General features: G+C 45.9%; 1 protein-coding gene across 6 annotated transcripts; it reads left to right on the forward strand.

The window, feature by feature from the left end:
* Nucleotides 1-3,243: 3,243 nt before the first annotated feature.
* On the forward strand, nt 3,244-110,643 carry klc3 (kinesin light chain 3). Of its 6 annotated transcripts, XM_069909419.1 has the most exons (17): nt 3,244-3,326; nt 5,439-5,601; nt 37,716-37,965; nt 46,065-46,292; nt 51,196-51,268; nt 54,844-55,069; nt 59,654-59,741; nt 61,816-61,917; nt 71,182-71,355; nt 73,486-73,585; nt 74,612-74,664; nt 83,793-83,860; nt 91,036-91,141; nt 95,975-96,109; nt 99,787-99,917; nt 105,899-105,965; nt 108,718-110,643. In XM_069909419.1, exons 3-17 carry the CDS (start codon nt 37,729-37,731, stop codon nt 108,805-108,807), a joined length of 1,878 nt encoding a protein of 625 aa, XP_069765520.1. In that variant the 5' UTR covers nt 3,244-3,326; nt 5,439-5,601; nt 37,716-37,728; the 3' UTR covers nt 108,808-110,643. The 6 variants fall into 6 exon arrangements, with proteins under 6 accessions (XP_069765520.1, XP_069765519.1, XP_069765523.1 ...); XM_069909418.1 differs by lacking the exon at nt 5,439-5,601; XM_069909420.1 differs by lacking the exons at nt 3,244-3,326; nt 5,439-5,601 and adding an exon at nt 25,441-25,463.
* The last annotated feature ends 8,868 nt before the right edge of the window (nt 110,644-119,511 follow it).

Genomic DNA, 119,511 nt, shown 5'->3' on the forward strand with positions numbered 1-119,511 from the left:
TTCAGTGATCCCTGGAAAGTCACAGCACGAGTAGACGTTCTGTGGAAACAGAAAAGAGCATGCTCGCCGTCTGTGGGGCTCGTCACTAAATCCTGCAGCCAGATCCATGCAGACCCACCAAGAGAACAGCAGCATCACAAAGGAGGCGACCCCAACAACCAGTGGTGTTTCTACCACCAGAGATGGGTGCCAGAGCCCACCGGTGCAGGCCTCCATGCACATTCCAGAGAAACGCCGGGGCCAGCCGTCGCTAATGGCCATGGTGACTGGCCAACAAGACAGCCTCTATACATTTTGGACTGACAGCCCTTCCTCATGGACACAGGAGCAGAGGTCAGTGTCCTGCTCCCGTCGGGCCCCACGCTGAGGGCTGCCAACAACAGCGTGATCAGGGCCTACGGTACCCACAAGATCCAACTGCAGTTGGGAGGCAGCCTCTTCTCGTGGGTGTTTATGCTGGACGCAGTGGAACAGCCGCCCTCGGGGAAGGGCCACACAGCCTGCTCGTGGACCTCGGAGACTGGTCCACGCAAAGACATTCCAAACCTTCCCCATCAAGGACACCAAGCTTCCAGCACCACACCTGGACTCCATGCAGTTATCCACGGACAAGTATGCCAAGGTCCTGGCTGAATTCATGGCAGTGCTCACCCGCCCCCCCCCCCACCAATTCACCACGGCGATGCCCCGGCATGGAGTACAACATCACATCCTCACCAAGCCACACCACTCCACGCACAAGCTCCAGCTGGCAAAGGATGAATTCAAGAAACTGGAAGAGTTCGGCATCGTACAGTGGTCAGACAGCCCATGGGCTTCTCCCCTGTATAGAGTACCTAAAGCCACTGGGGGTTGGAGACCAACAAGGCTATAACACCAGATCAATACCCCGTGTCGGACATCCAGGACTTTGAGGCTAACCTGCATCGGGCAAAGATCTTCTCCAAAGAGGACCTCGTGCGGGGATATCATCAGATCCCAGTCCACCCAGCCAATATCCCCAAGACCGCCATCATCACTGCGTTCAGCTTGTTCGAATTCCTGCGCATGCCATATGGGTTGAAGAAGGCTGCACAGACCTTCCAGCGGCTGATGTACGTGGGTGGGCCAAGACCTGGATGGCACCTTTGTCTACTTGGACAACATCCTTGTGGCAAGCAGGAGCCAACAAGAACACTTCGTGTACCTCCGTAACCTCTACACCCGGCTGAGGGAATTCAGCCTGACAATCAACCCAGCCAAATGCCAGTTTGGGTTGGGGGCCATTAACATCCTGGGCCATAGGACAACCAAAGAAGGGCCACACAGGTGCCCGGATCATGTGGCCCTTGTTCACCTGGATGGAGGGCAAGGCAAAGGACATAACATGTGACAAGGAGTCAGCAGGGGCTTTTGTGAAGGCCAAGGAAGCCCTGCAGACGCTGCTCTTTTGGCACACCCCAAGTCAGATGCTCCAACGGCCCTAACGGTGGACACCTCAGGAACGGCAATCAGCGGAGTTCTGGAGCCGCAGACTGAAGGAAGTTGGCGGCCGCTGGCTTTTTTCAGCAAACTTCTGTGACCTCTGGAACTGAAGTACAGCGCTTTCAACAGAAAGCTACTGGCACTGTACTTAACCATCTGCTACTTCTGGTACTTCCTCAATGGCAGGACATTTATGACCTTCACAGACTTTCGCCTTGGCCAAGATCTCGGACCCCTGGTCAGCCCGACTGCAATGCCACCTGTCTTTCATCATCTTCGAGATCCACAGGTGCTAACGGGGTCCAGGCAGACAGCAGGACGACGTGGCAGCTCTCCTCCGTAAACTACAGGAACGAGTCGGAAACCTGGCCCTGATTCCACCTTGCAGGCACAGACACGTGAGGACCAACATACCCAGAGACCTCCAGGACTGTGAGCATGTTTTCATTCACACGGGTCCACGCTGTCCACTGCTTCAGAGGACATATGAGGGTCTGTTCCGTGTCATCCGCATCATGAGCTGGAGGTCAGAGGCAAGATGGAGGTCTTCATCACAGACAGGCTGAAGCTGGCACACCTAGACCCAGCGCACCCGGTCGAGACGCCAACACCATGCAAAAGAGGCAAGCCACCGAAATCTGCTTCGAGCACCAAGGACAGTTCTGCTGGATTGGGGGGTGGGGGGGGGGGGGGAGGGGGTCATGTAGCGGCCCGCCGTCGCAGCAATCGGGCTGGTGCTCTGGGCGGCAAGTGCAACTAAAAGCCAGCAGACCATGCAGTGGTGCTGGCCCCAGCAACCAAATTGGCAGATGAACGGCTAAGGCAGCATAAGGGCCAGCTACCCCAAAATGGCGCTGGCCCTACTATACAGCCAACTGACAGGGACAGCGCACAGGAAAGAAGGGATTGTTATGTGGGCTGTTACGTCAGCGAAAGGGGGGAAATGGCGGGAACATGAACTGTATAAAAGTCGGGCTTCATCCCCCGATAAAGCAATGTATACCTGGCTACACTTGTGTGTGTGCCTTAATTCACGTAGCGCACTACTTCACTAGGGGAGATTCGATAGACGTATTTAAAATTATGAGGGGTATAAACAGAATAAATGTAGGTGGGCTTTTTCAACTGAGGGTGGGTGAGATACAACCCAGAGGACATGGGTTAAGGGTGAAAGTGGAAACGTTGAGGGGGTACTTCTTCACACAGAGTGGTGGTGGGAGTGTGAAACGGGCTGCCAGTTGAAGTGGTGAATGTTAACATTTGAGAAGAATTTGAACAGGTACGTGGATGGAGAGGTCTGGAGGGCGAGGGGGGGACAAAATAGTCCAGCACAGACTAGATGGGCCGAAGGGCCCTGTTTCTGTGCTGTGATGTTCTATGTTTCTACGGGCTCAGCCCGAAACATCGTTTACCTCCTTGGCACACTGCCAGTGCAGCTGAGTTCCTCCAGCATTTACTGTGTGTTTTTCGAATAGATTTCAACTCATGTTTGAGAATAAAAACTTAATAAAAATGAAATTTAAAAACTGAAAATGTGAAGGGCAGCAACAGCTTGGAAAGGGATTAGAGCAAAGAAGCAGGAGCTCAAGTGCAGAAGATTGAGTGAACGTTTCAGAAAGTTGCCTTGGGAGCTTTGCAGTCACTACGTGAAGGTAGGTGGTTGTTGTTGTTGGTACTTGGCCGGAGGGGGCTCCTCGCCGATGACATCACCCCAGCCAGGTCACGTGGTTTAAAGCAGGCGGCCGCTGTTTGTCTCTCCCGGTTTCTCCCACAGGGTGACGTCATTGGGCGGGTCACCGTGAGGCGGAGGGCGGTGCCATAGCAACGGCCCTGGAGACGGAGGGACGGAGAGCCGAGCGCAGGTGGGCGGGGAATGAGGATGGGGAGGGAAGGGAGGAGAGATGAGGGAAGGAGGGAGTGGTAGTGGGAGGAGGGAGAGGAGGGAAGGGGAGAGGTGGAAGAAGATGGAGTTGGGAGGGGGGAGATGAGGGAGGGGGGAGATGAGGGAGGGGGGAGATGAGGGAGGGGGGAGATGAGGGAGGGGGGAGATGAGGGAGGGGGGAGATGAGGGAGGGGGGAGATGAGGGAGGGGGGAGATGAGGGAGGGGGGAGATGAGGGAGGGGGGAGATGAGGGAGGGGGGAGATGAGGGAGGGGGGAGATGAGGGAGGGGGGAGATGAGGGAGGGGGGAGATGAGGGAGGGGGGAGATGAGCGAGGGGGGAGATGAGGGAGGGGGGAGATGAGGGAGGGGGGAGATGAGCGAGGGGGGAGATGAGCGAGGGGGGAGATGAGCGAGGGGGGAGATGAGCGAGGGGGGAGATGAGCGAGGGGGGAGATGGGAGAGGGGGGAGATGAGCAAAGCAAGGGGAGAGGGGGGAGATGAGCAAAGCAAGGGGAGAGGGGGGAGATGAGCAAAGCAAGGGGAGAGGGGGGAGATGAGCAAAGCAAGGGGAGAGGGGGGAGATGAGCAAAGCAAGGGGAGAGGGGGGAGATGAGCAAAGCAAGGGGAGAGGGGGGAGATGAGCAAAGCAAGGGGAGAGGGGGGAGATGAGCAAAGCAAGGGGAGAGGGGGAGATGAGGGAGTTGGGGAGGAGGGAGGGGAAGATGAGGGATGAGGGAGGGTGAGTGGGGAAAGAAGGGAGATGGGGAGGGAGGGAGGAGGGAGATGAGGGAAGATGAGGTAGGGGAGAAGGGGAGGGGAGGGGGACACGAGGGAGGGGAGATGTATAGATGACACTTCCCTTATTCTAATATATCCTAATTTCAAAGTACCACCTTCCAAAGTGTGAGCTGCAATATCTCAAATTTCGATCTCTTTAATCCAACAAATCAAACTCTGTGGCTATTACTTTATGTAGTTTTAATTCTTTGATAAAACAGTTAAACATTTCAGTAACTTCACATTAAGACTTTCATAACAATGAATAAAGCATTTACTGTATAATGAAGATAATAAAATGCATATAAAGAAGCTCAAACTTTTAAAGAGATACATAACAATATTTAAAGAGATAAAAAAATTAAAAGAAAAATTTCTAATGCACACACCTTCTTCACATCCTGAAGAATAATGAGCAATCCATTAGTTTGGGTGGATATTACAGCACATGACATCATAGTCACTATGGTAACACCACAAACAATAGTTCTCTTAAAGAGACAGGCACAAAATAAACTAAGAATTAAAAAACAAGGTTTTAACCTTTACAGGGGGAGATGAGGGAGGAGGTTGAGGTAGGGAGGGGGTTGAGGGAAGGGGAGATGAGGGAGGGGGTTGGGGTAGGGAAGGGGAGGAGGGAGGGGAGGTGAAGGAGGGGGAGATTAGGGAGGCGGTGATGAGGTGAGATGAGGGAGGGGGACACAAGGGAGGACGAGATGAGGGTGGGATGATAAGGGAGAAGGAGATGAGTGAGGGGAAGTTGAGAGAGGGGAGGTGGAGGGAGGGGATGGGTGAAGAGATGAGAGGGGGAGATGGAGGGAGGGGATGGGTGAAGAGATGAGAGGGGACGATGGGTGGAGGAGGCCGTGGAAGGGGTTGGAGAGAGAAGTGGGGATGGAGGGAGTGGTTGGGGGATGTGGGGGGAGATGGAGGGAGAGGATGGGGTGAGGAGATGAGAGGAAGTCGATGGGTGGAGGGGACAGTGGGAGGGTTTGGGGAGAGGGAGGGAGTGGTTGGGGGATGTAGGAGGGGAGATGGAGGGAAGGAGGGAGGGGTTGGGAAGAGGAGATGGTGGGAGTGGGACACTAGATGGAGAGACAATGGGGTGGTAAGGTTGGGGAGAGTCGGGATGGGGAGACGGAGTGGGTGAAGATGAGGAAAGATGATGGACTCAGAGGAAGTAGACTGAAGGGCATGGTGAGGTTAGGACCGGAACAGGAGGGCAATGGGGAAGAAAGGTCATCCAGTTATCTTGTTGAAAGATTCGGATCTAAAACGTCAATTATTCTACTGATGCTGTTTGACTTGTTACAGGAGATTGTTGCTATAGAGAGTTGTAGCACAAAACAAGCTCTTCTAACCACACATCCTTGCTGATCTTTGTGCCCATTTGCACTCACCCCATTTGGAAAGTTGATGAGGGTGAGAAGACTTAGGCGTGGAAGAGAAAAGGGTTTGGTTAAGGCAGTGAATGGAGGTGAGGGCACCCTACCCTTCATCAATTCCATCCCTTTCCACTGTGGTCTGCTTTCACACCTCCCACAGCTTCACCCAACCCTGTGGTCTCCTGCTTCAAATGCCCTGACAATACCCCTCTCACCCTCTCCTCACCCAACACCCTGCCCAGACCCTCCACACCATGTCCTCTACATCCCAACACACTCCCGAAGCTCTCCACATTCCTTTGCTCATTTCTCTTTGAATTGGATGTCTATCAATGATCTCAGTTAATTTTAAAAATAACCAATATTTAGATTTTTTAAATTACCAATTGTGTATTTAGAACGTTGATGCCCATGAAATAGTGGGCAAGCGATGTAAATGGCGATAACTAATAATTTCCAAGAGTCCATAGGAGCAGAAATAGACTATTCAGCCCATCGAGTCTGCCCCACCATTCAATCATGAGCTGATGCATTTTCCCAGTCAGCCCCACTGCCCGGCCTTCTCCCCATCACCTGGCTAACTCTGCCTTAAATACACCCAATGACCCGACCTCCACAACAGCCTGTGGTAACAAATTCCACAGATTCACCCCCTCTCTGGCTAAAGAAATTCCTTCACACTTCTGTTCTAAGCAGACACTGTTTCCTGACTTTTTAAGTTTCTGTGCCCCAAAATGATGTATTTATTAATGTAACACAAATGTATTGGTTTTATTTAAATGTTCTGTCAGTTAAATGTTTCTTTGATGATTTTATATTAATCTCTTCACTCTTCTTCGATAGCAGAATTGTGAGAATCATGGTACAAAGGGAGACCAGATGGAATGGAAAGGGGGTGGGTGGATGGGGGAGTAAGAGAAGAGAAGTGGAAGCATCCAGTAGGGAGATAGGGATGGAGGGGAATGGAACTAGCGGAGGGGGGTAGGGTTAAGGGAGCGCTGGGACAAAAAGCGGGCAAAGGAAAGAGAAGAGCATAAGTGGTGTTGAAGAAGAGAGAGGGAACTCATTACCTGAAATCCAAACATTCTTTGATAATACCATTAATGTCTAATTACACAGTGGCCAAGGGTGAAATTTCACAACTTGGTGAGATTTTGGAAGTGGTGCAGTGAGAATAAATAGAATGTATTTTGGAGTGCATTCCAGATGGGGACCAATTTGTTTAATGGTCTGAGATAGGCTTTACTCTTGACCTCATATTCTGTTTGAAAGCCCAGTTACTGTAGAGCTTGCAAATGAACTTTTCAACACCAGTGGTGAAGTTTTCAGTAGTTAGCAAAAGGGCTAATATACATTGTTTGCATAGTGTGTTCTGCATATCAGATGGCAATTCTGACCGTTCTGTTTTGTGGCGTTTACAAGAAATCGGGATAGATATCGGACCACAGCGTCTGATTCTGGGAATGAAAGGGTAATCATATAAGAAGCGTTTGACAGCTCTTGGCCTGTACTCGGAATTTAGGAGAATGGGGGGGTGGGAAATCTCATTGAAATATTTCAAATGTTGAAAGGCATGGACAGAGTAGGTGGGAGAATTTAGGACAAGAGGGCACATCTTCAGGAATGAAGGGTATCTGCTTTGAACAGAGATGGGAGGAATTTGTTTAACCAGAAGATGGTAAATCTGTGGAGTTTGTTGCCACGGGTGGTTGTGAAGGACATTGGACAAATTTCAGGTTCTTGATTAGCCAGGGCATCAAAGAATATGGGGAGAAGGCCAGGCAGTAGGGCTGAGTGCGGAAAATGGATCAGCTCATTAAATGGCAGGGCAGACTCGATGTGCTGAATAGCCTATTTCTGAACTGATGCCTTATGGTCTTGTGGCCTTTTGAGCCAGCCTTGCTGGTCGTTTACAATCTAGCTCAAAAGTTTTAATGTCTGCCTGCATACCCTTGAATTTGTTATGCCCTCTACTTGTTCCCTTCTGTGTTCATCCCACCCGATCAGCATGTTTATCTTACTTACCTCTGTGTAACTGTCCAATTTGTCTCACTCTCTCCCTATTGTTGTACATTACCCAGTCTCTGCATTACAAAAAACAACTTTCTCCTTAATTCATTACTCAATTTTTCATTTAGTCTTGTATATAATTTCTTATCACTCCACGAGTGACTCATGCAGAACTCCAACCTCCTGTCTTTCCTGATGCATTTACCTTCTCCTTGCGTCACAGGCGGCACAGTTAGCGTAGTGGTCAGCACAATGTTGTTACACCGCCAGCGACGCTGGTTCAAACCCCACTCTGTCTGTAAGGAGTTTGTACGTTCTCCCTGTGCCTGCGTGGGTCTCCTCTGCGTGCTCTGGTTTTCCCCCCCACCCTTCAAAAACATGCAAAGGTTTTAGGTCAATTGGATGGCACAGGCTTGTGGGCTGGAGGGGCCTGTCACTGTTCTGTATGTCTAAAAAAAATCCATGTGATGGTTTGCTCTCAATAATGTCATCTTTTATGTAATTATTGTCTCTTTGGTTGTCACCTCCTTTGCCAACGTACAGCTCCCCGGCTAGGAAGCTATACATTCAAAAACTATGTCATTGCGAGATTCTTATCATTACAAAAGTGAATCCTATCATCGCTTGGCCCCTCCCCAGCCACTCCCCTCCCACTTTTTATGGTTGCTACATCCACTTCACTTTAGTCTCAATAAAGGGTCCAGACCCAAAGCGTTGACTCACCTCGGATGCTGCCTGACCCATTGAGTTCCTATGGCTTTCCATTGTGTCCTCAAGATTTCAGCCCCTGCAGTTCTTGGGTTTGTGTGTATTCCCAGTGTGTGCGCTAAATCAGTAAACTGAACTACAGACATATAGAAGAAGGTGCAAAGCCTTCCTAAACTAGTAAAACATTTAGGGTAAATTTCTAGTCAAGGCATGCCATTTTATTATTATTTGTACTTTTTCAATAGTGAGAGTATTGGGGAAGGCAAGGTTTAAAAGTTGCTACACCAAAAAAGATTAAATCGCTGTCTTTAACACTCCTCGTTAATATTCATTACACACGATTAATATTCCAGCCCTCATCAATGTAATATTGGCATTGCATGTTTCGTGGAGATGAAGCACTTTGGCATTTGGAAGCACCAGTGAAGGTCTCTGCTCTTGAAGTGTTTTGTTTCATTGATGAGGCTCTTGTAGTAAAAGGGCATCTCTTGAGAACAATGTCACATTGAAAGAAGTCGTGCATTGTTCAGTTGACTTAGCCAACCTTCCACCTTCAGTAAATGAGCTCAGCTACTCCTTTGTCCAAGTTCCATTCATTAACCACTATTGTGCTCATTGGCATATTACAACTCAAATTTAAAGCATTTATGTTGGGCATCAGATTCTATCAAGAACTTTTGGTTCCCTCGGCAAGAATTCCACAGCCCTCAAGGGCTCTCTGAACTTGTCCTCTTCTGGCCTCAGGCTCATCTGCTTTTATTTGCGAGTAATGTTGATGGATTTATTTCCACCTCTCTCCTTCCTTTCTTTCAACCTGTGGTAAATTGTTCTTGGGCTTTGACTTCCTACCTTTGTTCCGTTTCCAGTTCATGTACCAGTTGTGGCATATGGTCTTGTCAGTAGGGGCATCCTGTCTTCTTTCCATGGCCTTGAGTAAAGAACCAACATTACACATGTAGCACTCTTTATCAACGCTTGTGTGTTGAAATTTTAAGCATAAACATTTTGAGCGGTACAAGAGTATTGTCAAGAGTGCTGGAGACACACAGGAGACTGCAAATACTGGAAACTGAAACTAAACACGATGTGTTGGATCACCTCGAAAACAGCAACTCATACATATGGCTGCTCTTCATCGACTACAGCTCAGTCTTCAATTATTCCATCAGTGCTGGTCAAGAAGCTACAAACTCGAGGCCTCTGTACCCCACTCTGCAACTGGATCCTTGATTTTCTCATTGGAAGATCACAGACAGTACGAATTGGAAACAATGTCTCCTCCTCACTGATTATCAACACAGGCACACCCCAAGGATGTGTGCTTATCCCACTGCTCTCCTCCTTACACATCCATGACTGTGTGGCCAGGCACAACTCCAATGCCATCTACAAGTTTGCTGACGACACCACAGTTGTCAGAAGATTCACAAACAGCAATGAGGAAGCGAACAGGAGGGAGATAGATCAGCTCGTTGAATGGTGTCACAACAACAACCTTCCCCTCAACATCAGCGAAACCAAGGAGATGATTGTGGACTTCAGGAGGAAGTCAGGGGAACGCGACCCAGTCCTCATCAAGGGCTCAGTACTGGAGAGGGTCAAGAACTTCAAATTCCTGGGTGTCAGCATCTCTGAGGATCTGTCCTGGAGCCTCCATGTTAATGCAATCACAAAGAGGGCTCGCCAGCGGCTATACTTTGGGAGGTGTGTCAGGCGGTTTGGTATATCACCGAAGACTCTCATAAACTTCTACAGGTGTACAGTAGAGAGCATTCTGGCAGGTTCCATCCCTACCTGGTATGGAGGCGCCAACTCTCAGGGCAAAAATAAACCCAGAAGGTTGTTACCTTGGCCTGCGACATCACAGGCACCAGACTTCACTCCATTGAGGACTTATAGATGAGGTGGTGACTTAAAAAGCAGCCTTTATCCTCAAAGACCCCCACCACCCAGGCATGCCCTTCTCACTCTGCTGGCATTGGAGGGTAAAGACATGCACTCAGTGGCACAAAGATTGCTTTTTCCCCATTGCTATCAGATTCCTGAATAATCAATGAACCAAAGACGCCTCCTTACTTTTTGTGCCCTATTAATGTCATTATTATTTTTATATAATAATGTCACAAGATGGTTACAATATGTATGTTTGCACTATGGTGCTGTCACAAAACATGGAATTTCATGACTTGTTCGTGACAGTCAATCCTGATTCTGGTTCTGAACTCAACAGGTTGAGCAGTATCAGTGGGGAAAAAAGAATAGTTGGCGTTTTGAGCCAAAAATCCTTCATCAAGGCTCATTAAATGTAAAGCCAGTGTAAAAAGGAGGGGATGGGACAGAGCCCACATGGGATTGGTAGAGGAGAAACATGACAGACAGAGGCAAAAGTTTTGCAGGTGCCAGACAAAGGGAGAAAGATGTTATATAGGGTGAAGTGGGTGATTTGAAGACAAGGCTGCCTGTGCTGGAATCCGATAAGAGTTGCTGGAGGAGTTCAGCCGATATCGCAGGGTCCATAGGAGGTAAAGATACCGGATATTGCCAATGTTTCGGACCTGAAATGCTGGTAATATATCGTTACTGCCTATGGACACTGCGAGACCGGCAGAGCTCCTCCAGCATCTTGTGTGTGTGTGTGTGTGTGGTGTGTGTGTGTGTGTGTGTGTGTGTGTGTGTGTGTGTTTACTACACAGCATGTGCAGACTTTTATGTTTCACTCTTGAATCTGATAGCAGAATTGTGAGAATCATGGTACAAAGGGAGACCAGATGGAATGGAAAGGGGGTGGGTGGATGGGGGAGTAAGAGAAGAGAAGTGGAAGCATCCAGTAGGGAGATAGGGATGGAGGGAAATGGAACTAGTGGAGGGGGGTAGGGTTAAGGGAGTGCTGGGACAAAAAGCGGGTGAAGGAAAGAGAAGAGCAGAGTGGTATTGAAGAAGAGAGAGGGAACTCATTATCTGAAATCCAAACATTTTATGATAATACCATTATGCTGCAAACTGTCCAGGAGAATAAAAGGTATGGGTCTCACTTGTATTAGAGAAGGCCCCGGGCAGACAGGGCTGCCTGTTGGATTATACATGAAAGAGTGGCCCTTTCATGTGTCTTGGATGGTGGAAAAGATCAGGTCTTATGGCAACATTTAAAAAATTGGTTATCTAGTTATTATCAGATGATAATAAAAACACACTGAAATACTGGAGGAACTCAGCCAGTCGTTCATCATTTCAAGCCTGAGCCTTTCTTCAAGGAAGAAACAGAATAAGCAAAAACCAGGCAATCTCAGAATTCAGGTAATACTGGCTGGAGGAGGAATCCAGACCAACAGAAGGTGTTAATTGGATGTGATAAGGGGAGAAGTGAGAATTTATCATGTATGTGTGAAAGGAGGCAAAGAAAAGGGAGAGACAGATCTAGGGAAAGACGACAGGGGAGGGGGGTGGGGGGAGTGAGGTGGCATTTAATGAAAGCCAGATATTAATGCTATCCAGGTGGAGGCTGCCCAGTTGGAAGATGAGGTGTTCTTCTTCCAATTTGTGGTGGTTTCAGTCTGGCAGTGCATGAGACCATGGACAAACTGGGTGGCCACTGGGAGATCAATGCTATTACGGCGGATAGAGCTGAAGCAATCTCTTAGTCTGCGTCCAGTCTCTCCAAGGAAGAGGAGACCACAACTGGAGCACCGGATGCAGTAGACTACCCTGCAGATTCACGTGAAATATTGCTTCACTTAGAAGGACTGTTTGGGGCTCCAAATATTGGTGAGGGAAGATATGTGTCTGCAAGTGGAGCATCTCTTGAGATCACGGGCAAGTACCAAGGGAACGATTGGTGAGGAAGGAGGAGTGGACAAGGGAGTTATGGAGGGAGTGGTCCCTGTGGAAGGCAAAGGGGGAGGAGAAGGGAATATGTGTCTAGTGGTGGGCTCACGTAATAGGTGGTGAAAATGGCAGGGGAGGATATGTTGGATGTGGAAACGGGAGGGGTGGTAGGTGAGGACAAGTGGAATTCTGTAATTATTGTATGTTGGGGCGGAGGGGGCCAGGGTAGATGTGCAAGTAATGGAGTATGTGTGGGTGAGGGCTAAGTTAATGATGGTAGAGGGGAAGCCATGTTGTTTGAAGAAGGAGGATATCTCTGATTTGGCATGGAAGTCCTCATCCTGAGTGCCGATGTAACAGAGACAGAGGAATTGAGAGAAGGGAATAGAATCCTTACAGTAGACAGGGCGGGAAGAGGTGTAGTCAAAGTATCTGTGAGAGTTGGTGGGTTTGTAAAGGTGTCTGTCGAGAGTTTGTCTCCTGAGATGGAGACAGCAAGATCGAGGAAAGGGAGAGGGTGGCTAGAGATGGACCAGGTGAATTTGAGGTCAGAGTGCAAGTTGGCAGCAAAACAGATGAAATCAACGAACTCATCGTTGGTACATGGGGCAGCATCAAAGCAATTGTCGATGTAGGGGAGGAAGAGTTCTGGCAACTTGCCTGTAATCTTTCGTGTTTCACTCTATTATCAGATGATGTTCATGGAAGTTTGCTGTGCATAAACTATGTATTATGTTTCCTACATTAAAATAATAGCTGATGAGCAAAAATACCTTAGTGACTGTAAAATGTATTGCACAGATGTAAGATTATTTTGGGGGCCATCTAAGTTCTTAGTGTGGGACAGAATTGCTTGTGACACACTGCCAATCAGAAATACTCGTAAATTCCCTCATGTGGCCTCTTATTTGTTAATGAAGCAATTCCTATTGATTTTACCAAGTGTCAACTAATCACATTACACATGTTCATGGAATTAATGGTCTAAAAACAGTCAGTTTAATGCACTGCTGGACTCTGTGATGTGATGACCGAACACACAGTATGTTTACCCATGGAGGAGGAGCAGTTGCAAGGAAGGGCCATTAATTCTATAGTGTTTTTCACCATATCTGTGTGCCCCAAAGTATTTTACAAGCCACAAGTACCTTTTGAAGTGAAACACAAAAATTACAGAGACTGGAATCTTGAGCAAACCAAGAGAAGCTGGAGGAAACTAGCAGGTTAGGGCAGCAGCCCTGGATAGGAATAGTCAATAGCCCCTTTCACACTCGCATCTGACTCAATTGGTCATTCAGTGTCCCAGGATAGGAATAGGGGTTTGGCTTTTCACACTTGACCACTCCTAATTGGGACAGTGAACGCGTTCACACTTGCAAGAAGCCATCCCCAGGGTTAGGACTGTTCTACCTTCTACTGGTGATGTCATGATGCATCGAGCGATGGTGGACCTGCCCTAAATCTTGATCAATGTATTAGGATCTTATATTTGAATAAAATTAATCATACCTAATTCTAACATAATTAAGCTTTATGTACAGCATGGTATGAGCTTGTCAGCTCCTGTTGTTGTTGTGCCGACCTATATAAACCCTGATAAGGGACCGTGGTAAAGTTCTTGCAATAAATAGCAATAGCGGACTATTTTTAAACAAGCTGGGAAAGTGGTAACGCTTTAGCACTCAACTTACCTAGTGTGGGAAAGTTTGTAGCGCTATAGCACACAATTTATAAAGCGTGGGAAAATTGGTAGCACTATCGCATACAATTTATGAACTCTGTGGGGAAAAAAGCAATGACGGACCTGCCCTCCCAGAATGCCATGCGGCAGAGAAAGGGTTGTATGACCAGCTGCAGCAGCGGAGCATTTATGGAGGGGTTTCTCTGCTGCACGTTCTGGGAAATGAGGTCTGCCATTGCTTTTATAAATTACTACCAACTTCCCCACGCAGTTTAAAAATTATCCACTATTTATTGCTATGTATTTCCTCCCTGTCCCTCTCTCCCACTGCGACTTCCCCATACCTTCATTTACCTTTCTTCCTTCACGTATCTCCAGTCACACAAAAACTTGGGTCATTTCAATCCCACAATGCAATTACCCATTTTACAGTTGCCTGATTGCGATACCGGCTTATGCAGATGCCATGGATTGTACTAGAGGTCGAGGCCATCAATCCCCGGCATGAGATGATATCATCTGACACTGGTGTTGAGCTGATTTTGTTTTCTAAATGTCTTGCTATTTCATTCTTAATACCAGCTTCAAGCATTTTCCCCACTACAGACATTAAGCTAACTGGCCGATAGTTACCTGTCTTCTGCCTAGATCCCTTTTAAAAGTGGCATGACATTTGCTGTCTTCCAATTCGCCGGGACCTGTCCAGAATCCAGAGAATCTTGGTAAATGACTACCAACGCATCGACTATGACTCCCACCATTTCCCTCAGAACCCTGGGATGCATCCCATCAGGACCAGATTTGTTCACTCTCAGTCCCATTAGCTATCTCTTTTGTAACAATCATTTTATTGAGGCACTCACCTCCCTTCACATCCCTATCACCTCTCTTTGCCATGCTGGACATGTCTTCCGCCGTGAAGTCTGATGCAAAATATTTGTTCGAAGCCTTTGCCATTTCCTCATTACTCAATATCAATCTCCCTCTCTCATCTTCCAAGGAGCCTACGTTGTCTCCAACCACCCGTTTTATACATTTGCTTGAGATTGCATGTTGCCTGATTGGTGAACTGACTGCCGGGTGGAGGGGAGGATGGTACGCAGTTTTAAACTTTTATATTTTTTACCTATTTTCTTCATTTTATTTTCTTGCCGGTTGCTTGAATTCCAGATAATGGGGATGGTGGGGCCAGTACTGCGCACACTGCACTCCACCTAAAAGCTCCTTTGCGCAGGCCCGAGGACAGGTCCACGTCCTCCCCCTCCACGTCCTCTCCCTCAAAAGATGCTCACAAACTCAAGCTAGCATGCTGGAACATCAGAACCATGCTAGACAAGGCTGACAGCCACCGACCTGAACGTCGGTCTGCCCTCATTGCACATGAACTCCTCAGACTTGACATCGACATAGCCGCTCTCAGTGAAGTCCGCCTGGCAGATGTAGGCAGCCTCCAAGAACTCTACTGGTCTGGCAAGCCTTCGGATGAACGACGCCTATCTGGTGTAGGCTTCATGGTCAAGAACTTCATTGCCTCCAAACTCGAAAACCTCCCGACAGGCCACTCGGACCGAATCATGTCCATGCGACTCCCCCTTCAAAACAAGCGTTGCATCACCCTCATCAGTGTCTATGCTCCAACCCTCCAGGCGGAACCAGCAGAAAAGGACAAGTTCTACACTGATCTGCGCAACCTCATCCAACGCACCCCTACAGCCGACAAGGTTGTCATCCTTGGCGACTTCAACGCTCGCGTCGGCAAAGACTCAGAAACCTGGCCAGGAATCCTGGGCAAGCATGGCGTCGGCAAGTGCAACGACAATGGGCGCCTCCTGTTGGAGCTCTGCGCAGAACAGCGGCTTGTCATTACAAACACCCTTTTTCAGCAGAGGGACAGCCTTAAGACCACCTGGATGCATCCCCGATCCAAACACTGGCACCTCCTGGACTACATCCTGGTGTGAGAAAGTGACAAACGAGATGTGCTCCACACCAGAGTCATGCCCAGCGCGGAATGCCACACTGACCACCGGCTGGTTCGCTGCAAGCTCAACCTTCACTTCAAGCCAAAGCCCAGGAACAGTAAAGCCCCCAGAAAGAGGTTCAATGTTGGAAACCTGCAGTCAGACGAAGCGAGAGGAAACTTCCAGGCAAACCTCAAAGCAAAGCTCGACGATGCAACCCGCCTCACGGACCCATCCCCTGAAAACCTCTGGGATCAGTTGAAGACTACCATACTGCAATCCACTGAAGAGGTACTGGGCTTCTCCTCCAGGAAAAACAAGGACTGGTTCGACGAAAACAGCCAGGAAATCCAGGAGCTGCTGGCAAAGAAGCGAGCTGCCCACCAGGCTCACCTTACAAAGCCGTCCTGTCCAGAGAAGAAATAAGCCTTCCGTCGCGCATGCAGCCATCTTCAGCGCAAACTCCGGGAGATCCAAAATGAGTGGTGGACTAGCCTCGCCAAACGAACCCAGCTCAGCGCGGACATTGGCGACGTCCAAAGCCTGCTGCGCAGCTCAGATGGCAAAGTCCTCCTCAGTGACAAGATCTCCATCCTCAACCAATGGTCAGAACACTTCCAATCTCTTTTCAGTGCCAACCTCTCAGTCCAAGATTCCGCCCTGCTCCAGCTCCCTCAACAGCCCCTAAGGCTAGAGCTGGATGAGGTCCTCACCCAGGATGAGACATATAAGGCAATCGAACAATTGAAAAGTGGCAAAGCAGCAGGTATGGATGGAATCCCCCCAGAGGTCTGGAAGGCTGGCGGCAAAACCCTGCATGCCAAACTGCATGAGTTTTTCAAGCTTTGTTGGGACCAAGGAAAACTGCCTCAGGACCTTCGTGATGCCACCATCATCACCCTGTACAAAAACAAAGGCGAGAAATCAGACTGCTCAAACTACAGGGGAATCACGCTGCTCTCCATTGCAGGCAAAATCTTCGCTAGGATTCTACTAAATAGAATAATACCTAGTGTCGCCGAGAATATTCTCCCAGAATCACAGTGTGGCTTTCGCGCAAACAGAGGAACTACTGACATGGTCTTTGCCCTCAGACAGCTCCAAGAAAAGTGCAGAGAACAAAACAAAGGACTCTACATCACCTTTGTTGACCTCACCAAAGCCTTCGACACCGTGAGCAGGAAAGGGCTTTGGCAAATACTAGAGCGCCTCGGATGTCCCCCAAAGTTCCTCAACATGATTATCCAACTGCACGAAAACCAACAAGGTCGAGTCAGATACAGCAATGAGCTCTCTGAACCCTTCTCCATTAACAATGGCGTGAAGCAAGGCTGTGTTCTTGCACCAACCCTCTTTTAAATCTTCTTCAGCATGATGCTGAACCAAGCCATGAAAGACCTCAACAGTGAAGACGCTGTTTACATCCGGTACCGCACGGATGGCAGTCTGAGGCGCCTGCAAGCTCACACCAAGACACAAGAGAAACTTGCAGACGATGCCGCTTTAGTTGCCCATTCAGAGCCAGCTCTTCAGCGCTTGACGTCCTGCTTTGCGGAAACTGCCAAAATGTTTGGCCTGGAAGTCAGCGTGAAGAAAACTGAGGTCCTCCATCAGCCAGCTCCCCACCATGACTACCAGCCCCCCCACACCTCCATCGGGCACACAAAACTCAAAACGGTCAACCAGTTTACCTATCTCGGCTGCACCATTTCATCAGATGCAAGGATCGACAATGAGATAGACAACAGACTCGCCAAGGCAAATAGCGCCTTTGGAAGACTACACAAAAGAGTCTGGAAAAACAACCAACTGAAAAACCTCACAAAGATAAGCGTATACAGAGCCGTTGTCATACCCACACTCCTGTTCGGCTCCGAATCATGGGTCCTCTACCGGCATCACCTACGGCTCCTAGAACGCTTCCACCAGCGTTGTCTCTGCTCCATCCTCAACATCCATTGGAGCGCTTTCATCCCTAACGTCGAAGTACTCGAGATGGCAGAGGTCGACAGCATCGAGTCCACGCTGCTGAAGATCCAGCTGCACTGGGTGGGTCACGTCTCCAGAATGGAGGACCATCGCCTTCCCAAGATCGTGTTATATGGTGAGCTCTCCACTGGCCACCGTGACAGAGGTGCACCAAAGAAAAGGTACAAGGACTGCCTAAAGAAATCTCTTGGTGCCTGCCCCATTGACCACCGCCAGTGGGCTGATCTCGCCTCAAACCGTGCATCTTGGCGCCTCACAGTTCGGCGGGCAGCAACCTCCTTTGAAGAAGACCGCAGAGCCCACCTCACTGACAAAAGGCAAAGGAGGAAAAACCCAACACCCAACCCCAACCCACCAATTTTCCCCTGCAGCCGCTGCAACCGTGTCTGCCTGTCCCGCATCGGACTTGTCAGCCACAAACGAGCCTGCAGCTGACGTGGACTTTTACCCCCTCCATAAATCTTCGTCCGCGAAGCCGAGCCAAAGAAAAGAAAGTAACAAGGATTGCATTGTGTGTCAGTGTGGATCTTTCTAGCTTTTAGGGTGGCAAGGTTGGCGTAGCAGTTAGCACAATGCTGTTGCAGTGACAGTGATCAGGTCTTGGGTTCAAATCCCGCGCTGTCTTTAAGGAGTTTGTGCGTTCTCCCTGTGTCTGCATGGGGTTCCTTCCCACCATTCGAAACGTACTGGGGGGTTAGGATAATTGGGTGGCATGGGCTCATCGGCCAAAATGGCCTGTATGTCTTAATTTAAAATGTTAGTTTTGGTATGATTTTGAGCTGCAAGGTGTATTTATAAATTTTAATTCTTTCCTGCTTAATTTGTTTAAAGTCCTTAAAATATTTGTACTTCAGAATCCAAACAAAAGTGGCAAAGCAGAGACATCAAATCAATCTGCAATCATTGATACAGAGTTTAGTATTGAATGGGGGGGCGCAGCAGCAGTTGGTGCTGCCGTCTCCCAGCTCCTGGGATCAAGAGTTTATATTAACACTGGGTGCCGTTTGTGTTCTCCCACGTGACGATGTGAATCATCTCTTTATGGTATGCTGATAGGTTCATTGGCCACTATAAATTACTCCTTAGTAATAGTATGATAGAATAAAAGACTAATTGAAAGGTACATAAGAGAAAATGTTCCTTCTGAACCTCTCCCTTTCACCCTTAACCCATGTCCACTGGTTTGTATCTTACCTAACGTCAATGGAAAAGCCGACTTTCTTTTACAACATCATAATTATGTGCAGCTCAATCAGATCTTCCCTCATTCTTCTGCGCTATAGGGAATAAAGTCCTAACCTGTCTTAATGTAAAGTTAGATAAGGGGCAACATTTGAAGGCTGGAGTTGGAGGAAAAGATGAGCCAGTGATTTTGTTCACCAAATGGTCTTGTACCCTTGATGAAATTCATTGATTTGGTTGTATTTTGTCTGCTGATCAGCCATAAGTAAAGAGTGGTGGTGTTTCTTATCCAGCACGAGGGCCAACTTGTTCAAATCCCACCTGTCAGTTGATTGAAGTTTAGCCCAAGCTATGTGAGATTGAGAAAGGTGACAGAAAGGTTGGCTGTAAGAGTCCCTTTCGAGGAGAGGCTGAGATTGGGTGGGAATTCGAATCCAAGTTCCACAGGCTGAATGTACATGCCAAAAATAAAGATAGTAGTCGTATGCAGAAGGGCCGAGAGTCCTAAACATTCAGGAAGCGTGAGGAACTTGAAGGGAGTAAGTAGAGCACTTAGCATTGGTTGAACAGCCTCCAACAATCCCTTCTTTGAAAATATAACGATCCAGAATTGACCTAGAACATTTTTTTGCTGACCTATTTAGTTGGCAGGTTTAGGTGCGGGGAATTATTGGTTCTTGCACCCAGAAACTGGTCGAACTTGTGTGTGTTCTACTGCTTTAGAAACCAATTTTTACTCTATTGTGTTTTAGTAATGTTCGCTGAGTGTGACCTACTAAGTAAACATGGGATCACAGCCCCCTAATTTTGATCATACTTAGGTGATAATGTGGTAAATTGGATCAGTAAATTTGCAGATGAGATTAAAATTGTAAGGAGGGGGGGAGGGATGGACAGTGAGGAAGGATCTCAAAGCTTGTAGTGAGTTCTGGGCCACCTGAAAAAAATGGGCTGCATAAATTGAGCAGGCACGGTTAACGTATCGGTTAGCGGTTACAGTGCCAGCGATCCTAGTTTAAATCTGGCGCTGTCTGTAAGGAGTTTGTACGTTCTCCCTCTGGGTGCTCTGATGCACGGGGTTTTGTAGGTTAATTGGGTGGCACAGGCTTGTAGCATGGAAGAGCCTGTTACCGGGCTGTATTTTTAAAAAATTTAAATAGCAGATGAAAATTAATGTGGAGAAGTGTGAGATGTTGATGTTTGAGAAGTCCAACCAAGGTAGGGCTTGCCCAGTCACCGGCAGAGCACTGAGGAGTGCAGGCGAACAGAGGGATACTGAAATTTTGATGTGCACCCCCCCCCCCCCCAAGTGTTCTTGCCTAAAACAAACCCTGAATTAGTAATTGCTGCAGTAGTATCTGGGACTCCATCTGGAAATCCATTCTATAGAGATTTTAAATCTGTTCTTATTGCAGCCATTTTATCTTTGATCTGGGATCTGGAAAATCAGCCACAGAGATCCATGTTAAATATTTACTTCTGGTTAGTTTTGACAAAATTGGAGTTGTAATTTATCATGCTCTAATGCTGTTTGTTTTACTTGTAATATCTGAAAAGTTAGAAGTATTCCAAGGAGATTCATACGGTTGAAGAATATATATAGGGATACATTGATTGATTGTTAGCTTTGACTGAAAAAAGTTTTAAACTATGAACATATTTGGTATTGAGTTTAAGATAAAGATTGCACTATAACAAATGGAGAGAAAAGTAAATAAAAACAAAGAATTACTAAAAAGAGAAATCTGGGAATACAGATACATCATTCCTTGAAAGAATGGTCATAGGCAGGCTGGGTCCTGAAAGGAGCGTTTGGCATAATAGCCTTCATAAATCAAAGTATTAAGTACAGGAGTTGGGATGTCATGTTGAAGTTGTATGGGACATGAGAGAGGCCAGTGGAGAATTGTGCACAGTTTTGGCCACTAACTACAGGAAATATATCAATAAGATTGAAAGAATGCAGAGAAAATCTACAAGAATGTCGGCGGAACTAGAAGGAGCTAAGTTATAGAGGAAGGTTGAATAAGTTTGGATTTTATTCCCTGGAGCATTGGGGAATGAAGGAAAGTTTGGAATTATGAGGGGTGTAGAGAGGGTAAATGTGAGCAGGCTATTTGTGAGTCCACGCTGCTGAAGATCCAGCTGCGCTGGGTGGGTCACGTCTCCAGAATGGAGGACCATCGCCTTCCCAAGATCGTGTTATATGGTGAGCTCTCCACTGGCCACCGTGACAGAGGTGCATCAAAGAAGAGGTACAAGGACTGCCTAAAGAAATCTCTTGGTGCCTGCCACATTGACCACCGCCAGTGGGCTGATATCGCCTCAAACCGTGCATCTTGGCGCCTCACAGTTTGGCGGGCAGCAACCTCCTTTGAAGAAGACCGCAGAGCCCACCTCACTGACAAAAGGCAAAGGAGGAAAAACCCAACACCCAACCCCAACCCACCAATTTTCCCCTGCAGCCGCTGCAACCGTGTCTGCCTGTCCCGCATCGGACTTGTCAGCCACAAACGAGCCTGCAGCTGACGTGGACTTTTACCCCCTCCATAAATCTTCGTCCGCGAAGCCAAGTCAAAGAGATTTCCAGTGGGATTGGACGAGGCAGGAATGAGAGCCTACAAGATATAGGAGCTGAAGTAAGGAGCAATGTTTAAGGGGAATATTAGAGGGAATTTGTTCAATCAGAAGGCCCTTTGACATAGAACCCTCAAGCCAGCTTTCCTTTGGCTTTTATGCGCTTCACTTACCTGCATGAACGCAGAAAAGGTGGATGGGTGGGTCCATTTTGCTCCGTGTTTCCTCCGCCAAGGGACCTAGTGTCAGAGGTGGAGCCAATGTAGCGTGATCAATTAGACCTGACAGCCCAGAAGTTGAGATTACTAGGCTTTAATCGCTATAAACACAGTCATGTCTTACATGCTTTTGACCCAATTCCAAAGTAGTACTGAGGGAGGGGATTGGACGATACTACCTTTATTAGGAATCCTGGAGGAGGAGGAGGAGTTACAGTATCAGTGGAGGGCCAATCAGTACAATGATATAGTGTTCCCCCACAGTGAAGTCGGACCACCTCCTGCGTAAACTGACGAGTACTGAAACTGGCTCGAAAGGGGGATGGTTGATGACGTCCTCAGCCTGTGACCGAATTCTATGGTTCTACGTGGTAGTGTCAATGAGGGCTTAATGCATATTGAGTTCTCCTTTCAAAATTTTGTTTTAAACTGCTTACAATTGTCACAGCAGCTGCTTTGGAAAAGTATAATTGGAGGTATCTACACTGGAAAAAAAAATGGCAGCATTATTTATGGTAGCCCCTGACAATAGATCGATGATATAGAATGTATATTTGAGCTGTTTGCCTTTAGGGCCATCAGATTGGCAGTATGGATGCTCCTTTGAACACAGACATAATGTCCGTCAGACATAGTTAGAGTCCACTAATTTTACCTTTGTTACCTCAAAGGCAATCAGTGTCATAAAGTTACACCAGCAATCAAGAAACAGGCTGCTTGACGTTCAACAGCAAAGTTTGCAGATGCTCTTATTGGAGTGCAATATACAGAGAGTGCTGGAGACACTCAGCAGACGAGGTCACGCAAAAAGATATAACCAAGATTCGGGCCTTTGTTGGCAAAGGGCTCGGGTCCGAAATGTTGGTTATATCCCTCTTCTTCCTATAAACTCTAGGCCCTTTTATAGAGAAAGCAATTGTGACTGTAAAGACATATATTCTCCGCCCTCACATTGCTGAACATACTTCCGTAGATCCTCCGCGCGCAGCTGCAAGATGCCAAATCCGATCCTTCCTCGGGCTGGTTGCACAGGTGGAGTGGAGCGCTTCACCTCACTCCATAAATGTACTGCTGCTGCTTAAGCGGCTGGCTAGGGGCGGGCTGATGATATCGCGATGACACCATCAGCCCGTGACGCAGGACCCAGTCATTGTGACAGTAACACCGCATAAGTGCTGGAGGTCGGAGTCCCTCGGCACACTGGAGGGGCAGCGCCGGGCAGAAGAAGAATCAATGGCTGTCTTTGTTACCCATGATTCCCCACACAGCTGAAACCACTCTGGATTTCCCAGAACGGTTCCAGGTGCATGGGGGATTATGGTTAACGAAGACAGCCATTGCTCACCACATATGTATGCCGTCATGTTGACGGGCGGTGCTACAACACCAGTCACCCAGCCTCCATTGGTTCCAGAGGATGCAACGATGCTGTAGCAGGCTTTTAGACCTTCTCTATAAAAAACATAAGTGCACATTTTTCTCCACTGATGGAGCTGACCTCTGAGGCACCTCTCCATAAAAGCACCCTGTATGACCTTCTGAGTTCTCAAGGACTTTGGTGTATTGCAACCGGTAGCTTGAAACATATTCTCAAAGGATGAATAATAAGAAAGAAACTGGAACTATATTTTACATAGTAATGGATTGGCTCAGTCACTGAAAGTGAAATTGTAACTCGTAGTCAGCGGAGATGGAATTGAGTGCAGTGACTTGCTCAGAAAGTCCTAGTAACTTTCACTATATTGCACTCAACTTTGTATCAGATCGGGAGAGTTATGCTTGAGATGAAGACTTGGCAGCCATAAGATACTAGTGCTCCAATGGGCCCATAGTGCTGACAACTGAAATCAAACATGAGGAACAGCACAACGTAGAATATAACAGAACAATACAGGCCCTTGAGCCCTCGATGTTGTGCCGAGCCATTTATTCCTACAAAAAAAAACAACCCTTCCTACCTCATAACACTATTTTTATTTCATCCACGCGCCTGTCTAAGAATCTCTTGAATGCCCCTATTATTTCAGCCTTTACCACCATCCCTTGCAAGGCATTCCAAGACTTCCACAACTTTCTGTGTAAAAAAAACTTCCCCATATGTCTCCCCTAAACCTTCCTCCCTTCACTTTGCACGGATGTCATCTGACGTTTGCTACTCCTGTCCTGGGGAAAAGGCAATCAATGCTTTTCATAACCGTGTGGATCTTAGTTAAGTCACCTCTGATCCTTCTCTCCAAAGAGTAAAGTCCTAGTTAACCTGCCTCATGAGACTTATTTTCCATCCAGGCAACATCCTGGTAAATCTTTTCTGCATTCTCTCCAAAGTTTCCACATCCTTCCAAAAATGAGATGACTAGAACTGAACACAATACAGGTACTCCCTGACTTACAACCTTAAATGGGACCACAGGATTGGTTGTATCTTGAAATGGACGCAAGTCAGAATTTTGCCCGTGCATGTGGAGTACCAAAGTCTTAAAGCAAACTTTTTAATAAAATATTGTATTTGACAAACTATAACAGGGATATAGGACATGTAAGAGCCAAAATGTGCATACTTAGTTTGTTAGTCGGTGTCATGGGATCCATAAGCTGAGCGCGGCCATCTTGCTTCTTGTGCGCATGCACGAGTCTTCGGTTGGCACATGCGCAGCGGGGTTCGCGTATTGGAATTTGGTTGGCTCATGTGCGAGAGTTAAGTGCCTTGTTACGCTCTTAACTCTCGCACAAACACCAACTGAACTCCAATACGCAAACGCATCATGCATGCACCAAGCGAAGACTCGCGCATGTGCACAGGAAGCAAGATGGCCGTGCCCAGCTTATAGATCCCATTTTTCCATCCAACTCTGCGTCCTATCTCTATCTTTTTGTAACCTATGATAATCCTCAATGCTATCCACAACTCCTCCAATCTTTGTATCATCCGCAAACTTACTGACCCATCTTTCCATTTCTTCATCTAGGAAATTTTTAAAAATCGCATATTCCTCCTGGTCAGCCCACAACACGGATTTTTTTCTTCTAACTTTAGATAGCCCCATCTCTATCTGGTTCCATTTTTTCCATCTTTTTCTTGCCTGGTTCTTTTCTCTCTGAACTCCCACCCAGTGGTTTCTCCCTCCACCAATAGCCACTTTCCGTCCAAAACCCCTTCACCTCTTAATCCCTTCCCTGCTTCCACCCCTTTTCATATACTTAATATCACCCTGTCATACTTCAGTCTTGATTAAGGGCCTGACCCAAAATGTTGCCTGGCCATTTCTCTCCATGGATGCTGCCTGGCCCACTGTCTCACCTGTTTCTCATTGTCTGCTCAAGGTTCCAGCAGGAATAGTTTCTGAGCTTCTATCTTGAAATTAATTAGTTATTAATTTGGTATCCAACAGAAAAAAAAAGGTTAATTCTTCTCTCACAACTCAGTAGGATGATGGTACAGAATTTCCCAGCACTTTTGTCATCAGTTTCATCTGAAACCTAAGACATTTTCATTCCTTTTTCCACTTCAATAACCACAGCCCAGCTGCACTCCACATTTGTGGAACTTGTTTCAGGAGCTGTCAAGATCTCTTTCGTCCCAAAGTCACACGTGATGTAGTACTGGATAAACAGGAAGGAAGCAAAACATTAACACACAGTTTTAATGTTACCATCGACATCACCACTGTTGAAGCAGTTGTAATTCCTGTGCAAGATAGCGACTGGTAAATCCTGTATGTTTTTGTGCATGATATTCCTGATTATATTTGACATACTGTCATCTCCATTCTGAGCTTGATCCTCTGGCGAAGAATTCTGCCCACGGGGTAAGTTTTAAATGCACAGTCGTTGCAAAGTACATGAGACAGTTTTCATTTCTCTAAAGAATTTGACTGCAGGATGTGAATTGTGAAAGAGTTTGTTGTTCATATGTCCTTGCAAGGTTGTTGCCATGAGATAGAATTTCAGTCGGGAGTTGCAACCAAACTCTAACATATTTTCACAGTAGCTTCAGAACGGTGAGCAGTTGTTTCATGAGAAATAGCGCCCTGCCATTGGAATGTGATGTAATCAGTAAGGTCTGCTGTCTAATCTCCCCTGCCTGCACCCAAGCTCGGGATGAGGATGAAGACATCTCTATCTTTACACATTACGTCTGCCGAGCTATCCATTGAACTCAGTGAAGATTACAGCATATAAAACATGCCCTTTGGCCCTTCTCGTCTGTGCCAAATTATTATTCTGCCTTGACCCGCTGACCCTGTGCCCAACCCATAGCCCTCCATACCTCTCCTGTCCAAATTTTTCTTAAATTTGAAAATTGAGCCCACATTGAAATTTGAAAATTGAGCCTTCAGCTGGCAGCTCATTCCATACTCGCACTGCTCCAGATCTCTTATTTCCTGCCCTCATTTTCACATACCTTTCTCCTTTTGTTTAAAAGGCTCAGTTGTCTAAGTGTTGCTCACTCTCTTTGCTGTGTAGGTGAATTGCTGAAGATTTTGTTTCTGCTTCAGGTGCCTAATGCTCCCATTAAACTCTCAGGTATTTGCTCAATAAAAATCTGTTTACAGCCCATTGAGTGGACCTGCTCTTGTAGCAGCATGAATTTTTTTTTCCAATTTACGGTTCATTGTTTTCCCAGCATAAAGATGTTTTAAAAAACTGCACGAGGCAGAGCTGGATTTGAACTAGTTCATGGAGTTAAAAGCCAATGCATTGCCACTCACTATGCCATAGAATTCTCAACCTGATCTCATTATTAAATCATAGCCTTTTGTATGTGATACCTTGATATGCTTCCCTCACATGAAGGTTGCTGATCATTTCACGTTAAATAGGACGCTGATATTTAAATGGGAAATCGGCTGCCCTGGACTAAATAGGCAGCCTTTGCCCCTGTTCTGGACTGACTGTCCAACTTGCAGCTACTGAGTCCTGCAGTAGATCCAAAACTTAATGATGACAGCAGGCTTGTTCAACTGTAGCTGCAGGCAAGCACTGTTGACCCCAAGATAAATAGACACTTTCCCAAAATGATTCTCCCAAGTGGAACCGCATAGAGGAATCCTTCCTGGTGAAGCAGAATGAATCGCTCTCACGAAAGCTTTGGTACCTAATCTAACTGACTGTCCATGTTGTCAGCTATTGCCATTTAGACACTGCTGTGGAATGGCAGCAAGGCAAAGGGAGAGTGATGGAGGAGGAGTAGTTACAACAGTGAGAGCCTTTTCCTTACTTTTGAAACATGACAATGACAGTCCAGCTTCTAATCCAGGTATCACACTTGTCTATACTTCACATGTGTCAGTGGCATATGTGGCCAACAGTGGCAAACAGACGGTGCCTACTAGATTCCCTGAAAAGGCTGAGGACCCTGTGATATCTGTCTCTGAGGACGATGACAGAACATCATTCAAGAGGGTGAACCCTCCCTGACAAACGTACCTGGCAGGGCACTGAAAATCTGCACCAACCATTAGCCGGAGTGTTCACGGACATATTATTCAACCTCTCATTGCTGTGGTCAAAGGTTCCCAGCTACTTCAAAAGGGCATTAATCACCTAAGAAGATTCGAGTGAGCTGACTCAACGACTACTGCCCAGTTGCATTAACTTCTACTGTGATTAAATGGTTTTAGAGGCTGGTCATGGTCAGAGTTAACATGTACCTAAGCAAAGGTCTGGAGCCGCTTACAATTTGCCTATCGTCACAATCGCTTCACAGCAGGGGCAATATCACTGGATCTCCTCTCAGCTCTGGATCACCTCGAAAACAGCAACTCATACATACAGTTGCTTTTCATCGACCATTATTCGCTCAGTGCTGGTCAAAAAACTACAAACTTGAGGCCTCTGTACCCCCCTCTGCAACTAGATCCTTGACTTTCTCATCAGAAAACCACAGACAGTATGAATTAGAAACAACGTCTCCTCCTCACTGATTATCAACATAAATGCACCCCAAGGATGCATGCTTAACCCACTACTCTACTCATTATACACCCATGACTGTGTGGCCAAGCACAATTCCAATGCCATCTACAAGTTTATCAATGACACCGCAGTTGATGGCAGAATCACAAATAGCCATGAGGAATAAAACAGAGGGAGATAGATCAGGTCGTTGAATGGTGTAACAGCAACAACCTTGCACTCAACATCAGCAAAACCAAGGAGATGATTGTGGACCAGGAGGAAGTCAGGGGAACATGATCCAGTCCTCATCGAGGGCTCAGTAATGGAGAGGGTCAAGAACCTCAAATTCCTGGGTATCAACATTTCTGAGGATCTGTCTTGAAGCTTCCATGCTGATGCCAGCACAAAGAGGGCTCACCAGCAGCTATACTTTATGAGGTTTCTGATGAGATTCGGTACATCACCGAAGACCCTCATAAACTTCTACAGGTGTACCATGGAGAGCACTCTGGCAGGTTGCATCCCTGCCTGGTACAGAGGCGACAACACTCAGGACAAGAATAAACTCCTGAAGATTGTTAACTCTGCCTGTGACATAACAGGCACCAGACTTCACTCCATTGAGGACATCTATATGAGGCGGTCTTAAAAAAGCAGCCTCTTTCCTCAAAAACCCCCCACCACCCAAGGCCATTCCCTCTTCACTCTGCTACCATTGGGAAAAAAGTACCAGAGCCTAAAGACGAGCACCCAGTGGCACAAGGACAGCTTCTTCCCCGCTGCCATCAGATTCCTGAATAATCAATGAACCAAAGATACTGCCTTACTTTTCATGCCCTATTATTTTAATTTTTTCAATAGTAATGTTGTAAGATGGCCATAGCCGCAAAACACCAAATTTCATGGCTTGTTTGTGACAATAAATCCGGATTCTGTTTCTGATATCTGTTTAAATCCCAGTGGCTCACTTCATTAGTTGGGGACAAAGTTCAGATGTATTGTCAGAATACTGTTGCAGGCCCAGAGGACCCCAAAACCCAGCAGCAATAGAAATTCATCAAGACAAATGGTTACTTTGTAGTGGCGGCCACACTGCTAACTGAAGGATCGCACAACCAGACGGTTGAGTTCAGTGAGCAAAAACTGATTTATTGCAGGCTGCCTGGCTGGTCTTGTACTCCCAGCCCGGACCTGGCTGAGAACTGTGCTGGGGGGCCCTGACGTCACCGGGGCGCCCAATGTCGAGGTCAGGAGGAAACCCCTAACGGTGCCATTTTGGCTGGATGCCCTGCTGCGTGCGTGACAAGCAGGGCTGGTTCACCTGCCTAATGGCGTACTGCCACACAGCCCTCCCCCCCCCCAGAACCGGCGCAATGTCTTTTTTGCCAGGCGACCTCGCTTATTGGGTTGGGCCACAACTACTGGTTCAGTGGGATCGAGGTGATGAATTTATTGCAACATAGACCAGCTTGGCTGATGACACCTGTAGGTCTTCTTTGGGTGTCGAGCGGATGCCCAGGAGTACCCAAGGCAGCTCATCAACCCAGTTGGGGCCGGTGAGGTGGGTCATAAGTGCCAACTTAAGGTGGTGGTGCAATCGCTCGACTAGCCCATTGGCCTGTAGGTGATAGGCCGTGGTGTGATATAGCTTGATCCCCAGCCTGTTGGCGAGCTGTGCCCAGAGTGCAGAGGTGAACTGGGCGCCCCAATCACTGGTGCGGTGGTTCGGGATGCCGAATCGGGCAACCCAACTGTTCGAAAGCGCTCGGGAGCAGTAGTCTGTGGAAGCATCTGCCATCGGGATCGACTCGGGCCAACGAGTGGTGTGGTCTACCACTGTGAAAAGAAACGGTTACCTTGGGAAATGGGTAAGGGCCCGACGATGTCCACATGTATGTGGTTGAGCTGTTCCCGGACACATTCAAAATCTTGTACGAGCTCTCTGGTGTGCCTGTGTACCTTGGAAAGCTGGCAAAGGGTCCTGGTTCTGGCCCAGTCCGCAATCTGCTTCCGAAGCCCATGCCAGATGAAATGTTCTGCCACCATTCGGACCGTGGACGTGATGGAAGGATGGGAAAGGTCATGGAAATGGTGGAAGACTTGCCTGTGCCACTGCTGGGGAACCGCTGGTTGCGGGGTGCCCATGGAGACATCGTACAGGACAGTTCCCTCACCGTAAGGAATCGGGAGGTCCTGAAACCACAGGTCCATGATGGCAGTCCTGAAGGCCCGCGTCTCCTTGTCGGACTTCTGGTCCCAGGCAAGCTGGTCGAAGTCGAGGCCGGGTGTCAGTGCGCAAATGGCTGGTCGTGAGAGTGCATTGGCAACTACGTTGTCTGTCCCCGCCTTGTGCCGAATGTCGGTGGTGAACTCCGACATGAAGGAGAGGTGACACTGTTGGCAGGCCGACCAAGGATCTCTTGCCATAGTGACACCTGAGTGAGGGGCTTGTGTTTGGTAAAAATGGTGAAAGGCCTCCCCTCCAAGAAATAGCGGAAATGACGCACCGCCAGGTACATGCCCAGCAACTCATGATCCAAAGTGCTATACTTGCTCTCTGGCGGGCGAAGAAGTTGGCTAAAGAATGCCAATGGTTTCCACTGTCCATTCACCTGCTGCTCCAGATTGGCGCTGATGGCTGTGGCAGAGGCATCGACGGAGAGCACCATATGCAGGTCGGTGCGTGGGTGGACGAGCAAGGTTGCCTTCGCGAGGGGATCTTTCATGGCTTCGAATGCCCTATTGACCTCTGGAGTCCAGGCAAGTGTCTTGTCTTTGGTTGCGATAAGGGTGAAGAGCGGCTGCATGATGCGCGCAGCGCCTGGAATGAAGGGGTTATAGAAATTGACCATACCTGAGAACTCCTGTAAGCCCCTTGAGGTTGTCTGGGCATGGGAACTCCCTGATTGCAGCGACCTTCATAGTGGCAGGTGTGGCTCCTTCAGCTGTGAAGGTATGGCCTAGGAACTCCATGGACTCTTTCCTGAACTGGCACTTGGCTGGATTGATCATTAGGCCAAAGTTGGCCAGTTGGGAGAAGAGGGTGCGCAGGTGAGATTTGTGTTGTGCCCAGTCTCTGCTGGCACAAGAATGTCGTCCAGGTAAATGAATACAAAATTCAAATCCTTGCCCACTGTGTCCATAAGGCACTGTAAGGTCAGGGCGGCGTTCTTGAGCCAGAACGGCATGCGTAGGAGCTCAAACAAGCCGAAGGGGGTGATGATGGCCATTTTGGGTATGTACTCGGGGTGAACCAGGATTTGGTGATACCTGCGCACCAGGTCGACCTTGGAGAATACCCTCACGCCATGCAGGTTGGCCGTAAAGTCCTGGATGTGAGGGATCGGGTAACGGTCAGGTACCATTGCGTCATTAAGCCGTCGATAATCTCCGCAGGGGCGTCAGCGGCCGGAGGCTTTCTGGACCAGGTTGAGTGGTGAGGCCCAAGGACTGTCGGAGTGTCGAATGATCCCCAGCTCCTGCAGATGCGAGAACTCTTCCTTCGCTATCTGGAGCTTATCCGGCGGGAGCCGGCGTGCCTTGGCGAGGACCAGCGGGCCTTGGGTGGGGATGTAATGAAACACCCCATGGCATGGTGTGGTGGCAGAGAACTGCGGCTTGAGGAGGGACGGGAACTCATCCAGGATACGCCTTGGGGGTGCTGACGGTGGCCATCTGCGGCTGCTCTGTGCGGGAGGCGTTGAGGCGAACAGATTGAAAGGTACGGGCATCTGCCAGTCGCCTACCTCGAATGTCAACCTAGAATCCATGGGCGAGGAGGAAATCAACACCCAGGATGGCGGTTGGAAGGGACAAAATGGTGAACCTCCACGAGAACTTCCTCTGGCCGATCTGGAAGTGGACGGTCTTGTCTCCATACGTTTGGATCTCCATCAAATTGGCTGCATGGAGGGGAGGTCCTCAAGGCCGGTTTTGGGACTTGATGGCAGTGGCTGGGATGACACTGATCTGAGCCCCGGTGTTGACGAGGAAGCCTCAGCCACTGACTGAATCCTGCAGGTAGAGAAGGCTGAGTTCTTGGTCAGCCGCCGCAGCCATTAACAGCGCCTGGCCTGCTCGTTTCCCTGGAACGAGCAGGGCTGACGACACTTCCGAGCCTTGGTTCCCCAGCGCTGGTGGAAGAAGCAGAGGCCTGAAGTGGATGACTTGCTTCTGGCTCTTTGAGGCCCCTGCAGGGGCCGGATGTTCCACCGCAGCACTAGAGGAAGGCTTGGCGTGGTCATGCCGAAGACTTGTAACCTGCTGGACTGCTGAGCCCTCCAGGAATCGTTTGAGCCATAGCTCCTGAGCCCTTTGAATGACCTTCCTTGGGTCGACAAAGCTCTCCTGGGACAGTAACGGCCAGATGTCCTCAGGCAGATAGTCGAGGAAGATGCACTCAAAGAGTGGGCAGTTGGTGTGATCGCCCATGAGCACGAGCATCTCATCCATCAACTCAGTTGGAGTTCTGTCCCCCAAGGCATCGAGGCACAGCATCCGAGTGGCATGCTGGCGCCTGGAGAGGCCGAGGGAGCCAGTGAGCACCCGCTTGATGGTCCCGTACTTATCTTCTGCGGGTGGGTGCTGAACGAGGTGCAGTACTCGTTTGGCGGTGGCCTGGTCCAGGGTGGCGACCACATGGTAAAACTTGGTTGAATCCAATGAAATCTGGCAGAGGTAAAACTGAGCCTCTGCGTGGCTGAACCAGGTCTCCAGCTCCTGAACCCAGAAGTCAGGAAGCTTGATGGCTATAGCGTTGATCGAAGGATCGTTCATGTTGGGTTCAAAGAAGTTTGATCCTGTCGGGGTCACCAATTGTAGTGGCGGCTACACTGCCAACTGAAGGATCACACAACCAGACTGGTTGAGTTCAGTGAGCAAAAACTGATTTATTGCAGGCTGTCTGGTTGTTCTTATACTCCCAGCCCGGACCTGGCTGAGAACTGTGCTGTTGGTCTCCGACGTCACTGGGGTGTCACGTGGGTCCCCAAGCGCGGGCTTATGACCCCGGTGCCGAGGTCGGGAGGAAACCCCGACGGGGCCATTTTGGCTGGCTGTCCGTCGCATGCGTGACAAGTGGGACCGGTTTGCCTGCAATGGCGTACTGCCACAACTTAAACAAAAGTTGTTTTAATTTTCTTTAAACATAAAAAATGATCAAACTTTAATTTATTACTATTACCTTAACTTTATTCCCTTCTAATTCTAAGCGCACATGTATGCAATGTGAATAAGTTTAGAAAAGCCAATCTCACTTTTCACTCCTCCAAGTTCACCAGTATCGAGCAATTCTTATACTGTGCACAGAATTTAACATTTATGAATTTTCACCAAGCACTAGTGTTTAAAAGTAATTGGTTACTACTCAGGAAGGTTCTTGTTGGTTTCAGAGAGAGATTTGTTGCTTGGTGGGCACACACAAACTGATTCCCTCTGATTAGCCACTTCAGTGTCTTACCGAAGAAACATTTCCCATCAGGGTTTTCCAAATGATAACCTTTTCTTCTGCAGGTCACCACAGAGTTCCTTTTTGTTTCCCTTATTTCAGGTGAAACACTCTATCCAGCCATTTCCTCTTGTATGGACCACAAGGGTTTTGAACAGGCTGAACTCAGAACTCACAACCCATCTGTAAAATGGTGGTTTTAAACAAGCTCTTTAGAGAAAGCCTGTTTAGTCTCCTCTCTCTGTTTCTGCTTGCAAAACCATATGACCTTCTTAGAATAGCAAACTGCATCCAGGCAGATTGTGGCACTGGACCCAATCTTCTAAGTTCGTTCATCTGTTGCTTTCCAAAACAATAATCCATTACTCCACAACATGTCCAATTAACACCTACCTGTGAAATCTCACTCGGAGCCTGGACTGTCTGGCTTGAGCAGAGCTCTGGCATTTTAAATGAGATCTATTTTGTGAAGTGTGTTTGTTTGTGACCTACACTAAAACCCCCACAATCTCTCTCCTTCAAAAACATATCTATATATAATATAAAATATGATATAATCCATCACAGTGCCATACATCATCACATACAACCTTTTTCCTGTGGGCCAGGCAGAATGACCACTTATTGTTAGTGCTTCTAAAACTGTCCACAATGTTCACAGGTAAACAAAATAAAGAAATGAAATGAACTGTGCAATATAGAGAGAAAAAATCAATAGGCAAAAGTAAGAGTTGAAATGAGTTTGTTGCTGGTGGTAGGGTAGCAGCTGTTCCTGGATCTAGTGGTATGAGTCTTGTGGTGCCTACTTCCTTATGGTAGCAGCAAGAACAGAGCGTGTGCTGGGTGATTTGAATCCTTGATGATTGCTGCTCTTCTCCAACGGCATTGTTCCCTGTAGATATGGGGAGGCCTGTGATGTCCTGGGCTGTGTCCACTACCTTTCGCAGGGCTTTCTGCTCAGGAGCTAGCCTCTGATGCAGACGGTCAGCATACCTTCCACCGCACATCTGTAGAAATTTGCCAGGGTTTCTGGTGTCATACCAAACCTCCGCAAACTCCTGAGGAAACAGAGCCGGTGACATGCTTTCTTCACGATGCCATTGGTGTATTGGTTCCAGGAAATATCCTCCCAAGATAGTGATTCCAAGAACTTAGATTTTCTTGCTCACTCCATCTCTGATCCCCCAATGATCACTGGATCGTACACCTCTGGTTTTCCCTTCCTGAAGTCAACAATCAGTTCCTTGGTTTTGGTGACATTGAGTGAGAAGTTACCGTTGGTGCTCCACTCAGCCAAGTTTCCAATCTTCCTCCCTGTGTGCTGACTCATCGTCCCTTTTTATACAACTCACTACCATGGTATCATCGGCAAATTTGTAGATGGTGGTGTTCTTGTACTGAACCACACAGTCAGATGTGTAAAGCGAGTAGAGCAGGGGGCTAAGAACACAGCCCTGTGGTGCTCCAGTACTGATTGTGATTGTGGAGATGTTCTTACCAATCCTTCTCTGATGGGGAAGGTTTCTTCGTCAAGACACTGATGGATCCAAATGCAATCTTATCCTTTAGAGGAAGAGTACTAATTTTTGGCCGGCAGTCTGAAATTTGTTCACATTAAAACTTCAGTTTACAATTACCTTTAATAATCGAGTTTGTCACTTAGACGTCAAACAATAGGGCAGGTTGCCAACTAAATATCAAAATTATACTTCACTGTACCTGCTGTGAGAAAACAGCTGAACACCACTGCTCTTTCTGGCTGGGCCCTGGCAGTGAAGCAAGTATTTTCATAAGTTTAACATGTAAAGTTCTGACTGACTCAATAAATTTCATGTTTTAATCTGGACACTTTTCAATCAAAAGCTATGTTTGTATCAGATTTTTATGCTACAAGAGCTTTGTAAACATTGAAGAGTAAGTCAGGGTTTAGGTCAGTGCTGACAGAATAGAGTAGCTTGGAACATAAATGCAAGTGCAACCTTGCAGTATCCTTCTGTTATCCATGTAACAATATGATGGTATAATCCATCAGTAATTACACCACATTCAAAGGAGCTGCAAATGCCTTCAGAGAGGCATTGTCTGTCTTAACAGTGGGAAAAGAATGACAGCTAATGAAGCAGGATGAATTTGCGCTGTTTCTACGTGTTCCGTGCTTTAATTTTTTATGTTTTACCTATCACCTGCTCCAGATGAACTTTTAAAGTCAACGCCTGCAGCAACATTGTGAGTGAGTGCAAAAGGAGAATGTTTGTAATGATATTAAGTGGATCAGTCAAAATAATCCTGTTCCCTTCCCCCATACCTTACTCTTGCTGTCCTACCACAAGACCCTCCCCTTTTCTATATCCCCGAGGAACTCCTACTGTTCAGCTTCGAGTGTGACAGATGGTTTCCCAGTGTTCGACTTGGTAAATTCTGAGGTAAATGCAGTGCCAAAAAGCCGATACTTTTGTATCTTGAGTGACATATGACATTTTTAAATTAAAATGTATATGATATGTTTAATTTTGTACGGTTTACAGATAATATTGAATCACTACTTAATCCTATCTGTTTGAGAAACTGGAGACGGACTTCTCTCTTACTCACAGTGATCCTTAAGGAAAATGTGTAAAGATTAAATCAGATATGACCTGGCATTCATGTATTAATTTTGAAACATTTGCAGGATGTTTGCATGGCAGGTGAGGTTGGTGTTTATTGTTCATTCGAATTTGCCCTGGAGGTGGAAGATCTACAGTTCACGTGATGGAAAATCTGATGCTTCCTCTCTCCAAAGGGAGTTCGGCGAAGCTCTCTCCTACAGCTCACCCCTTCCTGCTATAGTGTTGATGAAGGGTCCCAAAACGTTGACTATACATTTCTCTCTATGAATGCTGCCAGTCCTACTGAGTTAAATCCAGCTTCTCGTTTTCTGCTGGAGATTCCAACTATCTGCAGTTTATAGGTATCTCTAGATGTGAAAGGTTTTGCATCAGATTTGTTGCATTTTGTAAATGCCGTATACTGTGCCCAATGTGGAATGGTGTTAATGGAGTTCCTTGGGAGTTTGTGGAGGTTTAGTATGACATTGGAAACCCTGGCAAATTCCTACAGATGTATGGTGAAAAGTGTGCTGACCAGTTTTATCATGATCTGGTCTGGGGACAACAATATCCCTGAGCATAAAGCCCTACATAAGGTTGTAGACCCAGCCCAGGACATCACAGACAAAACCATCCCCATCATCGAGAACAACGTCAGGAAACTCTGCTGTTGGAGAGCAGTAGCAATCATCTTTCCTGATGGCTCTTCTCTCGCTGCTGCCATCAGGAAAGATGTATTGGTGCCACAAGACTCGCACCACCAGGTTCAGGAACAGCTGCTCCCCCTCCACCAAACTCAATCATGGACTCGTTTAAAAACTCTTACTTTTGCACTTTATTGATTTTTTTAACTTCTCTGTATTATACAGTCAGTTTGTTTACATCTAAACATTAAGTACAATTTTTTTTGCACTACCACTTTGTGGTCATTCTGCCTGGCCCGCAGGAAAAAGGAATCTCAGGGTTGTATGTGATGTCATAAATCTGAAATCTGGATGGCAGGCAATCAACCAAGCTGCTTTATTATGGATAGTATAAAGTTTTGTTACTCATACAGGCAATGGAAACTATTCTAATAGTTACCTGACTACTGTCATGTGGATGGTGGTACGACCATATATTCTGTAAAACTAAACTAACCTACGTGGTCGGTCATTGCTATCCCTCAAGGTCGAGGATGATGGACTTCATTCCATTTTCCACAGAGCAAAGACGCCTGTGCATGTATTTGTTTAACGTGCACTTGATATTGCACTCCAAGAAGTACATCACAAATCAATCAACTACTTCCAGTGGCATGAAAACCATGATGATTAGAGCTGATGGATTTGTTGCAGCCCTCATCTGTCTTCACAGCCATTGAGTTCGAAGTATCTTTATCCGCCTATTCCACCGTCGAGATCTTGGTTGGATTGTTCTTTGTCAGGGACCTCACCCTCCTCTAAGAGCATAGTTCGAGATGGGATCACTCTCAGGATCTCAGGGCCACACAAGCTTCTCCACCACGACAAAGTGACAATCCACAGAGAAGACCTATGTGGTGTAGCATCAGTGAAACCAAGCGTAGAGACTGGAGGCACTATTCAAGGAAGTATATAAAATTGCCAGCTATCGTGGACAACACTGCTTCCCTCCAATACCCTGATTCTTAACAGGCTATTTTCTTAGTAAGTATTTTTAAGTTGAAAAATAAAAATCTTTCCAATAAATTGGATTCAAGTTCCTGAACGAGTCTCCCTGTTCTAATTTACTGATCTGCCATTCTTGAAGGAGTTCCTCACGCAGTGTTCAACAGGCAGTAAGTACATTGTTCGAAGGTTTTGCCCTTTTTTTTGAAATTACTTGGCTATGAAAGGTTCCTTTATTTTTGCCCTTTCTCATCTCTCTGTGGAAGAGTTCAAAGGTCAAACTTCATTTTGACCCCTGCCTCAGATCAATAGATTGAGCACATCCCTGAAGATTTTTTTAAAAATCTGGGTGTTCAGTTCTGTGCTAGCAAGTAATCAGTGGACATTTCTGTTCCAGTTCTTTTAACAAAAGTGCTTTATTTTCCATTGCTGGAAAATTTGAATCTATGTAAATGATGATTGAATCTAATGGATGGTCTGTTTGTCTCCTGCACACAGGTGTGAAAGCGACATGTCCACAATGGTGCAGTTGAATGAGATGATGAGTGCGGATGAGATCCTTACTGGCACCAAACAGGTCATCCAGGGGTTGGAAGCACTGAAAGATGAGAACAACACCATACTGCAGAACCTGCAGGAGACACTGAATGAATTAAAGGGAGATGAGGAAGTTCACCTGGTGCAAGAGAAAACCTGCCTCATCCGGAGGTCGCTGGAGATGATTGAGTTAGGACTGAGTGAGGCGCAGGTAGGATGAGCTATGATCACTTTTACAAGGGGACAGATTTTCAAATGTATGTATGCAGAGTGCTCTTTGCTGTTAAACAAGCAGACTAATTTTTTTTTAAATGGCAATAAAATTTGGTAAGGCCCTGGTGGCACTTCACAGAGTACATTGAGCAGTTTGGGCTCTTCATTTTCGAAAGGATGTGCTGATGTTGGAGAGGGTTCAAAGGAGATTCACTTGGATGATTCTGGGAATGAAAGGGCAACCCAGTTGGTGTAGCAACACCTTTATAGCACCAGCGATTGGGCCCGGGGTTCGAATCCCACACTATCTGTAAGGAGTGTATACGTTCTCCTTATGTCTGCTTGGGTTTTCTTCAGGGACTTCTTAATCATAATGTACCAGGGGGTGTAGGCTAATGGGACGTAAATTGGGCAGCATGGGCTGAAATGGCCTGTTACTGAGCTGTATGTCTAAATTAAAATTGAAAGGCTTATCATATTAGGAGCGTTTGACAGCTCTTGGCCCTGTATTCATTGGAATTTAGGAGAATGGGGGGGACCTCATTGAAACATTTTAAACGTTGAAAAGTGTAGAGAGTAGATGTGGAAAGGCTGTTTCCTATGGTGGGAGAGTCTGGGACAAGAGGGTACAACTTCAGGATTGAAGGGCATCTGATTAGAACAGAGATGTGTAAGAATTTCTTCACCCAGAGGGTGGTAATCTGCGGAATTTGTTGTATTTAAGGCAGAGATTGATAGGTTCTCGATTAGCCAGGGCATCAAAGATTATGGGAAGAAGGCTGGGTAGTGGGGTTGAGTGGGGAAATCGATAAGCTCATTAGTGAATGGCTGGTCAGACTCAATGGGCTCTATTAATGGAACGTCTTCTCTGTAACACTATGTACTCTATACTTTGAATTTGTACTACCTGTTGTACATAAGTATGGGCTGAGTTGTCTGGATTGCAAGCAAAAAAAAAATTTTCACTGTATCTTGGTGCACAGACAGTAAAACAATTCAATTCAATACCCCCACCCTGGGAAAGTTGGAAAGAGGCCGTGGCCTATTTCAGGGAAGGTTCTGAGATCCAACTCCTGTCTCCCAATACAATTTGACACCTGAAGGCCCTTGCCTGAATTCTGCAGTCAGTGGCCTGCCAGCATTTCACTGCATAGCTATATGCATCTTTGGGATGTCCATGAGAAACCATGTCCCAGTTTTGTAGCCATCTAAGGACATAAGAAGATAAGAATGAAAAACCAATGAAAACCAACTGGCCATTCGACCCCACTCTGTCAATTATTACAATCTTTCATCTCAACAATTTTTCTCTTGTATTCCCTAATATCAGAAACAGAATTTATTGTCAAAAACGTGAACGTTGTTGTTTTGCGGCAGCATTTTAGGTGCAAAATTGCTACAAATGGCATTTGAGTTGCGACAAATGAGTGCAAAAGAAGAGAAAATGAGGTAGTGTCTGTGGTTCATTGTCCATTAAGAATCTGATGGCAGAGGGGAAGAAGTTGTTTTTATGCCACTGGATATTTATCTTCAGGCTTCTGTACCTCCTTTCTGATGATAGCAGTAAGAAGAAGGCAGAGGACATGGCCTGGGTGGTGGAGGTCCTTGAGGATAGAGGCTGCTTTCTTGAGACACCGGCTTTTGTGGATGTCCTCGATGGAGTGAAGACTGATTCCTATGATGGCGCTGGCTGAGTTCACAAATCTCTGTAATCTTTTCCTGCCCTGTGCATTTGCAGACCTCCATACCAGACAGGAAGAATGGTCTCCACCTGTCAAAATTTGCAAGTCTTTGGTGAAATACCAAATCTCCTCAAACTCCTCACGAAGTATAGCATTGGTGAGCCAGCTTCGTGATTGCATCGACATGGAGGCCCCAGGACAGATCTTTAGAGATGTAGATATCCACGAATTTGAAGTTCTTGACCCATTCCACTGCAATGAGTCCTCAATGAGGACTGGTTCTCCTGATTTCTCACTCCTGAACTCCACAATCATTTCCTTCGTTTTCCTAACATTGAGTGCAGGGTTGTTGTCATGATACCACTCAACTAGCTGATCTACTTCACTACTTTTTTTTGAAAATAGCAGCACTCCCGCAGGTGCGAACCCACGTGGAGCAGAGATACAGTGCTCCCACGGGATCCAAATGCCCAGTCAACTGCTGTCAGCTCCTCACAGGCTTTGAATGGCCTGGTAAAGGAGCTGATGGTAGTTTTATTTAAAATCCCATGAGCCCAGGGTCTGCACTTAAGATGGCGGCGTCTATGATCAGCAGTAGCCACGAGGAGTTGCAGACTTCAGGGGAGTAGAGGACTGGTGCAGGGCACCAGAAAATGGAAAGGCCATCCCCCCATCTGAGAAGGAGAAGCAGAGGAGATGACCCACGGAGGCTATGGCTGCTGGAGACTGCTGTCGAGAGACTCGAGCCAGACTGCTGACTGCTGGACACTGGCTCGAAACTGGATGAAGGGGTACCATGTTTCTAGGCTGGGATGCGAGGGGGTGCTGAAGGCACTGAAAGGTTCCTGACCATTCAGAGGTTCAGATCTGGAGCTCAGGTTGCCAGTGGTTTGGACTGGACTCTGTGTGGCTGCAGAGGCTAACGGAGCACTGGAGGAAAATCTACAGACACTCGGTGACACTGGGGGGACCCTCCTTTGCTTCTCTTTCTCTGACTGTAAGAAGCACTTCAGGTCATTTCTGCCGATGGCGAGTGTGTTCTGCCTTATAGCAGGCAAAAGCAATTTCATGTAATATGACACGGTTTTATTTCAATGACAATAAATTGAATCTTGAATCTTGTAACATCCAGGTCTTTTGATCTTTGCTTTGAATGCAGTATCTGAGCCTATACAGCCCTTTGTCATGGAGATTCCCAAAACTTCACCACCCACTGAGTGAAGAAATTTCTCCCCATCTCAGACATGAATGGCATCATTTATTCTGATGTTGTGACCATGGTTCTACACTTCTGTGCCAGAGGAAATCTCCTCCTACCTCCAGCCTGTCAAGACCTTGTAGTTTGAATGAGATCACCTAGACGAAGTAGAGGGGATGGGTCAGTAAGTTTGCGGAGGTTGGAGAAGTGGTGGATAGTATTGAAGGCTGTCATGGGTTTCAACAGGATATGGACAGGATGCAGAGTTGGGCAGAGAAGTGGCAGATGGAGTTCATTCTGGGTATGTGTGAGCTGATGCATTTTGGAAGGTCAACTGAAGTCTATGTTCATGGTTAATCATAGGATACCATGTGGAAGAACAGAGGGACCTTGGGATCCAAATCCAGAGATCTCTTAAGGTCTCTGCACAGATTGATGGGACAGTTAAGAAGTTCTATGGTAATCTGGAGTCGAGAGGTAATATTGCAGCTCTATAAATCTCTGGTGAGACAACATTTGGAATGTTATGTCCAGTTTTGGTCACCTCATTGCAGGAAAGATGTGGAAGCTATGGAGAAGATGCAGAAAAGACTTAACAGGATGCTGCCTTAATTAGAAAATATGTTTTGTGAGGCAAGGTTAACAGAGCTCAGACTTTTCTCTTTGGAATGTAGAAGGATGGGAGGAAACTTGATAGAGGTCTGTAAGATTATGAGAGGCATAAATAAGGTGGACAACCAGTACCTTTTTCCCAAGGCAGGAATAGCAAACATCAGAGGACATCTGTACAAAGTGAAGGGAGGAAACTTTAGGGGAGACATCAGGGATAAAGTTTTTTGCATAAAATTGTGGGTACCTGGAAAGCATTGCTGGGGTGATGGTGGAAGGAGTCATTTCAGAGACTCTTAGACAGGCATGTGGATGAAAGAAAAATAGAGGGTTATGAGGTGGGAAGGGTTTTGTTTTTTTGGTAGATATATCTGGGTCAGCACCACATTGTGGGCTGAAGGGTCTATACTGTGCTGTAATGTTCCATGTTCTTTCACTTGATATTCTTCCAAATTCTACTTGTGCCCCTCAGTCATTAAACCATCATGCTCTTAGTTTGGCTCCAGCGAGGGGAGTGTGGTCAATTGCGATTTATATCTTGTGTTTCATTCCTTTCAGAAAAGTTTACAGTGCAGAATGTTTGCAGGAAGGCAAAAATAAAAAAAGTGACATTTCATCCCTGTAGCTTCATTTAAGGGCTTTTTAAATAATATGATCTCAAGGCATCTATCAAGCATGTATCTCCTTATTGCTATACTAGATTTGGGACATAGACTTTCACTGAACTATGGTGACCCCCACAGCAAAATAAAACGACAGCAATTTAATTTAATTTAAATTGAGACATACAACCCGATAACAGGCCCTTTCACCCCACAAGCCTATGCTTGTTTTGAAGGGTGGGAGGAAACCCACGCAGACACAGGGAGGTCATTACAAACTCCTTACGGACAGTGAATGCTTGATAATACCTTGAAGAGGGGCTCATGCCCAAATGTCAGTAATATATCTTTACCTTCTATGGTCGCTGAGTTCCTGCAGCATTTCTGTGTTTTTACTACAATCACAGCATCTGCAGACTTTCGTGTTTACTCCTTACAGACAGCGCCAGATTCGAACCCTAGTCACCGGCACTGTAACAGCATTGCACTCACCGCTGCACTAACTGTCCTGCCCAATCAACTTCGTGAGTTCAATATTTGGGAAATACAGGGCCCAAACCTTTATTTTAACCATTTCATTAAAGGTTTAGATAAAAGAGATCCCAGTGGACAAGATCTTGCTAACTGTGGCCTACCTTTATTGAGGCCACATTACGTCTGTAGCCCTAGGTTAGGGCAGTCTGGATTCCTGCTTGATGCAGCTGCTCCGTTAAGACAGAGATTGACAGGTTCTTGATTAGCCAGGGCAGGCTTGATGGGCTGAATGGCATATTTCTGCTCATGTGTCTTATGGTCTTCAAATAAACTTAAATAATGAAACAAACAAAGTCATGGAGACGTACTGCCCAGAAGCAAGCTCTTCCTTCTGCAGAGTCTGTGCAGGCCATCAACAATCACTTGCATTAATCCCATTTATTTTGATTTTGGCCACATTTTTCATCAACTCACCTCAAAATCTACCACTCATCTACACAGCAGGAACAATTTACAATGACCATTTATCATAAACACACATTCATCTTTTGGATGTGGGAGAAAAGTGGACCATCCACCAGTGACTCTTTTTTTTAATTTTTTTTTCACACCATAAACCACACTGACCAAGATACATACATTTTCCTTTTCAAATATATACAGTGCCATTTTCTCCCCCCCCCTCCTCCCATCCCACCCTCCCTACCTCCCCCCCCCATTCATTTAAAGTACAAAATCTAAGACACATTAAACCAGTCAAACAATGTTGTCATTCAATAAAAATAAACAAGAAACTCCACTGAGTCAATTCTTTTCATTTCCTTCTCCTTTCGTTAATTTAGGTAGTGAATGTCCCCGGTAGGTTTTCTCTATTGTGTTTCATGTAAGGCTCCCATATTTGTTCAAATATTTCAATATTATTTCTTAAACTATATGTTATTTTTTCTAATGGAATACATTTATTCATTTCTACATACCATTGTTGTATTCTCAAATTATCTTCCGATTTCTAGGCTGACATAATACATTTTTTTGCTACGGCTAGAGCTATCTTAACAAATCTTTTTTGTGCACCATCCAAATCAAGTCCAAATTCTTTATTTTTTATGTTACTTAGGAGGAAGATCTCTGGGTTTTTTGGTATATTGTTTTCTGTAATTTTATTTAATATCTGGTTTAGATCTTCCCAAAATTTTTCTACTTTCTCACATGTCCAGATTGCATGAATTGTTGTTCCCATTTCTTTTTTACAACGAAAACATCTGTCAGATACTGTTGGGTCCCATTTATTTAACTTTTGAGGTGTAATGTATAGCCTGTGTATCCAGTTATATTGTATCATACGTAACCTCGTATTTATTGTATTTCTCATCGTTTCAGAGCATATCTTCTCCCAAGTTTCCTTCTTTATCTTTATATTTAAATCTCGTTCCCATTTTTGTTTAGTTTTACCATTTGTTTCCTCATTCTCCTTTTCTTGCAGTTTAATATACATATTTGTTATAAATCTTTTGATTATCATTGTATCTGTAATCACATATTCAAAGTTACTTCCCTCTGGTAAACTCAAACTGCTTCCTAATTTGTCCTTCAAGTAGGATCTCAGTTGGTAATATGCCAGCACTGTATCTTGAGTTATATTTATCTTCCATTTGTTCAAAGGATAATAATCTATTTCCTGAAAAACAATTTTCTATTCTTTTGATCCCTTTTTTCTCCCTACTATTGACTCTTAACCTTTTTTGGTCTAAGGCCCACCTGGCTTCCAACCTAACATTCCATGGCCCACCAGTGACAGTGACTGAACAATATTTTCAAGTCAAAGGCAACTCTGTAAGAAACACATTTTTGTATTATTTAAAATATTTTATTTAACATTTTTAAAGACCCACATGGAAACACTGATCTAGAATTAATAAAATCCACACAGTCACTGGGAGGACATTTTAACTGCACACAAAGAGTACCAGAGGTCAGGACTACATCCCAGACTCTAGTGCTGTGAGATAGTGGCTCTACCAGCTGCCACTCTGCTATATTATATTTCCAATCATTTGTTGCTCAATAACATGCAAAACAATAAGCTATACAAAGCGAAGTAATCAAACCACTTCCTGATACTGGTTTAATCAAGGCCAGGCTATTACAGCACCAGCGAATCGGGTTCAAATCCGGCACTGTCTGAAAGGAGTTTGTACCTTCTCCCCATATCTGCTTGGGTTTTCCCCAGGTGCTCCAGTTTCCTCCCACCCTTCAAAACGTAGGTTAATTTGTGTGGAAGTGGGCAGGTGTTGTGTTCAGAATAGGTTGAACAGGTTCAAAGAGAATCAAAGCGAGACACATGATATTAACAAACAGTGATCTTTATTTATGCACAAGTCACACACTCACAGACTAACCTGGAATAATACACAAATAACTACACATCAGGTGCTAATAAATCAGTGCTAAACATTCTCAACTCTTAATTTTGGACGGAAGGGTTAAACACACAATACCCACCATCCATCTCTAACTCTAGCGATCACAACACATGAATAAACAGTAAATTAATTACAACTAACAAGTATATCAAATGAATTTGGCCTCTACCATTGCCCACAGCTCAGGATCTGAAGCAGGCCCATTGCAGTCGGCCCTTCAGAGCTCCCTGTGACCTACAGCCTAGAGTTCAGTGATGGTCTCCATGCAGCAGCAAAAACAGGGACCAGAAAGACTCCATTTTCAATGCAGGGCCCGTCCTTGTGACATGCGAGGACCAATCGTGCATCAGCCTCACTTGTGGGCAGATTTAACTATTGATTGGCACTTGGAAGACCAACCTCATGACAGCTGCAAGGGCCAATCACACGACAACCTCAGAGGTGGGCAGATCTAACCCTTGATTGGCAGGTGAGGTGACTTTCGGCTTGGTTCCAGCCCTCGCCATCCACATTCTGACCAGGTTCCAGACGAGGAGGTCACATGGCACTCCACAATCCACACCTCAAAGGGAAAGTTAATTTAAGATACCTTATTCAAGTGGATCACATTGCACTGCTTAAGGTATGACTTCTGCAGACCTGAGAGGACAAATGCAATGTGTATCCAAGCCTTCACGCCTCAACCACTTGAGGCCTTGAGGTAAAATATTTCAGGAGGGACCAGAAGCAAAGGGGGCGGCATGGTAAGCGTAGCAGTTAGTGCAACTCTGTTACAGCACCAGCGATCAGGACTGGGGTTCAAATCCCACACTGTCTGTAAGGAGTTTGTACGTTCTCCCTGTGCCTCACCTCCGGGTGCTCCAGTTTCCACTCACGTTCAAAACGTACCAGGGTTGTAGGTCAATTGGGTGTAATTGGGCTGCACAGGCTCGTGAGCTGAAATGGCCTGTTACTGTGATGCATGGCTAAATTTTAAATGATACAGATGCTGGTTAACTAAAATAACAGCACCAACATTAGCCCTTTTTCACCCTCCGCAGATGCTGTCCGACCTGCTGAGTAATTTCCAGCTCTTGATTTCATGGTTTTGTGGGGATGATGTATTTCAGGTGGTGACCGCTCTGTCCAACCATCTCAGCATGGTGGAGGCGGAGAAGCAGAAGCTGAAGGTGCATGTGCGACGGCTGTGCCAGGAGAACCAGTGGCTGTGGGAAGAGCTGGCCGGCACCCAGCACAGGCTGCAGAAGAGCGAGCAGACAGTAGCCCAGCTGGAAGAGGAAAAGAAGCACCTGGAGTTCATGAATGAAATCAAGAAGTATGACGATGAAGAAGCAGCGGTAAACACTCATGGAGGGCTTGGGAACAAGGGGCTTCATTAGCAACAAGGATCTCCTAGTGGCCAATCATTTTAGTTTTGTGCCCCACTCCCACACTGGCCTGTCTGTCCATGACCCCATGTATTGTCAAACTCAGACCACCCGTAAATTGGAGGAGGAACACTGAATATTCCACCTGGGCACTCTGCAACTGGATGGCATTTAATGTTGATTTCTCTAGTTTCTTCCATCCCACTCCCCATCCTCCCTCTCTTCCCTATCCCTCTGTCTCCTTCCCTCCAGCTCTCCACCCCCTTTCCTCTCCATTCACAGAGCCATTCCCCCTGGTGTGCTCTCCCTCCCTTATCCACCTATAAGGCCCTCCCTTTGCCTGTGCTCCTCCCCCTGCCCTTCTGCCCCACTATTTTGTTCAGGTGCCTGCCTACATTTTGCTTATACCTTGATGAAGTTATGTATCTACCCTTGCTGTATAAGTACACTGTTTGACCTGCTGAGTTTCTCCAGCATTGTGGTTTTACTTCAATCATTCCTGTCCACTGCAAAACTTTGCAAAATCTCTTGAGGGATGCCTACCCTGAAGAAGTTCTCCTTTTGGTTCAGGTGCTTCCTATATTTTGCTCACACCCTCCTGAAGAGCTCAAGCCCGAAACGTTGGTGGTGTATTTTTATCTTTATGCTCTGCCACAGAGGGTGGTAGAGGCGGATTCACTGACTATGTTCAAAAGAGAGTTAGATAAGACTCTTGTGGGTAACGGAGTTAAGGGTTATGGGGATAAGGTTGGAAAGGGGTACTGATCAGCCATGATCTAAAATGGCGGTGCTGGCCCGACAGGCCAAATGGCCTACTCCAGTTCCTATTGTCTATTGTCTATTGTCAAGTTCATTGTTAAACCTGCTGAATTTCTCCAGGGTTGGGCATCTTCTTTTAGAGGCCAGTTCGGTTGCCTTCTTTCACAATGTGGCAATTTTTGTTGCAGCTGTGTACAGATCCCAGATTGGTGAGGTATGGATGGCTCCTTCACTTTCCAACCAGTCCAGGACACACTGCTGGAATTGGCTGAGATATAATTTGTAATTATTTCCCACAGCAATTGCCTTGTTTCTATCGGGAAAAGATGATACTGGATGTTATATCTCAAACCAATTCAAAAGGGTTCAATTTTAACTATTTATTAATGACTATTAACAATGTAATGTCTTAACATAATTAACCCCACTATAGGTATCTATACCAAATATACAGATATCATATATTTATAAACAGTGTGTGTGAAAAACCCAGACCATTCCAGTCGGCCAATATTCAGAGAAAAAAAATCCCAAAAAGCCTCCCAAGTCAACCAGTCAAGTAGGTCAATCCACAAAATTCAATCTCAAAGTTCAATGTCCAAGTTCAGTTCTTTAACTGATAACAAAGGATGTCGTATTGAACGTTGGAGGGAGAAATGACTGATGTTGCGTGGCAGTAAACTTGCGAATCCTCACTCATGAGGCATGTGCATTTCACGCAGCCCTCTTCCCCCTCCCATTCTCACTCCAACAGCCGCTCTCTGCTTCACGGCTGGATTCTCCCTTTGTTCTCGAATGTTCCAAGCAATTGGTGAGTCAGATTGAGAATCACCATCAGAATGAGAGTTGTGAAAGTCGGTGTTTTACATCATCGTGCAAACACACATCTTAAAACCGTCTTACGACATTACTATAAAAAATAAAATAATAATAACAATTAAACGCGCACAAAAAGTGAGGCCGTGTTCTTGGTTCATTGATCATTCAGGAATCTGATGGCGGCAGGGAAGAAGCTGTCCTTGTGCTGCTGAGTGCTCGACTTTAGGCTCCTGTACCTTTTTCCCCAATGGTAGTAGAGTGAAAAGGGCACGGCCTGGGTAGTGGGGGCCTTTGAGGATAGAGGCTGCTTTTTATAAGACACATGTCGATGTCCTTGATGGAGTGAAGTCTGGTGCCTGTGATGTCGCAGGCTGAGTGAACAACCCTCTGGAGTTTATTCTTGTCCTGAGAGTTGGCACCTCCATACCAGGCAATGATGCAACCAGCCAGAATGCTCTCCACGGTACACCTGTAGAAGCTTATGAGAGTCTTTGACACATTGAACTGCCTCAGTCAAAGTACAGCCGCTGGCGAGCCTTCTTTGTGAATGCACCATTGTGGAGGCTCCAGGACAGATTTTCGAAGATGTTGGCACCCAGGAATTTGAAGTTCTTGACCCTCTCCACTACTGAGCCCTTGATGAGGACTGGGTCGTGTTCCCCTGACTTCACCTTGAAGTCCACAATTATCTCTTTGGTTTTGCTGACAATGAGCACAAGGTTGTTGTTGTTACACCATTCAATGAGCTGATCTATCTCCCAGCTATATGCTTCCTCATTGCCATTTGTGATTCTCCATTCAGCTGTACCACAAGTTGCACAGAGTTCTTAACAGAAATCTAAACTTTATAATCACAGTCCACAGTCCAAAAGGTTAGTCCATGGTCCCTGCTCACTTAAGATTTCAATATTATCTTAAGTCTCTTGTCATGCTCAGGTTGGGAGAGCTTGCTGCTCTACTCTGGAACCCCTGCAAGCTGGTAGCTTTCAGTGGGCATTACCTGTCCCCCTCCAGCCTTGTCCGTTGTGTTCTTCCATGATTTCCTGAGGCAAAAATCACCCACTTGGAATGGGGGCACATACATAACAACCCAGCAATGTGGTCAAACAGTGATACACGTTCAATTAGTTTGTGGAGAATTGAAGTTTATTATCATCAGATTGCACAAGTATAACCCAACGAAACAGCGATCTCCAGTCCACAATGCAAAACGTACAGACACACAACCAGTCATAACACACGTACAAACAATACATATGCAGGACAAAGTGACATTTATTAAAAAATAAATATTGTTTAGTAAATATTAGAGCCTCAGATGTACAGTTCCTTTGGTCGTTCAGCATTCTCACTGCCCGCAGGAAGTTGTTCCTCAGCTTGGTGGTGCTGGCTCTGACACCCTTATATCTCTTTCCTGATGGGAGTAGCCGAAAGATGCTCTGGGGTCCTCGACAATTTTGTGCACCTTCTTCAGGCAATGGTCCTGGTAGATCACGTTGGGGGGGGGGGGGGGGAGGGAGAGAGACTCCAGAGATTCTCTTTGCCCTCATGCTCCTATGGATTAATCTCCGATCCAGTTTTCTCCATCAACTGTACCATTCTGTAGTGGAAGCTCTCAATAGGGCTCCTGTAGAAGGTTGACATGATGGTGGCCAGTAGCCTTGCCCCCTTCAGTCTTCTCAGGAACTGCAGTCGCTGTTGCACCTTCCTGACAAGTGAGGAGATGTGTGTCCATGATAGGTCACTCGTTAAGTGAGCTATAAGGAACCTGGTGCTCTCTACAACTTCCATTACTGGATTATTGATGTTTAGTGAAGGCTGGTTATTCCTGGTCTTCCTGATGTCCACGATCATCTCTTTTGTCTTGTCCATGCTGAGATTCAAGTTGTTATACTCACACCATATTACAAGATTTTCCACCTCTTCTCTGTTGTGCGACTCATCGTTTTTGCTAATGAGGCCGACAACTGTTGTGTCAACTGCAAACCTGATAACTCTGTTGGAGCTGGAATCAGGGTCAGTAGTGTGAACAGGAACAGGCTGAGTGCACTGCCTTGAGGTGCCCCAATGTTCAGCATGAAGTTGCTCGAGGTTCTGCTACCGACTCAAAAAGACCGTGGTCTTTCCATTAGGAAGTCCAGAGTCCCAGTGAGGACAACTTCACCACCAGCCTCTTAAGAGACAACCTGACTTCAGCCGTGGATTGGGTAACAACGCTCTGAAATCCTGCGACCTATTCCCACTCTAACTCCGTTTTGACCACACAGTTGTCGATCCGCATCCCAACTTCTCCCAGTTTTCTTGCCTCCACGCACAAAGGTTCAGGTTTCCTGCTTCCACAGCCACCCTCTGATCCCATCCTCCCACAACATCCATGCAATCCTGTTGGCTGCTGTTCTTTTTGTGGTTGCTGAAGTTTCCAGTGCACTTCGAGTTCAAGTTTATGGTCACCTGTGCTGAGACTATTTGTTTTACAAGCAGTCAAACTCATCAACCTACATGTAGCACAGCAGTAAAACCCCAAGACAAAATGCAGTTACTGTGCAACATTCTTGGAAATGTTGGAATGGAGAGATAGGATAGTAGAGTCTCTGAGGAGAAGTGATGTGATGTTGAGGGTTTGTAAAGCTCTGGGGAGACCTCACTTGGAGTATTGTGAGCACTTTTTGCCCCCTCATTTAAGAAAAGATGTGCTAATATTGGAGAGGGTTCAAAGGAGGTTCACAAGGATGATTTTGGGAATGAAAGGTTATCATATGAGGAGCTCTTGGCCTGTACTCATTGGAATTTAGGAGAATGAAGGGGATCTGATTGAAACATTTTGAATGTGGAAAGGAATTGTCAGAATGTTGTTTCCCATAGCGGGGGAATCTAGGATCAGGGCACAACTTCAGGATTGAAGGGTATCGGCTTAGAACAGAGATGCTGAAGAACTTTTTTAGCCAGAGTGTGGTAAATCTGGAAGTTGATGCCATAGCCGGTTGAGAAGGCCAAGTCATTGGATGTATTTATGACAGAAATTGATGGGTTCTTCATTAGCCAGGGCATCAAAGATTATGGGGAGAGGGCTGGGAAGTGGGGCTGTGTGGGAAAATTAATCAGCTCATGATAAAATGGCAGGGCAGACTTGATGGGCTGAATAGCCTATTTCTGCAACTATGTCCTAAAGTCTGCTGGAAACAGTTCACAAAATGTCACCCCTCTCTAGCACCATCTTAACAGTCAGTTTCTAAATTGTGATGCATATCTGATCTCAAGTCCTTTTCCATCCTAATTTCCTTTCGTATTCTTACAGGAAGACAAAGACATTTTGTTATCAAAAGCACCACTGGATGATCTTTTCCCGAACCAGGATGAACGGAGTCAGTGTACGTATTTTCCAAGAGTTAAGAGAACCAATGTTTCTTTTTGAATTCATTAACATTTAGCATTTTAAAAAATTCATTCAGAGGGTTTGGGCATCATTGAAAATGCACTCATTTATTGCCCTTCCCTCATGGAGAATTAGATGGTGAGTTGTAGCCTGTGTGAAAGGTACTTACTTTGTATATGGTGTTTTTAGACCACTGAGATTCTGGCCAGGGCTACTTCTGTAAGCCTGAAAGTTGCTCGTATGGACTCGCATTTCGACCAGACCAAGTAAATACAATTGATTCCCTTCCAGAAAAAATTTTGTGAACTAGCAAAGGTTTTCCAACAGTCTGATTTAGGCTTCAGTTGCAATGAATTTGATTAGTCAGGACTTCTAAGGTCCAATCCAGTAACTTGAGCACCTTGCTACATACCTGATTTGAAAGGTTTCTGCTTCACACTTCGACTCCTGCTGCCTTAAAATCACGTACAGTTTCCTGGAAATGGAAGGTGATTTTTCAAAATTCAATTTATTGTCATGTAATAAAAACAGTCCAATATTATACGGAATTCGTTTTCATCTGTCATAAGGCAGACAGAGCCACTTCGGCAGAAATTGCCTGAAGTACCTCTTACAGTTCCCCCAGAGTTACCGAGTGTCCATGGATTCCCCTCCAGCATTCTGCAGTTTCTGCACTCACACCAAGTGTAGTCGATACCATCAGCAACCTGAGTTCCAAGGCTGAACCTCTGACATGACCAGGAACCCTTCCGCACCCTCGGCACCCTCTAACATCCCAGTTCCGACACCTGCTATCCCTTCAGCCAGTCTCCAACAGTCAGCAGCCAATGTGAATCCACTGACAGTGGACGCCATCAGCCCACAGCCTGCATGGATTCCTCTCCTCAAGTCACCAGCAGCCTGCTGCCCGTGTGTTTCTTCAACCACAGAGCCCCTCATTGGACCGGCGCCATGGTCACCATCCCATAGGTCATCTCCTCTGCTTCTCCTTCTCAAACGGGAGGTGGTCTCCCCATGGACTGGTGTCCTGCACCAGTCCTCCACTTCCACGGAGACTGTAACCCCTCGTGGCTGCTGTGGATCATGGGCACAGACCCTGAGTTTGCCATATTTTTTAAAGTAACACCACCGTTAGCTCCATTTACAGGCTGTTCAAAGCCTGTGCGGAGCTGATGGATGTCAGACTGGACGGTTAGACACCATGGGAGTGCGCAACTTCATTGCGGGTCCACACCAGCGGCATCACTGCCGTGACAGCAGCTCCAGCAGTGCCGCCATTTTGGTACTGCGAGCATCTGAAATTAGTCCTATAGTCAAATCAGGTAGAATTCATTCAGATGACACAGTCCGTTAAGAAGGCAAGAAACCATTTCTTGGAAAGGTTCTGAAAAAAAGAGAAGTTCCTGCTCTCTTATAAATTGTAGAGATATTTAATCATCTCATTTTATATTGTGGGTGCTGTGTAATGCATCAGAGGTGATTAGAGAGCTTAGAGAAAAGGAACAATTTGGGGGCAGTGATGATTGAGTTCAATTTGAGATTTAACAAGGAGAAACTAAAGTCTAATGTGTCGGTATTTCAGTGGAGTAAAGGGAATTACCGTGGCGTGAGAGAGGAACTGGCAAAAGTAGATTGGAAAGGAAACTAGTAGAGAAGACACCAGAGTTTCTGCAAGAAATGAGGAAGATGCAGGATAAATACTACATACCAAAAAAGAGGAAATGTCACAACTGTGGCTGAGAAGGGAAATCAAGCCAACATAAAACCAAAAGAGGGCATACAAGGAAGCAAAAATTTGTGAGAAGATTAGGAAGTTTTTAAAAACTTCAGGTGATTAAAGAATCTCAAAATGAGAGATAAGAAATAAGAAACTAGGCTTGCAAATAATATTAAAGAGGGTGAAAAAAAACTTCAAGTATATAAAGAGTAAAAGAGAGGTGAGAGTAGATATAGGAACATTAGAAATTGATGCTGGAGAAATAATTATGGGAGACAAGGCGATGGCAGAGGAATTAAATGAATATTTTGCATCAGTCTTCATGTGGATGGCATTAGCAATGTGGCAGATGTTGAAGGGTATCAGGGAAGGCAAGTTTAATTCAGTTAATATTTCAAGGGAGAAGGAGCTCTGAAAACTGAATAGTTTCAGCGAAAAAATATGGGGATGCTTGCCACTCGTGTGGATGTGGGAGAGCAGAGAGCTCAAACACAGCGCTGCTCCAAAAGGCTCAACCGCCTGGTCCTAAACCTGCTGGCTCCGTAAGGGTGTTAAACGACCTGTTAAAGGACCCGATGGTGTTTTTAAACTAAAATTCTGGTACCGCAGGTCTGTGCTCAAGATGGAGGTGCCTGTGCTTGGCAGCAGCCACAAGAGGTTGCAGATTATGGGTAGCAGTGGACTGGCACAGGGCATCAGTAATGGGGAGAACACCCTCCATAGAGAAGGAGAAGCAGAGGAGACAACCCTGCAGGACAGCGACCACGGCCACAGACTAGTGAGGGACTCAATGGCACAGACTCGTGGGCTGAAATGGCCCGTTACCGAGCTGTATGTCTAAATTTTAAAAAATTTATGGAAGGATGTGATGATGTTGGAGCAGGTTTAGAAGCAATTCATGAAGATGATTCCAGAAATGAATGGGTTAATCATATGAGGAGCATTTGAGAGTTCTTGGCTTGTACTCATTGGGATTTAGGTGAATGGGGGGATTTCATTAAAACATTTTGAATGTGGAAAGGAATGGACAGAATGATGTAGAAAGGTTGTTTCCCATAGTGGGAGAGTCTAGGATCAGGGCACATCTTCAGGATTATAGGGTGTCGGCTTAGAACAGAGATGCTGAAGAATTTCTTTAGTAAATCTGGAAGTTGATGCCACAGGAGGTTGTGGAGGCCAGTTCATTGGGTGTATTTATGACAGAGATTGATGGGTTCTTCATTAGCCAGGGCATCAAAGGTCATGGGGAGAAGGCCGGGCAGAAGGGCTATGTGGAAAAATGGGTCAGCTCATGATTGAATGGCGGGGCTGAATAACCTACTTCTGCTCCTATGACTTGTGGTCTTATCCATAGATCTCATAGAAACAAAAAAAGGATGAAACACAAAGTTATCATGTTCTTGTTAAATATGTGGTTGGCTTTGCTGAGATGAAGGATTATGGAAGGCTCACTCATTTAATATCAGGTTTATTTATTTTCTATCTTCCTTGAACAGTCTCAGGCATGGTCAAAATGCGAGTCCATACGAGCAACTTTCAGGCTTACCGAAGTAGCCCTGGCCAGAATCTCAGTGGTCTAAAAATACCATATAGAAAGTAAGTACCTTCAGCACAGGAGCAATCCAGAGAAGGTGGCCGTGAGATACCTTTCTTGGACAGCTGAGTATTTTTCTCAGCCATGAAGGGTATGAAGAGTCAGCTTAGTGGGGCAGAAATGGAAAGTGCCTGCCTTTGGAGCACTTAGCACCTGCTGGCACAGCTGGCATAAGTTAAAGCAATAGGTTTACCCAGCAGAAAAAAAAGATCTGGAGCCTGGAAGTAATTGATTTGTCATGCTGCTCTGTGCCTTGCAGTGAATGAGTCGCCCAGCAGTGCAGCTGTAGCAGCGCAGCAGGGAGGGTACGAGATCCCAGCAAGGCTGCGAACTCTCCACAATCTGGTCATACAGTATGCTTCACAGGGCCGCTATGAAGTGGCTGTCCCTCTATGTAAGCAAGCTCTAGAGGACCTGGAGAAAACATCGGGCCACAACCATCCTGATGTGGCGACCATGCTAAATATTCTGGCCTTGGTATACAGGTAGGATTCATTTTGTCAGTAAAGTGTGTTAATAACACTGATACCACTGGACAACAAAATTTTTTCAAAGGGTTTGCATCCTGAAAAGAAATTGGGGATTACAATAGATATGTGGGGCGCTGATGCTCTGTTGGCGCCAGTTTGTTAAGTTGAACACAAAGGTAATTTCGGATTTGCTGTATCACGTAGGAAGTTGGAGAAACATGAACTTTTATTGAATTTAGCGTGTTTAATCGCATAACGATGCTGACTCATCGCGTTAGTTCAACTGGCCAAAAATTTTTTGCGACTGATTTCTGTTTGTAATTGGCATCTGATGCCTCTCGTGTCAGTATCCAACAATTGTCGGGCACCACTGACGGATTCCAGTTGTCCTGATACCACTTTTCCGTGGTCGCAATAACCTGGTGATACCTTTCACCGTGTTCGTCACCGACGGCACCAAGATCAGCGGGGAAGGAGTCCAAGTGCGAATGCAGAAAATGAATTTTCAATGACACATCGTGCTTCATGGTTTTGTATGCTTGAAGTAGACTTAAAATATGACAGGAAGTCACGAAAATAGGATATATTTAAAAAATGGTACATATTAAGAAATTTTTTTAGGGTGATTTTTGATGATCAGCAGCCAAATCCATAAAATACACCCAAAGTGTTCAGGAAGCAGAATCTTTGTTGTCTAGAGTACAAGTTGTACCTCTTTAATCTGGCGACGTTGGGACTTGGCCATTGCCGGACCACACAAAATGCTGGAAAACAGAAATTGGCCCCTAAGGGAATACTCATTAGCTCTAGCACCATCTTCTGCACCTCTTCATCTCTTGGATGACATCCTGAAGGGCTAAAATACAGCCGACTGTAAGAAATTAACAGGAACTGTATTACCAAAACACTCAGCTACAGTGCGAACAGATTTTGGCATAGTAGGGTGGCTAACAGTGCCGCCCTGGTGACAGATCTACAAACTAAAGGCAGCAGATCCAAAACGTGCCCGACCACGGGAGTCGCTGTACCATAGATCGTCGGATTAGAGAGGTACAATCTGTACTATAGAAAGTCTTGAAACCATCAGGCTTGGGCCAATTAAATTCAGTGTTAAGTGAAACCCCGATTTTACGCACCCTGATTTAACACAAATTCGGATATAATGCGATGAGTGATTGGACTCGGGTGTCAGGCTCCTGGCAGGAGCGGGGACGTTGGGATGCCAGCAGGAGCGGGGACATCAGGCAAATCGCAAATACAGTGAAACCCTGATTTAGCACAACCCCGCTTTTTTCATGATGAGATTTTATGGACCTCAACGATCGTGCTATAATGGGGTTTCACTGTATTAACTAATTTGTTTCCCTGTGTTTACCTCAGCTGATCACTTCAAAATTGGTAAAACTACAGGTATTGGCTGTCTGTTAGCTTTCACCTACCTGTGTGTAGTCAAATCAGTTTATAAACCATCCTTGCCATAGAACTCTTCTACAGTATGTTTCTCCTTACCCAAATTTCTGAATACCGAAAAGATCCATTAACCTGTAGCGTTTGGGCTACACGAGCGTAGAGAAGAACACCTGAGATTGAGACTAGTTTATTGCACTGCCCATTGTGTTTATATGGGCTCCAGGCGCTGACGTCAGGTCCCTGCGTCATTGGAGCGCTGGCCTGGGATTGGTCAGCATTCCTGCCATGAGGGAGGTCACCTGGGATGATGGCTGGTGTTACCCCCAGGTCTGTGCAGTCACTGCGTTCATCAGCCATTTTGTGAGCCAGTCCATGTCTTTGTGAGCAGGCTGTTACGAACTGAACGTTTTTGCGGTGGCGACATGATGTTACAAGTTGAAAAAAAATTATCGCCCGACTTACCCATGTGGGGCTCTGATGTTTTGGTGCCAGTTTGGTAACAACAGAGCTCAAAACCAGCCGGGAAAGCAGACGCTGAACACCTGGATGTCAGCTCTGAGAAGCTGGCTGGAATCTTGAGCCAAGAGTGACTGGAGGAAATTGGCCGGTCAGGCAGCGCACAGGGAGAAATTAGAATGCCGATTGTCCTGGTTTCAGGGAACTCCCTCCCCTCTCTCTTTCAGTTTCTTCTTTACTCTCCACTGAACTTGGTTTATAAACTGTGTACCACTGTCTATCAGCCACAAGTGGTCAGAAGAATCCTTTGTCCTGGCATCAACAAGAAGAGTGGCCTCCAGGCAGGACCAGAGAACTCAGGCTCCCAGGCAGGAGTGGGAATCTCGGGCTCCTGGAGCAGGGATCATAGTCAGGACCATAGTCAGGTGGGGAGGTGTCGGAGATCGGCGGCGGCGCTGGGGAGGTGTTGGGAATTAGCAGTGGCAGTGGAGAGGTGTCGGGGACTGGCGACGGCAGTGGGTAAGTGTCGGAGATCGGCAGCAGAGGTAGGGAGGTGTCGGGGACTGGCGACGGCAGTGGGTAAATGTCGGAGATCGGCAGCAGAGGTGGGGAGGTGTCGGGGACTGGCGACGGCAGTGGGTAAGTGTCGGAGATCGGCAGCAGAGGTGGGGAGGTGTCGGGGACTGGCGACGGCAATGGCTAAGTGTCGGAGATCGGCAGCAGAGGTGGGGAGGTGTCGGGGACTGGCGACGGCAGTGCTGCTGTGCTGTTTTTGGGTTTTTCCAGTTTTGTTCCGATATCCAAAAAAAAACCCAGTAACCAAAAACCATCCAGTCCCAAGCATTTCAGATATGGGGAAAGGTATTGTATTAAGTTCTCTTTAATAGGCCATCTTTGAATTAATGGTTGAGATGTAAAAGTTTAATGAAACGATTTAGTGAAATCAGTGTTAATGTTTGGAAGTGATGGGACAGGAGATCCCACCCAGGAACAAGTTAGTATTTTTGTTAATGCATTGGATGTATTGATGTTCCATGAGATGTGTCAATATTCAGAGTGGACCAAGGGAGCACCTTGCTATTTCACAGCCACCCCCCGCCCCCACTCCCCCCAAGGGCTTTAGTGTTTGCCAGATGTTCTGCAGGAACATGTTGTCCCAGAATCATTGTGTTGTGTCTGTTGTTGAGAGCCTCTGGATTGTCTCATTACTTGAGGGAGTTATCTACCCTTTCTGTGAAAAACTTGTTAAATCTTTTCCAATTTTATAGTGGAGTTGATGAGGCACAGTGATGTTCACTGATCAACTTTCATAGTTTCAAATGCACCAATCTGAGTTTATCTTTCCCTGCACCTTTTACTTCTATACGCATGTACCTTTCAAATGAATAAATAATTACAGATAATGAAAATGGAGGAAGAATTTTCATTCTCCAAAACTGCTGCTGTTATTGAGAGCTGTTGTACTGTGGTTTCGCAGCAAGAAATAGATGAACAATAATCTTGGAATTGACTTCTGCAATTGTTTGAAAGCAAGAATGGCCTTTGTCCTTGAGCCATACAACTTCAACATAGCAACATGTCCTGAGGACCATTACGAAACAAAAATTGGAATCAGGCCTTTTTAATACAAGTGACAGCTTGGCCACTGAAGTAGACTTAGAGGAGAGTTCTGAATAAGCCTGGATTTGTCTCTCTCTAAACCTCTCCATCCCTTCATATCTCCCTCTTTGACCAAGTTCACTTCTGTGGCTTTGTTCAAAATTAATGACGGGGAAGACCTTTGGAATATTTTAGATGTTAAAAGAGCTATGCAAATACAAGTAATTGTCTTGCCTAACACCTGCCCCATCTGTCCCTGGTACTTTAGGGGACGAAGAAGCAGACTTAGGGAGAGAACTCCAGAGCTTAGTATTCAGGCAGCAGGAAACACCACAAGCTGCCTGTGGTGGAAATGCACTGTGTAAGAGGTCAGAATTTAAAGAGTATTGAGATCTCAGACTGAGTTTTTTGGAACGAGCAGAGTTTCACAGATAAGGATTTCCATGGGCTAAAATTTCCACTTCTGACCACTGTACTGGCATGACACGTGTCAGGTGGAAACAAGATGGGTCTCCGTTGTCACATCATCCACCCCGCCAACAATAGTACAGTTCAGAGACTGGGGCAAAGCTTGGAGCAGTAATTGCTGCTAAAGAGGGACCCCACATAAAAACAAGAGAATAGAGTTACACTGAGCCAGGCATCAGATCTCCTTGTTGGATGGTAACAAATATCTCAGTTTTACAGCACCCAGTAATACTTTGTCATTTACGCTATGCCTAAAACCACAACCCTGATATTTCAGTAGTTATTCACAGTTTGGTGTTGTTAATGCAAATAATGTTGGAAGGAACCATCTTCCCTCCAATTCCCAACAGCTGTTTTTACCGATTGACTCAGTAAATCTCAAGCAGGATATTTGCAGGTGTCCTTTCTGGATTTGTCTCTCTCTCTAAACCTCTCCGTCCCTTCATATCTCCCTCTTTGACCCAAGTTCTTTTCACTTCTGTGGCTTTGTTTCAAAATTAATGACAGGCGAAGACCTTTGGGATATTTTACACGTTAGAAGAGTTATACTGATACAGGTTCTCTTCTTCTCCCAACTGCTTGAGAGTCCGTCAATGGTGGCAGCATCTGCTTCTTCAAAATGCCTTTTGGAAACTTTGCTAAAATATTTTTTTCCCTATTTTACAGGGATCAGAACAAGTACAAAGAAGCAGCGAATCTTTTAAATGACGCTCTGACAATCCGGGAGAAAACGCTTGGTCAAGATCATCCGGCGGTTAGTTTCTTGTCTTGCTGTATTACCTTAGCTAGGCTGGTCTTCTGATTGGTTGCTTCTTCGTGCCCTCAAGTTCCAGGTAAAATTGGGGCAGGTGTTAGGCAAGACGAGAACTTGTATTTGCATAGTTTTTCTGATGTGGGGGGGGGGGGGGGTTTACCGGAACACCCAGAGGAAACCCACGCAGATACTGGGAGAACGTATAAACTCCTTACAGACAGCGCCAGATTCGAACTTTAGTTGCAGGTGGTGTAACAGTGTAGTGCTAACCATTCTGCTAACCATGTCGCCCTGTATTGGCTAAAGTATTTCTTGATTCACAACAGAAATTAAATTCCAAAAAATAATGATTTGGCTTTAAAATGCTGTAGTACTTCCTGATGCTGTAAAGGGCTTGTGGGCTGAAAGGGTGTATCTCTAAATTAAATTTTAATATCTGATTGTAAAACCATGCACGTAAACCTCAAATCTAGGAAAGCTGGTCTGTGTTACGTTTAATTGTTTGCAGCAGACTGGAGTATGATGCTACAAGTTTGCCAGTGACCCCGAGTTTTCAGAGCTAAAGATTGGTGGTGGCAGGGGACAGTGGACTCTGAGTCATGGGACTCTGGTCACTCTACAACTGTGGTTTTCAAACTTTTTCTTTCCACTCATTGTGACAGAGTATATAGGTGTTTGGGAGATAAATTGGGAAAGGTTTGTTAGAGCAGGTCACACACAAACATTTTAAAACAGAATTTTTGCAGGAGCTTTTGCAAGAGACTCGTGATGGACGGTCATTTGCAAAAGGCAACAAATGTAACAACAGGCAGTAGCAGCTCTGTCTGGAAAAGAGAATTTACTGTCTGGAAGGTCACGTGATCTTGGCAGGCAAAAGCAGGAAAAAAAACAGGCTCTGCTCTCAGAGTTGGAGGGAGTGAGAGAGAGAAAAGAGAGACACAGACACAGGTTCCAGAGGGACTAGGTGGCAAGCTTTGGAAGACGGCCTGGTCAAAGGAGAGGACTGGCTGTCCGGTGTTTCCCTTAGAATACTCTGTGGTGACCTGAAAGAAAGAGGTTATCATCTGGAGAACTCTGAGGGGAGCAAGTTTCGTCAGCAAGACACTGGAGTGGCTGATTAAAAAGGAATCAGTTGTGGATGTCCTGGAACAACAAAAATTCTCTCTCTGAAAACCAACAAGAACCCTTCTGAGTGGTAACCATTTACCTGTTAAGCACCAAACCCTGGTGAACTTTATTAATGTTAACTTCTGTGCATAATATAAGCTTTGCCTGCAACCAGTGAGATTGGACTGTGAACCAAAGAACTTTGCTGAACTTACACACACACATTACACACACGTGTGCTTAGCATTAGAAGGGGGTTAAGTAGGTTAAGTGAGTCAATAGAGATGTTAAAGTTTGATTCTATTTTCTAGTTCAAAGATAATTAAAAGCAACTTTTGTTTAGGTGACCCTTTGTCATGGTGCATATCTATTGCTGCCGGGTTTTGGGGTCCCCTGGACTCATAACATCACATCCACTTTAAGTAACCCGTATGCCATTGGTGATCTATGATAAGTAAAGGATTATTTAAGGTGGTATGTAAGTGGGGAGAAAAGGTTGAGAACCACTGCTCCTGATCCAATTGTTACTGAAATATTTTGCTTGAGAAAAATTGTCATTGGCCCATTTCCTTTGAAGTTATGAAACCGTGCACATAACGAGTCAATGAGGTACAATTAAAACACTGGTTCTCAAACTTTTTTTTCACTCACATGCCACCTTACTAATCACAGAGCACCTATGACATAGGGTTTACTTAAAGTGGTATGTGAGTGGAAAGAAAACGTTTGAGAACCACTGGTCTACACTAACCTGTCCTGGTTTGTTGGATGGAGGTGGTTTCATCTGTGGCAGCCTGTACAGTCACCCAACATGCTGAAAGATGCTGTAAAGTCACAGCTAAATAATGGCTGTCTCAGCAGAATGGTGAAGGTCTGCAGACCAGTAAAGCAAGGGGTTGGGGGGGTGGGGGGGGGAGGGGAAAGAAAGCATTTCATGCTAACCTTTCCTCTTATTTCTGCTGTGCAGGTGGCTGCCACTTTGAATAATCTCGCTGTGCTTTTTGGCAAAAGAGGAAAATATAAAGAAGCTGAACCATTATGCAAGAGAGCGTTGGAAATCCGGGAAAAGGTTGGAAAATTAGAACCCTTTACAGTATTTTTGAAAAAAAGTAGAAATATGTAATTGTGTAATCTTCCCCACAGTTAAACCAATGAGCAATTCCAAGGAAGGTGAAAGAAAACACCCAAAACTGCCGGAGAAACTCAGCAGGTCCAACAGCGTCCTTAGGAGGCAAAGATGCACAAGCAACATTTTGGGCCTGAGCCCTTCGTATTACATCGGTATAATGTTAAACACTGCGTGACCTGCTGAATTTCTCCAGCAATTTTGTGTATTACCAAAATCACAGTGTCGGCAGACTTACTTTTTTTTAAAAAATATTTTATTTAAAGTTTAAAATCACAAAACATAACATTAGTTACTACAATTTGATACATATATAATGTTTGATGCGCTATCGAGCAGAAAAGCAGACACAAAACATAAAGACTGTTCAATAGGTTTTATTCCAGACAAACTTCCACAGAGATGGCTGTGAGAGAGGCTGTACTGACCTCGAGGGGCTGGATGTAGCTTATATCCCGGAGGGTGATTGGCAGCCAACCGGGTGTTGCCTTGTCCTCCAGTGCTCTTCCTGCAGGTACACAGGTTGCCCCCTGCCATTGGCTGGTGGTGTATCACCATATAATGTGATTAATCATTTTTATATTTAAAAAAAATTCCAACCTCCCCAACCACCCAACTAATACCCTCCTCCCTTCCCCAGCTACAAAGAGAGAAAAAGGAGATCATTATCTAATACAATCACTTTTAGAACTTTAAAGCTTCTTGGGTGCTGGAGCGGCGACATCCATCGAAGCAGACAGAGAGTTCACATTTTAACATCAATAGTTTTCAAATATGGGCTCCAAACTTTAGCAAAGAAAAAATATTTATCTCTCAAATTATATGTAATCTTTTCTAAAGGAATATAGGCTCTGCAGGATTTCTTGTTTCACTTCAAGGAATGTCTACTGGAGTAATGGGCATCTCCTGGCGCTGCTGAGAATAGGTTTTGTAGATCTCTCTTCAAGGACTGTTTACTGAACAGGTTACATGCAAAAGTGTAACAGTGCTAAATAAGCCCTTTAGTCACTTTTCCAGGCATGGACATTGCTGGTAAGGCCATTAGTTATTGCCTACCTACAACTGCCCCTATGTAGGTGATGGTGATCTACTCAATCTGGAATTAGACCCAGTGACAATTCTGCATTTTGGATGTTATAAAAAGATGCATCACAGATGAGATCCAGTGAAGATTTGACAGATTAATATAGACCTTGGGTGGATAAGTTATAGGAATAGTTTGCCTAGACCTGTCTTCTATTTTCTACCAGTGTCGAAGAAAGGTTTTGAGGTGAACTCTACCACCTTCCTCATGCTGACAATTGACTCACCTCCACGCACGTGTCCCGGTCAGGCCCTCAGCAAACTCTACCACCTTCCTCGCACTGACCATCTGACTCACCACGCAAATGTCCTGGTCAGGCCCTTGGCAAACTCTACCACCTTTCTCGTGCTGACAACCTGGCTCACCTTCACACAAATGTCCCGGTCAGACCCTAGTCACACTCTACCACCTTCCACGCGCTGATAACCCTGCTCACCTCCACGCACGTGTCCCGGTCAAGCCCTTGCACTGACCACCAGGCTCACTTCCACATACGTGTCCCAGTCAGGCCCTCCTGCTAACAATCCAGCTCACTTCCACGCACGTGTTTTGCTCAGGTCCTCGAACTGACAACCTGGCTCACCTTCACACAAATGTCCCAGTCAGTCCCTCACACTGACAACCTGGCTCACTAGTGACACTGAACAGAATGTACACGCTTTGAGGGACGTTGCCTGTTCAGTGGGAAAAAACCTACACGTCCAACAAAGTCTTAGCCCTCCCCCTCCCCCCCCCACCCCGTAGGATCCATCCGTGCAGTCCGACTGCCTTTGGCTCTGTACAGGTTTTAAACGGTCTGTTATAGGATCCAACAGTGGTTTATTTTAAAATTTGTGAATAAAATTAAAATTTTTACAGGATAATTTGGTCTTAAAATAATGTAACAGCATCTCTCCACCGGTCAGTGGTCAGTGCCAGGCTTTGGGGAGGGGGGCGGGGGGGTCATCTGATACAAAGTGTATAGCTCAAAACCTCCATTTTAGGTGGAAAATTTGGCAGTCGTTCTATACAACGGCATATACGGTATATGGTGGAGGAAGGGAGACAGAATCAAATCAAGATGGTTAAGATGGTGGAGGAGGAACCACAGGAACTCAATCTTAGGTTGTGAGCTCACTTGTTCGTGCGAGTTCAGAGCACACTGTTTCTACTCAGGGACATGTAGAATTTGGAATCACCTCCACCACAAACCCTGGGAATTAAATATTTTAAAGGCTGAGATTTTATGGGGTGGGTAAATGTGTTTAAGGTTGTGGAGTAGAAGTACAGTAAAACCCCTGGTATCCAGAATTCAAGCAACCGGCAAAAAAAATCAAGAAAAATAAATTTTAAAAATTAAAATAAATAAGAATAAAATAATAGGTAAAAATATGTAAGTTTAATTGTAAAAGTAAATGTTCTCTGAAATAAGACATAAACCTTTGGTGAAGATGGGAGCGGAGGGCCTTGGTCGGGGCTTTGCTTGCAGCAGCTGTTTGGATGAAGTTGTGTGAAACAGCAATGGCGTCGCCCGGGATGAAGAGCTGGTTGATGCCGCTCGCCGTTGGTGTGAATGTTTCCTTGTCCCTGCTTAGTAAGAGTTACCATCGTCAGAGGCTTTATCTGTAAACTTTGTGGGGGGGGGTTAATTATCTGTAATATTAGTGTTCATCTTTTGGGCGGCTCTGTAGAGGGGGAAGAAGCTGCAGATAAATGTTTTCAAAGAATGTGACTGAAATAAAGTAAAATGCTTTAAGGTTTACATATTCATGTAAGCGAAGTTGTACTTCATCTGCCATATTTTTACCCAGTCTCCCAATCTGTCCTATATCCCTCTTCAATTATACAATTTCTTTAACAGTTCCTGCTCCACCACCCATCTTAGTGTCATCTGCAAATCTGGCCACAAAACTATTTAGTCCACAATCCAAATCATTAATATAAATTGTAAGAAGCAGCGGCCCCAATACCGACCCCTGCGGAACACCACTAGTTACAGGCAGCCATCCAGAAAGGGAACCCTTAATTCCAACCCTTTATCTTTACGACATGCCCTTTGTATTTCTAACTGTATCTCATAGTCCTCTTCCCAGCTGTTGTTTGGGGGCCTGTATATGCCTATGAGCCACTTTTCTATCCAATCTAATAGCGTCCCTGTAATTCCATGGGCCTTCATTTTATTTAAGCAGCCTAGCATGCAGCATCTTATCCAAAGCCTTTTGAAAATCCAAATAAATAACATCCATAGCCTCCCCTTTGTCCATCCTACCTGAGATTTCTTCAAAAAACTCTAATAGGTTGGTCAAACATGATCTATCCTTTAAAAAACCACGCTGTCTAGGTCCTATCCTGTCATGCATTTCCAAGTATTTCATAACATCATCCTTGAGGATTGACTCTAATATCTTCCCTACCACCGAAGTCAGACTTGTAGGACTAGAGTTCCCTTTTTTTCTGCTTCCCGCCTTTCTTGTACAGCGGAACCACATTCGCAACCTTCCAAAACCCCAGAACCATGCCAGACACTAATGATTTCTGGAAGATTGTCACCAATGGATCTACAATCTCCAAAACCATCTCTTTCAAAACCCACAGGTTTACCTCGTCTGGTTCGGGAGATTTATATGTCTTTAATCCATTCAATTTACCTAGCACAATTTCTCTAGTAATCTTAACTGTATCCGGCTCTACTCTCTGAAACCTCTGACTGTCAGGGATATTACTAATGTCTTCCACAGTGAATACTGATGTAAAATATTGATTTAATTCTTATGTCATATCTTTGTAACCCATTATAATTTCCCCAGCATCGTTTTCTATTGGTCCTGTATCAACACGTGTCTCTCTTTTATTCTTTATATGTTTTTAAAAACTCTTATAAGGAAAGAAAAGAAAAGTTATGAAAAGAGATTGGCAAACAATATAAAAAAAGATACTGACTTTATTTCTTTCTGTAAGTTTTTAAAAGAATCCCTGTCCTCTGATTTCCCACCAGTTTTAGCTTACTTATATTCCCTCCCCTTTGCTTTTATCTTAGCCTTAACCTCTTTTGTTAGCCACATTGGTACCATCTTTCCTTTGACTGCTTTCCATTTTCTAGGAATATATATATGTCCTGCATGCCTTTTATCATTTGCAAAAATATCTTCCAATCCTCCTCTGTTCCTCTTACTAGTTTGCTATTCCAGTCAACTTGGTCCAGTTCTTTTCTCCATAATTTCCACTGAAAAATAACCTTTTTCCCTTTTCAAATTTGAAATTGAATTCGACCATGTTGTGGTCACTACTTCCTAGAGGATCAAAGACCTTTAAACTCCCTATCAACTTCGGGTTCATTGCACATGACCCAATCTAGAACTGCGGATCCCCTGGTGGGCTTCTCTACAAGCTGGTCAAAAAAGCCATTGCTTAGGTTTTCTACAAACTCACACTCCTGTGATCCATTAAATTTCTGTCCTTCCCAATTCTCTGCCATATTAAAATCTCCCATAATTAATTTGATATTATCTTTACGACATGCCCTTTGTATTTCTAACTGTATCTCATAGTCCTCTTCCCAGCTGCTGTTTGGGGGCCTGTATATAACTGTTAATATAATCTTTTTACCCTTGGCATTTCTTAATTCAACCCCTACTGATTTAGACCGTATGTCCCTTCTTTCTATTGATTCATCAGAGCACCCCCCTCCCTCCACCTCTCCCCTCCTGTCTATCTTTCCTATAGACTGTGTAGCCTCAGATATTGAGCTTCCAATTGCACGCCTCATTGAGCCACATTTCAGTGATGTCCACAATGTCATACCTTTTTAGTTGAATCTGAACAACCAGGTCTTCTACTTTGTTTCTGATGCTACATACATTTAAGTAAACTGTCTGTAAGCCTGTTATTGATGACATATGAGCTGTATTCTAGTTGAACAGCTCTATTTCCCTTTATGTCATTTTTGATCACTTCTGAACTATTAATTCCTTTCTCTGATGTAACTCCCTGACTCACTGCTATCCTATTTTCTTTGCTCTCATTATGATTTCCCTCCCCCCGCAAAGCTAGTTTAAACTCTCCCCAACGACTCCAGCAAACCGTCCTGCCAGGATATTGGTCCCTTTCCATCCTTTTTACAGAGGTCTGACCTCCCCCAGAAACAATCCCAATGATCTAGGAATCTGAAGCCCTGCCCCCTACACCAACTCTTTAGCCATGCATTCATGTGCCATAACTGTGCGGGGCACAGGAAGCAATCCGGAGGTGACCACCGTCGAGGTCCTGTCTTTTAACTTTCTACCTAGCTCCCTATATTCCCTCTTGAGGACCTTGGCTCTACAGGTTATTCAGGAGGCCGGCAGTCACAGAGAGGAGTTACAGAGAGGTCGTCATTGGTCTATGTCATTTGTCTCCACATGGACCATGACATCCGGCTGCTCTCCCTCCCCTTCCAGCATGTTTCTGAGATGATTTTAGACATCCCTAACCCTGGCACCTGGGAGGTAACATACCACCCGAGAGTCTCTAGGCATTCCAGCAAACTTCCTGTCTGCCCTCCTTACCAACGAGTCCCCTGTTACTAGTGCTCTCCTCTTCTTAGCCCTTCCTTTCTGAGCCGAGAAGTCAATCACTGTGCCAGAGACTTGGCCACCCACCTCAACTCATCCCTGGTACGTCGTTCCCACCAGCAGTATCCAAAACAGCTAACATATTGTCAGTGGGAATGCCCACAGGGGTACTCTGCATGACCGGTCCCTTCCTTTTACCTCCCTGGGAAGTCACCCATCTATCTGTATCTTGCCTATGTGGGGTGACGACCTCTCTGTAACTCCTCTCTGTGACTGCCGGCCTCCTGAATAACCTGCAGTTCATTCAGTTCCAACTCCAGTTGCCGAACTCAGTCAGTAGGGAGCCGGAGCTGAATGCAGGTGTGATTGTCTGGAACAAGCATACCGTCCCAGATTTCCCACATCCTGCAGCTGGAACAATCCACAGCCTGAGCTGACTCCATTAGCTTGTAGAATAATACCCTTGACTAGACTTCCCTTCTCCCCTTACCTTGGTTGCAGCAGTTGCTCTACTCGCCGAAGCCTCTCGAGCCAAAGCCTCAAAGGCCCCACTCACTCGCTTGGCCACTCCTTTACCTCTTTTTATTGGCCCCGTTACTCTAACCTCACTCCTCCTCCTCTGGGTCTCCGCCTCCTCCGACTCTCTGCTCGAACCCACTATGTATCCTTATCTTTGCTATATAAATTGTGTCTTTACTTAATATTATTGTTGTGAAGAGATTTACAAACTCCTGTATCACTTAGCATGTAGAATATTTCTCGTCTTACTTTAGTAGGTCTTGCTCTGTCTGATGTGGTGGAGCACTTTGCCCTTTACGTGCAGGAACTATTTTAAATGCCACAGGAGATCTCATTTGTTTCAAAATGAAATATCGTCCTACCGAGGAAAATTCTCTGGTTTTAATGCCATGAGTCAAATATTTTCATGACCTGTCATTTTATTTTTCCTGTACACTTTTTAAGTAATCCCAGATGGCATTCAGACTTATCCAATTTGTCTTGTAAACTCAGTGAAAATTAGGTTTAAAAGATGAAAGGTAAACTATTTTTCCCCATGATTTGTGGGGATCTATAATGACCAGCAGAACTCCAGAGGATCCCCGTTTACCGCAGTATGAAGTCAGAGCCGTAACTGGAGTGTTATTCTTGCATTTCTTTTCTCATGGTGGCAGCAAAATGCTGAGATTTGCCAAATTTAATCAATCTCTAGTGATAATCATGATGGACGAGTGATCAGTGGGGTTCAGTCTTCAACACTGTCGCCTCTGTCAGAAAACCCAAGCTGTCCCACGGACAACCCCTTCTTAATGGGCGGCACGGTTAGCGCAACACTGTTACAGTGCCAACGACCTAGGTTTGAATCTGGCACAGACAGTAAGGAGTTCTTCCCGGGTCTGCGTGGGTTTCCTTTGGATCCTCTCATTTCCCACCGTTCAAAAATGTGCTGGGGTTGTAGGTTCATTGGATGGTCACAGGCTCAGCGACCGAAAGGGCCTGATTCTGTGCTGTACGTCTAAATTATCTGGTGGTATTGAGCAACATCAAGCACAGAACAGGAAGAGGGAAAACTCTTTTCATTGACAGATGTGACTTCGGTGAGAGTCAATAGATGCAAAAGTGAGGGGATAAATCTGACGAAGGGAAATGTCCATACGGCCAAGTTATAGTCAGAAATACTGTGAAGAATGGGGTGAAGGGTTAACAGGTTAACTTCCAAAAAAGAAAATGGTGATCGATCCAAATTCATAAGGCGAGGGTGAAAAGTTTAGAGAGTTGACCTAATTCACCGTTGCTTCAAACGCGGCACCAGACGTGATTGTCCGAAACGTGATGCAAGGTTGCAACAACAGTGTGTTCGCCTGCTGAAAGGGGACATCCTGAAGTTGTGCCCTCTTGTCCTGGACTCTCCCACCAGGAGAAATAACCTTTCCAAATCTACTCTGTCCACAGAACAAGAAAAGGGAAACCCTTTCATTCTCAGAAACATCCTCTGAACCCTCTCCAATATTAGCACATCCTTTCTTAAATGAGCCCAAAACTGCTCACAATACTCCAAATGAGGTCTCACCAGGGCGACATCACATCCCTGCTCTTATATTTGATTCCTCTTGAAATGAATGCCAGCATCGCATTTACCTTCAGGCATGAGGACTCCCAGGTCCCTTTGCATCTGGGAATTTTCCTTTTTCTCCCTCTTTAGAAAATATTCTGCCCATTTTTTTCATCCAAAGTGCACGGCCGTCCACTTTCCAACGTTGTATTTCATTTGCCATTTCTCTGCCCAATCTCCTAATCTGTCTTTCTGCAACCTCCCTGGTTCCTCTACACTATCTCCTCCTCCACCTACCTTCATATCATTTGCCTTTCATTCCATTATCTAAATCATTAATATTCAACATAAAAAGAAGTGGCCCCAATACTGACCCCTGTGGAACACCACTAGCAATTGGCATCCAACACTCTGCTTCCTGCCAATCAGCCAATGCTCGACCCACACGAATATATTTCCATGGGTTCTTGTGAAATAGCCTCATGTGCAGCACCTTGTCAAAAGCCTTCTGAAAATCCAAATACACAACATCCACTGCATCTCCTTTATCCAGCCGGCTTGTCACTTCCTCAAAGAATTCCAATTCAAAGATCTTTCCTTGAGGAAATCATGGTGGCTTTGGCCTATCTTGTCATTGCCTCCAAGTACAGGGATATCCTGTCAAACACGGTTAATGTGTTCCAAGCAAGTTCAACGCTATGGAAAATTCCATTGTTTAAAGCATTATTACAATGCACTTTAATGTAAAATGTTCCAATCCTGTAAGACTGATCTTTATCGCCAATAAGTAAACATTGTTTATTTAAAAAGATATTTGTCTAATGTCTTCTTTCTTTGGCTTGGCTTCGCGGACGAAGATTTATGGAGGGGGTAAAAGTCCACGTCAGCTGCAGGCTCGTTTGTGGCTGACAAGTCCGATGCGGGACAGGCAGACACGGTTGCAGCGGCTGCAGGGGAAAATTGGTTGGTGGGAGATTTGCATCAAATCATCACCTACATGAGACTTTCACCAAAGTTAGATCGGTACGGGGAGCCCGATCACAGCAGGGACACCAACAATTTTCAACACTGCCACTTAACTCTCTTTATTCCACAGCAAATTCCAGGGGTTCCCCTCCATACAAACTGGCGTTACTCGGTGGTTTGGAACCTCCTGCTCTGCCACATCAGAGCAGAGACAGAAAAAAGCAGATTCCAATCAGTATAAGGCAGCATGCAAGGAGCCCAATCACAGCAGGGACACCAATAACTTTCAACTCTATTCCACAGCTCAGCGCCTATATTTCAAATATTTTAAACTAAAGTCTTGCAAAGTATTATGAGGTGATTTAAATAGCTACAACAATAAAACTTTAACATTGCAAATTTAAAACTGCGAGTCAGAAATTTCAAACCGTGTTATATCACGGTTTATACAAGGTTTGCCTGTACTCCATAACCTCATCCTTGACAATCGATTCCAACATCTTCCCAATCTATTGTGTTTGACAGCTTTTTCTTGTGTTCAATGAGTTTTGCTGAGTTTAGCGTTGTAAATCCCTCAGGTGCTGGGCAAAGACCACCCCGATGTAGCAAAGCAGCTGAATAACCTGGCACTGTTGTGTCAAAACCAGGGGAAGTATGAGGAGGTGGAATATTACTACGAAAGAGCTTTGGAGATCTATCAAACCAAGCTAGGACCAGAGGACCCCAACGTGGCCAAGACAAAGAACAATTTGGTGAGAAAATCAGCTTGCCTCAGACAGGATGCTGACACTCCGCCTATTTGCTGGTGTGCCCTCCTTTCCGTATCCACCTAATACCTCTTGCCTGTGAGACTGTGTCCCTCCCCCTACTCTTTAGTTCAGGCACCTGCCCACATTTTTTCATACCTTGATGAAGGGGATCAAGCCTGAAATGTTGGTTGTGTATCTTTATCTTTGTTCTATAAAGTACACTGTTTGACTGCTGAGTTTCTCCAGCATTGTTTTTTTTACTGCAAATGTACATGTCCATGTCTTTTTTTTAATTAGACATACAACACAGTAACAGGCCATTTTGGCCCATGTGTCTGCGCTGCCTAATTTAAACCCAATTTACACCCAATTAACCTACACCCTGGTACGTTTCGAACAAACATGTATCGGTTCCTCCCAGGTGGTAGTCAGTGGATCATATGACCACTCTGTCATTTCCGTTCTGCCTCATCTGAAGTCCACACATTGCACCATTGCAATAAACAGAGCCCCTGGGAAATACTGAGACCACTCTTAAATACTAACTAATCAACAAACAGAATTCCAAATGCCAATATTTGCTATGTGAAAGGCTTTCTCTCATAACATTCCCCCATCCTTTTCCTGCCTCATATTTTCTTGAGGGTAGGATTGAGTCCCATAGTGCAAGCAGAGCAGATTTGCTTCATTTACTCTCTAGCTTTACACAGTTAACGTAGCGGTTAGTGCAATATTGTAAGTTAGTGCAACGCTGTTGCAGCACCAGTGATTGGGACTGGGGTTCAAATCCCACGCTGTCTGTAAGGAGCTTTGATGTTCTCCCCGTGTCTGCATGGGTTTTCCCTGGGGGCTCCGGTTTCCTCCCACCATTCGAAATGTACCAGGGGATGTTGGTTAATTGGGTGTAATAGAGCAGTGCAAGCTCGTGACCCGAAAGAGCCTGCTACCATGATGTATGTCTAAATTTAAGTTTTGAAAAGTTTAAAGCTCACATTGTGGTACCCCGGTAGTGTTGGATGGTATCACAGCTTTGGATCCTCATCACTAGTGCAACAGTAGAGCATAGCAGATGCGCTTTGTAACAACTAATATTACCAAATCAATTGAGCAGCACGGTTGGTGCCGACCCTGTTACCAATGTTCAAAGTTAGAGCCCTTCATCGAGGTATGAGAAAAATGTAGGCTGACGCCTGAGTAAAATAGGGGGGGGGGGGGGGTAGGGGGAGGAGCAGAGTCCCAAAGGCAGGAGGTAATAGGTGGATAAGGAAGGGAGCAAGCAGGGAGAGGGGGATGGCTTTGTGAATGGCCAGATGTACTGTCCCTCCAGGACCACCCGCAAATTGGAGGAGCAACATCTTATATTACATCTGGACGCTCTAACTGGATAGCATTAACCTCGACTTCTCCGGTTTCTTCTTGCCTACTCTCTGTTCTCCCTCCCTTATTTTGCACATACCCTGATAAAGGGATCAAGCCCAAGTTATGATTCTTTATCTTTGCTAGATAAAGTACACTGTTTGACCTGCTAAGTTTCTCCAGTGTTGTATTCTTACCTAAAGTCACCCTCTTTCCTTTCCCAATCATCTTAAACCAATGCTTTCTCCAGTGTTGTTTTTACTTCAACCACGGTGTCTGCAGACTTTCGTATTTTACTACGTGACTTCAGGGTTGATTGGGTAAGCAAACACAGATGTGGTGGGCCAAATTGCCTTCTCCTTTACTATATCAGTCTATGATTGTACCACAAAAAAAAATTGCAGATCAGCGAGGACCACTTTTGAGATATATTTTACTATTGCATGGGTATGTCAATTGGGAATCATTTGGGAACCTTGGCTGAACATAGGGAAAGAGATTAAATGTATCCCTAATTAGATTCCACTGAGTTTAGGTTTTTAAAATAGTAAAATGGGTTAGGTAACCAAAATATTCTTAACTCAGAGGAAAGAATGGGCTGAAGTGGGTGGGAAAAATCTTTAATTTATTATAGTGCAAAGGAATGGGTCTTGGAGGAAGTAGACCAATTTGAAGGGTTGTAAGCAAGAGCAGAGGTTATTCTGGAGAGTCCCTCTTGTACGGTGAGTAGAAATTTGTGGTTCAAGTTGACTAACTGTATTCCTCTCTTTGTTCCAGGCTTCCTGTTACTTGAAACAAGGCAAATACCGGCAAGCTGAGGCTCTGTACAAGGAGATGCTGACACGGGCTCATGAAAGAGAGTTCGGATCCGTCAATGGTGAGTTGGGTCATTCAATCTGACTCATCCCTGGACTAATAAGACAGCATGGTTAGCGTAGCCATGAGCACAACGTTGTTACAACACCAGTGACCGGGATTTGAATCCAGCGCTGTCTGTAAGGAGTTTGTACATTCTCCCTGGGTCTGCGTGAGTTTTGTCCAGATGCTCAGGTTTCTTCCCATTTAAACCATATAGGGATGTAGGTCAATTGGGTGTAATTGGGCGCCACGGGCTTATGGGCCAAAATGGCCTGACTAAATTTAAATTTTAAAAAATTAATAGTTTTGTCCAATGTTGATGGTAAATTACTATTGAAAATGCCCACTGTATGTAGTGGCTCACACCAAGTTCGAATTGACAGCAAGGTGACAAAGGCTATCCAGCCCGTTGTTTGCATCTGGTGCATAACCTAGTCGACCCAGTCTCTGAATCCCCAGTGGGAGGTTTTTTATCAAGAGGATTATGAGTTGAAAGGGACAGGAGATTAGATTTGCTTCTATGAGGAGTCACCACAGAATCAATGAGCCAAACAATTACTTCCTAAACTTCAGCAGTTCTGTCATTCTGAGCTTATATTTGTCAATCCCAAATAAAATTCAGCAAGATTTCCACTCTTCCTTCTTTCAAGCAGTAGGTTTCAGATACTCAGGAACCATCTAATTCTAAAATTTGCCTTCAATCGGTGCCCCAGAGTTATTGACCCCTTATTCTGAGGGAAGTTGACCCACTTTGTTACCCTATTTTTGTCTTTGCATCCTCATTCTTCTTCTAATGAACATTTTCCAATCCTCTACCTGACTCTTCATTAGAATTTGCATCCAAGTTGAAGGACATACACAGTAGCAGTCATCTTAAAAACTAATGTTTGGATGGTTGATGGGAGAAACCTTAAGTGTTGCAGGGATTATTTTCCATAAGAAATGATGCCCCAGTTTGTATCCCTGATCATCCCCCAAGAGGTGACGCTGTGAACCAGATGAACCTCGGAATGATGGTAAAATTGTCTTCCTGCTTCCCGTACAGGTGACCACAGGCAGGTGTGGGCGAACTCCGAGGACATGGATGACACAAATAAGGTAATGGTCGAACATCATTCAAGGTTTTCATCCTCCAAATTCTTGCTCTCCCCCCAACCCTCTGCCATCACTCTGAGGAACGCCACAGGAGACCAGCCGATATCAATCAAAACCGTTACTGTGTTGGGGAAGTGAGACTACAAAGATGAAATAAAAATACAAGATTCTGGAATTGGCAGACACGATCAAGTTAAATGTAAGAATACTTTGTCAGAGTTGTATTTTTCCCATCTGGAAAGATATCCAACTTTATATCAGATGCCCCGTGCATTTCCAGGATGGTCTGTTATCTTAATAAACAATAGGGCAGGCTTGAGGGGCCAGATTACCTACTCTTATTTTCTCGTGTATATTTGTGTGTATAGTCTGTATTGCTTTTTGCCACTGGTATGTTTCTTTATTGTTCACATTTCACTTAGGATTGTAATCTGCCAGGACCACGTGGTACTGCCTATGGTAATGCCACAGATTTGGCGAGGATCAATGCATTCGAAGAGCTTGGAGAGATAAGAGATGTCCAGCATGGTAGTACTTGATGGGCTGAGTACCCCCAGCAGATTGCTTGAGGCTCCAGATTCCAGCATCTGCAATCTCCCATGTCCTCCTAATCCTGCCATCAATCTTAATAACCTCCTCAAAAAAACCCTCAAAATATCCTCTCCCTTAATTTTATTTACGTGGACAGGGCTGATCAACATTGGACAGGGCCCACCTTCTCCCTGGAGTACTGTTTTTGCACTAAGGAGCTCATTGAAAAAAGGCAGAATTGGGCCAAAATGTCTTCCCCCCCTTCTGTGCTAAATAACTCTAGAAAGTTTTATTAGCTTTTGATTTTTTTCTCCTACATGATTCAGTTGGAAAACCTAAAGACATTTTTAACTGGTGAACACAAAACCAACTGTTTTCTCATTTAACCATTGTCGTGCATCATTGGGAATATGGAGAATCCAAGTCGCAACTTGTTAAATAGGGAGAGAGGAAATGTTTCTGTGTCCCCTGAGATTAATGTGTGTTTAATGGTGCGGCTCGATTAGTCCAACACTACTGCAGCATCAGTGACACAGGTTCAATTCCAGTGTTCTCCCCATGTCTGCGTGGGTTTCCTCCAGGTCTCCGCTTTCCACCCTTCCAAGTGTATGGAGGTTGGCGTTTAATTGGAGTATTTGTGCAGCATAAGGCTTGTGGGCCAGAAGGGACTTAAATTTTTAAAATTTAAATTTAAACCCTTTTCCTTATGTCCTTTGCTGTATTTCCAATACTCCAGTCTTTGAAAAAGACCTTAGAACTATAATATAGCATTTCTAAGTCGGAGTCTTTACAGACTCCTGTATTTTATGTAACAATGTGGATCTTTACAAGAGTCCGCAAGCATCGGATCCACGCTGCTGAAGACCCAACTGCGCTGGGTGGGTCACGTCTCCAGAATGGAGGACCATCGCCTTCCTAAGATCGTGTTCTATGGCGAGCTCTCCACTGGCCACCGTGACAGAGGTGCACCAAAGAAGAGGTACAAGGACTGCCTAAAGAAATCTCTTGGTGCCTGCCACATTGACCGCCGCCAGTGGGCTGATCTCGCCTCCAACCGTGCATCTTGGCACCTCACAGTTCTGCAACCTCCTTTGAAGAAGACCGCAGAGCCCACCTCACTGACAAAAGACAAAGGAGGAAAAACCCAACACCCAACCCACCAATTTTCCCTTGCAACCACTGCAACCGCGCCTGCCTGTCCTGCATCGGACTTGTTAGTCACCAACGAACCTGCAGCAGACGTGGACCTACCCCTCCATAAATCTTCGTCCGCGAAGCCAAGCCAAAGAAAGGAGGATCTTTACCAGACACAGAATAGGATAAGGATTCAGCTAAGAATCCAGAAATGGACAAGGAGAAGGATTGTTCATTAGGAAAGTGAAATTTTAGGATTAACATTTTTCCACACTTGATTCAGTCTTGATTAATACTTATTAACTTTAACAACATTTACTCCTGATGACCTTGATGTAAAGGCTAGATATCAGCCAAGAAGTGGAGTGTAAGAGAGCCATGGAGCTGACGTCATTGCTAGGGAGACTAAATGATCGCAGAAGAGGAAACCTAGTACACTGTCTTGCAAGCCACAAAGCTGGCATGTGGGAGATCTGAGGGATGACCTAAGAGAGGGTTTGCATCTTCAGTCATCTTCCATCCTCTACCGTTGAGGATCATTCAGTCACTGTAAAGTGATGGAGAGGACAAAAGGTTTTCCCTTCCAGCCAATTAACAAAAACTCTCATCTTTTGTCAGGATTCATTTGATTGCACCAATGAGGCTTTTATTCCATCAACTATTAGGTGAAAAACACTTGGATCTTGCAGCATTTGGCATGAGTCAGTTGGCCTATTTTCTTGTGTGTGTCGCCTGTGTGGCTTTTTGCGGCTGATGTGTTTCTTCATTGTTCACAATTCACCTTGAGTTTGTGCAAGACACCAAAACATTTTTAAAACTGTGTCCATAGACCCGATTAAACCCAATGGGGAATTTCAAATGAATGCTTTATCTTGAGAGTCTTTAGATTATAGGTGAACAGCGTGGATGTCATTAAGGGATACTTGGAGGAAGGCATGACAGAGAAAAGGAGCAGAAGGTTATGCTAATTAGCAGGGTATTCATTGCATAATGTTCCTGATTATGGCAGGGCCGTAAAGTCTCAGCAAACTGTCTCCGCTTTATCCCTCGACTCAGTCCACACACTGGCAAGGCTCAATAGTCAACCAACTTTGAAAGCAACCCTGCATTGGAGAGCAGCAGTGAACAAGCCCATCTGATTTCAATTCCCACTGAGCAAAGCTTTCAGCATCTTGCCATATTCATGTCTCCTTTGCTCTCGTTTTGGGCAACTTACGAGCTCTTTCCAGTGGAGGTGCTTTTGCTGCTTCTCCACGCAATTGTTATGCTTTGTTTATTCAGTTGCTAATAAATATGCCTTTAATTATTTCTTCACAGGGTAAAGATTAAAAGTTTTGGACAAAAATTATTTCTGTATACTTAAGAAATACACTATATATTTGTTTCTTTCAGCTCCATGGCATTCAGTTTAAAGATTGTATTTTCCGCAAATTGCCTGCAAAATAATCCCCATTCTCATTAGATCTGTGCTTCGTTGAGAATTTTGTAAAGGCTGCAGATGGGATGATTTTATTTTGTATTTGTTTAAACCACATTTCACATTCTGTGAAACCTTCCCATTCCAGCATCAGCCAAGTTAATATTTCTTTGACTCTCTACCTCATGACTGTTGAACCTCTTTTACACTCGAAAATCCCACCTATTTTAACTGGATCAAAATACCTTTTGGAGGCTCCCAACCTGAGATTTTCATCCCAAGATTGTTTGGATCAATACCCGAGTTCCAGTTTAATCTCTGGGCAGCAGATATCGCATAATCCTCGACTCCCACCATAGAATCAGTCACTTATTTACTTTCTTCTCAACAGATTCTTTTCCGGGGTAGCTAGGGGTACAGTCTCCTTTCAGTAGGTTTTGATTATGGTTTCTACACCTCACCTGTCATGCTGAAATGCTACACCATGGAGAATTTTCCTGCCGAATGGTCCATCCCAATTTCCCCCCGCTTTTCACTGGGGTTTTTGACCTTGATTCCAGAGCCACAGCCGATCCTTCCAAAAGCATCCATCTTCATTGTTACTCATTGCATCATGGGAATACAATCCATCTAAACAGCAGAGCATGCTCAAGAGGCCCATTGACTTCCTGTGCCTATAGTTCTTTCCTCTCTCATCCCCTCACCGTTGCACTTTTCAGGACCATCAGTATTTGATAAGAGAAAGGACATCAGAAATAGGAGCAGGAGTCGGCCACCCGGCCCTTTGAACCTGCCCGGCCATTCAATGCGATCATGGCTAATCTGATGATAGGCTTATCTCCACCTACCCATCTTTCTTCATATCCCTTAATTCCCTACTATATAAAAATCTATCCAACCTTGTCTTAAATATATTTACTGAGGTCACCTCCACCTCTTCAATGGGCAGTGAATTCCACAGATTCACCACCCTATGGAAAAAGCAGTTCCTCCTCATCTCCATCCTAAATCTACTATCTTGAATCTTGAAGCTATGTCCCTATTTCTGGTCTCCACTACCAATGTAAATAACTTACCTACCTCTATCTTATCTATGCCTTTCATAATTTTATATCTTTATTCTAAATTTCAGTGGGTACAGTCCCAGATGACTCAATCTCTCCTCATAGACTAACCTTTTCACCTCTGGAATCAATGTGATGAACCTCCTCTGCACCCCCTCCAAAGCCAGTCCATCCTTCCTCAAATAAGGAGACCAGAACTGCACACAGTCCTCCAGATGCGGCCTCACCAGGACCTTGTACAATTCAGCATAACCTCCCTGTTCCTAAAGTCAATACCTCTAGCAACGAAGACCAACATTTCATTTGCCTTCTTGATAACCTGCTGCACCTGCAAACCAACTTGATTCATGCACAAGCCCTCCCAAATGCTGCAGTTGCTTGCCATTTAAATAATAACCCATTTTTCCTTCCAAAGGGGATAACCTCACATTTACCAACATTGCACTCCATCTGCCAGACCCTTGCCCACTCACTTAACCCATCTGTATCTCTCTGCAGACTCTCCGTATCCTCTGCACAATTTGCTTTTCCACTCAATTTAGTGTCATCAGTGAACTTAGATACACTACGCCCTGTCCCCACTTCCAGATCATTTATGTACATCATGAACAGTTCGTCGCAGCACTAACCCCTCCAGCACCCCACTCACCACCAACTGCCAACCAGAAAAACACCTGCGTACCCCAAATTTCTGCTTTCCATTGGTTAACCAATCCTCTATTCATCCCCAACTCTATGCATCCTTCTGCATGTCTTTTATGCGGCATCTTATCGAACACCTTCTGGAAATCTAGGTCCCCTCTATGTTCCGTGCTTGTTATATCCTCAAAGAGCTGCAGTAAATTTGTCAAATAGGACCTGCCCTTGCTGAATAACCTCCCTTCCTGTCCCTCTTGTAGGTCTGGAAGAGCAGCAGCCCTGTGACCAAGTTGGAATTGGCTCACCTGTCTGTCAGGGATTGGATCTCAGATGTTACTTAGTTTGTATGTCTTGGTATCACACCAGGCTCCTGCCATAATCCACTACGCAAGGCAACTTGAGTAATGGGAAAATGCCCTCAGCGGGCCAGGCAGCACCAAAAGAGTTAACATTTCAGTTCAAAGATGTTTTCATCTGATCACTTCTGAGCCAGAACGTTACCCTTTTCTCCCTCCCCAGACCTGCTGAGTGTGTCCAGCATTTTCTATTTCAGATTTGTATAATTTTAATTTAAAATAATAATCCTTGGATCAAACTATGCCATTGTAAGATGTCTTGCTATGATATTATGTCCATTATACCATCATCAGAGATGATATCCAGAAAGGTGCTTGGGAGTTCCATTATCCAGGCGATTGCAATGACCTTAACACATTCTCTTTCCTTTGTGAATTCCACAGGGGGGATTTATGAGCAGCCTCTCCCTCCCTTCATGCAAGCCACTTGTCTCTCCTCAGCTAACCACTCTGCTATGCCTGCATTTTTCCATCTAAGCCGCTTTGGGGCTGATTCATCTGATTATATTTTAAAGAAATGCCATGAGTTAGAAGACATTCTAGGTTTTCTAGACATCCGAAGTAGGCTTTCAAAGCTTGCAGAGGATATCTGGACCCAGTGGAAAGATGGCAGCCAAGTGTGAGGTGTTGCATTTTGGAAGGTCAAACCAAGAAAGGACGTGTGTGGTAAATGGTCGGGCACTGAGGAGTGCGATAGGACAGAGGGATCTGGGATGCAGATCCATAATTCCCTGAAAGTGGGGTCACAGGTGGATAGGGTTCGAAAGAGATCTTTTGGCATATTGGCCTTCATAAACCAAATTATTGAACACAGAAGTTGGGATGTTATAGTAAAGTTGTACAAGACATCGGTGAGTGCAGTGCGTGCAGTTTTGGTCACCTGACGACAGGAAAGGTATCAGTAAGCTTGAAAGACTGCAGGGAAGATTTACCCGGATGTTGCGCGGGCTTCAGGAACTGAGTTACAGGGAAAGGTTAAACAGGTTAGGACTTTATTCCCTGGAGCGTAGAAGAACAAGGGGAGATTTGATAGAGGTTTACAAAATTATGAGGGGGTTAGACAGAGTAAATGTAAGTTGGCTTTTTACGCTGAGAGTAGGTGAGACATGGGTGAAGGGGGAAAGGGGAGAGGTTTAGGCGGAACTTCTTTGCCCAGAGAGTGGTGTGAAAGTGGAACGAGCTGCCAGCTGAAGTGGTGAATGCGGGCTTAATTTTAACATTTAATTTGGATGGGTACAAGGATTACAGGGTTATGGAGGACTATGAACTGGGTGCAGGTCAGTGGGACTAGGCAGAAAAATGGATCGGCACAGACTAGAAGGGCTGAAGGGCCTGTTTCTGTGCTGTAAACATTCTATGGTTTTATCGTTTTATTCAAAGTCTCGGGAGGTGGTTACTGCTTGGAACAGATGAGGAATTCTTCTGTGCTGAGAAGAATTGTAGTTTAATCCTCTTTTCTGATTTCTGGACCAATATCTTGAGGTTTGAACAAGAAATAGCCTTGATTTTCCTCTTTATGGAGATCAGTGAGAGAAGGTTCAAGGTGCACAACCCGATTATTGCCAAGAGTAAAAGGGTTGGGGGGATGAGGGCACAGTAATCTGGGGTTATAATTTGAAGAGGAAAGGGGGAAGCGCAAAACCATGAAGTTTCAGTGTTGAGGTCCTGGGAAATGGAAGAAGATGAGATCTCCAAGCAGGGGAAGAATCTCCTGGATATTTGGATTTTCTGAAGAGTGTACAGGATCAGACTTTCCACTGATTGCTTGTGGATGGAGTCAGAGTGGAGAATGAAGTGAGTCGGACTCAGTTGATTATCCCTGTGGAGCTCTGTTTATATCCAAGCAAGGTCAGAGGAAATTTTACACAGTAAATTTAGATGTGGCTTTTAAGCTAATTAGCAAAGGTCTCCACATTTCCCATTCAAGACCTTTCCACACTGTCATGTGACCTGATCACCAATCCCCACCTCTGACTAACCCTTCCAAACTCACCTCATTGCTTTTCATGGAGCGAGACTGATGCTGGAAAAGGTTAGTCTGACCAACTCAGTATATTTTGATATTTTGCAGTTTGACAATAATCCAGCTCCATTTAAAATTTCAATTTTTTCAATCACGCATTTGCAATATGACGCTATTTTGATTTTGGATGTGCTGTTTCAGAGAAGATCATTCAACAACAGGAGAAGCTCTGCATCTTCTCCTGCCTTTCAGTAAGATCGTGACTAATAGAGTCATACAGTAGGGAAATGGGCCCTTCACCCATAGAATCTGCTCCAACCATCAACAGCGTAATTTAACCTATACCAAAAAAAGAGTTAACCCTTCCTATCTCAAAACCCTCTTTTTTTTTCATCCATGTGCCTGCCTAAGAGTATCTAAAATGCCCTAATATTCCAGCCTCCACCACCACCCCTGGCAAGACATTCCAAGCACAACTCTGTGTAAAAAAAAACATGTCTCCCCTAAACTTCCCTCCCTTCATTTTCTACAGATGTCCTCTGGTGTTAACTGTTCCTGACTTGGGAGGGAAAAGGTGCTGACTGTTTACCTTATTTATGCCTCTCAGAATCCTGTAGACCTTTTATCTATCCTACATGTATCCCACATATCCTATATCCTCCATATATCTCCAATTTTAATTCTCTGCACATTTTCATTGTCCATGCAGATTCTACCACTCACCTGTACACCAGGGGCAATTAACAGCGGTCAGAGAACCTACCAACCTGCATGACGTTAGGATGTGGGAGGAAACCGGAGAACCTAGGGTAAACAAACTCTGCACAGAGCACTGAAGGTCAAGATTGAACTAGGGACTCTGGCACTGCTAGGAAGCAGCTCCACTAGCTGACCCTTCACTTCATTCACCCTATTGAGAATCTATCTGCCTTGGTAACATAACCTTACTGAAATCTGTCCATTTTAGTTTTGACATTTCAAATACCTCCCCTTCCACCTCAACTACTTTCGAAGGATGTGTTCACTGACATTGTCCTGGTTCTGCGACATATTAAACATGAGGTTATATTCGGCTGTGTTGGACATCTCACCCTACCTCAGAGGAAATACCTTCTATCTGCTCTTTCAACCCCTTCAGAGGCCACTAAAGAAATCACCACATTGCAGTGGGGTCTGTAGTCACATTTCAACCATACCAGATGTAGAAGGCAATTTTACAATGTACCAACAACCAGACAATTTTACAATGTACTAAGAACCAGGCAATTTTACAGTGTACTAGGAACCAAGCAATCCCCTATCTAGACGGGCATGGCTTTTGGCTTGTTCTGGTAATGTGGGCCTTGATCCTTCTATGTCCACAGGAGAGCTATTGATCAGAGCACATGACTGACGCTCTCAGTTGAAGAAGCTGTCTTCTGTGGGAGGGAGGGAAGGAAGGAGTGATCTTCAACCTGTATGTCATGTACTTGTTAAGTACATGAAACATCAGGGTTCTGCCATGCCCCATGTTCTGTTATGTTTCTTCGCTAATGTAACGCGCTGTGGTACCAGCAAGCAGACACAAAACACAAAAGGCTTTATTCTGCTAAAGGTCTGTACACACCAGTTTCAGCTGTGGTGGCTCCCGAATGACTGGCTCAGGAGGGGCCAGTGCAGGCTTATATTCGGATTGGCTGATTGACAGCCAGCCAGGTGGAATCAGTAATCCAGGTGTCCTTCTGCAGGTACAGGGATCGCCCCCTGCAGTCGGCTAGTGGTTGTATCACCACAGCTAACACCTTCCATCTCTAGGCATCTTGCTCTTGTATCCTTCATTCCTTTTGTCTCTCTCATAATTTTTCTCTCTTTCCTCCTCACGCTAGCTTGCTTGCACTTTTTTTCCCTCTTTCTTGTCTCTTCCCTCTGGCACATGCACCCCTCCTCTCCCCCCCCCCCCCCCCACCCCGCTTCCCCCTGCAGTTACCAAGGGTGAACAAGCTACTGAGACCCTTTGAAGAGGACTTCCCTTTTCTTGTTGCATTTAGGGCAGAGTGCCTCCTGCAGATGGCAACTGGGACCACACTGAGCCGTCAAACTGCTTCACCACCTTCAGGTACTATTTATCTTTCACTTCCGTTATCAACTATTTTTACTTATTTTAAAACAATTGGAGCCACTGGAATCCACGGGCTGACAGTATTCCTATAGTTGCTATCGTGTGGTGATCTATTTCTAGACCAGTAATTCTCAACCTTTTTCGTTTTTTCACTCACATACCACCTTGTAATATTTCATTACCACAGAGAAGCTATGCCAGAGGGTGTTCTGTGGTTAGTAGGGAATTACTTAAGATGGTAGGTGTGGTGATACACCACTGTATAGTGTTACTTGGTTACTGGCACTGTGTATATGTATGGCAGATCTGCCTTCCCTCAGTGAGTTCACCTCCCGGGAGCCCCTAATAAAGACAGTTAAGCCAAATCCCTCCCTCAGTACGAGTCCTGGGATCGGGCCAGAACAGGAGCATGGTCCAAGTCTTATGGTATTAAAATCCTGTCGTATAAAATTGATAGCGTATCAATTTTAATACCAAGACTTGAACCATGCTCTTGTTTTGCCCTGATCCCAGGACTCGTACTGAGGGAGGGACTTGGCTTAACTGCCTTTATTAGGGGATTCCAGGGGGTGGGAAGGCGAGCCAGCCATACATATGAACCAAACATACACAGTGCCAGTAACCAAGTAACAGAATACAGTGGTGTGTCATCACATTATGTGAGCAGGAAAAAGGTGGAGAATGACTGCTCAAAGTGGCATGTGAAAGGAATGAATAAGTTTGAAAACCCCTGTTTTAATCATCCCTCATTGACTCGTTATGTGCACGGTTTCAGATCTCCAAAGGAAATGGGCCAAATGACAATTTTTCTCAAGCAAAATATTTCAGTAACAATGGGTTTAGAGCAGTGGTTCTCAACCTTTTTCCCCCACTCATATCCAACTTTAAATAATCTTTTACTAATCACAGAGCACCTCTGGCATCGGGATTAATTAAAGTGGAATGTGAGAAGAAAGAAAAAGGTTGAGAACCACTGCTCTAGACCTAGTGGCATTGAAGGCACGGCCAGACATCTCCACATCAGGATAGTGTGTGAACAGTGTAACATTCTGGGACTGATGTTCCCATGCAGCTACCACTCTTGTTTCTTTTCTGGGGGGGAGAGGGGCAGATAGGTTTTCCTTGGTATTGCCTTGACAATTCCAATGGATTTTACAGATGGCATCCACTTCAGTCTGTGCTAAGGGGAATGAATGATTATGGTAGTGGATGGGTGTCAATCAAATACGCAGTTTGCAAAGCATCAGTTGTTAGAATCTTCCATCGTGCTTCTGAGATCTGACTTGTTAAAACTGGGAATGGGCTGTCAAAGGGTAAGTAAAAATACAATGCTGGAGGAACTCAGCAGGTCAAACATCACGTTTTATAGAGCAATATATATATAACCACAGGAGGTGCCACACTTGCACCCATACCTCCTCCCTTACCACAAGCTGAAGCCCCAAGCAGTCCTTCCAAGTGAAGCAGCACTTCACTTGTGAATCTGTGGGTGTCATCTACTGCATGTGATGCTCCCGTTGTGACTTTCTCTACATTGGACGCAGACTGGGAGATGACTTCGCTGAACACATTCACCCTATCCGTGTCAGGGACCAGGATCTCCCAATGGCCAACCATTTCAATTCTGTGCCCCACACATGCCAACATGTCTGTCCATAGCCTCATGCACCACCAAAACCCAGGCCACCTGTAAAATGGAGGAGCAACACGTAATATTCCGTCTGGGCCCTCTCCAACCAGACGCCATTAACATCTCTCCTCTGATTTCTACTAGCCACTCCCCATTCTCCCTCTGTCTCCTTTCCTCAGCTCCCCACCTTCTTCCCTCTCTATCCCTCCAGCTCTACACCCCATTCTCTCTCCATTCACAGAGCCAATCCTCTCCCCCATTTGCTGCTGTGCCCTCCCTCCCTAATCCACCTATGACCTCCTGCCTGTGGGACTGTGCTCCACCCCCTTCCCCTCTCCCACCATTTTGTTTGTGCACCTGCCTACATTTTGCTCATACCTTGATGAAGGGCTCAGGCCTGAGGCATTGGTTAAGTTTCTTTATCTTTGCTATCGTTATAGTACACGCTCTGTTCTCGCTGCTGCCATCGGGAAAGAGGTATCGGTGCCACAAGACTCGCACCCTCAAATTCAAGAACAGCTGCTCCCCCTCCACCATCAGACACCTTAACAACAAACTCAATCAGGGACTCGTTTAAGGACTCTTACTTTTGCACTTTATTGATTTTTTTCTCTCTCTCTGTATTGCACAAATTATTTAAATTCTTTATTTGATTATATGTGTACGTTAAGAACAATTTTTTTTGCACTACCAATAAGTGGTAATTCTGCCTTGCCCGTAGGAAAAAGAATCCTGGGGTAGTATATGATGTCATGTATGTACTCTGCCAATAAATCTGAACCTGTATAAAATACACTGTTTGACCTGCTGAGTTTCTCCAGCATTGTGTTTCTACTTCAGTTATGGTGTCTGCAGACATTTGTGTTTTACTCCTGTCTACCTTCAGAGGCTAAGTGTCTGGCCTTGCCCTGACCTGCCTTTGGATTCATGTCGCTGCTACATTGGACTTTCTGGTGGTCCCCAGATGGTGGGGTCGAGGAAACGGGAGTGGCTTTGGATAGTGAAGCTTATTGTTTGCCACTATTTACCACCTACAAGTCTGTGACTCTGTGATGCAGATAGCATTGAGCTGTTTCATCTGCTGAGAAGTCATGTGGAATTGAACATTGTGAAACCACCAACAAATGCCCTCTCTTCCAACCAAAGGTGGGAGGAAGGTCACGATGTACCTTCCATGAAGTACAGTCCTGGAGAGACGCTGGTGTGATTTCACTTAGACAGTCAGAAGCTTTCTCCCAGAGTAAAAATGGCAAATACTTGATGACATGCATAAGGGATGGGTGGGGTGTGGGGGGGGGGGGTACATTTAATGGTTATGTGTGGGACACCGAGAGTGGTAGGTTCCTGGAGCAGGTTGCCAGGAGTAGTGATGGAAGTAGATACAATACAGTAGTGTTTGAGAGACTTCTAGATAGAGTCGTGATTGGATCGGAAGGGTATGGATCACGTGCAAGTGGCAAAGACTTCGTTTAATTTTGTGCAAACATCATGGACCAAAGGACCTGTCCCTGAGCTGTCCTGTTCTTTGTTATTGGCCTACAGTTGACCCTCAATAACCATAAAAACACAGAAATGCTGGAGGAACTCAGCCGGTCACATAGCGTCCATCAGAACTAAAGATATATTACACCTTGTTTTTTGCTTCTACCTTGAAGAAGAGCTCAAGCCCAAAATGTCAGTAATATATCACAAGATCACAAGAGAAAGGAACAAAAGCAGGCCATTTGGCCCGTTGACTCTGCTCCGTGAAACCTCCTTGAGCTAAATCGTTCACGCATCTAGTTCCAAGTTCCGGCCTTGTCCTCATATCCCATGATACCCTGACTAATTAGAAACCCATCAATTTCCCCTTTAAATTCCCCCAATGATCAGGCCTCCACAGCTGGATGTGGCAACGAATTCCACAAACCACAACCCTCTGGCTAAAGAAATTTCTCCTCATTTCTGTTGTAAATTGGTATTTTTTAATTCTAAGACTGTTCCCTCTTGTCCTGACTCACCCAACAGGGGAAACATCTTATTTACATCTACTCTGTCCAATCCATTCATTGTTTAAAATCTTTCTATGAGATCCCTTCTCATTCTTCTATATTCTAATGAATAGAGTCCAAGAGCCGCTAACTATTCCTCTTATGTTATCCTTCTCATTCTGGTAAACTTCCCCTCCAACCTTGCTCTATGAGACACAAAACTGCACACAGTACTCCAAATGAGGTCTCTTGCCAGTGCCCCATAGAGTCTTATCAACACCTCTTTACTCTTATACACAATCCCCTTTGACCTCTTGGGGACACTGTGTGACCCGACTGACTTCCTCCAGCATTTCTGTGTGTTTCTACTGCAATCACAGTGTATGCAGACTTTGGTGTTTCACTCCTCAACAACCATAACCGTTCCATCTTGCTCTCTCACAGTACAGGTTTAGGTGCTCCTGGGAGAATCATTCCTAACAAAATGTACCTTTCCTTTCCACACCACACCCCCTCGGCCCCGCCCACTTTCCAAATACTTGTTTCTTATAGCAGGTATTTGCAGAATTAGTCAAAGAAAATAGGCAAATTGAAGAAGCAGTTCAAAGCAGGGCCTTTGTCTAGATTGTAGAAACCTACTGTGTGCCCATGCAGAATACACTGTGAATCTGAAAGCATCCTATGTATAAGTGACATCCATACACAATGTACATTTCACGTCAAAAGTGTACTGACAATAACTACACCAGCAGTGTGAGCATAAGACAGCTTTAATAAACTAATATGTACACTAAGAGGTCTTGTCTCTCTGTGAGATGAACCTGGAAGTCTAGACTGTAGCTCTGGACTGCTTTATAGACAAGGTCACCGAGATGACCCCTGGTGGCCTAGTGGTGGAATTACAAGAGGTCTTGTCTCTCTGCAAGACAAACCTGGAAGGCTAGACTGTAGCTCTGGACTGCTTTATGGACAAGGTCACCGAGATGACCCCTGGTGGCCTAGTGGTGGAATTACAAGAGGTCTTGTCTCTGCGAGACGAACCTGGAAGGCTAGACTGTAGCTCTGGACTGCTTTATGGACAAGGTCACCGAGATGACCCCTGGTGGCCTAGTGGTGGAATTACAAGAGGTCTTGTCTCTCTGCAAGACAAACCTGGAAGGCTAGACTGTAGCTCTGGACTGCTTTATGGACAAGGTCACCGAGATGACCCCTGGTGGCCTAGTGGTGGAATTACAAGAGGTCTTGTCTCTGCAAGACGAACCTGGAAGGCTAGACTGTAGCTCTGGACTGCTTTATGGACAAGGTCACCGAGATGACCCCTGGTGACCTAGTGGTGGAATTACAAGAGGTCTTGTCTCTCTGCAAGACAAACCTGGAAGGCTAAACTGTAGCTCTGGACTGCTTTATGGACAAGGTCACCGAGATGACCCCTGGTGGCCTAGTGGTGGAATTACAAGAGGTCTTGTCTCTGCGAGACGAACCTGGAAGGCTAGACTGTAGCTCTGGACTGCTTTATGGACAAGGTCACCGAGATGACCCCTGGTGGCCTAGTGGTGGAATTACAAGAGGTCTTGTCTCTCTGCAAGACAAACCTGGAAGGCTAGACTGTAGCTCTGGACTGCTTTATGGACAAGGTCACCGAGATGACCCCTGGTGGCCTAGTGGTGGAATTACAAGAGGTCTTGTCTCTGCAAGACGAACCTGGAAGGCTAGACTGTAGCTCTGGACTGCTTTATGGACAAGGTCACCGAGATGACCCCTGGTGACCTAGTGGTGGAATTACAAGAGGTCTTGTCTCTCTGCAAGACAAACCTGGAAGGCTAAACTGTAGCTCTGGACTGCTTTATAAACAAGGTCACCGGGATGACCCCTGGTGACCTAGTGGTGGAATTACAAGAGGTCTTGTCTCTGCAAGACGAACCTGGAAGGCTAAACTGTAGCTCTGGACTGCTTTATGGACAAGGTCACCGGGATGACCCCTGGTGACCTAGTGGTGTAATTACAAGAGGTCTTGTCTCTGCGAGACAAACCTGGAAGGCTAGACTATAGCTCTGGACTGCTTTATAGACAAGGTCACCGGGATGACCCCTGGTGACCTAGTGGTGGAATTACATCTCACCACAGAAAGCAAATATGAAAAGGCATATTCATGCCATTTTCTCCTTTTCTTTTTACTTAGTTTTTATTTTCTCTCTCAGAGGGTTGATTTATAAACAGCTTTTAATCAACAATGAATCCATTTCTCACCTCTAAGATTTGCCAATTTAAGTGCCTTCTCAAGAGCAGCTGAATGTCAACTCCATGTAATGACGCAGGGAATTAATTCTCTTCTTCCGACACTGGTGGGGAAGGTTCCAAGTCTATCCTCGACACACATCCTTCATATCACAACACTATCTTGTTACAGTGGAGACCTGTCAGGTCCCATTGCAGACAGGGTGCACCAAATCCTTTGCTGATTGGCCACAGCTGAATCAGCTGGCAGTCTTCTCACAAGATCATAAGACATAGGAGCAGAAGTAGGCCCATTCGGCCCATTGAGTCTACTCCACCATTCTATTACGTGCTGATCCATCCTCCCACTCAGCCCCACTCCCCGGCTTTCTCCCCATACCCTTTGATGCCCCGACTAATCAAATGCCCGTTAATTCTCTGCCCATGTTCAGATATACAAAACTGTTCAAATAGCTGAGACTTTCTTGGTGCTGGACATCAGCTGATTGATGGTTGGACCGAATCATAGGATAAGATTTGGGCCTGGATGAAGGGTTCCAACCCAAAACATTCGTCATTCTATTTCTCCCACTGCTGCCGCGTGACCTGCTGAGATCCACCAGCAGACGGTTGTTTGCTTCTAATTCCAGCATCGAGCCTGTGGGATGAGATTTGCCCCAATGTGATCTCCAGTACGCTGGAAAGGTTCACGAACGAGGGCTGCAAATAAAGGAACTAGCAGAGAATCCGAGTCCAAAGCACATATATTTAAGAAACTTGGCCACATAGCAGGCAGCCAGGTTGTTGTGATCACTTCCTGGAAAGGCAGATTTAATGTGTACTTTTAGATTTAGGTATGTACTCAAAGGATAGTGGGGAAAGAGCAAGGAGAGTGGGACAAACTGGATAGTAAAAACCAGGTAGATTGGACCTGTTGGATTCCCTTTATAGAACATTATAGCACAGTACAGGCCCTTCGGCTCTCGATGTGGTGCCGACCTATATATTCCTACCACAAAATACCCCGTAACCCTCCATATTTCTTTCATCCATGGGCCTGCCTTAAGAATCTCTTAAAAGCCCCTATTGTTCCAGCTTCCACCACCAACACCCCTGGCAATGCATTTCAGGCACCCACAACTCCTTGTATTTAAAAAAAAACTTACCCTTGATGTCTCCCCTAAACTTTACTCCCTTCACTTTCTACAAATGTCCCCTGGTGTTTGCTATTTCCACCCTGGGGAAAGGGTGCTGGCTATCTAATTTGTGTATGTCTCTCAGAATCTTTTGTAGGTTAAAATTGCATACCAATAATTACTTTTAGTTTTCTAAACCTTGACAGAATCTGCCCTTTTCAGGGATATAGTGGGGCTTCCAGATTCCAATGGACAACTATGGCTCCAACAGGAAGACTCCAGGATTGTCCCTGCCACCATCAAAAATGCAGCAGGTCACTTACAGAAGGTAAACCTTTGCCATATCATCAGTTCAAAACTTCTGTTCAGTGCCACCCCATAATGCTACACCTCAGAACAAAAACAAGAAATAGGAGCTGGGGAGGCAGTGTGGCTCCTTGAGACTTCTCCACTCTTCATTTTAGACCTGGCTGATCTTCCTCCCACTCCACTTATCAGTAGTATCCTCTTGTCCCTCAATTCCCTTGACATTCAGACATTTGCTCAACACTCTTTGGAATGGACACAATGAACATACCTCTCCAGCCCTCCTGGGTGCAACAATCCAAATATCGTCAACCTCTTGAGTGGAAAAACATCTCCTCATTCCAATCCGACATGGCTGCCTCTTGGTTCTGAGAGATTGCCCATGTTCCCATCTGGGGAAATATTCTTCCTGTCAGCCCTTTTTGTATGTTTCAACGTGATCTAACCTCCATAGACTGCAGTCCGAGTCTCCTCAGTCCCGCGCAGTGGTGCAGATGGTTGGGCGACTATCTCACGGCTCCAGTGACCCATGTTCCTCGGGTGCTGCTTGTGTTGAGTTTGAACATTCTCCCCGTGAGCATGAGTACACCTGTTTACCCCTCACATCCCAAAGATGTGCGTATTGCAGAATTAGATTGCCCCTGAGTGAGTAGGTGAGTGGTAGAATCTGAAGAGAGTTAATGAGAATGTGGAGAGAATGAAGTCTGATTTGTGTTAAAGAGTGGTGGGTGGTAGTGCGGACTCATTTGGAGGAAGGATCTGTTTTCCTCATGATTCCAAAGGCATTTCGAAGTTATCTGCCCATTATCACATTGCTGTTTGAAGGATGTTACTCTGTACAAATTGTCTGGTTGGCCATATTTAAAAAGCACTTCATTCAACTTAAAGGACAGGGTTGATTAGCTAGCTGACTGGTGTCACAACAACAAAATTGCACTCAACATTATTAAGAATAAGGAGCTGATTGTGGACAGGACGGGGAAATCAGAAGAACCCAAACCAGTCCTGATCGAGGGGTCAGCAGTTGAAGGGGTTAAGAACTTCAAATTCCTGGGTATCAACATCCATGAAGATCTGCCCTGAAGATCGATGCAATGATGAAGAAAGCAATACGTTGTGCGGTGTTTGAAAACTTTTGGAAACTTCTACAGGTATACCATGGAGAGCTGACTGACTAGTTGCATCACTGCCTGGTACAAAGGTGCAAATGCTCAGGAAAAAACTCGACCAGTGACATCACGGGCATCAGTCTTCGCTCCGTCAAAGACGTCTACAAGTCACTGTCTTAAGAAAGCAGCCTCTATCCTCAAGGACCCTCACTACCCATGCCCTTTTCTCTGCCAGCAGGAAGGAGGTACAGGAGCCTGAAGACGAACACCCAGGGGCACAAAAGCTGATTTTTCCCCTCTGCCATCAGATTTCTGAATGGACAATAAACCACAGACACTGCCTCACTTTCTCGTCTTTTTACACTCTTTATTTATTTTTTACATGTAATTTGTAGCAATGTTTGCTCTGTGGTACTGCTGCAAAACAACAAATTTTTGTGACATGTTCATAATGATAAATTCTGATTCTGCTTGTTAGGGGAAGTAAAAGATGGAATTGTAGTCACTGTACTGGGATGGTTCGCATGCCTTATGTGTGAATACTGCTGTTGTTGGCAGCAGTTAGCACTGGTCCTGACTTCCCGGCACAGGTGTCGTGGCTCAAAGGGGGAAAGACGCTAACCTCCATCCCAGTGTCTACGAGGAACTTTCGCCTGGAGTGTCGGTCCCATCAATAAAGAAGGCTATCATGGTGGCCAGCCGCCGTAGCCATTAGCGATGGCCAGCCCAGCGTTTCCCACAAGAGTACAGGATGGGCAGCAACGGTGGGCTCCTGAACCCCAACTTTTGGTAGTAAAAACAGCAACGTTCTGAACTGGGATCATTCCCTGCTGCAGGCATCACCGTCTTTATTGGTGACATGGGGAAGACCCAGGCCTTATGGAATGATGCAGCAATTTGGTCAAGGGAGCCCCTGCCACGCTGCTTGGTGTGCCACAGGATATCTGCATGGATCCCTGAAATCGTCATCAGAGATGTGGTGGTGGATATCTTCTGGTATCTGCTTGAGATAGACTTGTTCGAACAGTAAACATGACTTATGGCCATTTGCTAGTGCCTGCATCCCATTGATTCAGGCCTAGGCCATCCATATGGAGCAACCTCGCTGCACACTCACAGTGGGAGAGGCCAAAAGTACAGATCAGAGCACCTAAGGCTGCGAGGTCCAGAAAGTTGGCAATTTCAGTGAAACTGCATTCTGCGGGCTTGGGCCGGTCATAATTGGGTCCAAATGCCATTTGGTCCATCGGGATCACCCAATGTAGTCACACTAGATACACAGTGAGCCAAAGAACCACACAGAGTCAAAAATGAATTGAATAGAAGTGACTTTAATAGAGCTCTCGATCGTGCTTAAATCCCTTGGAATCTGATGACGCTTGTGACTCCTGGGACCTTTATGACGTCAGCCGCCAGGCAGTGGGCTTGCCCTGCATTTGGAGCTCTCACAGTCAGATCTGCCACAGATTTGCCCATGACTCCATGAGCCAGTTTGCCTGTTGCATGGGCAAGCCACTACAGAATGGTAATAGGAGTAGAAAATCTCTCAGTGATTGATCTTCTGAACCACGGGAAACACAAGGCTTAACTTCAGCATCTTTCTGGTGAACTTGCACAGCATCACTCCAAGGCTAACATCTCACTGCAGAGATCTCACACCTGGGACAGAATGCAGGATCATCAGCTGTGGAACTGGACCACAACATCAGTTAGTGTCCTGAGGAAAAGAGTGGGGGTGATACTCAAAGGAATAAGACTCATAGAGTATTTCCTCTTCACAGTAAAGCACTGTGTGTGTGTGTGTGTGTGTGTGTGTGTGTGTGTGTGTGTGTGTGTGTGTGTGTGTGTGTGTGTGTGTGTGCTTCCAGTCGAAGTGGAAGACAGAATGTTTCTCAAACAGCCAGAGCTTGTGTGACAACTTAATGATTTTAAGTTAAGTATGGATTGATAACAAGACCGGAGCCTTTATCTCACTTGAACTTCATTAACAACCATCCAGATCAGCTATTTTCAACAGGAGCCATCCAGCCTCTCAGGGGACCACAGAACTATTAAGGAGGGCCATGGACTGAAATCATAAAATATTTTTGACTTTTTTTATGTAGTCAGTAGGAGTGAAGTCAAGTTTATTGTCATCTGATTGCACAAGTACAACCCAACAAAAAAAAAACGATCTCCAGTCCTTGGTGCAAAGACACGCAGGCAACAACCAGACATGACACACATACAGACAAGCAATACATACACAGGTCAAGTATTCATATAGACAGACAAATAAGGTTTCATAAATATTAGAGTCTTGGAAGGTTAGTGTGAGCAGTTTCTTTGGTCATTCAGTGTTCTCTCAAATGTTTCTCAGCCTTTGACACTCCTGGATCTCTTTCCCAACGGGAGCAGCTGAAAGATGCTGTGTGCAGGGTGGAAGGGGTCCTCAATGATTTTGCGTGATCCCAGAAGATCACATCAATTAGGAGGGGTGGGGGTGAGGGAGACTCCAGTGATCCTCTCTGCCACTCCTATGGTCCTCATGGATTGACATCCAATCCATTTCTCTGCAGCAACCGTCCCACACTGTGACGCAGCCGGGCACAACACTCTCAATAGACCTCCTATAGAAGGTTGACATGATGGTGGCCAGAAGCCTTCAGTCTTCTCAAGGAAGTGCAGTCACAGTTGCACCTTCCTGACAAGGGAAGCGATGTGTGTCCACGATAGCTCACTAGTTAAGTGGACTCCAAGTAACTTGGTGCTCTCTACTCTCTCCACCAGAGTGTAATAGAAATATGAAAGAAACCAACTAATCTTTCCTGCTTCACGGGGAAGGGGGCCCATAAATTTTGAGCATAGCCAAAAAGAGGTTGAGAATGGCAGCTCTAAACCATCAATACTGAAGGTGATTCTGTACAAAAGCTGCTGTCAGTGACAATGCTGAGTTCATTTTCCCTCTGCCCAGATTTTGCCACCAGAGATAACAGTGTCCAATTGACCTGCCAACCAGCATGTCTTTGGGATGTGGGAGAAAATTGGAGGGCACAGAGGACACGGGGAGAACATAAAAATTCCTCATAGGCCACAGCAGATCGAACCAGGTCGCTGGACCTGTGGGCCAGGTCTGTGCCAACTCTAACAGCATCTTGAGCAGTTTGAGGAGATACAATATGTTGGAGGAACTCAGCTGGTCTAATTAATCATTGTGGCTATACTTTGTGAGGAGATTTGGTCTGTAACTGAAGAAAACATTTACAGGTGGACCGTGGAGAGCATTCTGGCTGGTTGCACCAACTCTCAGGGCAAGAATAAACTCCAGAGGGTTGTTAACTCGACCTACAACATCATGAGCACCAGACGTCACTCCATCAAGGACGTCTACATGAGGGATGTCTTAATAAAGCAGTCTCTATCCTTAAGGACCCCTACCACCCAGGCCATGCTCTCTTCACTCTGCTACCATTGGGAAGGAGGTCCAGGAGCCTGAGGTCAAACACTCAGCGGCACAAGGATGGCTTCTTCCCCTCCGCCATCAGATTCCTGATTGAACAATGAATCACAGACAATGCTTTGACTTTTTCTTGCAGAATTTTTTATTTATTTTGTAAGGTGGTTTATATAAATGTTTGCCCTGTGACGCTGCCACAAAACCACAAATGTTGTGATTTGTTCACGATGATAAATTCTGATTCTGATCTTGGCAAATGCTCTGGGAGTCCATTCAGTCCATTTACTGATCTGTCTGCATCTCTCTGTAGGCAGCAGAGCCCTCCCTCAACCCTACCTCCTGTAGGTGGCCCTACCCCTGCATCTACATGGACGCTGGTGCTGTTATATTTGCAAATGGTCCAGACGGTTATGAGGAAGTGAGTATGGGAGTGGAGTGGAATGGGGTAAGTACATCTTCTATGAACCACTTCACTAAAACACTGCGGTACAGGAATAAACAGACCTGGGGCTTTGACATGCACAGGGATTGGGGAATGGTGGTGGAGTACAGATGAGGAGAACAGGACTGAGAGCAATGTGATAGATCCAAAACTAATTGTCTCCACATTATCCCTGATGTTTGGGAAGAAAGTAGAAGCAAAGAGAGTAGCCGAAGTTTCAGTGTAAATCAAAGGAAAATAAGATATGAGAGGAAGAAGTGAAATCTAGATCTTCGTCATAGGAGGGAGAGAGATGGGAATAACCATGATCTTTTTTACAAGGGTATGAAACTCTACACTAGATGCACACATTAAAGGTGGGGGGGGTTGATTTAAAGGGGATCTAAGGGTGGACTTTAAGTGAGTGGGGTGCATGGGACAAGCTGTCAGGTGAAGTTGTAGAGCCAGGTACAATAACAGCATTGAAAAGATATCTTGGCAGGTATGTGGCTGGGAAAGGTTTGGACAGATGTCAGCCAAACATGGGAAAATGGGACTGGATCAGCAGGGATGAGTTGGGCCAAAGAGCCTGTTTCCGAGCTGTAAAACTGCATGAGAGAACAGTATGTTTATTCCTCTTGAGTTTGGTGTGTTGGATATCCCACATACAGGTTTAATTTGGGATGAAGGTTTGTGGGGATATGAATATAGAGCAGACAGCAAACCAAACTCTTTGAAGATGCCCTCAGCCATTGGCTGAGGAATCAGGATTGGAGAGCAGAATGCAATTTGAGATCAGAGGTACAGGAAAACTGTGAGCATGGGCAGACGTAGAAAGCTGATGAGGCGTTGGAATCTTCCTGTGCCAAAGTGGACAGGAAGGAGGAGGAGACATCTCACAGTCACTGGGGCCTGTTCTGTCATTCAATCCCTCTAGCCCCAACTACATTCCCTCTCCCCATTCACATTGATCCCCTTGCGGCCCACATTTACCGACCTCGGTCTTTGCCCAAACGTGGACTGTGAACTTCATCTTCTGTGCCAGCATTCATAATCCACCCCCAATTGCCCCTGAAATGAGGGGGCACCAAACAGTCAACTGTGTTCCATCCGGAGTTATGGATAAGATCCCTGGGAACAACACTAGTCAACCTAATGGGTTTTTATAGTTTTGTGCTGAGCTTTTTCTGAGACACGCTTTTGTTATTCATTTAATACTTTAAATATCCATAACAGCTGAAATTAAATTTAAATTCCAATCTCTTGATCGTTTAACCAGAACGCTGACTGCTGGTCCAATAACTTGACCATTATGCTACCGTATATCTAGGGTAAAAGGCCAAATAAAAAGAAAACGAGAAAACAAGCTACCAACAAGAGCACAGTCGGAGATTGAGAGAGAGCTGAATAAGCACAGAAAATGCTGTGTAAAGGGGTTGGAATGTAAATGTGGATACATACAGTGATTGCACACACGATTGGCGTAGCGGTCAGAGCAGTGTTATTAGGCCAGCGACCATGGATTCAAACCTTGTCTGTCAGGAGTTTGTATGTTCTACCTGTGTCTGCGTGGGTTTCCCCTAGGCACTCCGGTTTCCTCCCACCCATCAAAACGTAAGGGATTTGCATGTCAATTGGATGTAATTGGGCGGCACAGGACCGTGGGTCAAAAGGGCCTGTTACGTGCTGGATGTCTACAATTAAACTTACTGCATTGTTTAACTTTCTCTATACAATGAGGTTACTTGCTGCAGGTTAGAGAGTGAGGCAGAAGGGATACCGATTTGATTCCCCTTGGGTAAGAGTTATCTGTGCCTGTAGTCTGCCTCTTGGGGCGAGTGGGGGGTGGGTGGGGGGAGGCAACATTTACTTTGGACACAGCAGAAAACCAAATGGTTCACAATTATGGATCAGGTGATCTGAGGATGGCAAGAAACAATGGGAGCCTATATATGAATAGGCTGGTTCAATATCCATAACCTATTCGTTGGATAGGTCAAGGCTTCTTCATCAGTTCCTGTTGGCTTGGCTCCATGATCCAAAACTGTTCCTAATTCAGTACTAAATGCTTAGCCTCATATTGATAAATATTGGAAGTGGAAAATAGGGTACTGATGCAAGGGATTGAAATACAAAACAGTTTTACTCCATACCTACCCTTGTGTTTGGAGGCTTTCATCGAAAGGGTCATTCTGTCTGTGCTCCTTGATAGCATTTGATGTGAATGGATAGGGAAGCCTTACTCAAGTAAAACAGGAAAGTCTGCAGACTGTAAGGTAAAACATCATGAGATGGGAATGTGTAGGGAGTTACCCTGTACAGGGCAGTAACAAGAAGGGGAGGTGTCCTTGTACTCCTGTTAGGTAAAACATCATGAGATGGGAATGTACAGGGCTGTAACAAGATGTAAATGCATCCTTGTACTTACAAGATAAGAGAGACATTGATGGATTGAGAGGCAGGAAGCTAGCAGGGAAAGGATAGCAACAGTTTTAGTCATTGGACAAGTAATGATATGATGATGTTCTAAGCACATATCCAAGGGTATAAAAAATCACCATTTTGCTGATAACGGGAGAATGCATTCTCCGACTAACATGTTTAGTCGCAAGTGTTACAATCCGGTAATAAAGAACAAAGAACCCTGATTTCGACTCAGCCTGGTGTTTGTCTCACTCATTCATGAACAAAGCAGACCTAACAAGACACTGGAGTTGAGTGTAATACACAAACATGCTGAAGAACAAAAGGGTAACCAACATTTTGGGCCTGATGAAGGACTCAATCCAGAAATGTTGGCTATGCTTTCCTTCCTTGGGACACTGAGTGACCTTGTTGAATTTCACCAACACGTTTGTGTATTGCAGGGAAACTTTACTGTCATCTGGTCTCTGCTGGAAGGCTAAATGCAATCTGATCTCCCTGGTTAACCGGTGGGAAAAATCATTGCCCAACTTCGCTTAACTTATTGCAGGGTTGTGGGGAAGAGTGGTGATATAATGTCAAGGCCTCTGTATTTAACCTGAACTCCACCTGAGCTGGCCGTTTGACCACAAGGATTCACAGAACAGATATTTTAACTCTGATTTCTCCATTTTTCTCCAGTTGCATTAACCCAGTCTCATCTCTCTTTTTCAGTCTCTTCGTTGCAGAGACCTTCCTGATACTAACACTCCCCATCAAATGAAGACTGTGTCACATGCATCTCTGTTCACTCTCTGCTCTGCGCCTGACAATCTATTGTTGTGATGTGGTGTGGGGAAAGGCTGGTGTCAAATATTGTGCCTGTTTTGTATGGATATTGATGAGTCCTGCCAGTTGACTGAGTGAGGATAAAGCATAATGAACTGAGACACTGCGTTTTGTAACCAAGCAGCTAATCACCTCTCACTAAGGATGTATAAATCTATTCATGGTTATTTCTTGGAACAAACCATGTTATAAGCAGTGAATTAACCTTCAATAGCATGCATCTAATTCAAGTTATGATTTTTAATTTATTAATCAAAAGCTTGTCGCAACCAAGAGCGACTTAAAAGCTAGAATCTATTCATGTGTTTACAGCCAAAGTTGCTCTTTCTTCCCTTGAAGGGCTGCAGTAACCCCAATAATTAACCCTTGCTTTACTTGAGGCCACATTGTTTAACGCAGTGCACTCCGGTGCTCTCCTTGAACATGTACCTTTCTGTCATCGGTTGCAGGACACTCTCGGGAGATTGAAGCGCAGTGGCTCCTTCACCAAACTGCGTGACTCGATCCGGAGGAGCAGGGAGAAGCTTGTCCAAAAGCTGAAAGGTGTGGCAGCGCAGGACACCAGGCCGAAAGTGCCAGGGTACGGATCCATCTGGCACCGGGTGACTTGCGGAGACCCCTCTTGCCCTCATCCCTTTGGCCCTTGCACCCTATGGCTGCAGCTCCCATATCTCCAGGCCAAGGAACCTCACGAGATTTGAGAGCAAAGGAGAACTCTCCTTTGCTATAATGGGTAGCAGGGTGGTGCAGAGGTGGCGTACTGGGCCCGTACCCACAGGTCAATGGATTGAAACCATCCTCTGCTATTTCCCTTGTTGACACCAACAATTTTCCAACAAATCCTCATTTTCCACACAAACCTCATTTACAATCCAAATGACAGCCTTCCATTTTAAATCACAATTTATTATACTCCTCCCTCCCTTTCCCTAGCCATTCCTCCTCCCCTTGATCTCTGCTGTCTCCTCCCTCCCTTCTCCACCAATCACCTCCTGCCTTTGCGACCACACCTCCCCCCCCTTACTCTTTTTCTTGGACGCTTGCCAACATTTTTCGGGCTCAAGCCCGAAACGTCAGTGATGTATTTTTACCTTTGCTATATAAAGGACACTGCTGGACCTGCTGAGTTTCTCCAGCGTCGTGTTTTTACGAGGATCCTCAGATCTCTGTGCTGCCTCATTGCTGGCCACCGACCCCACCCACTCCCCAACCCCCCCCCCCAACGAGCCATTAATGCCCCAGAACCACCCATCATCCCTTCATCATTCACCCTGATAACGACTCATTCTTCTCCCCGCCCCTCTCTACATCTACAGACCATCTTAACTTGGGGGACATGAATAGATTTAAGTTCGTTGTTGTCGGCTCATCTGGCCACGTGCTGATACCTCATACCCTGTCCTCAATTCTCCAGTGAAGAACGCAAGAGAGAAGGAACAGGAGTAGAGCATTTGGCCCCTGTGGCTGATCTGCCCTTGATCTTAACTCCTCTCCTGTGCCAGTTGTCTGAAAACAGGGTCCTACACAGAGATCTCTCAAATGGTCAGATTATTTCATCAAAAAACAAGTGATTCCCATCCTAACAAATGCAAAGAAACATGCTGTGATTGTAGTAAAAATGCACAGAAATGCTAGGGTAACTGTCTCCCCCATTTCCTCTAATTCTCTCTCTCCGCTTTTCCCTCCGTCTTCTTTCACGGAGCCAAAATCAATTCTCACTTTTCCTCTTATCATATCCAATGAACACTTTTGTCTGTTGGTCTGGACTCTTCCCCCTGCCTATCTTCCCCCTTTCTCTCCCCAATCTTTAATTCAGATGCCTGTCTGCTTTTTGTTTATAACTTGAAGGGCTCAGGTCCGAATCATCGGTTATATATCTTTACCTCCTATGGACTCTGTGAGACTGGCTCCAGCAATTCTGTGTGTGTTTTACTAACAATGCAAAGCCTTTCTCACTCCCTTTAGGACATCCCAGTACCTCTCAGTATACATGGCTGATAACCACTTGTTGTGTATCTAACCCAGGCTGTCCCAGCTCTGGGAGTGTATGATAAAAGGAACTATGTTGTAGATGGTCTCTCTGCCCTGGGAGTATGTGACAGGGCAATGTGACATGAGCTTTGCAGTGTATCTAATCCATACTGTCCCAACCCTGCCAAGCATGATGGACAGAGAGTGAAACACAAAAGTCTGATACAGACATTGTGATGGTAATAGAAGCACACAGAACTGCTGGAGGAACTCAGCCGGTCTCACAGTGTCCATAGGAGATAAAGATATATTACTGATGTTTCAGGTCTGAGCCCTTCTTCAAGGTATGAGCAGAACCAGGCAGATGTCTGAATTAAAAAGCTGGGGGGAGATACAGAAAGCCAGGAGGAGGAGTGGAGACCAACAGATAAAAGGTGTGGAGTAAATCAGAAGAGTCTGCAGACACGTTGATGGAAGTCGAACTCAAGCCTGGAGAAACTCAGCAGGTCAGCAGTGTCCTTTATGCAGCAAACGATAAAGATACAGAACCAATGTTTTGGACTTCAGCCCTTCATCAAGGTGTTAATTGAATATGGAGATGAGGCCAGGGAGGAAAGGTGAGAAGTGATTGGGGAGGGAGGAGTTTGGTGCTGTGGATACAGAGACAGTGGAAGAAGAGGAAAGAGAGAAAGAGGATAAATGGGGTTGGAGGTACTAACAGAAATCGGGGGTCAATGTTTAGAAGGAGCCCAGGCAGAAGATGAGGTGTTGTTCCTCCATTTTGTGGGTGGTCTCCATCTGGCAGCGCTTGAGAGCATGGACAGACATGTCAGCAAAGGAATGGGGCACTGAAATGAAATGGGTGGACAGTGGGAGATCCACGCTATGTGACAGACAGAGCTGAAGTATTCAATGAAGTCATCACCCAGTCTGCACCCAGTCACTCCTATGTAGAGGAGACCACAACGGGAGCACTGGATGCAGTAGATGACCCCTGCAGAATCACAAGTGCTTCACTTGGAAGGACTGTGGATGATTTGGGGCCTTATCCCATTTTTAAATTTAAATTTAGACATCCAGCACGATAATAGGGTGGCCATTTCGGCCCACGAGTCCGTGGTGCCCAATTTACATCCCATTAACCTACACCCTCAGTACGTTTTGAACGATGATTTCTCTAAATCAACATGGTAGTAGCCATGGTACCCACGTGGGCCCCAGCTATGCCTGCCTTTTTGTTGGCTATGTGGAGCAATCCATACAATAAACTTACACAGGCAAGGCCCCTCAACTCTTCCTTCACACATCAACAACGACTTTGATGCTGCCTCATACATCCACGACTTTATCCACTTTCCTGCCCACTTCCACCCTGACCTCAGATTCACTTGCAGGCACTCACCCCTTTCGCAATCTCTCAATCTCCAACTCGGGAGAAAAACACACAACCGGCATCTTCTACAAACCCTCCCAGTCCCACAACTACCTCAACGACACCACTTCACATCCATTTCTTTTTCTCAGTGACTCTGTCTCTGTTGAATCTGTTCCCAGAGTGAGGTCTTCCATGAGGTCTTCCTCATTCCCAGAATGAGGTCTTCCTCATTCCCAGAATGAGATCTTCCTTGAGGTCTTCCTCATTCCCAGAATGTCTTCTGTGCCAGATCATTCAATGAGGTCTTCCGTGAAGTCTTCCGTGAGGTCTTCCTCATTCCCAGAATGAGGTCTTCCATGCCAGATCATTCAATAATGAGATCTTCCGTGCCAGATCATTCAATAATGAGGTCTTCCATGAGGTCTTCCGTGAGGTCTTCCTCATTCCCAGAATGAGGTCTTCCGTGCCAGATCATTCAATAAATGTGGCTTTCCCTCCACAACCTCAACTTGGTGGTCCACCTGCATATCCTCCACTACCCGCATATCTGCCCTGGTCCCCTCTGCCCCCACGGCCAACAAGGACAGGTTACCCCTTGTCCTCATCTACCTCCCCATCAGCCTCTGCATCCAACATATCATTCTCTTCCATTTCTGCCACCTACTACGTGATCCCACCTCCAGACACATTTTCCCTTCACCTCTCTCCACTTTTCGAAGGAGCTGCTCCCTCCATGACTCCCTTGTCCACTCCTCCCTTCCCACCAATCACCCCCTTGGTACCTCTGTGACTGCAGAAGATGCTCCACTTGCAACCACACCTCCTCCCTCTCCACCTCAGCTCTGTCCATCAAATAGTGGGGATCTTCCACTGGCCACCCATTTCAATTCCATTGCTGACATGCCTATCCATGATCTCATGCACTGCCAGACTGAGACCACGTGCAAATTGGAGGTCAACAACTCATCTTCCTTCTGGGCACCTTCCAACCGGATGACATTAATATATCCCCCACCCCACCCCATCTATCCCTTTGCTTCCTCCAGCTGTCCTTCTCTCTTTCCCCTTCCTCCTCTGTCTCCTTTCCTGCAGCTCTGCTTTCACAGATAAAAACACAATGCTGGTCAGACACTATCTTTTATACAGCAGAGATAAAAATACATAACTGACGTTTTGGGCTGGAGCCATTCATCAAGGAAAAATGTTGGCAAGCGTCTGAGTAAAAAGGTAGGGGGGAGGGGTAGAGGGAGGAGCACAGTCTCAAAGGTAATAGGTGCAGAAAGGATGGAGAGCGAAGGAACAAGGTGGGGGGAGGAGGGATGGCTAGATGAATAGTGAGGGAAGGCGGTGGAGAGCTGAGGGAAATAAGACAAGGGAAGGGAAGCAGGTTAGTAGACACCAGAGAAGTCGACATAAATGCCATCCAGCTAGAGAATGCCCAGTCGGAAAATGGTGGATTTCTGTCCATTTACAGTGGTTTTGTTGGATAGAACATGAGGCCATGTGAGTGTGGGAGTGTGACACAGAACTGAAATGGTTGGCCACTGGGAAGTCCCTGTCGCTGATGTTGACGGAGCGAAGGTGCTCAGCGAAGCAATCTCCCAGTCTGTGCCCAGTCTGTCTGATGTAGAGAAGGCCACGAAGGGAGCACCAGATGCAGTAAATCAATCCTGCTTTACTTGAAAGGCCCCAGTCCGTGGTGAGGGAGAAAGTGTGGGCGCAAGGGTGACATCCCCTGCAGCCACAGGGGAAGGTGCCAGTGAGGGGAAGGGTGATTGGAAGGGAGAGATGAGTGCACAAGGGAGTCATGGAGGGAGAGTGGTCCCTACAGAAAGCAGAGAGAGGAGGAGAGGGGAAGATTTGTCTAGTAGTGAGAACCTGTTGTAAGTGCCGGAAATTCCAGTGGATAACGTGGCTGGTGGGTGGTAGGTAAGACCAATGGGAATCCTATGTTTGTTGCATTTAGGGACAGAAGGAGCCAGGCAGATAAGTGGAATTTGGAGGAGATTTGGGTGAAGGCTGAGTTGATGGTACTGGAGGAGAAGAAGCCATGTTTGTGGAAGAAGGCAGACATTTCAGATGATCTGGACTGGAAGACCTCATCTTGGGAACGGGTGCGGTGGAGACGGAGAAATTGCGAGCAAGAACTGATATGGTTGGCCGCTGCCTTCTTTCCCTCAGCTCTCCATCCCCCTTCCCTCTCTATTCACAGAGCCATCCCTCCTCCCCCTGCTTGCTGCTGTGCCCACCCTCCCTTCTCCACCCACCACCTCCTGCCTTTGGGATCATGCTTCTTCCCCCCATACCTTTCATTTGGGTGCCTGTCAACATTTTTCCACACTTTGAGGAAGGGGCTCAAGCCCAGAACCTCAGTTATGTATTTATCTTTGCTACATGAAGTCCACTGCGTGACCCTCTGAGTGCCCCAGTGTTCTTCAGACCCCTGCAGACGTGTGTTTTATTCCTGCACTCACGGAGCTTAATTCCACCCCCCATCGATCATTTCTCACCTCTCCTCTCTCCTGACCTTCTGTCCATCTCCAATTAGCTCCTTGCTTCTGGCGATCTGTACTCTCCCCCTGCCTTTCTTTACCTCCTCAGCTTTCTAATTCAGGCGCCTGCCTGTTTTTTGCTCATGTCTTGAGGAAGGGCTCAGTCCCGAAAGGTCAGTAATATATCTTTACCTCCGATGAACGCTGCGAGACCTGCTGAGTTCCTCTGTGTTTTTACATGATGGACACTGAGCCTTTCTCAGTATCAAAACCATGCCGTGCCAGGGGTCTTGAAAATGGCAGTAGCTGTCAGGAGGGAGACAGCCCCCTTTAAATCCCAGCAAAACATCCCAATCATTCACAATAAAATGTCCTTCCTAATGAGCCGTCGCCGTTTTCCCTGTCCCAGCAACAGGCCAGCAAAATGTATTTAAATTGAAGGCAGACCTTCCATCCCCCTCCACAGTTCTGAATTCAATTGATAGTCGACTTGGCTCCATGTCCACAGCCCTTCATGGGAAGATAGCTTCGTGAATAAGCAGGAAATAGAAGGACCATGCATAGGCAAGAAGGAATCAGAAGGATTGCAGACCAGAGTCATGCAGGACTGCAGCTCCTGCGATGGTAGAAGGTATCATTTCAGAACACTGAGACCACAGGGCAGAACTTTGTACCTGGTACCCCATGCCACACATTGAAAGTTCTGTCTCTTTTTCCTGTCAGGATGAAGCGAGCAAATTCTCTGAATGTTCTGAATGTGGGCAACAGGATTAACAGAGACACCTTTCAGGTAAACTCTTCCTCTCTATCAAAAAAGAAACGCCAGTGGGTCAGGCAGATTCTCTGCAGGCAAAAAGTGTAACTCAATATTTTGGGTCAAAGCCCTGTGTCGTGACTGAGAGGGAAGAGGAAAGATTACCATTGAGGGAAGGGATTATCAGACTTCAAGACGTTGGAGCGGAAAAGGCTATTCAGCCCATCGAGTCTGCCCCACCATTCAGTGATGATCAGATCCATTTCCCACTCAGCCACATATCCTTTGATGCCCTGGCTAAGCAAGAACTTATCAATCTCTGTTTTAAATACACCTCATGTTCTCACCTCCACAACCGCCTGTGGCAACAAATTCCACAGGTTCACTATGATCTGGATGAAGAAATTACATCTCTATTCTAAGCTGTCGTTAATCCTGAAGTTGTGCCCTCTTGTCCTAAGACTCTCCCACTGTGGGAAACAACCTTTCTACATCCAACCTGTCCATGCCTTTCACCATTCAAAATGTTTCATTGAGATCCCCCCCCCGCCCATTCTCCTAAATCCCAACGAGTACAGGCCAAGAGCTGTCAAAACACTCCTGATACGATAACCCTTTCAAGTCCTGGAATCACCCCTGTGAACCTCCTCTGAATCCTCTCCAACATCGACGCATCCTTTCTTAAACGAGGAGCCCAAAACTACTCACAATATTCCAAGTTACGTCTCACCAGTGCCTTATGATAGAGGCTGGGAGGTGATACGTGGAATCAGTGTTACCTTTTGTGTGAACTTTTGCACATTGCCCAAAAACATTGAATTGTTGATGTTTCCTTTTCACTTGACCCGATGTCACACAGTGTCTTAAGTGGGGCTGGTTCGCCATGAGGAAGTGCGCAGCTACAGGAGCTGTTTTAAAACAGATCTGGAAATGGAACTCGACTGAATAATCCCCGCTGAGAAAACAACCACGTGGTTATCAAAAGAAATTAAGAATTGGTCATTTATATACTTTAGTCACGGGAAGCCATAGCTTTTACTCTGTGTTGTCAGCTAACCTTGTAAATGCTGAAACTGGAAATAATAATAATTACTGAGATAAACGACAATGAATTATAGGAAGGAGATCAACAAGGTAGAGAAAGTGCAGAGAAGATTTACAAAAATGTTACCTGGGTTTCAGCATCTAGATTTTAAAGAAAGATTGAGCAGATTAGGTCTTTATTTTTTTGGAGCATAGAAGGTTGAGAGGGGATTTGATAAAGATATTTAATATTATGAGGGGGAATAGATAGTGTTGATGTGGAGAGACTTTTTCCATTGAGAGTAGGAGAGATTAAAACAAGAGGTCATGAATTAAGGGGCAAAAGTTTAGATATAACCTGAGGAGGAACCTCTTCACTCAGAGGGTGTGGAATGAGCTTCTGGGAGAAGTAGTGGGGGCAGGGTCAATTTTGTCATTTAAGGAAAAATTGGATAGGTATATGGATGGGAGGAGAATGGAGGGTTATGGGCAGCATGCAGGTAGGTGGGACTAGAGGAGAGGACTTAGTTCAGTGCGGACTAGAAGGGCCAAAATTGGATAGGTATATGGATGGGAGGAGAATGGAGGGTTATGGGCAGCATGCAGGTAGGTGGGACTAGAGGAGAGGACTTAGTTCAGTGCGGACTAGAAGGGCCAAAATTGGATAGGTATATGGATGGGAGGAGAATGGAGGGTTATGGGCAGCATGCAGGTAGGTGGGACTAGAGGAGAGGACTTAGTTCAGTGCGGACTAGAAGGGCCAAAATTGGATAGGTATATGGATGGGAGGAGAATGGAGGGTTATGGGCAGCATGCAGATAGGTGGGATTAGAGGAGAGGACTTAGTTCAGTGCGGACTAGAAGGGCCAAAATTGGATAGGTATATGGATGGGAGGAGAATGGAGGGTTATGGGCAGCATGCAGGTAGGTGGGACTAGAGGAGAGGACTTAGTTCAGTGCGGACTAGAAGGGCCAAAATTGGATAGGTATATGGATGGGAGGAGAATGGAGGGTTATGGGCAGCATGCAGGTAGGTGGGACTAGAGGAGAGGACTTAGTTCAGTGCGGACTAGAAGGGCCGAGATGGCCTGTTTCCGTGCTGTAATTGTTATATATATTATGATAAAAGATGAGGAGGGGATGACGGGTCAGCAGAGTTATCACAGCGGTTAGTGGCACACTATCACAGCGCCAGCAACTTGGGTTCAAACCCGCCGCAATCTATAAGGAGTTTGTACATTCTCTCTGCATGGGTTCCTCCTGGTGCTCTGGTTTCCTCCCATATTCCAAAGGCATACAGAGTTCGAAGGTTAATTGGACACAGGGTTGAAGAGGCCTGTTACTGAGCTGCATCTCTAAATTACACCAGAGAGATTTTTTTTTAACTTGATGGGGAAGGGGTGGGACAGCCTGGATTCTGCCATGGGATGGAGTTCTCCCTCTGTCTCGACTCACCAGTCGAAGGTCATTAAATTTTAAATTTTAAAATTTAATTTAAATGTAGACAGGCCATTCAGCCCACAAGTCCATGCTGCCTAACTTACACCCAATTAACCTCCAACCCTTGGAATGGTGGGCGGAAACCGGAGCCCCCAGAGAAAACCCATGCGGACATGGGGAGAAGGTACAAACTTCTCACAGACAGCACGGGATTTGAACCCTGGTCCCGATCACTGGCGCTGTAAAGGCGTTGCGCTAACCGCTACGCCAGTCGTGCGCCCTGAAGAATTGCATGGACATTCACCCTTCTTCTCTTTGTCCCCAGCGCCCTTCCAGTAGCCTGACTGAATCTCGGGGACTGAGCAACAGCCACTGCGACCTGGCACGCCGCGGCTCTCTGTCAGAATCGAGCTGAGGGGCACGAGGTCTCTGCCCTTCTGAATGTCCTCAGGATCTTGCTGCTGCTTCCTATATCCCACACACACACAAGGCTCCTGGTTCCCACAAAGCGGGAGGCTCCAGATGAAAGGTGCAACCAAATCAGCTTCATTCTCCTCATCACCCGCAATGTTTACTTCATGTCTCCTCAGTACTTACAGCATAAAAACTGGCCACTGGTCCATGCTGGTGTCTATGTCCTACACAAACCTACCCCACTCATCCCCCAACTCAAGACACTGTCGTCCTTTTCCCCTCACTCAATGTCCAGGGAAGGTGGATATGAAATAGTAGGAGAGGGTCATGGGGTGAGGGGAGCTCTCAGAAGCTGGTGTTGTTTGAAGATGTATTTCCTCTCTTTGCCCACACTGCATCTGCCTCCTGCTATTTTCCTGGACCCCATTCTCAGTCATTGTGGGCTGTTTCATGGGATTATACAGTGCGAGCTAGGGCACGCTTCACCAATCCTCGGTTCCTGCTCTATTCCACGTCAGTCCCTCTGCCGTGTTCACTCCCACTTGTCCCAGTGGTAAGGATGTCCCGATCGGGAAAAGACTCACGGTGTGTTGGTGATTTTAGAAGTCAGGTACAGAGCTTCTACTGTGTAACAAGTTTCAATCCAAGCCTGTGACTTGTACTTGCCCTGTTGATGCAGAGTATTTTTCCATTGTTCTCAGTTTTTATTTTATACCTGGAGAATCAATCTTCTTCATGTTAGCCTGGTGAGGTGTTTGACACGGCCTCATTAGGACAATAAACAGCTGGTGGCAGGCAAAGGCATCTCTCTCTCTCGAGTTGTTCTCAACGTCATTCTTTCTGCCTCCATCTTTCTCACTTTCTCATTCTCAATTTTATTTTCACCTGCTCTCATCCTGTCTCACTTCCTCATTCTCCCTCTCTGCCTGCTTCTGACCCGATTCTGCCTTTCCTCTTTAACTCTCTCCCTTTGCCTGTCACCAGTGCCTCAGGGTGGAGTGGCGAGGTCTACCCTTCACCTTCATCGCATGGATGACATTAACCCACCAACTTCTATTCCCAGCCCCACAATGACTTCCTGTGATCCTGCCCTAATGCGGGATGGTACTTTGCCCATTCAATCTGGACAGTCTCACCTCTCTGTGGCAGGTTCTACTCTTTAGACTATTCTGTGGATCCCAATCACTCTTCTCATTTCTTATTGTTACAAGGTTTTCCATCCAGGTTCAACCCCAACTAGACACCACCCAATCTATTTAAGCAACACTCCTTTCTCTCTGGCATGGATACGGTCCTTTCACCGCAACCTGGGTTCCCAGTTTATAGTCTCCATCTGCTTTGATTGTGTTAGCTAACTTGAGTGAACTAGATGCCAGATCTGCAGTCTTCCTCACACTTAACTTGGTGGGGAATCTGCCTCGCAGATATTCTGACCCCGTCGGGCATAACCTCGATCCAGCTGTGTTAGAAAGCTCAGCCCATGGCCTGCAGGATGTCCCCCACATCAGAATCAGAGCCATGGCACTTTGAAGAAAACAGTGCAGGAGATGACAAAGGCAAAAGGGACATTCTTGGCAGCAGAAGTGCATTCCTTGGTTCACACAGAACAGTTCGCGAACGACCATTTTAGGATCTCTGCTGGATTGGAAGGATACTCCACTCTTACATTCATGCCATAGTTCCCACCCTTGTAGAAACTCCAGCAGGTTCCAGCTTTTAGTAGGTTCTCTAGTAGTTTCTGTTGTTATATTCTTATTGCTGTGTCAAACTTTACTGAAAACTGCGAGATTTTACAATGTTTATTTATGTTCTGGTATTCAATAAAACAGTACAAGATGTTTTCTTGGATTTATGTTACATCAATAAGATTGAAAGAGAGCAGACAAGAATTACAAGGATATTGCTGGGACTTTATTCCTTGGAGCATTGGAGAATGAGGTGGATTTGATAGAGGAATACAATAAGGAGTACAGATGGAGTAAATACAAGCAGGCTTTACCACTGAGGGTCAGTGAGACAGGAACTTGAGGACATGGGTTAAGGGTTAAAGGGGAAAAGTTTAGGGGGAACTTCTCCACACACAGAGTGCTGGGAGTGTGGAATGAGCTGCCAGCTGAAGTGAATGCATGTTAACATTTAAGAAGATTTGGACAGGAACATGGGTGGGAGGGTTATGCAGGGCTATGTCCAGGTGCAGGTCTAGGCAGAAAAATAGTTCGGACGGGCCAAAGGGCCTGTGCTGTAGGGTTGGATGGTTCATGCAGCAAGTAGCGCAATAGTAACATAAATAAATAACAATGTAGGTCATAGTATTACAATATCAGGCAGGATATAGAGAACAGAAGAAATAGGAGCAGGAGAGGACCACCTTGGCCTATTGACTTACCTCTGCCATTCAATAGGATCACAGCACGGAACCAGATGCCCTCTGGTACCTGCTAATGTCACCCCAGGACAATTCAACCTGTCTATGCCTTTTATAATCTTAGCAACCATCTTCACTCCAAAGAGAAAAGCCAAGCTCTGCTAACCTTGCCTCATAAGGCACGTTTTCCAATCCAGGCAACGTCCTTGCAAATCTCCTCTGCACCCTCTCTGAAGCTTCCGCATCATTCCTGTAATGAAGCAGCCAGAACTGAATACAATATTCCAGGTGAGGTCTAACCAGGGTTTTATGGAGCTCACAGCTCTTGAACTCAATCCTCTGACAAATACAGGCCAGCACACCATAAGCTTCTTTACTACCCTATCAACCTGTGTGGCAACCTTGGAAGATTTATGGATTTGGACCCCAAGGTCCCTCTTCTTCCACACGATTAAGAATCTTGTCTTAAACCACATACCCTCCTTCAAGTTCAACCTTCCAAACGCATGATTTTTCACTTATCCAGATTGAACTCCATCTGCCAATTCTGCATCCAGCCTATATCCTGTTGTAATCTATAACAAACCTTCACACTATCAACAGCTCCCCCAGTCAGCAAACTTACGGATCCATCTCCTGCTTCTTCGCCCACACTGGCCAAGTGTTCCTGAGTCAATCCCGTTTGGCCCACACCCTGCTCTACCTTTTAAACTTTGCAATTGTACCCACCTCTACCACTTCTTCTGTCAACTCATTCCACATACCCACCTGCATGTTAAAGTGATGCCTGGGATCCCTCGTTAATCTATCCCCTCTCACCTTAAACCTATGCCCTCTAGTTTTAGACTCTCCTACCCTAGACAGTGAGCATTCAACTTGTCTACCCATTGTGATTCTATAGACTTCTGTAAGCCTCCGTCTCTGCTCCAGGAAGAAGTGCCCTTGTCTCTCCTCCCACTAGTCCCTGTAACATTCTCATGAACCTTTCCAGCTGGATGACATCCTCCCCAGAGCTGGGCATCCCAATCGGAACATAAATTGTAGGAGAGAGGACGTGAATTGCAGAAATGCAGCAAGAAAATCTGTTCTGGAGCCTCCACATCCATACAATCATGAAGAAGCCTCACCAGTTGTTATATTTTGTGAGAATTCTGAGGAGATTCGGTGTATCACCAAAGACTCTCAAAAACGTCTACAGGTGTACCATGGAGAGTATTCTGGCTGGTTGCATCACTGTCTGGTTCAGAGGTGACAACCCTCAGGTCAGGAATAAGCTCCAGAGGGTTGTTAACTTTGCCTGTGACATCAGTCTTCACTCTATCGAGGACATCTACAAGAGGTGGTGTCTGAAGAAAGCAGCCTCTATCCTCAAGGACCCCCACCACCCAGGCCATGCTCTCTTCACTCTGCTACCATTAGGAAACAGGTACAGGAGCTTAAAGTCGCACAAGGACAGCTTCTTTCCCTCCGCCATCAAATTCCTGAACAGGGTTGGTGCCAGGACAAATGTTAGAGGGGGGGCTTGTTCAGGACCTACCTATCAGTGAAGGGGGGGGTCTAGCTTGGACCTACCTGTCAACCCAGGGGAGGGGGGGTGCCATCCGTCCCTCCAACATTGTGTCAAGCGTCACTAGACGCTACTGATGCTTGACACACACTAGTGACACAGCCGGGGGGGGGGGGGGGGGGGGTGGTTGGGTGGAGAGTTGCTAGTGTGCGTCAAGCTAGACACGAGGGGGTGGGGTTGGGTCTGATGGCCAGCAATGGGGGGGGCCACAGCACCTCATTTGGGGGGGGGGGAATGCCCCCCTTGGTGCCGACCCTGTTCCTGAATAACAGTGCCTTTGATTTTTTTTCTTGTACTTTTAAAAATTTTATTCTGTTGGTGGTTTATATAAATGTTTGCACTGAGACGCTGCCGCAAAACAGCAAATTTTGTGACCTGTTCATGGCAATAAATTCTGATTCTGAAAAGAGGTCTCTTTCGGTGCACAGCCATCGCCTGATTCAGACCAAATGGGTACCACCTGCTCCCACTCCGTCAGATTTAAACCCACCTCCGTTACGACAGCTGAGGGAGTCCTTGAGGCAGATGGGAAGGATCGCGAAGGGTGCTGAAAGAATTACTCAGCCTGGGAGCTCCAGTCAGACAGACGCTCTCTGAATGGCTGAATAATTTTAGAAACACAGGCAAACTATTAAAAACAAATGGTACTTCAACGAGAATATCTGCAGCCGCTGTGATTGTCGTCTAATGAACAGAAGTGCGGGAGAAAATGAGCAGCTCCTGCAGTGTTTTTTTTTATGGCCAAGATACATAAGCAGCATTTCTTGCCTGAACCCTCTGTCAAGGTTTAAGCATAAAGCAGGCAGGTGCTTAAATAAAACGGCCAGGGAAGGGGCACACGCAAGAGGTGGAGGGCAGAGCACTTGGAAGTGATGGGGGAGGGGGGGGGAGCATCTGAAATAAAGATTCCGTTGGGTAACCTCATGGAAACAGGCTGTTTGGCCCAACAGGAGCATGTTGTTCCACCTTAAGGGTGGGCTCTCTTGCCTGGTGTGCCCCTTAAACAGAGCTTTGCAAGGACTGTTAAGATTGAGCTCTAAAAGCAGAGGCACAATTTGGCTGGGTCTTTTAAGATCTCGGAGCAGAATGAGGCCATTCTACCCATCAAGTCCACTCCATCATTCAAGTCACACCATTCTCCTGCCTTCTCCCTGTAACCTCCAACACCCTGACTAATCAAAATCCCATCAAGCTCTGCTTTAAATCTACCCTGAAGAGATGAGGTTGAGGTGGCGGAGGGGGTATGCTTTCAGGGTTTACAAAATGATGAGGGTTGGTCTAGCAGTTCAGTCAGGGTTGAAGGAACTGCACTCCATAACTTGGACCTCCCTGCACGAGTGTGTCGGACGGGACGGTGCAGAGGGAACCACTTTGCATCTGGCCTGCGCTATCCCAATGCTGTGTGTCCGCCACAGAAGAGCAGAGGGAGCAGTGCTATGTCCAACCTGAGCAATTGCTGTCCTGGGATTGTGTGGACTGGTCAGTAAGGTCGGGAGAGAATGGGTGTGGAAAAAGAAATGGGACTGATGAGAGTGCTCTAAGGGCCAGCACAGGCAGCAGGCCGAATGGCCCATACAGCATCAAAATGAGATTATATAGGTAAGAAATGCCCTTCTTTACCATTTACTTTATATTATTTCCTATCTGAATTCAGACGCTGGAAATACTCAACAGATTAGTCAGCCTCTGTGGAAGGAGAAATATTTCATCACAAATGCCGAGGTCTTCGACGTGAATCATTAAACCCATTCCTCGCCCCTCTGACTGGGCCCTGCTGAATATTTCCCCCATCATCTGGTTTTATCTCGGCTTTCCAGCATCTGCATTTCCCCGAGATTCCATGCTGGAGGCGGCTGGAGTGGGTGAGTGCAGAGGGAAGGGATGGAGGCGATGCAGAGGGCGTGGGGATGGAGGGGGAAGCGGAGGGGATGGAGGGGGAAGGGATTTAAGGGAGGGAATGGGGAGGAGAAGGGATGGATGGGGAGTGGATGGAGGGGGATGGGATGGAAGGGAGGAGATGGAGGGGAGTGGATGGAGGGGGATGGGATGAAATGGAGGGGAGGAGATGAAGGTGGAGTGGATGGAGGGGAGATTGGATGGAAGGGAGGGAATGGAGGGGAGGGGAAGGGATGGATGGGGAGTGGATGGAGGGGGATGGGATGGAAGGGAGGAGATGGAGGGGGAGTGGATGGAGAGGGATGAGATGGAAGGGAGGGCAGGAAATGGTGGAGGAGATGGAGGGGGAGTGGATGGAGGGGAGGAGATGGAGGGGAGAGGTGGATGGGGAGTGGATGGAGGGGAGGAGATGAAGGGGAAGGGATGGAGGGGAAGGGGAAGGGATGGAGGGGAAGGGGAAGCCACTGAGTTGTCACCTGGGGGAAGGACATGGAGAGTGAGATAAAGGCACCTCGCCGGGTGGTGGGGAGGAAAGGGTGTCGCTGGAGGTCACAGACACATTCAAGTATCACAATAACGTTGACCATACATCTCTTTAAATGCAAAAGTGCAATATTGATTTTATTTGAGGGTAAAATGAACAACACACTCAGAGTCCGGTTCGAGGTGGTGTGACTGTGGCTGGGAGGAGGTGCTATCTCTACCAGTTATTCCAGCGAAGTCCACACTGTCAGTGTTGTGTCCCTTAACCCACCCAGCTGGAGGGGTAGCTGGTCCATGTTTGTTTTTTACTTTACTGAAGCAGCCCAGTAGAAGGCTCCTCCAGCTCATGGTAGTCAAACACGGAAGTTTGCAGACGCTGCATTGTAGTAAAAACACACAAGTAAATGCTAGAGGAACTCCGCCCGTCTCGCAGGAGGTAAAGAAGAAGGGCTCGGACCCAAAGATCAGTAATATATCTTTACCTCCTATGGACGGGCGAGAGGGCCTCGGGCGCTGAGGGCTTTCTGATCGTGTCTGACATTTGCCCATGGTTTCAGCAGGAGTCTGTGTGGCTGGAGACGCAGCAGTAGTATTGAGACAAATCCACGGACACTCAGTGACTCAAGGGGGACTCTCTTTTGCTTTTCTTTCTCTGACTGTAAGGGGTGCCGGGCAATTTCTGCTGATGGTGAATCTTTGTCTGCCTTATGGTAGACTAAATGCAATTTCATGTAATGTTGCACATGTTCTTTTACAAGACAATAGAAGATTCTTGACCTGCCGAGTTCCTCCAGCATTTTCATACTTGTACTCTGGCCCACGAAACCTCTGCTGCCAAATTCCACCCAATCAACCTGCCATCTTGGAGGGTGGAAGCCACCCACAGAAACCACACGGGCCATGGGGAGGAGAGCAACAGATTCGAACCCGAAGCCTCACCACCCACCTCCAGGCACCAGACGCATCCTCTGGTGACTCAGTCAGGGCAAGTGCATTGAGAACAGTTCCAGCAGAAGTTCCTTGGCCCTGAAACGTTGACTCTTGCTTTTTTACCTCTCCTCAGTTGCTGCCTGGCCTGCTGAGTATACCCAGTGTTTCCTGCTGTCACCAGATTCCCAGCATTTGGATGTTGTGATTCTGGATTTATCCCGTCATCCTGTATAGCCCACAAACAAGGTCTCTAGCAGGTAGGTGGTCGGAGGTGAGATGGGTCGACAGGACTTATGGTCAACTGCCCCTTGGTTCTCTATCCCAGTGAGCACTCTCTACCTGAGTGGAGTCTCTCTATCCCAGTATGGACTCTGTCCCAGTGGGATGTCTCTATCCCAGTGTGGACTCTCTGTCCCAGTGTGGACTCTCTGTCCCAGTGTGGATTCTCTGTCCCAGTGTGGAATCTCTGTCCCAGTGTGGAGACTCTATTCCAGTGTGGACTCTTTGTCCCAGTGTGGGCTCTCTGTCCTAGTGTGGGCTCTCTGTCCCAGTGTGGAATGTCTGTCCCAGTGTGGAGACTCTATTCCAGTGTGGACTCTCTGTCCCAGTGTGGAAACTCTGTCCCAGTGTGGACTCTCTGTCCTAGTGTGGTCACTCTGTTCCACTGTGGCCTCTCTGTCCCAGTGGGGTCTCTCTTTCCCACTGTGCCCTCTTTGTCCCACTGGGGTCTCTCTGTCCCACTGGGATCTCTCTGACCAAGTGTGGACTCTGTCCCACTGTTGACTCTTTGTCCCAGTGTGGAGTCTGTCCCACTGTGGTCTTTCTGTCCAAGTGTGGACTCTCTATCCCAGTATGGTGTCTCTATCCCAATGGGATCTCTCTGTCCCACTGTGGACTCCCTGTCCCACTGTGGTCTCTCTGTCCCAGTATGGACTCTGTCCCACTATGGACTCTGTCCCACTGTGGTCTTTCTGTCCAAGTGTGGACTCTATATCCCAGTATGGTGTCTCTATCCCGGTGGGATCTCTCTGTCCCACTGTGGACTCCCTATCCGACTGTGGACTCTCTGACCCAGTGTGGTCTCTCTGTCTCACTGAGGTCTCTCCCCCAGTGTGGACTCTCTGTCCCAATGGAGAATCTCTGCCCCAGTGTGGTCTCTTGAGGGATCACACACCAGTGTTGCACGGACGGTAAGGAGGCAGGTTTGAAACAACTTGTTTCATGAACACTTTCTGCTTTTCCACTCCTTAAAAAGTAGATCAGCCCATATTCTGCCAAGACCCTCACACTGGATATAAGCAGAGAATTCACTCCCCACACCCTGCCCGAGTTCAGAGTGTTTTTTCTTCCTTGGAAGTGGTAGGTTCTCCCAAATCCTATGCCGTCTGCCCATCCAGACACCTTCATGTCTATAATTGGAGCAGTTCAAACAACGGCGAAATGAGACGACCGAATATAAAAATATTGCCCCGAAAATCCTTGTTCCTCTCTCCATAGACGCCCTGGCCTACTGAGTGTCTCCAGCAGATCGCCAGTATTGCAGCATGTCATGAGATCCCATTTCTTTAAACAAAATCTGCTTCGGTGAGGAGTAATTTCACATCACATCTTGACATAACGCTTGTGAACGGAAAGACTTTGCAAGTAAATCATTGTTCTTTCCATCTTTTTTTAAAAGAATGAAAATACTAACAATTTCTAATCCGGAGCCCCGTTGGACTATTTTAACACCAGAAGACATAGGAGCATAAATAGGCCATTCAGCCCATTGAGTCTGTACTGGTATTTGATCATGAGCTCTGATCCATTTTCCCATTCAGCCCCACTGCCCGGCCTTCTCCCCATAACCTTTGATGCCCTGGCTAATCAAGAACCGATTAATCTCTGCCTTAATACACCCAATGGCCTGGTCTCCACAACTACCTGTGGCAACAGATTCCACAGATTTACCACCCTCTGGCTGAAGGAATCCCTCCGCATCTCTGTTCTAAGCGGACGCCCTTCAATCCTGAAGTTGTGCACTCTTGTCCTAGACTCTCCCAACCTTTCTACATCTGCTCTGTCCACGCCTTTCAACATTCAAAATATTTCAATGAGGACCCCACCCCCATTCTCCTAAATTCCAATGAGTACTGGCCAAGAGCTGTCCAACTCTCCTCATATGATAACCCTTTCATTCCCAGAATCGTCCTTGTGAACCTCCTCTGAATCCTCTCCAACATCAGCAAATCCTTTCTTAAATGAAGAGCTCAAAACTGCTCACAGCACCAGGGCCTTATAAAGCCTCAAATCACATCCCTGCACTTATATTCTATTCCTCTTGAACTAAATGCATTTGCCTTCTTCAACACCTCTCTTGTTTTTTTTTATAGACATACAGCACGGTAACAGGCCCTTCTGGCCCACAAGCCTGTGCCACCCAAATACCACAATTGACATACAACCCCAGTAGGGGTTGAAGGATGGGGGAAAATTGGAGCCCCCGGAGGAAATCTACGCAGACATGGGGAGATCGTACAAACTCCTAGACAGTGTCAGATTCGAGCCCTGGTGGCTGGCGCTGTAACAGCATTGAGCTAACCCATACACCAACCGTGCCTCTCTCCTGGGGTTACTTCCTTCCCTTCCCACACCACCCACTCCCAAGGCATTGGCCGCCCGTGGCTGGGATCACTCCCTTGCTCCTTGGGCTGGCCTCTGGGGGTGGGAGGCATCGCAGCACTGCTTGTTAACATCTTGCTCAGTTATTGGAAAACAGGCAAGTCTCTCTGACGGGAACCACCTCTATCTTGCCATTCACCATAATGACTGTACAAGGAATCAGAGAATTATCACAGTTATTCAAAGGGGATGAGAGTTGAAGATATTAGTCTGAAGAAAGAGCATTCCATCGATAGTTTTCCACAGCCAAATCAAATGTTTAAAATTTCCACTTATTTCTTGATGTGATAAATATCTTGAAGCTATGCTCTTTCGGATGACAAGTGACTTTGGATTTCCTCCACACCTGACATTTAATTTTTTTTTGAGAATTTGCTCTAATCTTTGACAGTGAACGAAGATTAAATGTTTCAAGGAACAAGAGGGATCAGAGGATTTTGAAAAGAAAATGAAGGGAATGTTTTCTATTATCATGGCGAGGAATTGTGATGTGAGCTTGTAAATTTCATGATGTGGCAGGGAAACGGGTCCTTTGGCCCAATGTTACTCAACCCCTACTTACAATAATCCCATTTTATTCTCACATTCCCATCAACGCTCTCCATCACCCCCAACCCCCCCCCCCCCAACCCAGCACCAGATTTTAACCTTCAACCACACACAAGGGGAGCAATTTACAGCAGGTAATTAATCTGCTGGCCCGCACATTATTGGAATATAGGAAACGGAGAACTCCACAAAGACAGGGTCTGAGGACAGAAATGAACCCGGATCCACCCTCTGCACCCCTGTGCTGCCCCATG

The sequence above is a fragment of the Narcine bancroftii genome, chromosome 13, assembly GCF_036971445.1.
Source record: "Narcine bancroftii isolate sNarBan1 chromosome 13, sNarBan1.hap1, whole genome shotgun sequence".
Taxonomy (NCBI): Eukaryota; Metazoa; Chordata; class Chondrichthyes; order Torpediniformes; family Narcinidae; genus Narcine; species Narcine bancroftii.

What these genes read in the sequence shown, in the direction of transcription:
- klc3 (XM_069909419.1), top strand. Translation starts at nt 37,729, where the DNA reads ATGTCCACAATGGTGCAGTTGAATGAGATGATGAGTGCGGATGAGATC. An exon ending in CGTTGGAAATCCGGGAAAAG is followed by an intron (nt 61,918 to 71,181) that starts GTTGGAAAATTA and finishes TAAATCCCTCAG; the next exon opens with GTGCTGGGCAAAGACCACCC. An exon ending in TTAACAGAGACACCTTTCAG is followed by an intron (nt 105,966 to 108,717) that starts GTAAACTCTTCC and finishes CTTTGTCCCCAG; the next exon opens with CGCCCTTCCAGTAGCCTGAC.